The sequence below is a fragment of the Apus apus genome, chromosome 1 (genome assembly GCF_020740795.1).
Source record: "Apus apus isolate bApuApu2 chromosome 1, bApuApu2.pri.cur, whole genome shotgun sequence".
In the NCBI taxonomy this organism is placed as follows: Eukaryota; Metazoa; Chordata; class Aves; order Apodiformes; family Apodidae; genus Apus; species Apus apus.
This window is the reverse complement of record NC_067282.1, coordinates 63,497,029-63,626,229: the sequence shown is the minus strand read 5'-3', so window position 1 is coordinate 63,626,229 and position 129,201 is coordinate 63,497,029. Positions and strand designations below refer to the sequence as shown.

The following is a 129,201-nucleotide window of genomic DNA, read 5'->3' as shown; positions in this document are numbered from 1 at the left end:
TCCGTTGTTGATCTAAAAAAAAAAATTTGCTTTATATTTTCATTAAATGACTTCTTTTAATATTTTATTCAGAATACCTATGAACTGCTGCAAAACGGTAATTTATTTTTTCCCCAGATCTTGTATTACGTGTTTTTTTCAGACGAGCACAAATCAAAATGAAATGAAAATATGGACAGTTGTTAGGTAATAAGGGTATCTTTTGATGTGATAATTTGATTGTAATTTAATTTGAGTAGTGATTCCGTAAGAGCTGATTGAGAAAATAAATTTGTTAGAATGAAATAGTCTGTGTCTGATGCATAAACACTGTGTCGAGAAAAAAAAAGAGGGAAAAAAGGAAAAAAAAAAAAAAGTTGTTTTAAGGGAAATACTGCAAATGCTGAAGGGAGAGAAACACCAAGGGTCGGACCTGCTGGCTGCACGCCCCCCCGTGCTGCTTCGCAGTGCCCACTCACCCCACCCCCATCCCTGCAGCTGGCTGCCCGGCGCCGAGCTCGCCCCGTGCCCGTCCCCCCTCCCAGCCGATGCCCGAGGCCTCTTCCATCAGCCCAGGGACCCTGTGGCACGGGGGAAGGCGAGATTAGAAATCGTCAAGGGCCACCTCCTCCAAGGAAGGGCTGTAGCAGTTGGATCCAGGCTCGCCGCCCCGTGCGGGCGCTGCCCAAGCCGACCCGCTGGTGGGGAACGGCCGGTGCCGGGAGCAGGGATGGCTCCAAAAGTTCACTCTTGTGTTCTCTCTTTTCAGGCTGACGCTTGGGGGGGGAGGAGGGGAGCGGGGGGGCGGGGGAAAGGGATCTAAGCTATAATTTATTTTGACGCATTTTATGTCTGTATAAAGAATTGTATTTAATTTATCTTTATAACTTAAAGAGAAGGAACTTTTTCTTCTTTATTTTTTTTTCCCAAAAAGGTTATATAGAATAATACTTTCAGCATCCTACGTGCGGTCCGCCTAGTTCACCATTTCTGTTGTTGCTGTTGCTGTTGTTGTTGTTTTAGGGTTTTTCTGTGGGGTGTGAAGTGGTGTAGTCTTGTTTTCTCCTCCACGCTGCCGTAGCGCTGCCATACCTTCTTTGCAAACACAGGGGTGTGTTGGTGACGGTGGGGATGCCAGCAGATGCACTAGCTAGCCTGTCATATTTATCCACTATAATTTATTGCAGTGTAGGGACAAGTGAATGACCGTTTCAACTCTCTTCATTTTGAAGCGGGGAGGTTGTGGGAACTAGAGAGCTGCATCTAACGCCTCCATCCGCCCGCACTGACAGTCTACCAGAGAGTAAGGTTTTCTTTTATGATCCGTCTCGTCCGTGGCTTCTTCCTCACCTTCTTCTCCCTCCCCCAAGTCCGCGCCCCCCCCCTCCGCCCCCCTCCCTCGCCTTGCTTCTCTTCGTGCTATTGAGGCAGGGGTTAACCCCCCAGAAAACTGCTCTAGGAACAACAAACATTTCTTCCTTTCAGATAGGCCTTGTGTCAGTCCATAAATCAAAGCCAACCTGAGAGCCGTGCACCGGGATGCATTATTTTAACACCAGCTCGTAGTAAATATCACCGTCGGCTTGATTTGTGAAATCCGAAAGGCCCTGCTGGCACGGAGGAAAAGGGGGGGGGGGGGGAGAGCTGGGAGGGGGGGAGAGGGGGAAAGAAAAAAAAAAGCAAGCCAACAAAGGAAAAGAAAACCCGAAAGGCTAAAGGACGCTCTTTCTTTTGTTCGTTTTCGCAACAGCTCCTGGCTAATTTCGCGGTTCGGGAGGGGAAGGCCGGGCGCGGGGAGCTGCGGGCGGGCTGGCAGCGCCGGGCTCCGCTGCGGGGGCCGGGGACCAGCCACACGCGAGGTGGGAGCCTGGTTATCGCGCATGAAGGGGAGCGGTTTATTAGGCAGGGAGAAGGTCTATTTAAATTTCGGAGCGGTCTTTGGTTACTGGATTTGGATGGCAACAAAGAGCTAACGTTAGGCTTCACACTGGTTTCCATGAAAAGGCAAGCTTTGCGGGCTGCTGCCGGAGACAAGCTGGGGTTTAGGCGGGAGGAGTAACGTTTGCACGGAGGGACTGGCAAAATGTGCCCGTTCCCTGGACTTGTTATGCACAAAAAGTGAGGCCATGGGCGCTCCTCCACCTCCCCCCACCCCACCTACCCCCTCCCTCCCCTCCGAGAAACTGAATCCTTTGAATGTATTTAGGAATTTCAGGGTTGTGAGTCTATGAGATAACAAGACGTAGATAAAAACTGAGAGGGTTTGCGCTAAGGGTTATATTGTTACACGTGTAAATAATGAAAATATTGTTATATATCTCCAAATCTCTTAACGAATTAAGTAATTGTATTCATTTATAATATCAGTGTTCTGTGCTTTGTAACCGAGTCGGCATAATTTTCCTCACTCTTTTTTTAATTATTATTTTATTTTTATGTTTTATTTTCCTGCCTAGAGGAAAGCCTAATGTTTTGCAAAGTTGTGTTTGATCAGTCTGGGTAATCCCGAGATGTGATTATTTATAGTTTACATTTTCTTATCCTGCGGTCCTTTCCTACATCCCAGTCTTCTCACTCTCATTCCATCCTTCCCCCGTCGAGTCTGTACACAATAAATCATTTTCAGGTGTATTTAAAATAGTCATCTCACTTCTGTTGATCCGCATATTCTCCGAAATTTAGCAGAGAGCTCCACCTTGTTTTTAAAAACGCAGCGGTTCCTATCGGATCTTTACAGAATCCTTATGCTTTAATGTAGTAACTCATGTTTGCACATTACAATGCTCATAACTTGTTTTGTATGAATGGTTTTAAATGGAACGTTTAGAGAACAATTGGTTCTAATATGAAATGCAATCTATACTATTGATAATTTTATCAATAAGTGTAATATTTTAAATAATTTTAACAATTAAATTTGTTTTTTTAATTATATATTTGTAAAATATTAATCCTGTTGAAAGCAACAATATATTGTTGTATTTATTCGTTTATTTTTGTAATAAATTCTCAACGTCTTCAAGCGACAGCAAAATCGATACTTCTATATATTTATATAGGGACACCTTTTTGAGGAGCAGAGATACTAGTTCCTATTTGCACAAGTCTGTAAAGATTGCCCCTGTAACGGCAGGCTGCAGGACCAAACTGTAGACGTGAGCTTCTTCGCCACATGAACTTTAGTTTGCTTAAGTTCCAGGGTAATTAATCAAACCATGAGGGATGCAACAAGTCTCGACCTCGCAGGCAGGCGTGGAGGGAGTGCTTTAGGACAGGGACAGATTTTGCTAAGACCAGGGATGGCGAGAAACTTGGTCGCCTGTAGCGAGCTGGATGGATGGAGCGAGCGGAGGAGCTGCAGGGAGGTGGTTTTCCCACCAGTATTTCCAGTCGCAGTTTAGCATAATGGAGTGGGCTCGAGCTTCACTAGGCGGCGGGGCAAGGAAAGGGGAAGGCAGCGAGCGGCCCCGCGGTATCAATGACCCCGCAGTGGGGAGCTTTTTTGGCTGAGAGACTTTGGCGAGACACAAAGCAGAGGGGTGAAGGCCGAGCGGGGGAAAACTCGCCGCCGGTCCCTTGCTTGCCGACGCCAAAGGAGCAGCCGGGGCAGCGGGGGCGCCCACGGGGCCGCGCCGTCGAGGCTGCGCCGGGAGCCGGCTCCCCCTTTCCTCCCTCCCTCCCGGGGCGGGGGGGTGTGCTGCAGAGGGGTCCGGCCCGCTCCTCGCGCGGGGAAACCGCGCTCCTGCATTTCCCCACACGTGGAAGGCCGGTTCGGAGCAACGCCGACGGGGCGGCCGGCGGTACCCGGCTGCACTCCCTCCCCTGCAGGGCGGCCAGGGAGGGGTAGCAGCCCGGGAGGGGTGGCCGGGCCGGTGAGCCCGGAGGGCGGCGGACCGGCCCGGGGCGGCGGGCGACCCGGAGGAGCCGGCAGGCGGGCGGCACGGTGCCGCGGCGGCAGCTGCTGCGGGTCCCACAAGTTGTTTTCCTCGTGGCGACCATTCAGCAAAACGCAGGATCCTTTCTCCAAGATTTAAATTTCGCGGATGAATTACCATACAGCGGTTGCTTAGCAACTAAATTCAAGCCGGGCTAAGAATATGCAAGCTTTTTGTATTCTCATTAATAAAAATGCCACTCTGACACAGCAACCTGACTTTGGATCACTGCAACTTCTGTAAAAGCCATAGGAGAATACAAACCGGCTCCTCCATTTAATTACAGATCAGAGTGGCTTGAAATGTGATGTTTTGTTAATCTATCTTCCTAAAAGCGATGTAAAAAATAACGGTTTTCAAGAGCAGTGGAAAACTACTTTTTTTAATGGAGCTGTCTCCTGGTGCTACTGATGGCTGCAAAGCGAAACCTTTTCTTGAGTCACACTTTCAAGTAGCATCCCCCCTTCAGTTTTGAGTTTCCTGATATCAAAAAACATTAAGACATTTGGAGCCACGGGGCGGGCAGGGGGGTGGGGGGGGGAGGGGGAATAAATAAGCTGCAGCTAACCAGTGCATCAGAGACACGAGCATCTCTCAGGAAAGGAAAGAGGGGATTAAAATTATCAAGGTGCAGCCCCAGCAGGGCTCAACCCCACAATCCGGGGTGCAGCCTGTCCTTGCTCTGAAGCAGGAGGCTCTTGTGCCGAAATGGCTTTCTTTGGCATAAAGTGCGTGGGTGCTTCGGCTGGGGAGAAGCCGAGGCCTTCAGGGACACCTTGTTGAATGTTTCTCTCCAAAATTTATTTCCCCTTCTGTTAACATTTACTTTATATTGCTCTTAGATCTGTGGAGATAGGATCTTGGCGTTAGAATCTGGCACCATGCACCCAGTCTCCTATATATGGGAGAATGACCTCATCAGAGAAGGACTATGTGTATAGATAGAATTATTTAAACATAGACTAGACACCTACATATAAATCTATATATAAAATGTGTGTGTATGATAGAGATATATATGTGTATCTATGCCTTTAGCAGTATCAAACCCCTGTCCTGACAGCCTCGCAGCCTGCAGGCACGGCTGACTTCCCCCACGGCGGTTGGATGGGGGTGGGGGGGCGAACCCCCTCTATGGGGCAGCAGGAGGGTGCCCTGGAGCAGGCAGCAGAGGGGGGCTGGCAACCAGGGCCGGAGCGGCCTCTCCTCGCCGGCCTTGGTGTGCGGGAAGGGGCTGCCTTTGGGACTGGCACCGGCTTGCTGGGGGCGCTGGTTGCTGTTACTTATAGCTGAGGGGTTTGTTGGGGAGCTTTTTTAGCAACAAGCAATTAACAAGCTGCCTTCTCCCCCCCTACTTCCGCCCCATTTTTGACCCCTTGAAAGTGCTAAAATTGAGCTTAAAATCTGAAAATCCCAAACCACGTTCAAAGTCCAGGCATGTGCGCGGGTTTTGTTGTGTTTTGGTTTTGGTTTGTTTTGGGGTTTTTTTCCAACGTGGTGTGTCTGCAGGAGGGAAAGGGAAACCTGGAGAGCCGTCCGAGATGTACAGGTCACTGAGGAATCAGGGGGTCTCCCTCTTTCACCCCCTCTCTCTTTTAAGGTTTTATTTTCTGCCCTGAAAGGGGAAGGATGGCTTGAAGAGGGGTGGTGGAGGGGGGTAGGCATTTTACAAACGTGAGTTTGTGATGGAGGGAACTCTCTCTCTCAGCAGGATTTAGTATCTACTCACTTTAAAACATAGAACAGCAGACAAAAAAAAATATTCCCATATAAAAAATAGCATGGAAAGAAAGGCAGTGAAGTGAGAACCTGTGAAGACTAGAGTCCCCCTGAAACTCAGGCTCACCCAAAGCTTTAGAAGAGTGTTTTGCTTCTCTCCTCGACGGTTATAGGATGAGTATCACAAGGCTACAGCATAAATAATCTCATTCCCTTCCATTTTGCATTTCTCTCTCTAGCAGAGTTGAGATTAAAAGCCAAAATCCAAGCACAGCCCTTACAGAGCAGTTGATTTGTGCCAGTACATATGTTTCCTACTCACATGTTGAAAACTATACCTTCAAACATAGGCTTGTTTCTGAAAGCTTTCATTTCTTCAGCTTATTACAAGGGAAAAAAAGCTAAACAGAACTTTTCTGAATTGTTTCTATTACACACATCGGTGGGGAGAAAAGGCAGTGTGAAATCAACTCAATATCTTCAATGCAAACAAGCAAGGTTTAGTAAGATGAGCCCACTGGCATGCCCAAATGGAGATCTTTATTTTAGACTTGGGATGGTTCAAACTGATTCAACATCAGTACTGAGCACTACAAAGTGTTTTGTTTGGGAACAAACTTTCCTCTGCAGTAATGTGGATTGTTGCTCCTTGATGCCAGATGACTGCTTACTCCAAGTGTCCCCTTCCTGCCCCTCTTGCAAGATGTATGATACAGAGGAGAATTTCTACCCACAAGGACGGTGCTTTCAGAACAGACCATTGCACCATGCCCTCCAAAGTCCAGGCACTGGGCTCTGGCAGAATTTTTCCTTCCTCAGAAGAAGCCTAAGATGAGAAGGGGGAAAATGGATTAGAAAAGTGAATCCATCTGGGTACTGTTATCCTTACTGGTAGTAGGCCTGTGATTAAAAACAATGTCAAGGCACCGAGAGATGTGTGTGAAATGACAAAGAGAGACACTATTTCTTCCTGAGGTCCACGTTGAGTGGAGAAAGCCAAAGGGTTGTTGACTGTCTTGCATTTGGGGCCAACCTTTCAAATTGAAATGAATTGATTTTAAAAAGCAGGGACTGGCTAATGGGGAACCGCGTGGCTGCTATATTTATGTGTATCAAACTGAAATTTAAACAACTTGAGGCAGTGTGGGCTGTATAAAGGTTTTATATATAGTAACCTTTTTGTTATTAGTTTTGGAAATGCTTGGTGTAACTTCCCTGCCAGCGCTCCGTAAAGCTGACTTTACAGCATTCAGTCCACACTACAGTCGAGCGGGAACTGTTTGCTCAACAACTTCAGACTCCATTTCCAACTGGAGTAGAGTACTAATGTAAGCCCTGAGCTGGTTGCATAAACCCAAGTAGCCCGATGTATGTAGAACAATTCACCAAGCAGGCAGCTAAAATACAAGCAGTGAGTATAAGGCTGTAAGGGAGGTGTGGGCTGGGGCTCTTCTGAGCGAGTTGGTTTGGTTGTTTGGATTTTTTCCCCCTTTGTGTGAGCACTGGTGAGAACCAGAGGATAGGGACATCCTCTGAAGCTGAGTTTGGGCTCATCTCTCCTTCTCCTTCCAAGTTCGAGATATTGTGAATATTTACCAAGTACAAAATAAATGAGAATTGTTGGTCATTGATCATTATTATATCCCTTTCCTGGCAGAAAATGGACCCAGGACAGCAGAGATGAAACGAATCTTTTTAAAGGGGGTGTGGGGGGATGAAATGTGTTGGTGAGGAATTGAACTGGAGTAACACACATTTCTTTCGTCTGCTAGATCTCTCATTCAAAACACTGGCTCATTCACTCGAGTGGGACATTTCTCAGGGAAATCTAATAGGTATTTGCTCCAGAGTCCTCACTAAAGCCACAGACCTAGTGTAAGGTGCAAAGCTCTCAATTTGTTTCTCTCTGTCTCTCACGCATCCCCACACACATGCAAACATACACTCCCATCTATTCTTAAATTAATAAAATATTCTCTCCCCAGTTCTGCTGCTTTCTTTATTTTATGCAGATCCATACCCAAATGTGTACCAAAATTCTTAACTCAGTTTGCTGAAATCGTCTCTATTGTCGAGGAAATTAAACTAAACAAGGAGCTGTGTGAAATGTTGAACTTTAAATACCATCCACTACCTCGAGAAGAAGAAAATGAGTCAATAAAAGCTCAGGTTGCTGCTACGTTTAGATTATCGTAATTAAAATAATTATTTTGTTAGATTTTTTTTTTTCTTACCGTGGTGAGAATTCCTTCATGCTTTAATAGTGGGCATTTGAAAGGAATGCTCTTTCTCTTCTCATTTTGGACTGAAGGACAGGGTTACAGTGTCTCCTCTAGGTGTTAATGATGGATATGGATGTGTTTAATCTTATGAACGGTTCGTGCATTTCTGTGAATACCAGGCCACATGACAGTATCATTCTCAATAGCCCAGAAAAGGCACGTTTTACCTGAAGATGGGGGCTTGGACTGGATGCTGCTGTTGTTCTGGGGTTTGGTTTTGGTTTTAATTGTCCTGCCTATTCTCTCAAGTCAATACTAATGCCATACAGCACGGCTGAGGCCAGGACTGAGACAGCCCCGTCATTAACAATAGCATAAACAAAGGAAGGGGACCAGTTACCTTGACATTAGATGCCCGCTTTGTTCCCGAGCCTCCAACTGCATCCTGAAGCCCATACAGTGAAGTATTGCCTACGGGAATAAATAATCCACTTCAGCTATTGTCCCAAATCCCCTGGAAAACAAAACAACACAACCAAAACAAAGATGACAACACAACCTCGCTCCGCACGGAGCCTGCGAATGGTTTCATCTCCTCCTGCCTCTCCCTGCACTTCTGACCACTCTTATCACCGACCCTCTCCCCTGAAAGCTCTGCCCGCTGCAGCCGGCGGGCGCTTCCCGGTTTGGGCAAGCACCCCCGGCCCTCCGTTCCCCAGTTTCCTGGGGGAAGGGAGCTGGAGAAACCCCCACGCTGTGCTGTGGGAATGGCGAAGGAGCTGTGCGCTCCTGTGCCTCCGTAACCCGGCCGGACAGAGCTCGGGGGCCCCCGCGTTAGACGGGGCGGCCCGGCGGGGTGGGTTGCCCTCCAGCCGCCCAAACAGTGCCCACCCCCCGCCCTTCCCGTCAGCAGGACGAAAGGATTCATCCCCTCCCTCGGCGTGGCCCGATCCAAGGGAAGCGCAATATCCCCACACACCGCCACGGGGATGCGAGGGAGGCGGGGATGGGGAGCTAGCGTCTGTGTGGGGTCTCCATTGTCCTTCCAGCTTCGTCCTCGCGGGGCGGTTTTTCCCGTGGAGGGGCCCAGCCGAGGCTGCTCTCCTTTCCTGCTCCCTGCCTGACAGACCTCTCTTCCTAGCCCCTGTGTTTGGCAGAAACTCCCGGAGCAGACCCTCTGCTCACGCCCGGCCCAAGGAACCTGCGTTAAGTGGGAACGTTTTTTCCCTCTGACAAAAAAAAAAAAAAAAAAAAAAAAGTCTCCCCGCATCCAGTTTTGTCTTCTTCTCTCTCAGCCCCATGCTGGCCATGGGGGCAGAGGGACGGATAGGAGCCCACCCCGAGTTTGGGGGGAGCTGGTTTGACCTCTTCCTTCCCCGCACAAAGAGGGAGCCGGGCAAAGCCAGTGTTGGCCCCGGGGCTCAGCCCCGACCCAATCTGGCTTCGGGGGCAGCTTTTGTTCCCCCTGCGGTCGGAGGCGAAGAAGTTCAAGCTCTGAAATCCCCCACCTTTGCCTGGCTGTCTGGGGGAAGATGAAGGAGACCTGGTGGCGTGGCCACAGGTAGACGGAGGCCTTAGGAGACAGATGCCTCGATCCCAGATGCAGCCAAATCCATCCATGCAACGTGGGGGTGTGTGCGTGGGGATACTGGGTGTCGCGAAGGAGACGTTGTGAACCTAAAGCCCTTGCTTCAAAGGTTAAGAGCTCCCTGATCAAACGTTGCCAGACGCAGCTGAGCTGAAGAAAGGGGAGAAGGAGGGAGGATAAGAACATCAACACCAGTGCAAATTTCAAAGCTCTGAAAATAGCGCTAAGAAATCCAAACGATGTGCCACCGGTTCATTTTTCTCCCGGGATATAGGCATTAGGGGAAGCTTTTCCCTGAGGTGCATGTGGGCAAGGCCAGAGGGAGCTGCGGTTGCCTTTGAGGGTCAGCCGGGCGGCTGAAGCGGGGGCTGCGGTCTGGGGCTGCGGGGCTGTCCCTCACCGCCCCCTCCCGCACCTGCAGCCTCTGGCTGCGCTCGGGACCCGGCCGCCGATGGCTCTGTGACAACCCCGCCCCCCCTCCCCGTCTCGGACTGTGTCGGGAGCAAACCCACTCCCAAATCCTTTCCCCCCACCCCGCCCCCGCTGAGCGCCCGGGCCGTGCTCCCGCTGGGAGCTGCGGCGGCCGCGCAAGGGCCGGCCCCGCAGCCCTTTATGCGCAGCGGTCAGCAGCACGGTTGTGGCTTTGCAGCTGCATGCAAATAAATCCCCGGCAATAATCTAATGTGGGTGTGGTGCCCCGACGACGAAGTCCCGCCACAAACGCAAATGCCTTTAAAAAAAAAATATAAAAAAATTATTTAATTTTACCACCTAGGTCACGCAAGCAAGGGAAACAAAAATAAGGAGGGAGGGAAAGTTTGTTGATAGTGAGTTTCGCCAAACGCAGCCTGCTTTTGTGACAGAGGCAAGCCGCGGATTTGTTTGCTGCACCTCTGCGAGAACACCACCACCGGCCCCAGCTGGAGAAAACGATTCCTCTCGTGATGAGCCCGAATGAGGTGTCCTACCTACCCACCTGCCCGCTGCCACCTTACTTGTTCCGTTCCCAAGTGGAAAATGCATCTCTCCCTTCAATTTTCATTGAAATGCAGCTGTATTCGATTGGGGGGTGAGGGGACTATTTTTGTACACTCTCTTCTTTTGCAGGGAAAAGTTGTTTTGCTTGTTTGTTTCACTGCTCTCCAAGAAAGGTCAGTTTGCACGTGTAAGGTTGGGGGGGGGGGGGGGGGCGGTGCCGTGGTTTGGTTTTTTGCTTTCCCGTCTTAAACGAAAGCTGAAGAGAGTCACTGGCATGAAGGGGAAAAAAGGAGGAGGGGGGGGGGGGGGGGAAAAAAAAAAAAAAAAGAAAAAAAAAAGGTGAATCTTTGAGAAATAACCGGAGTGAAAGAAAAAAATTAAACCGCAAAAAAATCCTAGCGACACCATTTCAGAGAGGATGGGAGGGAGTAGTGTTTCCCAGTTGTCATTCTCCGGACTGCCGTAAAAGAAAAAACCCCAAACAAATCACATTGAAGGCTGGAGCGGGGGCGAGGGAAGAGTTTTACTTCTGAGAACTGTAAGTGTCTAACGACAAGCAATCTTTCGTGACACCTGGTACCCCCTGGGCAGACACCAACCCACCCCCCACTTCCCCCCCCCCTTCCCTGTCGCCCCTCTGGGGCCGCCAGAGGCCCAGGAGCGGGCAAGGGGCGGGTGGAACGCCCAGCCCTGAGGGCACCGCCGGCTCTCCCCAGAGCAACCCGCCGCTCTCCATCCCTCCTGCCCTTAACTTCGGGAGGGAGGAGGACCCTTTTCATTAGAACAGGGGCAGAGGAGAGCTCTGCCAACCCCTGCCCGTCCCCACTTCCCCGGGTGTGTGGGCCTCCGGGCCCCGTCGGTCCGACCCCAGACATGGCCCAGCACACCTGAGCCAAGGCTCGCTCTGCTTTCGCATTTCACCCCTCAGGAAGGGGATGCTTTCCCGCAGCCGCCGGGTCGGACACAAACGGGCCCTCGACCCCCGCTCCCGACATTGCCCCCGGAGGCATTCCTAGGCTTTGCCCAGCTCCTCTCCCGGCCTTGCCTTTCCCTGTTCTCCCCGCCGCCGCCCCGCTGAGCCGGGCTCCCCGATCACCCGGATCCCTCCTGCGGTGGGGCAGGAGGGGCACCATCCCCTTGGTGTCTTGGCTGTCTGCTTGCACACCTCGGCTTTCCTACCCGCGGCCCTGCGGCCGCCCTTCTGCCCTTCCCGGTAAGTACAGCCCGGCCCGGCTGCCGCTTGTCCCCTCGGTGGGCTTTCATCTTCTCCTCCTCGCCTCAAAGCCTGCTGGGCACGGGCTGCAGCAGCCGGGCCCCCTGGAGAGGGCTCAGCGCCCCGCAGAGCACCCTTCAGTCTCGCTGCCCACCGGTGCCTCCTTGTCCCCGCCGACAAAACAAAAGCCCAGGACCAATGCGGCCAAGCAAAGACGGCACAGTAAAGACCAGCCCGCTGCCCTCTTCCACAATGAGAACTCCAAAGGGAAATCTCCCTCCAGGGCTTCGCTCCTAAGCCCGGGAGTCCCTTAACCATTGCAGCTTTTGGCAGGAGAAAGAGGAGTCTGACATCCAAGTTGCCCCTCGCACCTTTATGTGACCTGACGCGGGCACCGGGACAAAGTCGCGCCGGTTTCCGCAACTCAAAAGTAAATCTCTGGGGACGGAGCTCTGTGCTGGCGGCCAAGGAGGGCACCCCGGAGATCACCCGCCCCTGCCCCCCATACACAGCCTCCTTGACTCTGTCTTTGAAACTGTGTTTAAAACATCTGAAACACAATTAATTGTAACTGATTAACATGGATTAGTTTGGCCTCCAAAGAACTTCAAGTCAATTCAGCAGCCATAATAATAATTAATTCATTAATAAGTACCATTGGTGCTTCATCACTAACGCCAAGAAAAGTTTCCCTGCGAAGTACAGGTGGCAGGGATTGTTAAAATAAAAACATTTGCATGCAACTTTTTAACCAGAAGGGAAAGCACTTTGGTTATATTTGGAGACATGTGTCTCACACATTTCCCCCTTTTTTTGTAAACTATGTAAGAATAAACATTACAGCTCTGGGCTTTTAATTTCTCCAGATGGAATCATAAAGCACCTAGTGGATTTTTTATATATTTTTTATACTATACAATTGAGGACACATGTCTGCTTTCCCTAGTGAGGACCGGGAAGCAACTTAATTTGAAGGCATAACTACTGAACCACATTTTGAATAACACATTCGAACAAGTTCACTTTAAAAGGCAGGAAACCGCTAAGAGCACAGCACTGCAAGTTGCTGCTTCCCACTTGAGCTGCAGGGAAAGATCGTCCGTCTGACCTTCACGTACACTTCGCCGTTTCGTGCACGTATGGAGGTATAGACGCCTAGAGGTGGCAGGGTGCCTGGTCGCCGAGGGGGCTTTTCCAAGGCTCTCGCATTCCCGGGGGAGCTCCCCCCTCTTGCTGCAGACTGAAGAAGCTGCCCGGGATCCCACCCCCAGCGCGGCGGAGGAGCCCTCTGATGCGCGGTGACAAGTCTCCTCCTGCCTCCCCCGGCCGAAGCAAGGGATTCACTTACCCTCCCGCAGCTCCTCCGCTCCTCACACGCACACTTGCCCACTCAGCAAAACGCTTTCGTGGAGGGCAAAAAGAGGGAGGGAGCCCCGAACCCCCACCGCAACCTTAGGGATACCCGCGTGCTGAGGGGAGAGACTCTGGAAAATAAACCGGGGCTGGGGGGGAGGAAAAAAGAAAAAATTCGATACACAAGATTTCTTGATTTCTTGCCCTACACTGTTTTTATGGTTGGTTTTGGGTGTGTTTTTTTGGGATTGTTTTGTTTTTTTTTTCCCCTCTTGTGTTGGGAATGAACAACATAGCCCACTCATCTCCATAACTAGATTCAGCCTTCCTCCCTCCTCCCCAGCTGCCCCGGTTCTGACTTACATGTGTTTAGAGCAATAGCAAGAGGCTCCCAATTGGACCCCTGGCAGAGGGTGCGTTTAAAGTGTGGATGATTTACTCCCCTACAATTCAGGTCCCGCGTGTGAGCCTCCAGCCCCGCGTCAGCTGGGCACTGCAGACAAACAGCGTTAAATATGCATAAGGAACACTTCGCTGTCTTAAAGGAGCACTTACCCCACCGGAAAGTTCACAGCCCGACGGTAGGCACGGGAGGGGGTTTGGGGGTGCGGGGGTGGCCTTTGCCTCTGCACAGCCCTAACCCCTTCCCAAGGTGTTCGCCTAACACGCTCAGCGTCAGGGCTGGGGAGACCTGGCCGCCTTTCTGCACGGGACCGAGAGGAGAAGTGATGGTCACTCAGCCACCGGCTGAACGGGTTGCGCTTCAGCGGAGCAGCACTTTCACCCGGCAGCACGGTCCCTGTGCTGCCCTTCCCTGCCTCCGCCGGGATGGGCGAGGGGCAGAGCCGCGCGCCGAGGAGACTCCCGCCGCGTCCCCACCGCACCCACTGCCCGACTGCCCGAAAACTTGCAGGGTCCGAAAAGAGGAGAAAACGCGGGACTACACACACGCACACACACACAAAGGCGAGGAAGGAGGAATTGCTGAAACCATCAGCCGGCAGAGCCTAGGCAGGCTATGCACGTTGCCCGTGCTGGTTTTTGGAAACGAAAAGTAACTCGGGGGAGGGACAGGAACCAGCATCCCCTCCAGCCCCCGGCAGCATCTTTCCCCTCCGGGAGCACCGGCCCCGCGGGCCCCTCACTCCCCCACTTGCCCCCTCCTACATGCCCTAAACCGCTGCCCCCGGAAAAAGGGCATCGGCCTCCGGGCGCTGGTCCCTCCCCGCCTCGGCCCCTGCGGAGCCGATTCTCCGCGTTTCGGGCAATAAGAGGGTCATTTCTAAAAGTACTCTTATTTTTCCCCCTCCATACACGTGTTGTAAAGTCTGTAGCGCCACCTAATGGGGGCGGGGACTGCGCCGCGCCGCCGGGGGCCGGGAGCAACCGGGGGGCGGAGGGGCAGGGAGCAGGCGTGTTGGGGGGGCAGCACCGGGAGAGGGGCAGCACAGGGGGGGCAGCACGGCCCGGCCCGGTGCCGCCGCTCCTGTCCCCACTACCCGCTCCTCCCCGCGCCTCCCGGCGCTTCCCGACGCCCTTTACTCCTCGAATACGCCAAGGCTCAAAGTAGGGCTATTTCTTTGCTCCTTTTCTTTTAGCCCCACTGGATACTAGAAGAACATTTTTCACTATGAGAACAGTCAGACATTGAAATAATCTCCCCAGGGAAGTAGTGGATTCTCTAGCAGTGGAAACTTTCAAGACAGCTCGACAAGGTGTTGGGCCATTGCATCTAAACCATGTTCCTATCTAGAAAGGTTGGACCAGATGATCCTTGAGATCCCATCCAAACAAGAAATTCCAAGATTCTATGATTTTTAAGCACCCCTGCCCTAGGCAAAGCAGGCACCGATTACATGGCACACTGATTTCTTTACTGGCACCTCCCAGGTTGCTGCCCTGGCACCCTGTGGGTTCATCTGCACCACCCATGGGGCACTGCAGGACACAGGGCATGCCCTGGGAGCAGGGCGGTAGGGTGAGGGGCTGGGGTGGGGATTGCTCTTGGGAAGGAGGAGGTGCCCGTGGCAAGAGGAAGGGTGCTGAGCATTTGCACAAACCCTGCCCTGAAAGTGTTTTGTAACCCAGCCTAGGGGTTAACCTCCAGCAGCTTCCCCTAGGGTAAGGGGGGAGAGGAATGAATAAATCCCAGACAAGCCAGAAGGAGGTGAGGGTGGATGGGATGAGGCCCTCCCAGCACAGCATATTTGACTTCTTTCCCTTTTCTGGGAGGTCAGAGAGTGACCCAGCCAGCTGCTGCATCTTACAAGTGAATAAGGTCCCCATTTCTTTGATATCCCAGGAAGATCCCTGTTCTCAAAACTTTTGAGTGTATGCTAATTTTTAAGGTTAAATTATGATGCCTCCCTTTTGCCAGGGCACCGAAGCCCTGCCTGTGCCCACAGACAGGGTGACACTTATTTCAGGAGACAGCTGACCTGGTCATGCCAGTTCATTTAAGTTACCAAGTGAGTTTCCCAGATTAGGAGCCTGTTCACCCCAGGCCCATAGCATGGGCAGCAGAAAGAAATGGAACTTCTTCAGGATGTGTTTGAGCCCACATAAGATCACAGCCAGACTCCACAGGCTCCTGCCTCTTTATGGCTCTTGCCACCCTAATGTGCCTCAAGTTAGAATTAGAGAATACAGGTGCTTCTGCTGAGCCAGGATAGAGGTTTTCCTTAGGTTTGAAGTTTACCTTTATTTGGCTTCTGTATTTCTGTTACAGATACAGAATATGAGCTATGTCTTCTGTTACACATGCCAATTTCACTGTGTTTACCTAGATCTTCTGTACATGCATGTTGACAGGCAGTCTGAAAACACCATGTAAATCTTTGTATCCATGCCTCAAGTCATAAAACAGTAGCGCAGTCTTTGGTTAGGAACAACAGCATTTCTATCAGCCACTCAAACTGTACTTATTTCTAAGCCCAAATTCTGCAATGTGCTTGAATATCACTTCTGCATGTGGCAAATCATATGTGACTTAGATGGCCAGTGATTTCGGTGGATTAGGTACCTGAGTGCCACTGTCATGCATTGACTCTGAAGTTTACCACTACATTTAAGGCCCTGCCCAAACAGAGACTTTAGGCTACAACCTTCTGTGTGAGATCCTGACTTCCTCCAGACACCAACAGAGAGACAGAATCCTAAACAAGAGTTACAAGTCCAAATCCTTTGTTGTATGTGGACCTTAATCTTAAAGCCCATACTAAAATTCTTAGGTTTAAAATCCCTTTTAATTTTGATGCAACATCTGAAACATCTTTGATAGGACATGCACCATTTGGAATGGGATTAATCCACTTCAGTTACTCATGCCTTCTGAACAGAAGAAGGACTAAATTTGTCAAAAACCCTATACCTTGAAATTAAACCCTGAAGTCCCCTGAGAGCTGGAAGGAGACTTTTTAGGTGCTCTTCCCTTCATCATGTGGATCAAAAACTTCCTATGCACCAGAAGGAATGTGAAGTCCAAGGTGACCAGGACTTTAGCCTTTCAGATTGTGCTGTACCACAAACCACTACATAAACCAGACAATTATGTGTTGGTAACGACTTTCTGATTGGTCAAATTTTACCAGGTTTTGCATTTTCAGAGGTGAAAGTATGATTCATAACCCCTCTAATCTTCTGGCATCTTATGAACACTAATAATTACAAATAATACACATTATTCCAGTATCAAAATAAGGCTTGTAAACACAAACTAAGCTTTCCATGACAAAAAATAAATGGAACACTGTCAAGAAATTTTAATGTATACATCCTCAGACAGGAATAGATTATCATCCTTGAGCCCCAGAATGCTCATCTTGTTCCGTGATTGTGAAGAAGGGCAATTGCTGCCTACACTGAAATAAGAATGCATTTTCAGGTGCATGGACAATATACTTCCTATAGTTAGGATAGGATGTCTCAGAGTAGGCATGAAAAATGAGACACACTCCAGTTCAATAGCCACCTATGAAGAGTTAGGCTAGGGACTAATCCAGTGAAGGATTTACATGTCTTAAAAGTTAGTTGTCTCAGTGCTTAACTTTCAAGTGCTTTGCCCCAAGACTGGCATCGCTGGTGTTGTGTTTGGCACCAGGGCTCACTATACTGTGAATGGAGAAGGTGTGTACAGACAAAACTTTTGTGCCTTGTCCAAAGCCATACTGTCCAGAGGAGAAGAACAGCAGAGAAGCCCAGGCTTGTGGTTACATCAGGAAATGTGAATTATTGGTTTCAACGGAAAGAATCTTTTGAACTAAGAAAGGAAAAGTTTTTCCTCCACTTTTACATGAAGAGTGATGGAATCACAGGTCTCCAATGTCTTTAAATGGAGGATTCCCCATGCTTGTTCTTCAGTCACACCACAAGGAGTGCAAGGCTAGAACGATGACGGATGGGACATTTTGCCATCACAACTTCCAGCTTAGAAAAGGTCCTCCTGACACTGGTGAGGGAGACCTACTTTTAGCTCTGTAGCAACAGATATTTGTTTCTATCAGGTGAGATACAAACATTTTAATTTGACCTAAAATATGGCACCTATTTTTTTTAAGTATATAATCTAGAGTGCTTTGGGGTTTTCTTTATCCTTCAAAGAAGTTAGGCCTTGGTTCTGAAATTATTTCATTGTTGTGAGTTTTCTCATACTTGAAAGATGAGAACAGCTTCTTGAGCTAACTCAGGGCAATGCATTTCCCCAGTCAGTCCTACGAGAGCCACAGGCAGGATCAGCTGTGGCAAGTCAAAGGTACCTTTCGCTGTGCAAGTCACAGGGGTTAGCCCATCCTAAGCTTTTGATCCTGAACCTGCTGAAGCTGTGCTAGGAGGTTTCTGTTCCTCCAAAGTCCTTTTGCTCAGCCATTGGTGAATTATGTGATGGCCCCCTCAGTTGTTGGGGTTTTTTTGCTTTTTTTTTTTTTTTGTTTGTTTTGTTTTGGGTTTTGTTTTGTTTTTGTTTTTGTTCTGTTTTGTTTTGTTTTTTCTGGAGGGTTAGCTCTGATTCAGCTGAAAAAAACCTCTGTCAGCCCCACAGGCTTATCTCATCAATCCTCTCTTTCCAGGGGAAAAGGACAAGGGATCAAAAACTCTTTTTGGGGTTTTTCCAGTAAAGCAAGAAGCACATTAATTTCTTTGTACAAAATTGAGACAGCTTCATCCACAAAGAGGTATTTCTTGAAAATTGGAGTAGTTTTCAGATGTGCTAGGGAATAAATAGACTCAGTGGGTGCTCAGTCCCTCTGTAATGCATGACCCCTTCATGTAGATGCCAATGTTTTAACTTGGCTGGCTATCTTTAATATTTGGGTTTAAAACTTTTGGCCCATGTGTTCTGTTTCCTCAGGGCCCTCTAATCTCTAACTTTTACCATAGAAACATCTTAATGTTTTCAAGGTTCCACCTTGCTAGCAATATGGTTTGAATCAGATACACTGCACAGAGAAGATTTTGATTTTAAAAAAGAACAACCTTCTGGTTTTATTTCTGCAGGTATGAATAAAAATCTGAGAGATCCTGTGTTTAGAGCTTGCCTTCTCTTGATGGCAGACAGCATGAGCACTGTGATATGGATCAGTGATACAACATGTTTTCCTTCATTAAAAACACAACCTAGACATTAAAAACAGCCTGCTGAAGAATCATATTCATTTAGTAATCATGTAATTTCACAATCAAGGGGTTACTATCCCTTCCCTCCCTCCTGTCCCCCCTTTAGGACTGCTCATTTAAGGAGAACATCTGATACCAATAAGTTTATGATACGTATTTCTAAAAGCAATGCCTGCATTTCAAATGTGCCTGTAGCAGTTGAGCTATCAAATCCAGCACCGACTGCAAATGGGATTTATCTTTGACAACTTTAGCCATATACTGGTTAATGTGTAGGACAAGTCTGAGCTCCCTCTGTATTCAGAGGAGAAAGATGGAGGGCAATTCATACCAGCAAGCTTAGGCACCTATTAGAGGGAGGGATGAGTCACCTTTTGAAGTTGCCTGTGCTGCTCAGTTGATTATAGCAGGACGCCGGGCAGCTTAGCTTAGTTGTAGTGTACTTGATCAGATGGCTCAAGTTAAGAGTAGATGGATCCTGTCCTGCCTCTTGGTAGGCAGTGCAGACAAGGATAAGCTGCATTCAGCGCTGTCTCAGGACTCAGGACTAGACAAAATGAGATATTACTACTGAGAGTGAATGTGTTTTGCCCATATAAAAAAAAATCTCTTGGACAGGGTCACTTTTAAAAAATGGGCCTGACTTACCCTGTAGCCAGAGGCAAAATGCTCAGGAAACATGACCCCAGCCCTCAGCTCAATTTCAGATAAATTCACAGTCATGCTGACTGAAATGCAGTTTTACTTTGGCACCCCTTTTTTGCCATGCAGGCTGTGGTGCTTCTCTGAAGCATGAGATCTTCTAGTTTTAATTCATGACAGGGTGAGTTGAACCCTCCCTTTGGTTCAAATATTTTCTGCATAACTGTATGAATAGGGGCCAGGTATTAAAGGAAATGCCAAGCAACATGAGACTGGTCATAAAAATCCCCAAACAACAAAGACTTCCAATCCCCAAACCTAAACCGGTCAGAAATGAATATAGAAATACCTTCTCATGTGGTTGTGCTAGGGTGAAATACACCCATGTACTGTGGGCTGGCGCACACAGCTTGTAGGGAGTTAGATTCATAAAATAATAAACTCAGACTTTTCTCTTTCTACCCAGTTTGTGAGACCACATGAACTGAGAGGTATGAAGGCAAGGGAGCCACTGTGCTGGGCTCTGATGGAAAAGACATACCCCAAAGCCTTTTTTTTATGTATTTCACTCCATGGGTTCATGTGTGTGCTGGAGCCAGGTGTTGGCGGGATCAACCACACCTAGCCTGGGAGGTCAGCAGCCTGAGACAGCCTACAGCACTGGGCTGAAAACAAGCAAGTTGCCAGAGCCATGATGCCACAGGGAGGATCAACAGGTGAGTTTGAAGAGTAGAGCATAACAAAGGGAATGGCTGATGAACAGTGGCAGAAGCAGAAGAATTACCAAGCACCAGTTTCTTCAGAAGAACTTATTTCAGGAGACCCTGTCACCTTTATAAAAAATTTAACTCTAAGGACCTTTCTGGAGAAGCAGCAGAAGCAGATGGAGTCTGTGGTCAGAGGAGAAAATATCCACCTGTTCAGCTGTAAGAATTCTATGTGTATTATCCCAGTGAAGCCAATGGGTAATTTCCTACTGCCTCTTGCAGGAGGGAGCCCAAGCCCTTAGCTCTGCAAGTAGGATTAGCTTCAAACTGGCAAACAGCAACACTGCATACATATTAGATGGTATAAAACAAATGTCCTAGACCACTTTGTTTTCACTTTCAGTGTTTGGTTGGCAGGCAGGTAGTGAATGGGATGTGTTCTCTACATAGGACATGACCTGCCTGAATATTTCAAACGGGCAAGTTCCGCTGAGTAGTCTGATGCGTCTGAGAAAAATGTTTTAAATTTTACATGAAAATCCATGGTCTTCCACTTTCACCATTCAAGCTACTGAGTATTGCACAAACTTCAGTTTTTTGCAAGATTTATGCCTTTCTGTTTCAGTTCACGTTTGGTAAAATAGCAAAAGTTTAGAATTGAGAAGCAACTAAAAGATTTATCAAACACTGAAGGAGACCTGCAGCCTTCTTTCATCACACAAATCTCTCCTCCTAATCTCTCCCTCAGATACTCAGACATAGTTAGGCCCACCAACCTAGAAGACATTCCTTGGGTTAGCAAAAACTCGTGTTATCACAAACACATAGATCTGCTTTCAGCGCTGTGTCAGGTTCAGTCTGAAATGCCACTAGATTCTTGGGGCTCACTCCAGCCCACATCAAGACTCATTACTCTAACAACTTCAAAATATTTTCTGATTTTGCTGATTTGTTGTGGCTAGCTTGTATCTTCTCAGTCGTTCTATTTCTTTGGGTGTTTTTTTTTGTTTGTTTTCCCCTCCACTTCTTGTTTCCTCTCGGATGAGGTAGCTGTATTTGTGCATAGTGCTTCCAGCTGGAATTGAAGTTTCCTGCCCATGGATGCTCACAGCTCTACAAAAGGTGTCATCAGATTTTGTGCTTGAAACACATGAACACTTTCTGATGTCTTGACTCTCTGCATTTTAGATATCTGTTTTGAAGGTTGGGTCATACTGTTGCACGAGATGGGAAATTGTACTGCTAGTCCTAACTTTGCAATTTTTAAAAAATCTTTTACCTGTTTTCAGAGCCTTGATAAGCTTTTCATTGCATGAATGGCACCTCTCAATGTTGTGTCATCAAAAATGTAAAAGTCTGTACTTATGTCATGATCATTCATGAAAATATTAAGCAAGATTGATCCCAACACTTAGCTTGAAGAGCTCTCTTACTTGTGTGCCTCCAGTCTCGTAATGCTTTTTTTCCAGTGGTGCCTGTATGCCATGAGCCAGATCCTTATTATCCATAGTTTTTCTGCAAAGCTCCAGCTAACAAATAACATCTTCTATGCTACTACATCAAATGATGTAGTAAAATGCAAATAGACAGTATTTACCTTGTTCTCTCCGTGTGGTATATCACCTTGTCCAAGAAAGCTTAGGAGGACTTTGGTATGATCATTCCTGTCACATTTTAGTCCATTCCCTGTTCAGCATCTGACCTTTCTCTTAAAAGGCATAAGCTGATGTACTAGTACCTCTCTTGAAGTGGTTATATAACCAGGCTTTCCTTTTTGCCTATGACACATATTCCTGAAACTTTCATTCTCTGTAGGAGCTCCAGGCCTCTTTCGCATTTCAATGCCTGTACTCTGCAATCCATCTGACTTTACTAATCAATTCCATGAGTTTACCAAACTTTGCCCTTTTGAAATGCAAAACCTTATTAACAGGCTCATTTATCTGTTCCATTTAATTAGTAAGTGTCAGTCCCTGACCATTTGAGCCAAGGTAATTTTCTGCTGCAATCATCAGTTATGAAAACCAAGCCTCAATCAGCATCACTTTTTACTGGTTCTGTGAGAATTTTATTAAGAAATTTGCTGACTACTACATCCAGAAGTATCTGGATTCTATCATCATTAGTGGCGTTTTTTCTTTGATCCGTATTTGGGAAGGTAAAAATTTCCCTGCACGATACAACCGCAACAGAACTTGTTTCTCTAAAGGCATTATTTCTGACTTTACCCGTAACCAGAACCAAATCAGGGTGCCTGCTCTTCCCAAATACCCTCTTTTACTGTGATTTTAATCGGAAAAAAATCTGCTTTTCACATGCTATCCCTTTGCAGTGTTTTGTACCATTACTGCGCAGTTCTCTGCCACCACCTTCACCTTTATTTTGTCTTTCTGAATAACGCATATCCTTCAAGACCAATGATTGGTATTTTGTTGTGTTACCAGTATATACCTGTCCTGCTTAAAGCCCTGCCAGCTTAGTTCATGTTCTTCCCTTTCTTAGTACCTATATTGTTGTTAAATATTTCTGTACCCCACAGTTCTGTTAAGACCTGCTCCTGCCACTCACTGTATTGCCAACTTGGAAGCAGTTCTCATCACAGTTCACACTTTATTTCTTCTTATTCCCTGCCATTCTGAGCATTGAAATGTCTTTATCCTTTGGCATACCCTCATGTACCTAGGCTTTCTCCTCTGGTGTTCTACTGGCAAGTGGAGATTATTCAAGTCTTTGACTCTGTACCCTTCATTTCTCAGTTCAAAGCTCTGCTTATCAGTTCTGCCAGACTTGCTTCCAGAAGGCTATTTCCACAGTTGCTCAGACAGAGTCTGTCCTTTAAAAAGGGTCTTTCAGTAAATACATCCCAATGGTCAAACACTGCCAGTCCTTTGGCTATCTGTTAATCTTCCTCAAAGACCTCTTTTCTGGTCTATTTTTTATTTCTTGTAGCATCAGGAAATCCTTGACCCTCATGCTCTTTTAAAATAAGCAGTATTAAAAAAGGGAGAATTAAAAATAACAATGACATTTGCCCCAAATCTCCAGTAACATTCTTCTAAAGGTAAACTCCCTCATGCAACCGGCCATCCCAGAGAGACAACCTGAGATGCAACAAGAGCCAGCAGTAGATATTCTGGTCTCCCCCTCAGGATTTCTTGTCTATGCAGAGAGAGTTTTGCCATCCTTGCTGCTTCAGTCAGAAGCATGAAAACAATTGCCTGAGGTAGAGAGAATGATATCAGGGAAAAGAAAAAAGTCTTTTTGCTGGTTTATTGTGTTCATCAAAACGGTTCCACTGAGATGGCTCTGTTGGTATTATATTAGTGAAGCTTTGCTGGCAAGCTCTTTCACATGTAGTGAGCAAGGTCTAATGGCATAGTGGAGAGAAGGGACTGTACCGTGTCCATTCTGCTTCAGAGGGTGGTTCAGTGGGGGGATTCCCTTCCCCTTCCCTTTCTCTTCCTCTTCCTTAAAGGCTCATGTTTCTGTGGAATGTGAGATGATATGGCTGATCTAAACTCAGTAAAATTGGATTGAATTAAGTGCAAGAATGTGTTGGCACTACAAACAGCTTTGTATTGTAATGAATTTAGAACTGATGTGTGAATTAAGAGAAAAGCATGGTATTTCTGGAAATGCCAGCCCATTTTTTTGAATGCAATAATTATGGAGTCAAAACAGTGTAATTTTGTAGATGATCACCATCATAAGTACATACTATAAATAACGAATAAAGTTCTGTGAAGAAACAGCCCTCTTGGTGTATATATCTCTGGATTACACCTCTAGATTAAACAGTAAATTAGGTGGAAAGAAGCATTGGCTAACCACTGGAAATGGAGAATTAGGGGTGTGTGGTTTCTACACCTGGGTCAGTTCCCAATTCACTCTGTGGACTTCAGGCAAGTGATTTCAACTTTTATTCTCATTTTCAGTATCTGTGAAATCAGAAATATGCTAATATTTATCTGTCCTTCTGGGCCCACAGAGGCTCCTTAACAAATCCACAAGACACTGATGTAGGTGTAAAACACAATTGTTGGCATAGGAATGGACCTAGAAAGACTTGAAGAAAGTTGGCTATTAACCACATTTCTGTCAACTATCTATATATACTCAGGGACCACCTAGTTTAAAGGTGTCTGAGAAGCATGTTTCATCCAGGGCACTGGCTTCCAGGGCTGCAGCTGGTGGGCTGTGTGGTCAGCCAGGTGATGTGCTGGTCTTCCCTATTTCTGCTTGCTTTAAGGGAGGCTCTGGGCAGCTGCAGTCTACTTCCACCCCATTGTCCTCCCTGTTTTCTGCCCAACAACTGTACTGTTAGCTGAAGAGTGGAAACCAATAGTTCAAATCAAAGGCTGAGTCTCTCCTTCTTTAAATTAGGGTAAGACAACCCCCTGCGGCTTGATGGAGTCCATCTCCTAGAAGTGACCCCTGAAATTTCCAGCTGTAGGATTTCCCTCTTCAGCATTTTTCCCAAGGTGAAACATAAGCTTGTTGTTACTTCTGCTTTTAAAGGCCAAGGGACAAAATCCCAGAAGAAAAAAATATCCATCTAGCTATACTAAATACAAAGATAACACATCTGACTCAGCTTGTTCTCTAGCTGCTAATCACTAGAAGCTAGGAGGGTGTATCGGAGAACAACGGCTGCAGTTTTTGGCTTTGAATTTTTCCCTAAGCATCTGCTATTAGTCACCATCAGAGGCAAGAGTCTAGAGGGACATTGGTCTGATCCAGTAGGACCATTTTTACTTTTTGATTTTATTTTCTGATAATTTGGCCTTATACAGCCTCAGGAAGCCAAGACATGGTAACGTCTGGGCAAGAGGGCATGGTTCAAACATTGCTGTCAAAGCCCATTCACTAATAGTTTGGAATAAGCACATAATAAAAATGATGAAGAATCCACCCTTCAGCTCGGCTGTTTGCAGCAAATATTATAAGGGTATTAAACTAAACAATGGCTTGTACTCATCTGGCTCTCCAGATGTTTTCTATGACTCTTATTTTCTATCAATCAGTTAACCACGGTTTTTGCTTTCCTTAGCAACGTATTTCCAAATCACAATCAAAGAAGCTAACGGCAAATAATAAGGGCTAGATTGTATTTGATTGCTGCTAGTTGCTCATGGGAAAGGAAACTGCAAGAAGCACTGCCAATCCTTCACACTGGCAGACCGGCCAGGAATGCTTCCAGCTCCCCTGACTGCCCTCCCCTCCCCCCCCCTCACCACAGCCCATTCCATGCCAAAGGGGCTCTGCAGTGGTTGCGTCTGATGAGGAGACCCTATGGCTAGGGATGGAGGGAGACATGCAACTGATTGTTATATGGGACAGCAGATATGGAATAATTTATTTCTCTTTCCACTCAGTTCTTTATTACAGCCTCCCCAACTCGCTCATAGACACAGCAGGCTGCAGCCGCTTAGAGCGTAGCAGTGGGTGTTTTTAGCCTGGCTCCATAAGGAAGCACAGCTCATATAATTGCAGTGTGTGTGTGTGCTTGCACACATGGTTGTCTAATAACTTCTGAACCCACTGGCCAGTTGTAGCTGAACCTGGCAGAAAGGTAGAGGTTCCAGTGATAATCAAGTGCGTAAGTTTTTGCAAAAATAGAAAGCTAAAGAGTTTTCCTGTACTGATGGAAAGGCTGCAGCCCACGCCCGGCTCTCGTTTCACATGGAGCAAATCCACCTGGGAGAGAGGCTGGATGTATCTGAAGGAATGCTTCAGTCAGAGCTTATACCTTATTAGAAATAAGGGAATCCACACCGCAGCCAACGTTTCTCTCCCGTATGGATTCTCCAGTGTCTGATAAGGGCAGAATTCACACCATAGCGATAGTACAATTCATTTAAAATGTCAGTCAGCCATGAAACACTAACTCCATTGGAAACTAGGCTTCCGGAATAATTTCGGTATTCATGGAAATACTTGTTCCCTCATACACAGCAAAGCTCCAGGAGGAATTATGGGTGTTTCTCCATTGCTTCCAGTCTCCAAGCTAACTCCCTCGGCGCTGTGTCCGCCCACCAGTACACTGGGTCTTTCTAGTGCCCACTGCCTCTAGAGGTTTCAGAGAGGTAAGTTATATTCCACTTCTTTCCTCAGAGCCAGGATCATCAGACATAACTTGTCTGAAGAACGTGATTCATAAAAGACCTCCCCATTCCCTTTTAGGCACAGGAAAAAAAAAAAAAAGGCCAGCTTTCTCAATGGCTTCCTGGCCAGAAAGAATTGCTGGCTGCTGAGCACTTGCGGAAAAATGCTCTATTGAGAAGTGTAAATGAGAACAGATCTTTCTGAAAATCTGGATCTAACTGGGGACTATAGCACTTGAAAATTTGGCCATCGTTGCTTTTGAAATACTTAGCTCTTAAATGAGCAAAATCAGAAGTGACTTCTCAAAAGCCTCCTGCCTTCATTCCCCCTTATTCCCAGGTAGGACTGAAAATACTCGTGGTGTTGATGTCAAGCATTATGCTCAAACCAGGGAAAAAAAGAAAAGGACACACTTCAGTTTGCTGAATGCTCAGGTTTCCTCCATATACTATTTTAAGACACAGATTCATCAGAAAATTCCCCAATTATTTGTATTGTCTTCCCACGTTAAAAGACAGAATGTTATTTCTTAATTTCAATATTAGTATTGAATAGAGATGGCTATTCCCTGCAGAAGGAACAGATTATTCTGGTCCACTCGGGGATCAGCATTATTTCTGGCTGTTACATTTCCCTGGGAATGAATGCTAATATCATGACAGGTATTTGACAGCAGTAGGGGAAAAAAAAAAAAAAAAAGACATATCAAGTAATTCAATTTATGATAAAGAGGGAGAGGCAGATCAGCACATGCAGCCACATGTGAGTTCTCCTGCCAGAGAGAATCCCATGTAAAGCAGGACAATTCTGATGCCTGATCTTGACAGAATTTAAGTCGGAGTCAGATTTGCCACAGATCTGAGTAGGAGCAGGGCCCCAGTGTCAAAGAAAGCAAAATTTATTTACTTCCCATATAGCAGTTGCATTGTTTGACTTCAATAGGTGTTGCAAATACATCCCGGGAGTTAGACTCTTGCTCTGTTAAAAGTCAGGGTTGAGGGAGATTGCACCAAGATTGTAGGCAGGGCAGATCAGATACTACATGAGCAAGAAGGAAATACAAACCTCACAGAATTAACATATATTGTCACATTCTATTAAGGTTTTCTGTATGGCTAGATCAGATTAAATGCATTGAATCCCAGTCATCTTACAGCATATGAAAATATTGTCATGGGTAGAATTTTTCATTAGTGAATAAAATGCAGAATAATGAACAGTAGACAAAAAAGAGAGAAGATGTAAAGCCAATCAAAGGAAGGGCAGATGTTTAAGAAGTCTTTTGCTATTCAGGATTGTGATCCAACAAAAGCAATTATGTTTCTGCTTTCTCAATTTCAAAACAGCAGAAAAGAGCTTTGAGGTTTTTCCAGTGCTTATGGCCTATCTCCACACCGTTAACTGAACAGAAGGTAACATAATACCAAACATAGCCAAAGGCAACTGATTCCATGCAAAGCTTATAATTTGGGATATCCAGTGAGTTAAGGGGGATCGTAATCAAGGAGAAATATATATATATTCAAAATTTGCCAAAGAAATCTATAAGAAGCCTAATTAAATTATCTTATAAATCTAGAAGAGGAATCAAAACCAAAACTGCATCAGTGCCTACAGGTGGAAATTGCACTTAGTAACTGCCCTCTGAACCCGTGAAAAAAGATAGTCTGGAATTTTGTTGAGGAATGGCTGGTATGTGGCTGCTGAAAAACAACGGCCTGTCTTGGCAAAGTGCTGAATATTATTTCTGTGTTGGTTTTGAATGGTTAAATATCAGAGATGTAATTATAAACACAGTCCACCACACTCCACCTCCAGTATCCCTAGCCATGCACCTAAACAAAAGTCAGTGAGATTGAATATGGGAATGTTCAGTGAATGTAACATATGTATGGCCTAAAATGCAATTAGAATGGAGAAGCATGTGACAGAATAGAGAGGGAAAAGATTCAATGCCAGCCATTCTGCATTGTAAAACATTTTCTAAATAATACTCTTCCTCTATTACCTGATGCATAAGGCCTGATGTAACAAGATGCTGCTTGCTACTCAGAGTGCATGTACTGTGCCACAATAAAAATGGAGAAGGTCACATTCTGCCCTTTGTAGTAGCCATACAACTTTATTAACACTGTGCCATTGAGAGGAGTCCACGGTCAGATGCAAGGACATGCAGCCATAGAATAGAAAGTTGTTGAAGTCAGTGGAATTTTTGCCAGGGACTTCAGTGGGGCTGAGATTTTGCCCACAGTTTGTTTTTTCTTTCTTTGACTCTTGGTCTGCTGTGCTATTCAGGCAACGCAGGATGCTTCCTGCTTCCTTGGCTCCCCCATTGAGGGATCAGGAAGCATAAAGTCTCATTTTTGCAGGTAAGCAGGCAGAATTTCTTCAAGACACCATGAGATTAACCTGGGCATGATCCCAAACTGTCTTTTATGAACCTAAAATGCATCTTATGCAGAATATAAGCGCATACCGAGGGTCACACAGAAAATACTGCTAATCTTGATAAAGTATCTCCCAGGCACGTATGTTACTGGGTTAGACTTCCTTAAGTTCCCATTATGGTCCTGAGGTATTTGTCCAGCCAATCCTACCCAGATCAAGCTAAGTAAAAAAAGAGTATAGCCTTCCTGGTGGGGAGGAACTGGGACTTGTTTTCCCCTGCAGCAGGAAGTGCTAAGGTACAGTGAAGGCTAGGACAGAATGGGGGACAGGACAGAAGGGTTCAGGAGAACAAGGCTCTTGGTCCTGCCAAGGAAATAAAGAAGCAGAGGCACCAATTACTGCCCCGAGACCCAGACTTCTCCCTAATTTGCCTGGGCTTTGGCTGAAGCAAAGCAGTGCTACAGCTTTTTTGGTTTGGGTTGGGGTTTTTTTGCAGCACGAGGCAGAAAAAGCAGCAGCCTGCTTGTCTTACATCTTGAACTGGCCCTGCTACAGGGCTACATAGCTGAACCATTCATATTTCCTTTCACAGGCTGAGCCCTCCCTAGCTCATACTTTGTTGGGTCAGAATCCATGAGGTTTGCCCAGAAGGTGCACAGGAGCAGAACACAGCACTGCTGTAGATACTGACAGCAACTGAGTGCCACCTTCCTTGTTTTCAGGGGCATATGGTGCTAACTAGAAGCTTCTAAACCTGGAGCTGTGCAGTGGCACTAGCTCAGGATCAGCTTACAGTAAAGCAGTTCCCCAGCTGGCTTGAAAAAAGGACAAAACAGGCTCACCTTCATCTGCAAAAGAACATACCAGTACAGTCTCAGACTCTTCGTTTCAGTGTTCTCAGTCACTTTCTTTCAAATGTGACAACTGCTCTCTGCCTTTTGTGCAATTGCCTGGCAGCTGGAACACTTTGGGAAATAAAAGTTTTCAGTTCTTTTTAGCCTAAGGTATGGGTTTGAAGGCCTCTAAAGGAAACTCTAATTGAGAGGGAAGAGGTAGCTAGGGAGAAGACACCTCACAGTTCACACTGAAGTGAGCCATGGTGCAGCTGAGAAGCCAGGAGTCGCAGAGCTAAACAGAGGAAAGTCGAGGTGCCGCTTTTGCATTGTGTGTAGACAGGCATGGATCGAAAACCAGGGTTCAGAGCTTCCCATGCTCAGTGGGAATACTCATTATCTGCACCACTCACAGCACTCCTTTCTACTCCGACTGTATGAGCTGTGCCGTCTGCGCTGCATAGTGACCTGGCTAATCCAGAGAAAACAGAAGTACTCTCTCACCACCATTCCCACTCCCACTTAATTCCTTCTGATGAGACCCCCTTCTCTACATCTTTGTAGAGTCGTACTGAGATAGGGCGGGGTCCCACTTCTGGGGCACATATTCAACAGGCTGCTAGCTGAAAGTAGTATCACCACGAGCCCCATCCCAAAGGAGAACAGAGATGAGCCACCCATCTCCACATGTGTGACTAAGGTAGCAAAACACAGGACAGCCCTGTTCAGAAGCTGGCATTCGAAGAGACACTGAACTTGAGCTATGAGTGGGAGCAAAACTCCCCTCACTGGGATTTCCTACTAGCTTTGGTGGCACACTTAGCTTGCTGTGCCCATTCTTAGGGTACGCTTACATGGATGGGTATGGATAGACAAATCTGGTCTATTCATCCAGGACAAATGCTTGTCCGCTGAGGTTCAGCTCTGCAGCTGCATGGGTGCAATGCTGTGTGACTGGAGCTGGGTCACCATACACTACAGGAGCAGGCATATGTCTCATTGTATCCATTTACACACAGTCACTTTTTAAATGCCAGTTTTCCTCAGTCAATGTCTAAGGAATTTAAGTTTTATCTACCTGCACGTTGCCTCTACCTTTGCAAACTAACTCAGGAATTTACTCGGTGCAAGACTGTGTATGCTGTCTAGCCTAGATCTTCAGTCTCCTGAGTCAGTGGAGAGGCAGTGTGTGGGCACATTCAAGCTCTATTGAAGGCCAGCTGTTAGCACAAGTGAAGTGAGAGCAGTGCCTTAGACTGACCTTTGCCCAGGTTATAACGGGCTATTATAATAGCCATTTAACCAGTGTCCTGCGTCCTTAAGAGCCAGCCTGTCTGATGACACGAAGTGAGAGGTCAGAGAATGCGTCAGGGAACCTGCTGCTCCTCCCTGCATCAGCAGTCTTTCATTCCCCCAGTTACCCAGTGACAGAAGCATCCAAGTATGGCTCTCTGACATGTTTCACTGCTTCCCCTCCCCTCTTACAGCTGGAGTAGCCCTGGGGACCTGCTCTGCTTTCTCTCCCTCGGGTAACAAAGCTGGGTTCTGGGACACTGTGAGGCACCTCTCGCTCTGTGCCATGCACAGTGTGGTACACTGCCACACTCCAATGTACCAGTCACACAGAAGCTCGGGCTGAGAGACAGAAGCAAATATATGAATGGCGGTGGTAAAAAAAATCCCAACAACATAAAGAAACAGCATACGAAGGCTCCCCCTCAGCCCACAGCCACCACCTCATTGCTGAGATAGCAACTGTGTGGATTCTCTGTCCCTGCTTTACTCCAGGAAAGCGTGCACCCCACTTCCCCACCAGCCTGCCTCACCATGCACTGAAAAGGGGATGTGCTCCTACTGTCAGGTGCAACAGTGTAAAAAGAGGCACAGTTTGAGAAGTGGTTTAAAAAGCCATCCCTTACTACCTCTCAGCTAATAGTTGGGGCTTTCCAGTGCAGACACATGCCTGAGTATGTGCCATTTTGATCACAGCGCCAGGGGGGGTCACAAAGCTCATCAGGGCAAATCCACAGGCAAACATCCAGTGTACACAGAGCTTTACGTATCTTACTCAGCACTGTGAATTTTGATTCAAGAGCTAAGCACCCTCTCCCAGGTATCATGTAGCAGGCATAACTAGCTATTAGATCAGCTCTTCTGACTTCTGCTGATCAGGGCTAAGATGTGGAATGTACTCAGCTGTGTCCAGAGGTTTGTCCCTTTTCTGCCTTTCCCCGGAAGTTACTGCCCAATCAGTTTTGCAATTAAACTCTTTGTCTGATTGCTCCTTGATAACAACTTCCATAGAGTGATTCAGGTTAGAAGAGCCTTTGGAGCTGGCCTCTTCTGCACAGCTTCTTGGAGTATCCCAGCCAATTTGCAAGAGGAGCACAGCGTGCAGCTCTGTGCACAAGACAACTTGTTGAAGCTGTTTCTGGGATTCATGCTGCACTTTTAACAGGTTAGCTATTGTCCTCATGGAGGTCTTGGAAAGGAAGAGGGAAAATGCGGAAATACTTCAACTGCACCCCTACTCTGCCCCCACTAGGCTTCTCTAAGTGGGTTCTGTGGGAACAGATGGCATAGGAATTGGCTCTGTCAGCTTTGTCAGAGCTAGGAACTCCCTCATGCCAAGGGAATCCTCGAACGGGGGAGATCCAGCAGCTCTCCAGCTCTTCTGAAGTGGGTCAAAATGATTTAAGAATCTGGCCCATTGTGGCCTCATTTCCTCTGTAAATTGGCTCAAATAGAGGGGATAACGGAGTGGTGAGAAGGCAGGGAAAAAGATTTCAAAGAGGATCAAAACATGCCATTTCAGTTTTTGTATGTATAAACATGCATAATATGACACTTTGTTTAGACAGTTACTGAAAAAGAAACTTACAATCTTTTTAATTAAAATTAATGCAAAGGAATAGGCTGTAAATACGAACACAGGAAGGTAGGAGTTGTCAGCACACAGCCTTTCAGGCAATCTTTCTTCAGTTGTTAAGGAGTATAATAAAATTTCGTTTTCCTTTGAAATTTTTCCATAATGTTTATGTTTGTCTTAGGTAACATATTAACTGTAGGTGACATTATTTTTTTTCATATATCGTATCACGCATCCGAAGTCCTCGTTTTATGGCTAGAGTGGGAAGAATGAGCGAGATTACAGGAGGAACGAGGGAGAGTGAGATGGCCATGTGGGAAGAACGCACCTGAACTGTGGACGTGATACTGTCTGCGCTTTTCCTGCCACTATTCCTAAAACACCCCTGGCTCCACGTCTCATTACCGTGCCTCACCTCCGCCGCTCCCCCGCTGCCTACTTCGCTTCGCCTCCGCCGCCCGTCCCGCCAGCCTGCGGAGTGCTAAACCAGCCTCGGGATTTACCTGTTTACGGCTAAACTGCACAACGCTCCGCTCAGTTCTGCTCTAAATTAAGGTCTGCATTAAATGTCACAGCATTTATCTTTCGTAAGACGAGGCGGCAAGGACACCGATCCCCCAGGCACTCGATCACTGCCCCGTGCCACCGGAGAGCTGCTCGGGGAGGAGGCGCGGGCCCTGCCGTTCACGGCTCGCTGACAGCGCCCAGGCAGCCTCATAAAAGTCAATTAATCATTAAAAGCTGTTACCAGCCCGTATTGAACCGCTCTGGCGCAAAATGTTAATCAGCCCCACATCGATGCCGTAAATTCCTGCAAATTGGAGCGGTCGATAGCGCCGGGGCCCGGCGGATCGATCAGAGGCCGCCAGGCCGCTCCGCCGGGCCCCACCAACATGGCCGCCGGGCGGCCGCCCCGCCCCGCCCCGCCCCTCCCGGCAGGCCCCGCGCCCCGCCGTTGCCACGGTGACCGCATGTCGGCCCCGGCCCGGCCTGCCGGGGCTGAGGCGGGCGCCGATGCATCAGCGCCTCTGATGGGTCTGTCGATAACACTTAGCCGGGCAGGGGGGGGGGAGGGCCCTCCTCGGCACGTTGAGGCGATTTAATCACTCGAGGCGCCGTGTGCTGCTGCATACGTGCGGGGCTAAGCAGGGCCGAGGGCAGCTGCTGCCCGGGGACGGGACGGGGCGGCTGGCGCCGTGTGCCATTAACCTGGGCGCTTCTGCAGGAGGAGTAAGCCAGAGCTCCACGGGTGAGGGGACGGTTCTCTGCTGAGCCTTAATACGTTACTCATGAATGACTGTGGAGTTGTTCATTAATCCCCCCCCAGACTCTGGGAGAGTGTTTTTTCTGCAGCCTCTGCCGGGCTGTTGTCGGGCACCCGTACCATGGCGCTGGCGGGCCTGGGGCGCGGGGAGGGGTGGGCGGAGGGGACGGCAGCTGCTGACCTGCCTCACGCTTTTTCCCACATAACTGGCACTGTCATGAGAGAACAAGTAGCACAAGCCAGCTGCCCCTGCAAAAGGGACACTTTCGGACTTCCCATATGCATTTGGGTGTCGATTGCAGTGAGGCCTCAGGTTACACCCTTGCCAGCCTCGTTGCCAGGGCCAGGATGCGCTCCCAGACTTTCCACCCAGACTTGCTTGCCAGACTGGGATGAGTGGCCTCCGGCGGGGAAGCGAGCGCAATGGGTCGGACTGCGTCGCCGGTGGGAAGAAGGACTTGGTCTTCTGAGGCCATCCCTGCAGTGCTCATGTACCTTCTGCTGCTGCCTCTCTTGGGCGGGGAGGGGGGGGTAGAGATCCCTGCCTCCCATCCGCAGGGCTGCCGAAGGCTCAGCTGAGCCAAATCCATTTATCTCCTGTTACTGTTATTAAATCTGACCTACAGTGGGGGGAAAATAGCGTTTTTAGGATTGCAGGATATTAAGAAGCCTCTTTAGAGATGAAAGAAATGCTGGATACTGTTACTCTAGGGAAGGATTGTGTTCCACCAGTTTCATTGTCATTTAACATAGAACATAAAGGTTAATGCTGAATAAAATAATACCCATGTTGATTATTTTAATAGTCTCAAAGTATAACTTTTTCCCTGGACTGCATTTACCTAATCCATGCGCTGTACATGCAATGGCAGTATTTTGTACTTTTCCATGGTGCTGATATGATGGTTCCATTAAGTTCAGTGCTGAGAAGCTATTGTGTGTCTCTCTCATACAATCGTTCCGTACTCTGTGGAAAACGGAAAATATACGGATCCACAGACATGCTAATTCCCAAGATCTGTACATTTTTAAAGATTAATAAAAAAGTCCATCTTATTATTATCTGAGTTATAGGAAACATCAAAATAAATTAGGAATCCTACTGCAAAGAAATCCCCTATTCAACATAGTGAGACAGGATGATGTTATGAGTGTTCAGACAAAGGTAATACAGTGCCTCTATTTAATTGCCCTGACACCTTGCACAGTTCCTCCAGCTATACTCTGAGAGCTAAAAAAAAACCCTCTCATTGTTATTAATTGTATTCCTTTTTAAATGTAATGTCATATCGCTGCGGGCTGAGCTAATGAAACATACCCGTATTACCAAAATAGGCATATTTCTTTTTGTACAACACATTCTATCAAAACTGTCTGCTAACGACATTGTGTTAAAGACCTTTCATAGAGCAATATAAAGAATATCTCAGCTACTCCAACATTTCTATTACAAGATTATTAAAATGCCCAGGAGGACTAAACAATATAGTGTGGATCCAGTTATCATATAAGACTTTAGAAATATTGTTAATTCCTGCCACTGATTTATTTTAATACTAATGCTAGATTACATGCTATGGCTACTAAACAGCCAGTGCATACCAATTCACACAAAGACAGTCTCTCTCCTCTCTATGGGAGCTGCACTCCTCTGTTATAATGAGAATCTGAATTATTTATCTCTCTTTATCCTACAGTTGTTCACTGGACCACAATCACTTCCCCCCCCCGGTTTCTACCGCACATCAACACATGTAAACACAACGCAGTAACAACTACTGTCTTTACCTATTTCAGCCACTTTAAATCCCATGAGATCAGTCAAAGGACTGAAGGAAAAGTATTGTGGAGTGCTGAGCTGGAGAGGGTTGTGAGGTTGCCTAAATGCTGAAATTACACCCCCGCCCCAAGTTGTCTTCAGTATATTTTTAGTACAGACCCAGTGTAAATCACATGTGGAGCAGTACAGAAGATTTACTTGCTGATGGCAGCTTGTCTCAGGTGCCCACTGCCTTTTGCAGCTCTAGCTGGGTGCCAACAGCTCCTCTGCAGCATGTGCACAAACTCTGCTACCTCTGAGAGTCCAGGCAAAAACAGCAGCATGGTTGGAATTTACTACTGATCCATTACTGATCCATGTTGGATGTTCATGTAAGAAAACAGTGTTCAGTTCCATCCTCTTCCTAATCAATGGCAGGGATATGGGCAAGGCTTTTCTTGTGTGAGGTGTGAGTACTGCTTACATGAAGTTAATAGAGCAGTCTGTGGCATGTCTGTGGAACTATTTTTGACCTTTCTGTGGTTGTTAGTGCTGGGTTTATGCATTATTTGTCTGAATGCATTTGGCCCCCTTCACACAAGGCACATGTATTTTTCAGCTGAATTTCCCATGTAATACTTATATGTGGCAGCCCCACTACCTGTTGTCTAACTCTGCACTTTGGCTGGCCTTGGCTTATCAGCAGGGGAGAAATCCAGCCCTGCTGAATTAGTTCCGAGGATCCCTCTGGAGAGCTCCTTGCAGAGGTTGGTTCTCCTGTTTTCAAAATAAAGAAGCTCACACTACAGCTAAGATGCTATTTCAGCAGTAGGATATCAGCATATCTCACCACTGCTTCCATGCCTATTGCAAGCAGCAGTGGAGAGCTGGATGTTCTTGGTCATGGCAGCATCAAGCATCAATTCCGAGGCATGCAGGTTCCCACTGTGTACTACTCAGTGACCTAGGCTCCAAGCAGAGTTAGAATTCACAACTGCACATGTTACTTGACAAAAAGAGTTGCAGACTGATATTTTACCTGGTGGCAGGACTGGTATGGACCTGATCTGGGCTGCTAAGGACCCATGATGGCTAAAGAGCGGTATGCTGTAAATTAATGATGATCAGCTGTGGAAAGATGAACAAAGATAGAATTCTAGGAAATATGAGCAACATCTCAGCTGGTAAGGAAGATCAGTATTGTGATTCTCAGGAAATACTGAGGAAGGTGTTCTAAAGGTTATTTGGAAGCTGACTGCCCAAATTATATTTGCTGGACAATTTGAAGTGTGAATGATGAAAACCAGAAAGGCTGCTCACAAGTTATTATCTGTCTTTTGGAAGACTCCTGTGTTATGCTACCTTATAGGTATCAGATGCACAAGGCATGGACCCTATCACCTTTTTCTGTATTCTTGTCCTCTCAGTTATATATCAGTTGAAAAGCATGTTTTCCCATCACACTTTTTGCTGTTATTGTCCACTGTGTTGTTTCACTGCCGTTGCCACCAGCCCATAAGATACATAGGACCCTATTGACCCTAGGGTATATAGTGACTCTTCATTGTCAGTTTCAGCCAGCATCTAGAGCACTTCTGTTTTCACCAGACAAACTGTGGAGTGGAAACAGAAGGGTGGGAGGGTTTCAGTTTTTTAATTTTAAATTTATTTTTATCAAAGGGAAAGTTGGTGGACTTTCTCTGTCAGACTCAAGACCACATTCTGCACAATGCTAGCAAAACCAAAGGGGAGCAGACAGAAGTTTGGAGGAGGAGACTGTGAAAACACATTTGCTTACCCATCAGAGCCAAATGAGTCAAATTGTGATGGATGTTCTGCCTACCTGTTCTGTGTAGAGGCCCTGACCACAGCATGAGATACTGTGGTGCTGTATGCTTATTACTTTGAAAGTCATAAACCCTCATTGGATGCAAGTTTTGGCTCCTGTGTCTACTTTCTTCAGCTTGCCCTTGCTCTTGATGGCTCCTCCTCAGCTGCACCTGCAGTGAGCAGCCATCACTTCACAATCACCCTAGAAAGGCAATGTGAGAAGAAATGCTGGATAGAGAAAAGTGTGGGGCTTTGTTGTGAGAAGAGACCAGTGATAATGAGAAAGGAAAGGCAAGGGAAGGCAAGGGAAGGCAAGAATCCATTTAAAGGGAATGATTAGACAGAATGAATTATGAGCACATGTGACTGTGTGGAGGTTTGAAACATGAGAGGTGGATATATATGTTTCATTAAAAGCAAGGCCATTCTAAGGACTTGAATCTCAATGGGAACTCTCATGGTGAGTTCTAAAATGCTTCCTTCACTGGAAGGAAGAGATGTGCGCAAGCCCTTTGCTGCCAGGTGATAGCAGAGAGGACCTCAGAATCCAACTGTACAATCTGAAGCTGGAGACACTGGTGGACTCTGCTGCTCACCTGCACTAACTCTATTCTTCCTGCATCTGTTTTGCTTTGTACATGTTTGGCAAGCTAGGGATGTCTGCTGGCTGATGACATGCACACTCCTGAGGTGGAAGGGAGGGAAGCAGGACATCTCTGACAAGAGTGGGGAAATTAACCATGAGGAAGGAGCAAAAGTGGCCCAGAAACAGTGCAGACACCCCAGGGGACCTTGGAAGTGATGCTGACCATGTACTCTGACCAGCTTTGGTCTGAAGAGGTGATTGCCTTGAATGGCGTGACACTGACTCATCACATCTGGCCAAGAAAAACTCTTTTGCTCAGCCAAGGAAGCCCAGCCCTGCACTATACAGGGATGTTATTGATATGGTGCCTCAGAGGTGGACATTCTGAATTCAGATTAGTTGTAGGAATTAGTTAAGTTCAGTAAAATACCCCAAAGATGGTATTTTAACTCAGAAAAAGAGAAGGCCAGACTTTATGTTGTATAAATTAGCCTAACTCCAAACCCTGCAGTATTGCTGTATTAATTTCCATTATCTGACATCCTGGTTTTGGTTACAGTGGCTGCTGTGGAAAACAATTTTTCTATAAGGGAACTGGAAGTCTGGAGACAGACTTCAACCTTCATTATGCCAGGCTAAACCTAGAGTAATTCTACTGAGTTTGAAGGAGTTACACCAGATTTATAGTGTTAGAAATGAGATGAGAAACTAATAATAAAGCAAGACACCATTTAGCATCTATCAGAGTTGGTGAGAGCTTACCTTGTAATACTTAAAACCACTGGTATTTTAGTCAGATAGGGAAATGCACTCTCAGAGTCCAATCTAACGAAGTCTGATTTCACAAACTAAAGCCCAGTTCTCTTAATCTGAGTGACTTCAGCTACATATGGGAATAGCAAAATATGATTGCCCTGAAACTCAATCTTCTTCCTTTTAATTAAAGAAAGAATCCTATCTTAGTCACCCGAGAATCTGAAAGATACTCTAAGTATCTGACACTCAGAAGACCTTTTAACAGATAAATTATGAGGACGAGACAAAAGCTACCACTGATAGTAAAAGCAAATTTAAAGTAAAACTAAAGTTGGTCTAAAAATTCAGAAAAAAAAAAAGAGCTAATCAATCCAGATTAGCAAAACCTTTTTTGAGCCATAAATAAGCCCATTGCAGGAATTAATTTAGGTTATAAAAAGTCATGACTAGATCTTCAATTGATGCAAATCAGCAAAGCTCCCCTAATTTGAATGAAACTCTACTAAGACAGGTTAGATGAGAATCTGACCTTCGATTGCTTTGTAATTTTTTTCCATAATCAACAAATGAAATGTGATTTATAAGCTAATATAGAATTATAGATTTGAATCATAGAAAGGTTTGGGTTGGAAGGGAACTTTAACGGTAATTTAGTCCAACCCAGCCTGCAATAAGCAGGAACATCTTCAACTAGATTGAGTTGCTCAGAGCCCCATCTGGCCTGGGCTTGAATATTTCCAGCAATGGGGTATCTACCACCTCTCTGGGCAACCTATTCCAGTGTTTCACCTTCCTCATTGTATAAAAATTCTTGTGTATATCCAGTCTGAATCTACCCTCATTCAGTTTAAAACTATTACCCCTTGTCCTATCGAAACAGACCCTGCTAAAATGTCTTTTCCCATCTTTCTTATAAGCCCACTTTACTAAAAGGCTGCAGTTATGTCTCTCTAAAGCCTTCTCTTCTTCAGGATGAACAACTCCAACTCTCTTAAACTTTCTCCGTAGAAGAGGTGCCCGCTGATCATCTTCATGGCCCTTCTCTGGACTCACTCCAACAACTCCGTGTCCTTCTTTAATAGATCTCCTCCCAGTTTCTCTTTTTAAAGAATTTTAGGAATAAGACAAATCTTTAATAAATCTTTTTTTTTAATCAAGTTGTGCAACCTTGATAAAGTGCATGTCTTATACTGTACACAGCACCACCTCCTCCTGACTTTGAAGGAAGAGCTGGACAATGTTAAGGGATTAATTTTCTTCTGGCATAAGTTCTCTGGCGTCCTTCAGGCTAACACACATAGGACTGCACATGCAGTCACATGTCCTATATTGCTTGACAGGCTCTTGCTGGAAAAGTTTTACTGGGCATATCCTCTTTTTCCATTTTTTAAGGTGTGCTCATCCCCACGAACCTCATAATGAAAAAGCAGAAGTGAGATACAAATGAGCTAAACAGATCACACTAATATTAAAACTCCTCCAGTCCCTGCAGGCAAAAGCTGAAAAAGCAGTGTAAACTCTGGGCTGTTGCTGTGAGCGTCCTGCAGAGACTCACGCTTCCACAGGCTGATGACTGGTGCAGACCACAGTTCTTCAGTGCCAGGCCTACTGTCCCGAGCAGTACTGGCCCAGCTGCCTGCATGGCCAAACAGTGAACAAGTTGGGGAAGCAAGATCTGCTTTTCCTACCAGATAATTCCCTGAGCTGCTGTCATGGTCACATAAACACCTGGCAGTGACGTGGAGCTGGAAATGAGTAGCTGAGGAGCTGGAGGGTCAAAAGCTACCTAAGGCCATCTAAATAACACCAAATTTGTCACCAAATAAGAAGCCACACAATCTGCTACACAATCTGCCACACCATACCACACTAAACTTTCAAGAGCCGTTCTACAGCCTGAATTACAGACCAGAAGCAAACAGGAAGCGTAGACAAATGGTGGAGCTCTGGTATCCTGTGCCAAACCAATTAAGCAGTCAGGCCCATCGGTAAAATTGTCTGGAAAGAAATCAGCTATGTGCCCTTCCTGAGTACAGCACAAAGAGAACTGGGAATTCTGTGGGGTTGGAAGGAGACCCAAGCCAACCAGCAAATTGCAGTGTGCTGGCTACACTGATTTCTGTCCCCTTGGTCCACTTGGTTTTACAGCTGTAGAGGTGTCTGAATCGCTTCCTAATAACTTTATTCTGAATGCTATGAAAATGAAACCCATGCAGTTTTTCTCTTGTTGATTGTGACGCTTTTAAAACTTGGGCATCCAGAAATACAGTTCCATTCTGTGCTGTATTCTTTTCTGCTTGCAAGTGTGGTTTATGGTCATAGCAACGGTGGGAAAAGGGTAGAATGTCCCTTAGCTATTAACCGTCATGCTGCCATCAAAAACATAAGTGGCTTCTCGGCTGATTCAAAATAAAAAGCACCAGTAAGTATTTAATGCTATACTGTAATTAGAAAAGTCTGGAATTGTCTCTCATTCGTTAACCTTAATCATATCAACCTGTTCGCAAATATGAGAGTATCAAATGCCAAAACCCTGCTGGGAACCCATTCCTTTGCCAGCTGGTGTGTACTGTGTTCGGCCAGGACTCCTTTTTGTATGGGAAGTAATGAAAGAGCATCCACAGCTGTTTGACAAAAAAAAAATGGAAACCAGCAAACACATCTGGAAGCTTCTGAGAACATGCACACACACTGTGTGTTCATTTATTTTCCCACAAACAGGCAGATAGACAAGAGGGTGTACCCTGTGAAAGCCATGCTTATCTAGGACAATGTCATTGGGGCATTATATTATGTAACTGCAGAGAAAGCACACGTACTTCCAGTTTTCACCAGGGAGAGCAGCTAACTCAGTCTGAATACATGGAGTGAGTCACATAAATTGACAAGGAATTTTGTTACCAAATGTTCATCACCCTTGGAAGAAGTTATGTGCTTTGCTGCACAGTGGTGTAATTTTTTTCCACAGAAAGTAGAAAGAAATTCCACATAGTGGAGGAACAGATCAGCAAGCAAGGGGCCCAGAGTTCTGCCCACAGATTGCCTCTGCAGCCCCTAAGGAGGAAGAGGGAAAGAGTTTATCCCTGGCTGGCTCCAAACACATGCTCCAAGTCACACGGGTGCAGTCAGTCATCCTGTTGCATGGTTTTCCTTCCCTCAGCTGAATTGTTTTGTGACTGGAAATTGAGTAAATCCTACATTAGAAACATTCTCATAAAACACGACATTGGCGAAAGACAAGTGGGATGCCACCTAATATTATTAGTGGATTTTAGCCTAAAGTTAAACACATGCGCTTACATTTTCTTATTCTGACCCTTCCGCTCTTGTCTCTTTTAGCCTTGCTCACTGGTTTTGTTTTTGACCAATATGCCAGCAGTTATTTCCCTTCTGTTGCTGCCTTTTCCCTGGTTAGGTGAAGTGAGGTCTCTCTTAGTGCTAAATTCTGCACTAAATAGAGCTCTATCTTTTTAATAACAAATCCTTCACATTGTCTCAGGGGCCATGTACACAATTAAGAACAATATGAAATTTAATTAACACAGGATAATAATAAGAGTATGAATGTCATAGTGAACTTGGAGTGAATACAGACACCACAGTAAATGGTCTGGGAACTGGGGTGAAAGCCAGCTGCTAACACTCAGGTCTCAGAAACCCAAGTGGCATTTCAACACCTGACCTCAAGTATCAAGGTAGTGGAAGGGAAGAAGAGATGAATGCCAAGCAATTGGGAACCAAAGGCTACAAATCTTGGTAAGAGTAATGCAAAAACAGGGAGTTACAGCCACAGGTGGAGATGTAGAGAATGGAGCCCGGGTGCTGAGTGCTCTGAATGCTTGCAGCCTGCCTGCGGCATCGTGTGTGCTTAAACAAGGGATGCGCTCGTGGGGGGCACCACAGGTCACATCCGAGGGATGTCACTCAAAGGATGCTCCTGTGAATAGTCGCTTAGGTGGTCACAGGCAAGTTCTTTAAGCTGCAGAATTTGTTTCCAATCATATAAGCTGTTGTTGACCTGGTTGGTCTATCCTATCTCTGCCTATGCCCAGAGCATACTCTGCAGTTCCAAAGCTTCCCCAAACATTGTTGGGAACTCTGAAGAGTACACATTAAGTAGCATCACAAGTGCAATTTGTATTATCCAAACAAAAAGGCTACTACAAAACAAAATAGTGGAGCACAGAAAGTAAGGACTGACTGCAGCCTGTGTCAACTAGGGGAAAACACCAATTTACTAAGGTGTAGATAAATCTTTGTTACAAATCCAAGTACAAAGGCAGACATCTGAAGTGTGCATAAAGTATTTCTATCCCCTTGCTTCTCCTGCCTTTTCCCCTCTCCCCAAGAAGCCAACACAGCTCTGGCAATTCACACTGGCTGAGAAATGGGCTTCTATTCCTTAGACTGCAATCATGTGCGTGCGTCTTCTCATTTAAGCTCTTCCATTCTGTTTCTCTCAGAGGCTGAGAAATCTGCTTTTAGGGAGAAAAAAAGAAGAAGTCGGGAAGCTCATTAGCAATTTGTTTAGAATTTGAATGTCAGCGTAGTCACTTATGTCTAAGTGACTGAAAAATGTATGCAAGTCCTCTGGTTTTCAGCAAGAGATCCAGTGTTCTAACATCAGAATAAACAATATAATTACTGTGTGTATGAAGACATATTGGTCTCTGTATAATGAGATATTCAAATCTGCTCTACTTGAATCAGATCACAGAGATATATTAAACACACATGGCGAAAGAATTCAGTGTAAGGGTAACCATGTGTTCTGCCAAGTCTGTCTATGCATGAATGGGCTGCCAGGGCACCATAGGCTACAGACAAAGTACAGGAGAGCTGTGTTCAGAGGTAGGGAAATGAGGTTGCGAAGGTATTTCCTCTTCATTCCCTCGAACATGTGAGTGTCTCCCATTTCTCTTCCTCTTTCACAGGCTGGTGCACCTCAAAAGCAATTCCAGCAGAATTTACTGTAACATTACTGTATCATGGTTTCATGGTGCCATTTATTACTGTGTATTTATAGCACCCAAGAGCGAGCTGACTGCCTGAGTGGGGTAGCGATTGCGAAGGCTATTCTCAGTTTCAGTTGCAGAATTGTTTTCACAAGTTCGCAACATTCTGGAAAACATGCCTTCTTTTCCAGCATTGCTGCAGCTATTTTCAAGCGGAGGTGCTTGAACTTGCTGGCTAGCAGCAGCATCTGTGTGTGCCTGATAGGTGCTGAGGATTGATTGACACTTCAGAAAGCCGAGGCTTGGGCCCCTTGCTGTGCCTGAGATCGTGTATTACTGTGTACGATCAGGAGCAACCATTGTCAAAGCATGAGATGTCAATTTTTTGGCTGTGTTATTTCAACATCTAGATACTATGAAAAACATGGTAAGATGAAAACAGTAGCTGTTTTCCTTACTTGTAGAATTGTCTAAGCGTGGTTCCTATAGCTGATAGAGTTACACCCAGCTGCCAAAACAGACACAGAGAATGTTTCTGTGGGTCATGGAAAAGTCTTAGTGCCAAAGCATGCTGTTCCTTGGGTGGCTGAGCTTCTGCAGAGGCCTCGGTGTGACAGAGCAGAAAAACACCAATGAACCAAGGCCACGATTTTCAGTCTTTATCGCTCACAAGTGAGCATGTGGTTATATGGACAAGTTTCTCTGCTGAGAGTGCTGATTGAGTTTAAGGGAAATTCTGTCTTGCTTTGTGTTCCCAGGGCATGTGTGACATATATAATGTATTAACATGCTTTTCTCTGGGTACAGCTGCTTATATGCCTGTTGGTTACGCAGGCATTTTCAGAGGATGCTTCTCTTTTCCATGTGTCGCTGGCGCCAGAATTTCAGGGTGGCAGGAGCAAGCTGGGATGGCAGGAGGAGTCCAGTCCTTGCTCCTCTCTTGGCAGCCACCATGGCTGCATTCTGCAGAGCACTTACCAAAATGAGGGTGGCAATTCACATGGAAGACAGATTCTGAGGAGATAAACCACTTCATGCGGCTGCCAGTGACACAGACCTGGGGAGAGATTTATCAGGAGAAGCCTGGCCATTTTTAGGAAGTGAGAACTCACTGTTTCGAAGCAGAAAAGAGAGTGAGACCTATCTATCTCTTCAGGGAACCACAGCTGCCTGAAGGAAAGGTGTCAGATAGATGTCGTTACCAAACCCAGTTTTTTAGAGGCTTCAGTGGTAACTAGGGAAGGGGAGAAGGGATGGAAAAGATTTAACGAGAATTGCATACATGTAACACCTCTTAGAATGAAGCTCAGGCTTTGTATTTTATTTCACTTAGAGATGGATTGTAGAGTTTATTTTTGCAGAATCAATGAGATAAAGCTGCAGTTTTAGAAAAACCAAACCACGTATGGTTCCTATCCTCTTTTGTTTCATACAAGTCTTTCAAGTCTGTGTGAGGTTTCAAATACTAAGCCAGGATTCAGATGCCAAGCTCAGTTTTTAATTCATGTTTGAATTAGTAGCTCAAACATGTAGATCTAGGTTACTGCAAGAACTGTTTTCTCAGCAATATTCTAATACTGTGATTAGCTATAACCCTATACTGCAACTTGGGTGGAAGGAAAACCTACACCGTGTTTTAACCTGAAAAAAGACATGCTCTGGCTTTTTAAAAACAAATGTAGTAACATTTAGTTAGCACAATGGTAAATTTCTTCTCTCCAGGGCATGAGTTTGCCATTTAGTTTCACTAAATCTATCTTTGAAGGGTGTGGAAAAATCAAAAAGTGACAAATAAGCAGATAGTTAAGCTGGATAGCTGTTGTGACTTCATCTGAAAATGCCTGGCTAAAAACTCTCTTTCATCATTGGGAGAGTCAGTTCATATCCTCACCCTGTGGAAGTGGTTAGTTTTTAATTCATTCAAGAGATGCTATCAAAAAAGAGGGAAGTATTTTTTTCAATCCCAAACCCAAAATAATACTGCTAAACAATACATAATTCATATCTCTTCAGAATTCTGAATGTGGTCAAAAATAAATAGCAGCACAGGCATTTAAGAGCTATTCTCATTGAAAAATGTAATTAATTGGTGTTCTCCACAAAATATTTCTTTGAGGGGGGGAACAGCATTGCTTTAATTACAAATAATTGTTCTCAAAATCACGCAGCTCACACGTTTTGCAGGCTAGACAGTGATTATGCATCAATGCACTAATCTATCACCTTCATTATTTTAGTCATCTGGGTGTGATCATCAAACTTTGGAGAGTAACCCAGACAAGAAACCAGACATATCTCATGCTTCTATTCTTTCCAAATCAGTTTGTTTTGAAAGAAAATATTTGCACTGGTGATGCAAATTTCAGTGCTTTTGTTTCAAATGAACACTGTAAATTAAATAAAATTCCCCTTTGTATGTTATAAGATGATGACAGTGGAAAGGATGTTCTTGTGACTGCAGGATGACCTGAGGGGCTCAGGACACCACAGTATTTCTTTATTCTGGCATGGACTGTCTTTGTGGACAGGAGATTTCACTTTTTGCATTTTGTTCAGGCTGCCTAGTGAGTCTATTGGGAATTGACGGCTGGAGATCAAGCAGGCTGACCAGCTGATTGCTCTCTTCTTTTTAGACACCATGGTGGTGATGATGCTCACACGGGATATCTTTAGGTGCTCTGCCACCATAGAAGAATGGCCAAGCCTTCCCCAAATTGGGAATGCAGGGAACCTTAAGCCTTAGTGCTTGTACAGTTAATACTTGATCTATTGAAACAAAAGAAGCTACCTAACCACATTTTGTTGTCATTACTACTATTGTTATTATTATTACTAGATGAATGGAGAGCTGAGTTTGTTGTTAATTGTGACACTGCTCTTCCCATATTTTAGTCATTCCTACCCAAGATACTACATAAGCACCTATGTAAATCAAAGTTAAGCAGAGGATTAAGTGCTGTCCTGCGTAAAGATGGCTTAAGTACATGTTTCCTGAATCAGGGCATAAGCTGTTATTCTAGTAGTGTCTTTGCTGTACTGCTTTTTCTACCTCATTAGAATGAGAGCATGCTTGCATAAATTCCTCACATTGACACACAAGACTATGCCTGTCTCCCTGAGAATTTGGAGAATTCTTCCTTTTTCCCCCAAATTAGTATGTGCTGTCACCTGCATCGCTAAACACCAATTCGCTGCTTACCGCTAACAAGACCTCCACGTAAGGTAGCTAACAGTAGTGTTTCAAAAACAGAGCTCTCCTGTTCCCAGCATGTCTGACAAGAATACATTAGAGGCACCTGTCCCTGGCACCAATATTTTGTTTTCTCTTCTTTTGCATGGGAAGGAAGAAATCTAAAGCACTGAAATTTTCATTGAGAGCAAAGCAAATGCAAACACAGGAATATCTTCTCCCATTCTGCATTCCCTCTTTCCATCTTCTCCAGCCACAGGGAAATTTTCAACAGTAAGTAAACATTATAAACATATCCATTTGGTTGAAAAAATGAAAATTATCTGTTTCTTAATAATTTTCATTTAAAAAACATCAGGTAGCAGGAAATTTTTAAATTGTATTTGAAGCTATGAGACTGACGGCGCTCACCAAGTCAAAGACACAAATACTGCAATATACCATAAACATACTGCAAATCTCAACAATCTAATTACAAGTCTATGTCTGGGTCTAGACCAGTAATAGTGGTACAATAGAAACTCAGGAGTGGTAAAATCTAGGTGTTCCCCACCTCAAAGGATGTGAAGCAGTGCAATATGCTTCTGGAACCTTAGTTCAAATTGCAAGAGTAGTTCTGTAGACAGTGGGATGGGCTCGTTCAGTCCTTAGTTTCAGTCATTTGTCCTGTATAACCTGACACCAAAGGCAGAGTCCTTAGATCCCTTCAGTGTCAACAGAGGCAAATAGATGTTTTGAAGACTCAGTTCATCTGGTCAAATGTAGATGTCAACGCTAGGAGATCATGAAATGCCTGTTTCTCCAAATTAACTTCAAAAGGAGCCTTAACTGATGTCAATGTCTCGGATGGAAACGTGTGTTTAGTTAGATGAATTCCAGGATGCTGAGTGCTCAGGTGCATCCTCAGACTTCACATGTCCTCTCAGCTTCTTCTACTGGCTTATCCCTTCATCCACTGCCATTAGTATTATTTGGATATCGCCTACTAGACAACTGATATGTGCTTTTGTGCCTGTGACAATGATAGTGTAAGCTGACAAAGTACTTTTATGCCAAGGATGTCTCTCCTGTTTAGGATGGTTTGTGAATTATTTTCTGTGTTCTCTGGCACTTCAGCAGTACATTTGAGTAATTCTATACATGGATTTAATGCTAGATCAGATTCAGTGCAGTTCCCATTAAAAATATCTTAAAAATGTTCATTGTCCAGCAAGGAAACTGGATTAAGTCTTTTAAATGTGCTATCATGAAGCCAGCCAAGGCAGAGCTGTACATCAGTAATACTAATTTCAGTGAAATCCATTTACTGTAGTTGAGAATATAGGTATAAAATTGTCTGCTTTCTTACTCACCTGAGAAATTACACATGCTATAGGAAATAAGGAAATAAAAAATCCCAAACAGCACATTTGTGGGTTTTTTCTCTGTATTTTTTTGTGTTGCTGTCATGTGAAGAAATAGATAATATTGTTTCATTCTCTGTACAATTTATGTGAGATTTCAAGTAAGATCTTTTGCCTTGTTCAATGGCTGGACTCAGCCCAACCCTGTGTTGAAATAATGACAGACCATTTATATGAAGAAGCAGCAAAAGATACCAAATAATCAAACCTTCCAACAAGATTGCTCAACACTTACTGCAATTGCTTACCTAGATTTGATTCTATTTCTTTACATGTCTCTGCTCAGTTTTTTAGCATGATTTCCATACACCTGGCTTTCACACACCTGTCAGTCCTAAGACACTGCACAAACCTCACAGAAGTAGCTCAGATAAATCTGTAGAAGGTAAATGTGTAACAGTGACCTCCATCCAAAGTTTGTTTCTTGCCTGTTTTCTTGAGAAAGAATCTAAATGCTGTTTGAAAAAGCTGCCCCTTTTTAATGAGGAGTTCACTTTATAAATAATAAGATTGTATCCATTTTCTTTTACCAAGTTAGTAATCTTTTGATTGTTCTGTCTGCTTCTAAATCTTGTAGTAATAAAGAATAAAGGTACTTTATGGACCTGATTTTCCAAACACTTACGTCACTGTACACTGAAGTAACTCCCTTGTAGTTGCTAGGTCTGATTTCTCTCATACTTCATTCTTGCCTGGCTTCCAAAAACTGGGGATGTAGGGAGGGGGAACCTGGGCTGGGCAGCTCTTCTGTCTCTCTCTTTCTGAGGCTGCTTTAAGATGTGGCTGTCCCAGGAGCTCTTGGGGGGACACACTGGATCTGAAGCACAGCTGGGGCACGTGGATCACTGGTAGCCATCCTTCCTTTCTCCCCCAGCCCACCAAAATATTTTCCAGAAAACAGCTTGGAAACAGAGGCTGGTGAGCAGCAGTGACACCATTTTCAGATGGGGCAGGCACAAAGGTGAGAGGGATGTTGGGCACCTTGCAATGCCTCCTTGCAGCCCCACAGCTTTGCCATCATCTGGAATCACACTGGTGGAAAACAGCACCGAGCATAAGGAGCCCCAAGTCCTTTTTTAACTTATGTACATGTTTTACAGTTACACTAAGTCTCATTGTGAAGAAATAAACTCTGCACATTGAAACTGGCACAATTTTGGTCCATAATCTTTTGTGTTCACTGTTAAAGAAAGCAGGTTGAGTCTTCACAAAAATGTTAGTTCCCTGGGGAAAAAAAAAAAAAAAGGCCACAGTGAATCACAGAATAGAATCGTGACACTTTGATTATAATTAAAAACTTTTCAGTTGATTTAACCATTCACTTTAGGAATTTTTTTCGACTGTAGAAATAGCAGTGCTTTTAAGATAATGAACATTGTATGATTGCTAATGAAATCCACATATGCATGTGTATAAATATACACACGCATCTATAAATATATATATATGTGGTCTTTATGCTATGCATTTATCCATCTACATACATATATGCTGCTCTTAGGTTTACTTAAAAGAAATCAAATGGGAGGGAAAGCACATTTTTCGAATGAGGCTCTAAATGTCTTTTGTGCGTATTCTATAGATCATTACTGACTGTTTACAAACCTTGCTTGGAATGGCTTTACAGCAACAAAGAGGATAACATATCTTCATTGTTTATAAAATGACAGCTCCTAATGGACCATATTAGCTTTAACACAAACTATTAAATCCTTTTCATTAAATTATTCTGCGCTCTATTTTAGAATCTCGTTAGCTCTGGGAAGTAGGTGCAAACTCCTAAGGAAACATGAGCACACATTGAGACTATTATAGATAATGTTTATTAAATAAGCCTCTGAGGATGTTTTTCTTGGGTTGCTCTCAAGCATTTTGAAGGAGTCATGTTCCATGTTTGAGGTCCCATGTTTCTTCCTCTTAAACTATGAGCAGCTGTAGCACATGACCTACTTCTGTAGAACCCTGTAATGATTTCCTTCCTTCAGTGGCTTCAGGAGTCCCTCTTCTGCCCTGTGAAAAAAGGGACAAATATTTTAATCCAAGCAAAATGCTAAAGCAGGTTTTGTTGGTTTCAGGGAAGAAACTCAATACAGCTACATCACCGAGCATAGGCCTCAAATTGGAACCATCTGGCCTGCAGAAGCACCATGAGATCTTTGGGGAAAGCATGGATAGTTTTGCCTTGGGCTGTAACTCATACACCTGCAGAATGAGTAGACATGTTGGCAGACAAGCTGGGCTCATACAGCAATACAAGCCTCCTCTTACAGCACTGTCTCTGTGCCGGAGTTTGGAAATTACCCTGACATGTTTAATAAATGCAATCACTGTACTGCAAGCTCTCCGGGTAGCAAATATTCAGCTGCACTCACCGTTAAGTTAATTCAGACAGGTCTGCACTCCAAGGCCCATGTCTTTTTGCCCTTCTTGCACAGACAGCCCCTTTGAAGGCAAAATAAGGACAAGGGAAGGAAGACGGTAAGTACAAAAACATGCATTACATCTTAAGGCTGCCTCTTGCAGGAGGTAGCCTCATGTGATATTCATGTGAATTGGATTAGATTGAGAAGAGATTCTTGTTGGTAAATATTACAGCTCTGTGAGAACACAGAAAGGTGAAAGAATGAAGGTGTCAGTGTGATCTAAAATAATCTGTCCACCTCGGTGGGGGGTTTGTACAGTTTCTAGAATGGATGCAGAAAGAAAGAGAAGCCACACATGGACTCTGAAGGTCACGACTTGAGGAACTGTCAGAAAGAGGTGGCATCCAAGCCCAGTCAGAAATGAAAATGAACATCACAGAAGCAGAAGGACAGATATCCTTTGACTGGATTGTTATTAAACAATTAGGATCACAGGTTTTCCTGGAGCTCTGCACAGCACCCAGCTTTCTGCCTGCAGCCTGCTGATGGCTGAGCAAAAGACCAGAACGTGACATTTGCACCTTTGTGATCTGTAGTTCCAAATGCTATTTTGCACCTGCAAATTTGTGCCTTGACCCTATGGCCACTCTTCAGACAAAATTCCCAGTGGTCCCTTGGGGCTAAAAGGTTAAGGTCCACACAGTTGGACATCAATACCATGTTATTCTCCTTTCAGCAGTGTAGCATACACGGCGTCCTGGGCAGAATTTCTGATGCTGGGTTAGAAAGCGTCACTACTCACATCATGTGGCAGATACACTGGAGGGGAACAGGTTTTCCCCAGGCTTCTCCCTCCACCTAGAAATCACAGGCTCTTATCAATCTTTCCACTGGGAATTTTTACACCCTGAATTTCAATCTGTACTTTCCCATACTCCCAAAGAAGTCCAAAGAGAACATTTTGGCCCAACTCTGCTTTCAATGTACTCTATATTGCTAGCATCTGGAGTCATGTACGTGGGCTATCCCAGCACTGAGCCAGGGAATAAAGTAGACAGATGGTGCGCAAGATCGCAGTCTAGTCCTGTGAGACGCAGTATCCTGAGCACTGCTGGCTCCTGTAGTCTTCTCTTTAGGAGGTGCTGAAGTGTTTTCAGAGCCAGATCCTCAAGGCGACTTTCTAATTGTTTCACAGAGAGCTAGACTGGGGTAGGGATAAAGGAAGACTACGCAAAGTGTTTAAAAAAATCAAATGCAAAGTCTCTAGCTCTCCTCTCCTGCACCCCTCTGTACGTAAGAGGCAGCTCTACCAAAGCTGACAGAGAAGTGCCGAGGAAAATGGATGATGGAGAGAGCAAAAGCAAAGTATTTTTTTTTCTGAGATCTATAGAGACATTATGGAGACTTTGTGGTCCATCAGTTAAATACAACAGGAATAAAAGTGGAGCTATCTCAAAGGATTATGTTTTGAAATGGGCTCCCCAGTCCCCATCTCAGTCCTGTCCGATTTTGGAAAGGTAAACTGATGTTAGGATCTCATTAGGTCATACAGAGAGAAAATTAGGAAGGTAAAAGCCCAGATGGAGCTCAATTTGACCACTGACATAAGGGACAACAGAAAAAGTTTTATAAATAAATCAACAATAAAAAGAGAGCCGGGGAGAATCTCCATCCCTTACTGGATGTAAGGGGGAACATTACAACCAAGGATGAGGAAAAGGCTGAGATACTTAATGCCTTCTTTACTTCCACCTTTAATAGTCAGACCAGCTGGCTGTTCAGCCTCCTGAGCTGGAAGATAAGGACGGAGAGTACAACAAGCCCCTCAATAATACAGGAGAAAGTAGTTAATGATCTGCTTCTGCACCTGGACATGCACAAGTCCATCGGGGTTGGATGGGATCCACCCTAGAGTGCTGAGGGAGCAGGCGGGGGAGCTCACTAAGCCTCTCTCCATCATTTATCAACAATCCTGGTCAACATGGGAGGTCCTGGATGACTGGAGGGTGGCTAATGTGACACCCACCTACAGGAAGGGCCAGAAGGAAGATCCGGGGAACTACAAGCCTGTCAGCTTGACCTTGCTACTGGGAAATATCATGGAGAGGCTCATCTTGAGTGAGCTCTCACACCAAGTACAAGGCAGCCAGGGGATCAGGGCTAACTAGCATGAGTTTATGAAAGGGAGATCTTGCTTTACCAACCCGATCTCTGTATATGACCATGTAACCTGCCTTTTGGATGAGGGGAAGGCTGTGGATGTTGTCTGCCTGGACTTTGGTAAGGCCTTTGACACCATCTCCCACAGCATTCTCCTGGAGAAGCTGGTGAATCATGGCATAGACACGTGTACTCTTCACTGGGTAAAAAACTGGCTGGATGGCTGGGCCTAAAGAGTTGTGGTAAATGGGGTCAAATCTAGTTGGTGGCCAATCACCAGTGGTGTCCCTCAGGTCTCAGTTTTGGGGCCAGTCTTGTTCAATATTTTTATCAATGACCTGGATGAGGGGATTGAGTGCACTCTCAGTAAGTTTGCAAATGACACTAAGTTGGGTGGGAGTGTTGATCTGCTTGAAGGTAGGAAGGCTCTGTAAAGGAATCTGGACAGGCTTGATCAATGGTTCAAGGTCAATTGTATACATTGAATAAGGCCGAGTGCTAGGTCCTGCATTTTGGTCACAACAGCCCCTGGCAATGTTACAGAACTGGGGAGAAGTGGCTGGAGAGCTGCTCAGCAGAAAAGGACTTGGGGGTGTTGATTGACAACTGGCTGAACATGAGCCAGCAGTGTGCCCAGGCAGCCAAGAAGGCCAACAGCATCCTGGCCTGCGTCAGGAATAGTGTGGCCAGCAGGAGTAGGGAAGTGATCATACCCCTGTACTTGGCACCAGTGAGGCCATAGCTCAAGTACTGTGTTCAGTTCTGGGAGCCTCACTATAAGAAAAACATTGAGGTGCTGGAGAGGATCCAGAGGAGAGCAACCAAGCTGGTGAAGGGTCTGGAGAAAAAGTCATATGAGGAGTGGCTGAGGGAACTGGGGATGTTTAGTTTGGAGAAGAGGAGGCTGAAGGGAGACCTTATTGCCTTCTACAGCTACCTGAAAGGAGGCTGTAGGGAGATGGGTGTTGGCCTCTTCTCCCAATTAAATAATGACAGGACCAGAGGAAATGGCTGGAAGTTGTGGCAGGGGAGATTTAGATTGGACGTTAGGAAGAATTTCCATACTTGAAGGAGTGATCAGGAACTGGAATAGCCTGCCTGGGGAGGTGGTGGAGTCACCATCCTTGCATATATTCAAGAAATGTGTAAATGTGGCACTTCAGGGCATGCACTAGTGGCCAAGATTTTAGAGGTGGGGAGGGGGGGGCTGTGGGTGTTATTTGGTGGTGTTTGTGTTTGTTTGGGGTTTTGGTGTCTGGTGTTTTTTCTTTTGTTTGTTTGTTTGTTTTGTGATGATGGTTGGACTCAGTGATCTCAGAGGTCCTTTCCAACCATGACTATTCTGTGATCTGTGTGACACATAAGAAAGATGGGATGTAGTATGTGTTGCCAGAGACAAAATTCCCTCTGCAATTGTATTTGATTAGCTTTTGCTTTTCGCCATACCTTGGTTCACCTTGCCTTGTAGCAGCTCCTCACTGCTGTCCATGCAGCCAAGGTAGCTTTGCCTAATACACAGCTCCAACAGTTTCCAGCGCTGTTTCAGCAACAAGATGAGAGTTAATGAGGCTCAACACACTTCCTACCAAACTTTATGGGGAAAACCCGTTGAGTGAGAGCAGGAAATCCATCTTGTAAGAATTACAATGTGGTCTCAGTTCCTCAACTAGAAGCTGAAGAGAATATTGATATTTTTCAAAATATCATACACTAAATGGGGGGGTTCCCCAGCCAAATTTCCCTTTGGTTCAAAGGGGCAATTTTTCATTTTGGTGTCATTTAGATTTCTGAAATAATTAGTTATATACTTCAAGAATATTGAAAATTTCCTGAAGCCAGATTCTGCTACCTCTATTTGTGTAAGCTGTGCAAAGGCAGTTCCACTGCTGCTAGGAAGAAAAGTGCTATTTGCTGTGAGGGAGGGTGGGCAGAATCAGTCCTTTCCTAAAAGCCTTTTGAAAGATGGGGAAATGCTAAAGGGCCCAGGTTTCAACAAGTGCATTTTGACAAATAACTAAATTACCTTGTGATCCCAACCAGCAAACCAGGGAGGCTTACCACAGCCTTGCTGAATGCTTTTAAGAAACAGACATTCCCCTGCCACATTATGGGAGTAACAAAAAAAAAAAAAAAAAAAAAAAAAGGGAAATCTTTATGTGGGGAAAGCAAATGCAGCTGTGAACCTGGGAGGCCAGGTAAAAGGATATGCAAGAACATAAAGAGAAAAATACTTTCCCTTAGCAAGTTTTTTCAGTCATCTGGCTCTCCCCGCCCCAGTCCCGGGGGTGATGGTCCTCGCAGCAGACTTTTCCAGGCACGCACCAAACCTGACACATGGGCTGCAGCCGCCGGCCAAATGTCTGCTTCCAGATGTGCCTGCCAGCCCCACGGGAGCTGCTCCTCTCTCTCACAGCCAGCAGCCCCAGGTTGGCAGCTAAACTTTCCGGGGGGTACCTGGCAAATATAGTGGCTGCCCAAATCCTGAGCCTTCCTTAGCTCTGCCTCTGCAGAGAGATGTTCCCTGCCTCCATCACGTTTCACAGAGCTGACTGTTCCCTCCCTGTACAGACACAGGCATTTTCTTTTCAGGAAAACCACAGTACAGGACAGGAGGAGGAGGATCCATATTAGACACAGGTCCCACCCCTGCAGACGGCCAGGATGTGGCCAGAACACGCATCCGAATCCAGAAGCCAGTGAACACTCTGGGGCCCCATGATTTAGATGTTGTTCAAGTGCTACCAGGGGAGTAACGTGTATGCAGTTTACAGAGCATTTTTATGAGATACTTTTCCCCTTCCATGGGCAAAGGCAATAGAGAACTCTTTCTCCTCTAGAGCTTCAGGCCATGGAGTTCATTTTGAAACATGCACAGTCTTTTGAGATTGACGGAGTTCCAGCTATTGATTTTCTTGACTTGTTCATAAGTTAATATTTACCATAAACATCTCGATGAGAAAATGAAAGAAAAAACAAAAAAAGACCTTTTCAAAACAGCAGAAGCTGTGGTGATAATGAACCAGACACAACTTTAAACAAGGTTTTTTTAGAAGCATTATACCTTTCTTCCCTTTTCTAAATTAGTGGTAAAAAAGAAAATATGAAAAAAAAAAAACAACCCAAAAACCAGAAGGGTGATAAACAGTTTTGATAGTTGAGTATATTGCTGTGATTATTTTGGGAGAGAAGACATTTTTCTCTTAATTTGTGACCCAGAAATGAGCTCTTTGGAGGCTGTATTAAAAAGAATTTCTTAAACACTGCTACAAAAATATTACTTTGCTAGAAAGTTCCAGCTGGTTCAGCACATCCACATGTCTGAGAAGCATGCTTACAACTTGACTAGCGCTTGGCTGTCCTCATCAAAGCGCAGCCAAGACCAGAAGCTCGCTGGAGCTGGTGTCCCACCAGCAGCAGCACACCAAGCAGAAGATCTGATGGGCTGGGGCACGATGACCAAAGACAGGGGTTTGGCTGTGACAAAGGGCTCTGTCATGGCAGCCCAACCAGTTGTTCTGGGGGGACCAGCTTGCTCCCTATGAGTCTGTGGAACTGGGTTGCAGCTTGCAGCCCCAACATGGTCTTCACTAGTCTGCTTGGCCCGGGTCCCACAATCGTTTGTCACTGCACTGCCCTGGAAACGGCAGCAAATATAACTCTCCCCCTTCCTCTCTCCCCAACCCCGTGTCAGGGAGAGCTGCCGACAAGCTCACCGACAGTGAGGGCAATGCATGAAAGAAAACACACAGCCGACAGAAAAACGAAAAGCACATGGCGGGGAATAATATTTCATCTGTGTGGTAGCGGCCCTGTGTGAACAGTGTAAATAAAGCAGGTTACTGAGATGTGAATATACCACTGTTTATAAATACTAGCCCTTCTGCCCAGAGACGTGCGTGAGGAGAGCTGGACACTCATGAGGTCACCCCGCCACATTTTATGATTTACATAAATCATGTCAACACCGCTAGCAGGAGCGGCAGGCGAACGGGGCTGCATGAAGCGAGCCATTCAGCCTCCTGTCACAGGTCTTAAAACAGGTAGAAGCTGTTAATGGGTCCACCAAATCTCTTAAAATGCAGAGGGGATGAGGGATAATCCAGCCATGGAAGCAAGTCATGCACCCACCCTGTGCGCCTCAGCCGACAAGCAGCCTTTCCGGGCTCTAAGGAGCAGAAACCCAGCCAAAAAGCGGGAGCTGGTGAAGCCCAGGAGCTGAATTTATTATTAACATGCACCTTCACAGAGGGTAGTGTGTCCCACTAAGCAACTGCTCTTATGAAGAAAATGTCTGAGCTGCCTGGTGAAGGTGAAGAAAACACCCCGTGGATGCTGTGTGCAGGGCCCTTCCTCCCCTTATTTACCAAGTCCATGGAAAATTTGAAGTTTTTGCCAGACGAATCAATATTCCAGGACTAAACGGAAGCCCCTTGGTAGATTTGACTTGCAACTGAGTGCCTGTGGTTTGGGGGCCAAAGAGGAAGGCAGAGCAGGGACAGATGCAGGAGAGCTGTGCACAGCTTCCCATGAATTTCCTTTCGACTCCCTGGGAGCTCCATGTCCAACTGGGATTAGCGATACAAGGCCAAAGCTGTGGCTAAGGATAAAAGTGGTAGAGACAAACAGTTTTCCTTTGCCTTGACACTTTGCAGCCATGTATCACTATGGGGTTGTCCTAATTTTGGAGGACAGTAGTTGCTTTTTGTCCAAGTTGCCTGGCTCTGGAGACAGATGATGCCATCATGGTGTGTGCCTGAAACACTGAGGATCTGGCTTGCAGTCTTTAACTCTGCCCAAATTTCAGCTCTAATAATATGTAATTATGTAAAATAATTGTAAAAATTACAATTACACATGAATTGTGTATAATTATGCAAAAGAAATATAAAAAATCTCAAAGCAGTACAAAATCTTTATGATACATTGCTGGTGTATGGACATATACTATTCACTACTCTTAAATGCAAGTTGATTTAGAAATATTACTTTGACCATAAATCAACCATGTTCTGTGTGATTCCTGTTGATCTACAGCTGTGACATGTTCTCAGAGAAGAGCAGATGTAAATATTAGAGAAAAAATTGGAAGTGTTCTGGGTAATGTTTTCCCCTGTGGAAAATGTGGATTTGTGAAAATCAAAGCCTTAGGGAGGAGAGGGGATTTTTCTATGAGTATGCCACATTCAAATACAATTAGAATATGTTTTTTAAAATGTTTTGTAAAGATGTTTGCAAAAATGTAAGAAATATACTCTTTCTATATTTTTAAAGAAAATATGTTTTTTTAAGGTGAAAGTAAGTTTGTTTTGAAATAGAAGCAAATATACACCAAAAAATAATAAAAAAATCCCTGAAGTCAAAACACTTCAAAGCTTACAAAAAAAATAAAGCATTTCAGAACTAACTTCTTTTTGATCTTAGCTAATTTTTTTGTATTTTTTTCTTTATATTAATTTTTTTTTCCAAGAGTTGCACTTTTAGGGCCAATCTGAGACAAGAAAAATTCCTGAAGTTATGCAAAATACAAGAAGAGGTGAAAACCATCTTCTTTCATCTTTGCTAATCTGTAAAAAAGTGCTTTCAGCAGACCACAGACAGATGATGCAAGCTCTAGTATCTTCTCCAGGGCAGTTTCCCCAGGCTAGAAGGGAAGGGAACTCAGTCCTTCAGCCCCAGCCCTCTCCACCCCTGGGGGCCTGCAGGTAATCCCAGTTCTGCTTCCCCGGTCTCATTTTGCACCCCAGGGAAAGATTTTTATTCAAAGGAGAAATGCAGAGGTGCCCTGCAGCTGGTGCCTTCCTCTCTACATAGAGCTGGTACTGTACTAAGGTCCTTCCCTTGCATGGGGGGTGACCTCTGCATCCAAATCTGGTCAAGGTCAGAGTTTGGAGAAGCAGGTACCTGCTCCTTGGAACAAAGCCTTGACTGAAAAAACAAAAGGATTTTTTTTTGATACTGTGCCTTCCTGACAGTAACTCCTTTTCAGGGGCAATTAAATGCTAAGTATCGGTCTGTTAAATTTAGTGGCAATTTCAGTTGTAGGCAGCATCAAGTCAAGGACAATTTCAATTTCAGGGCAGCTTCTATTTCATGTTTTGAGGCTGAAGTGGCCTAAGCATAAGCTGGGACTTCCTGTGTACGTCTCTCTCCATGTGGGGAGGGTTATTAGGATCCAGCGGTTTCTTCCCTTAAAGCCCCCCAATCCAGATGCATGGTGAGACACTTCAGGAGAAGTCATCTGGAGGGGTTGATTTTGGATGCAGACCTGGATCAGAGCCCCGGCAGTTTGCAAAGCTATTCAGAGATGTTATTCTGTTCCCTTTGGGAGTGGCTGTGAGTACCCACGCATACATGCCTGCATAGCCATACTTCTCTCTACAGGCAAGAGCTTCCCTGAACTGCCTTCCTTAAGACTCAGGTTTTATATTACCAGGTAAATTTCCTTTCAGCTTTATTTGCATGGAGCAAGAGTGACATTCTGTGGCCAGTTAGATTTATGGCAGTGCTCTCTTGCTCTCTTTTTTTCCCTCTTGCAAATACCTCAGGGTATAAACCATCCTCTGACAATATGTTTTTTGGGGGGGCTGTGGCTTCTATCATGCTTTGTGAGAAATAAAAATAGAGGAATTCTCAAACACTTTTCTGTGGCATAAAATCCTTAGGGATTGCTTTGCCACAGGTTCCAAACAAATTCAGATGTCTATGTACTGGTTATTATTTTATAAGAGCAACGCCTGATCGTAATGTAAATAACCAGAAGCACGAAGAGACAACAACACGTTCCTCGGGCTTTGCTCTAGTTGGCTCAGCCTGTTGTACTTGGAAGGGATGAGGAAGCTACGTTCCAAAACCTCATAAAAAATAAAGCGCAGAGCTGTTTAAAACAAAGCAGTGGGCTTTTTAGACACTTAAGTGCTCCAGATAATACACCAATGACACTAAATTGAACTCATTTAGCTGTAAACATGATATTACACTTGACAGTTTCCAGTGGTAAAACACCAGACAGTCCATGCTGAGAGGAAAAGAAACAATATATAAGCAGCAAAGCTCATCTCAAGAGTAGCCACAAAAGGCCCAACAGGGGAAAAAATGGTCAACAAAACCCCAGCATTTTTCAGTGATTTGAAGTCATAACTCAGCTCAGACACACATGGTACCAAAAGCAACTTGCCCTGTTTAAACAACTGAGAGCAGGCGCTGGAGTTTATGTTGTTCCTCTGTTTATTAAAAACGGATGGGAGCACTTGACAGAAAAATCAAACTTCTGGTCATGGCTCATTAATCTCTGTTGTATCTGTCAGATATATGTGTCTAGAGTTTCAACAAGGCTCTAGAATCGAGATTACTGCTGAGCTCTGTTGTTTTCTCTAATTTTGAATGAGGGGAAATGCTGCCAATCACTCTGTGCAAGAGGGGAGAATGAGGCCACTTCTGCAGCCCTTTGCAGTGGGGTATCTCCTTGCCCTGTGGCTTGGATCTGTTTTCAGAGGCAGCAACACTTCTCTCCCCTCCTCAGTACAACCTGAGTTTTGGCTTTTTGGCTGGTTGGCTCCTCTCCCTCTCCCCTGAAAACCAGACTCAGCTCTTGCTACCAAAGCATGTCCCTCCTGGCATTAGGGTGATGATGATGGTGATCTGTGGCAGTGGTGGATGCTTCTTCATCCCTGGATTCTGCTCTCGCACATAAAAGTGTTAATTGTGTTAGTCTGCTGAAGACAATGGAGCTCCTCCAGTGTAAAACCAGGGTAAGTGATGGGCTCAGCAGGCCTAGAGTGGGCTCAGCAGGACTGAGACGAATATGGTATGAAACAATTAGCTGCAGATGGTATAGGAATCTCTTTTTTTCTGGAAATACAGATTTTGCCTGGAGATCTTTCTATATATATTGGATTTGTCAAACTGATAATGACTTGAACATTTGGAGAGAGAGGATAACCTACCGCAGGGCCAGATGCAGCTGTGATGGGGAGAATGTGTATCAGCCCCAAAACATGGCTGTCTCCCCGTCATGCCATAGTGGTGGAGGCCCTGAGCAGAGTAGTGCAGGGGAGCTCACCTGCTGCCTCCCCTTATGCCAATACTTTTCTTATTTGCTTTGGATATTGCTAATTTCATTAGCTCATTCTTTTTTTCCCCCCTTTCTTCCCTTTTTCATTATCAGTGATGCTGTTCCCATAGCTAGCAAAACTGCCAGATGCTCAGAGGACAAGGCACAAGATTTAGCTGCTGCTTCACTTGTGTGCAAAACAGAGGCAGTTTTGAATGGAGGTTCCCAGCTCTGTCAGCTGGAAGACAGGGTAGGGACTCCTTTCAATCCTGATAGTGCTAGCAAGGGTCCTTCTTCAGGCATGAACAGTGGATTCATGCAGCACAAATACAGACAAAGAAAAATAACAAAGATCTGATGTTTTCCAGCAGCAGATACACCACAGGCAGGCTGTCTGACCCTCACTGCTCACAAACTGTAAATGGCAATAGCAAGACCATGTAAAAGGCATGTTTGCCAGCTCCCTTCTCAATGAAACACATGGAGTTTCCCTCGAGGGGATATCTCTCCTGCCTGCCAAAGCCTGCCCTCAAGATCAGCCTTGCCCACTGAGCCAACTGCAGGCTTGCAGGCACGGCTGCCGCATGGCACTTCAGATCATATGGAAAGCTGTATTCCTGGGGGTGCCCGGGTGTGCTGGAGAGCCTGTCTGCACGGCAGTCAGCTGGACCACAAGCGGGCAGTCAGCAAATGGCAAAAACTGGACCTTCCCCTTCTCCGTGCTGCAGCTTGCCATTTCTGAGAAACGCAGGCACAGCCCTGCCCTTAATTTCCCAAGACCATTTTGAAGACCAGATTATAAAGTTTGACCTATTAAGACACAGAATTTTCTATTAGATCTTAATGGACAGGGTGAACCCAGCTGCCCACTAATCTACCTGCAATGTGGCTGACTCTCTAATTCCAAGAGTAAATTCCCATCGTCATAATGTTAGCTCCTATTGCTAAGAATGTTATTTCGTTGGGGTTTTAGGAATCTGGATTATTTGGCCTCTCGATCTGCTCATTCTTGCAGATATGTGAACAGCTGTACTAGCTGGTATAACTTGCTGCTGCTCAGAGAATCCTGTGCAGCTATATATATATTTGCAGCATTTCTGAAGCTTTTCTGTATTTAACACTTAATTTTTTTCAATAAAGCGTAAGTGACACAGGAGCTATTTTCAACAGTCACATCAGCACTTAAGCCCAGATCCTTTAAGCTATTCAAGTACTTATATTTATATACCTCAGTGGAAGCGTTTCAGACACCTTGGTGGGTTAGATGAGTAGCTTCCCCTGAAATCTGCCCCCAGTTCCAGCTTCCCCTCAGTTGCTCAAGTTGTTCCTTTGGGATTTAGATACTGAGGTGACAGGTACCTATGATACACAGTAGCTGAATGACATGCATAAGGTAAAGATGGATGTTTGAACACTGTGGGATGCAGGATCATCCCTAGCTGAGTGACAGCTCAGGAGAAGGCCATGTGGGCCCTTCTAGGCATCCCCTGGCCACCAATAGCACTGGAGTAAAATTTTCGGGCACTAAATGCTGACAGGGGCCCTTGAGGGTATGAACTTTTTTTTTTTTTTTTTTTTTTGTGCTGGTACAGAAGGCATAGCACAGAGAAAACCTCCATGCTGGTCAGCTTCTGGGAAGCCAAGCCATAGCACTGAGACATCCAACAGAGAGCATTGCCAGTCAGCTTAGACACTGGGAGCAGAGAAGGGACCCACACTCCAATCTGACAGAAAGATGGGTTTGTTTCATTGAAATGGAGAGTAGGGGCATTTTTAGTGGCAACTTGTGAGGGAAATGGAGACTTATCCTCCAAAAAGCTGATGCAGCTGCAGCCAGGCAGGCAATAGCTGAGAATGCTTTTTGGGCTGTATCACTTCCTAACTCTGTGCACTGGTCAAACAAAGCCACAAACTCTGAACCCAGCATTTGTTATTGCTATTTTCACCCTTTTGGGTGCTAGCTTTTTTCCCAGGAGATAAAGAGGAAGCTGAGGTTGAATACCTGCTCAAACTTTGCTCCTGTCTCCAGGACACAGAAGATACAGGAGGCCTTACTGTATGTTGTGGTAGCAGCATTCATTTTCTTCTTGAAAAGACACTGTGTCTCTCTGGACTTTTAAAGGTCATCTAGTCCAACCTCCTGTAATGAGAAGCCAGGAAGTTCCCTTGGGTGATGTCATTTTGTGCTGCTGTGTACCATGGATACCATTTTTAAGCAGTCACCATGTCCTTTGCCATCGTGGTTTCCTTTCTGCTCTCTATTGCTGGTAAATTTTTTTGCATACATCTGTTACTTGAACAAAAGAAAACGTTGTTTTCAAGTGTGTAAATATACAGAAATATCTTACTGGTAGTTTGCTGGGCAGGTTAGTGGAAAGCAATTGCAAACATTTTTATGCTTAGCAAAATATGGCTGGAGATGTTATCTGCTTTGAACTGCAAACCCAGAAAGTACTACAAACCCTTTTGTTATATGAGACAATGACTGACTAAATAAAGAATCCTTTTTAAAGGGAAAGCTAAAAAAAACCCAACCCAATAATACTGTGCTCACTTACACTGAAATGACAACCTTTCCCTCTGCATCTCTGTTTCTACCATCAGCCTTACAAAGCCCTTCTTCTTACCACAGAATATCAACTGCAGGTCTCCAGTTAACTCATGTGTGAAATGTACTTGATACCAAATGAATGGATGATCATAAAAACAGCATTCCTTTTTCCTGGAAACAAAAAACAGTGGTGATACGTATTGCTTCTGTTTTCAGGCAAAGATTATAGTAACAGATGGCTAACACAACTGTAACAGCTAGCTGCATCTGGATTAAAAAGTTTGGATGGGATGAGTTAATCTTTTAAAAATGCCAGATAACTATTATCTTCATATCACGTTATTGCTCTGTGTACTTCTGGCTCACACCATCCTAGCTCAAATATGCCTTAGACATGGTCATTAAGCATCATTAAACTGGGCAAAAACTAGTAACTATCTTTGTTAAGACAGAGGTCAGCTTTTGGGATATGATCCAAGATGCAATGATGGCAAGGGAAGACGTCTCACTCATTTCTGGTGGCCTTTGAACTGGGAGCCTAGTGGTTACTTCCCTGTGCCCATATCTATTATGGCTGCAAATGAAGCTTACGCTGGTTAAGGAAAAAAACAGCACAGACAACTCATTTCTTTGCATAAAGTGACTTGGCTTTTCCTACTTAAATGTACTTTTTCCCATTAAAAAAAAAAAAAAAGAAAAAAAAAGGAAAAAAAAGAAAGAAAAAAAAAGATGTTTGGGTTAACAATGTTTGGCTAGCTATGTAACCTGAATACTGAGCAGACAGAAAAGAGATTCATCTTTTCACTCTATACGATCATGAGATACACAAACCATTAATTTGTGGGGAGGCCCTGGGCTTAGCTACAGATGCTTGCATTGCATCAGTCAAATATAATTTGAAATTACTTCTAATTCAATATCTTTCAGAATCACCTAGAAATGAAATTCATAAACTGTTGGATGGGAGAGTTGTTGGCAAAGGCTTTGAAAGAGAAAGAATTTTGATATTGTGAACAGCAAGACCAAAATATGTGGGTGATGGGCTAGGTACAAAGGACACTTATTTCTATCCAGAGACAGTGCCAGGCTACCAAACAAGATACTGTGTGCTAGCTCTTGGGTTGGCTTTTCTTTTCCTTCCCCTCTCATTTTTTTTCCTGTAATGTAGCACCGTAGCTTAAAAATGACACAACTTCCCACCCTCATCTTTGCCACAGTGTCTGACACTTAATGGGAAGAGCCTCACAATTACTCAGTGTTTTGCGATGTTAAAATGTCACAAACATTCAAGTATTTTTCATGAGGGAACATCTACAAAACAGCGTGACTCTCTCAACGAGGACATAAAAAAGAAAAGCCTTACAATACCTTATGCTGTTTCTTGAACATGGGCTGTCTTAATGGGGTTAGTGGTGACATTTGTCTTGAAAGCCATCCAGTAAGGAGGAAAGTTCTCACACAGTCTTCCTCACAGATGGTGAGACCTGCCAGCAGTTTTACAGCTCAGCAGTGAATGTCTCTGCAGCTGTACGGACATACCTGCTGGAAGGCTGCCCAAGGGAAACAGCCAACACGTGCGTCAAAAAGCCCCAGCACCGCTGGTGGGTTCCTTTGTTTAATCTTCCACCAGCAAACAAAAAGCGACTTGGCCTCGAAACAATGGCAGAGAGGGAGAAAAATAAGGGGAGAGGGTGCTACTGAAAGATTTAGTTAAAGTCTATTCTTCTCTGGTATTTCTCAGAGTAGGGGTCAATGGTTTAAGTACAACAGGCTTGATTCACTGCCTGGATGCAGCAGATGGGGCAGAGCGCCAGGCAGCGGCTCCCAAATAAAAGCTGCGGAGGGCAGCTTTAACTTTCCTCATAAACCAAAGGGCTATTATAATAATGAGAAAGTGGGACCTGACCCTACTCAGCCTTCTCTTCCATCTGCTCCCGGGAATTCTTTGTACAGCAGTTTGGGTCAGAAGGGCCAGCCCTCTCCCCCTCTGTCAGAGGCCTGGAGATCCAGTATAGGAATTGGCAGGCAGCCTTCCGGCACAGGGAGTACAGTGATCACCGAAGACCATCCAGCCCTGGTGTGTTGTCTTATACTCTCACCTGGAGCCTGCATTATGCTGCAAGATGAGGTGCTGCACCAGCAAATCACAGAAGCTCTTGCCTTAAAAAAGGAAACAGTCTAAGTGTGAACTAAAGAAGTCAGTGGGGACATAGGCATTGTCAAAGAAACACAGAGTGAGCTGATGTTGCTCAGCATCATGGTAAGGCGCCAGTTGTCTGATTGCTGTTATGTGTGTTGCAGGCATCGCCACACTTTCAAAGTAGGGAATGAGGTGGGTTTACAGACACCTGCTGGGAATTTCTCCCAAGAGAAAGCTTGAGCGAAAGGGTGGAAGTGCTTATTTGGAAGTGTGGTTAGTGGGCAGTAAGTATGCTTTCAGAAGCAAGAGTCAAAATAGTAGCAGTGATGATAGGTCAAGCAGGAAAAGACAGTGTGGATCCAGGGAAACAGAAACAAGCAGTTTGTATCAGTTGCAACACAGGAATCAAGATAGAAGCCAGAAGAGAGAAGCAAAAAGACATGGTCAAGCTGCAGTATACAAAAATTATATTTTCATTATTTTATATTATAGAAGGCAAAATAGATTTCAGAGGCACTCAACTTTTCACTATTTGACTGTGATGCTTGCACAATTATGATCCAAAACTCCTTTCCTTTGTCAAACCTGGAACAGACCCTAAGAAATCCCACTGTGATAGAGAAGTACCTGGAATTAACACCCAAAGCTAACAGCTACTTATCGAAGTTTTTAGCATCAGTGATCTCTAAGCATCACTGTTAGTCTATGGGAGTCTATGTTACGCACTTTTGCTAGATGTTTAGAGACTCTGACTTTGAGCTACTTGTTTCCCAGCCTGAGTTATGAATATGCACAGCCATAAGTACATGCATATCTGATGAAATGATATTGTACAGATTTCTATCCCATGTATGGAAAAGTGTGAATACATTTTTCCATGTGTCTTTGGGCACATATATTATTAGACAGACTGACAGACAAACAGATAAATAATTTCACATATTGTATGTCCAGGATATTCCACTGTCAGCTGTTACGGTTCTCTGTATTCCCATAATAACATTTTTTTTATTATTATTTGCTGACTTGTAAGTTTTTCAGTTTCCACACCAACATTTGTCAGTTTGCTTGCTCCGTGAGTCTCTGAACAAGCACAGCATCACTGCCTTTCATACGTCCAGCATCTAGGATTCCCTTTGCTTTCAGTCATGAAGTTTCCTAGACACCAAAACAGAGCGTCCTTCTGCACATGCTCAGGAGCTTTGCTTTCATACATCACAAGCTAGGCAGCTAGCTCCCACATACTTCAGTGCTCTCCTAATCCAGAAAACTATACTTGTCCAAGTCCAAAGGGATTCTAATTTGAGATTCATTTTCCCATAGGAATTATGTATCAACCAGACTATAGATACTCAGCCACAATGTAGAAAAAAGTTCAACCGATGCATACAGGGCCAGGAAAAACAGGAAAATTGTGGAGGAGTCTGATTCTGTGGTCCAGTGACAACAGGTATCCCATGAATAAGTTAAGTCATAATTACTTCACTACTTCTGTCTCCTGCCCAGCCCCTGTACCTTAATTGGTGAATAATTCTTAAATAGGCTTTGGATTGCCAGGTACAACCTTGACTATACTTCCAGTTCTGACTTTGAAGACCTGGTTCAGAATGCATGTGTAACAGATAATTTAAACTACAAAAGCAATAAAAAATGCAGAAAGCACTATTTGTGCAATGTAATGCCATTAACCTATCACACAAAAATGGCAACTTTGGAATTTCCTGAGGTAATTTTAACTATAATGTCATCGTATTACATTAAAAGTCCTCTTTGTATAACACCCAGGGTGAGGTCAGGAAGTGTAGCAGGAACTGAGACGTGGGCTTCTGGGCTTACTGACTTTAACTTCTGCTGCCAGACCTTGAAGATGCCAGTCAGAAGAGACTCACAGAGCGCCAGCGTGGGTTACAGTAGCACATTCTTTTTTTGTCTGCTACACACACCCTTCTTTTCACAGCAGAAAGGAAGATCAAGTAGCTTGAAGGAAACTGGATATAAGTGTTCCTGGACTCAAACTAAAATAATAAGACTTATTTAGAATATTAAGACACACAGGCATACGTGGGTGTTGGGAGTGAGGAAAAGAAAAATAGTCATCATGGGTGTTAAGAAGAGAAAAACAGCGTCTGCTTTGACAGTTAGTATTTGGTGCTCTCTTCTGCACCCATCCATATTTTGAAAGTTCTTTAGAGTCAAGAGAAGAGCATCTGTCTGTCGTCCATTTCTGCATAGCAGTCCTTTGCTGCTAGGGGCAAGGGGTCATTCTAGCAGATGTCAGCCATCGTGGTGATGGGAAAAGTAGAATCTTTTTTTAAGTAAGAGGAATTATTTTGTTAGTAGAGAATAAAAGGCTGCGAATAGAAATTTGAAAACATTTAACTGAGATTTCACATATGACATCTAAATTATTATATTAATAAAAGTAGATTGTATTTTGATTCTGACTGAATAAGAAACATACCACGTATATAAGGTATATAATCAGTTTAATCACATGCTAATCCCAGGACAATCTCATCCCAACATTTTATGAAATTACAAATAACGTATAATGCACACAATTCTTCATAGTAATTTAAATGTCACTTTGCTAAATGAACTTGAAGACAGATTTGCACTTCTTGAATGCAGAACCATTCCAATATTAATTCCTATTTTTTCCATTACTGAGAGATAATTTTATGCTAGAATTTCAAATAGTTAAATCCAAAAGGTTCACTTATTCTGCTCTCAGCTTTTGAGTTTCAGCAGAAACAAATTCAATTGGAAAGCTTGCTCACTACCTTTATCTTTCTACCTTGAACTTCACTTTATCTGCAAATACAGAAGGCATTGCAAATGCCTTAGAGCAGTCTCTACCAATCTGACAGAGTCTGGGCAGCTCTTGTTTCCTGCAAGAATATGAATCTATTTTGAAGAGGGGCGATAACAGAGGTTATAATTGTGCCAGCTCTCAGCTCCTCCACTGAGAACCAAGAGAGCAGTATCTAAATCATAGGTGTTGTTATGAACACCAAAAGCTTCAGGTTGATGTTCAGCAGCCCACCTGAGCCTCTGACCAGAAACATCACCTGAGTAAGAAGCAGAAGACTGAGGTCTGTTTTTTCCCTTCCAGGTATGTCTCTGTTCCTGTTTACTGCTGGTTGACTTCATGAGAAGAAATCCATCTGACATTTTCAGATTTGCTTTCTTGGATACATAGGTTTGAGCAGCTGCTGCTAACCTCCCCTACAGTTTTGAAGCCAGTTTGTTTTCAGTCAAGCTAAACCTTAGAGCCAAAACTGTCAAACTTGGGTGACTACATTCCACATAAAGACATGAAAGAAATTGGCCACATTTTTGAGGATGAGAAATATCCAGAGTTTGCATCAACTCAGTTCCTCCAAAGCACAGGCCACTAATTTAAGTGAAAAATATGTGTTTAGTTTTCAAAAAATAGATTTCTACTTAGAAAGGCTGGCTAGCATGTTTTACTTCCTTCAACAATTAAGTGCCATGCTTATTAACTTGTCCTGCAAGCGTTTTCCCTTCCCATTCCAAAGTTTCCTTTTTTTTCTTTATTTTTTAACTCTGGGGGAAGGAAGGTGCGTTTTTAATGTAATTACTGAATGTAATACATATGTCAGACTACAGGTAGAAAACGGGTATATCACAGAACAAAACTCAGGAAAATATGCAGACTGCCACTCTGAGTAGACACCCGACCTCCGAGGCATGTGCAGACACAGTGCACCCAGCCAACCTCATCTTGAATCTGACATATTATTATCACATCTAAGCAGTCCAAGGAGCATTACTCTACCAGAAGTTCTGCATCTTACTGTGCAGGAGTGCAGATATCAAGAGCAGAAGCATCTCTGCAAAGCTAAATGCAGCTTCAATGTTACCTAAGTTTACCTCAAACTCAACCATAGGATTCAAACTCCAGCGTGGTGAAGCCTGTAGCGCCAAGTGGCCAGCCCACTAATGGATGCAGTCCAACAATTGATCTCCCTGTAGCAAGGACATGTGTTTCCTCCATGGGAAGACATCAAGGATATATAGTTCTTCAGTGTCTTCTGCTCAGCTAAGGAGGTCAGTCTTTTCTTATAAACAATCAACTGGGGATGTTTTGTTTTGTTTTGTTTTGCAGCTTACTCCAGTAAAGAAATCCATAGGATACCCATCCACAAGTCTTATTATTACATACAAGCACAGCATGGACAAAACAACCTGGAGAGTTATTTCCCAGTGTGGTTGCTTTCAGGCAAACAGAGCTAATGCAAACAGAGTAATTCAAGCACAAATAATTCATGTTAACTCTTCACTGAAGGCACATCCATCAGTGGTGCACAGGAAGTAGTTTTATTCTTGCTTCGTTTTCACTTAGGTCATTAATTAAGATAAGTTGATCTAAAAAAAAATTGAACTGGATGTAAAGTGTCAGCCTCAGGGATTTTTTTTCTAGTTTACACAGATCAAATAAAATTAATTGGTGTAAACTTTTGGACCTATTCTAGTGAGGACAAGATCAAGTGCAGTAGCAAATATGAACTGAACAGAGATTACAAAAAAGAGATTTCAGAGCTTACAGTCCCACTTTTTGTGATGTCTTACACTTTTATATCATATGACCATCTGGAGCTAAGTGGAGCTGGCCATCCAACAAAAGGACCAGTCAGGTCACTGAAATATGGAGTTGCCCTTTGCTTATATTGGGATAACTCTGATAGATAAAACATTGTTCAACATTATTCAGGAATGACATCAAACATTTTGCCTCTGTATACAAAAAATTGCAGTCTAGACTGAGAGCAGGCTTTCAGCATCCTTGTTTTCTTCTCAATTTTGAAAAACAAAAATATCTTTGAATGATTTATTAAATGAACGCATTTAAAAATACTAAGCCAAAGCTGCACTTTAAATTCAAACAAGGATGAAGTTCTGGTGGAAAAAGGAAGGACATTTTCCTCTTTTTACTGCCATACCTACAGTTTTTGAAGGTGATTACCTGGTGTATGCTCTAATATTAAAAGGATTTTAAAAAGGCATTCTATTGGGATGATCCCTGATTTAAGGAGGTGCTTGAGGAAGTAATCAGCTGTTTTACTATCCTGTTGAGATAACTATCTCTCTGCCACTGTATAAGCAATGTTATGGCATACAATCTCAGAATAAACTGTATGGAAAGTGACTCCTAACAGTGCATCATTTACATAGTAAAAATATATGCCATTAGTAGAATGTACTTAAAAAAACAACAAGCAAGTATCACGGGTAGGCTGCCTAGGAGAAAAAGGCTTCATCAGTATGCCATCATCACCCTCCTCTAACCTAATATAATGAAAATAACTCTGATGAGTCAGTTAAGAGCATTATTTCAGAATAAAAACACTTGGGTCTTCTTTTATAGTGTCAGTCTACAAACACTGGATCAACTGCCTCAGCCTTTAAACTGCTTGCCTTGTGTCACACTACATCAACCAAAATAAGCAGAGGGACTCATGCTAAAAGTCTCTTCTTTAAACAGGAGGAGTCTGGCAGGAGGTGAATTTCAGAGCAGTTTCTCAGCGTTTGGAAAGTGTTCCCTGTACCAATTGGTTTATCCAGGTTTTTTTGTTTGAGTCTGTCCTTACAGATTTCAGAAGCTAGTTGAAACTTGTCTAAATCTTCTTCTTGTATTTGACAGATTATGGCTACTCTTGAAGTCTGCAGCAGATGCTTCTACCAGGCCCGGTGACAAGGCTCTGAACAAGCTTCTTTTTAACTCTAAACATCATCTGATACATCCAGAAGCTAAAAATTCTAGCAATGTCCTCAGTTCAAAGGTCATGAGGAAACCACTCTGACTTGCTGCCTAAGGCTGATCAGCACTGATCAGAACACCATTGGTTCCTGAGAAGAAACAGCTTAATTAATGTAATTCTAAATCTATTTTGTTCTATTCTACTGAAATATAGTGATGGAAGGATTGAGGCCAATAGCTAAAGTGTCTAGTAGCTGTCTCCTGAGAAAGTAACTCAGATCTCACCTGAATAGGATGAGCTCTAGAAGTGTGTGCTGTCATAGAATCATAGAATTACCAAGGTTGGAAAAGACTTTCAAGATCATCAAGTCCAACCACCTACCCTACAACCCCTAACCTTTAAAGCATCTCCTGAAACACCTTCTCTACTGATCTTTGGAACACCTCCAGGGACGGTGCCTCCACCACCTCCCTGGGCAACCTCTTCCCATGCCTCACCAATCTTTCTGTGAAGAAATTTTTCCTAATATCCAATCTGAACCTCCCCTGGTGGAACTTGACCTCATTTCCTCTTGTCCTGTTGGTGGTCACCAGAGAGAAGAGGCCAAAACCCACCTCACTACAACCTCCTTTGTGGTAGCTGTAGAGAGCAATGAGGTCTCCCCTCAGCCTCCTCTTCTCTAGGCTGAACACCCCCAGCTCCCTCAGCCTCTTTTCAGAAGACCTGTTCTCAAGACCCCTAATCAGCCTAGTTGCCCTTCTCTGCACCCTCTCCAGCACCTCAATGTCCTTCCTATACTGCAGTGCTTAAACTGCACCCAGTGCTTGAGGTGCAGCCTCACCAAGGCCAAGTATAAGTATAAGATCAACTCTCTGGTCCTGCTGGTCACACTATTCCTGATGCAGGCCAGGATGCTGTTGGCCTTCCTGGCCACCTGGGCACACTGCTGGTTCATGTTCAGCCAGTTGCAAATCAACACCCCCAGGTCCCTCTCTGCTAGGCAGCTCTTCAAACACTTCTCCCCAAGCCTGTAGTGCTGCTGGGGGTTGTTGTGGCTGAAGTACAGTACCTGACATTTGGCCTTATTAAAACTCATACAGTTGGCCTCAGCCCATTGATCAAGCCTGACCAGATCCCTCTGCAGAGCCTCCCTACCCTTAAGCAGATCAACACTCCTACCCAACTTAGTGTTGTCTGCAAACTTACTGAGGGTGCACTCCATCCCCTCATCCATATCATCAATAAAGATGTTAAACAGGAGCAACTCCAGCACTGAGCCCTGGGGAACACCACTCATGACTGGCCACCAACTGGGTTTAACTCCATTGAACTCTTTGGACCTGGTCATCCAACCAATTTTTTATCCAGCAAAGCATGTGTACATCCAAGCCATCAGCAGCCAGCTTTTCCAGGAGAGTGCTGTGGGAAACCTTGTCAAAGGCCTTGCTAAAGTCAAGGCAGACAACATCCACAGGCCTTCCCTCATCCAATAAGCAGGTCACCCTGTCATAGGAGGAGATGAGGTTAGTTAAACAGGACCTGCCCTTCATGAACCCATGCTGACTGGGCCTGATCACCTGGTTGTTCTGCATGTACTGCATAACGGTACTCAGGATGATCTGCTCCATCAGCTTTGCTGGTACTGAAATCAGACTAGCAGATCCAATTTCTGGGATCATCCTTTCATCCCTTCTTGTATATGGGGGTAACACTGGCTGACTTCCAATCTGCTGGTACCTCCCCAGTCAGCCAGGACTGCTGCAAAATGATAGAAAGTGGCTTGGTGAGCACCCCTGCCAGCTCTTTCAGCACACTTGTGTGCATCCCATCTGGCCCCATAGATTTGTGCACATCTACGTGGTGTATCAGGTCACTGACCATCTCTTCCTGGATTGTGGGAGGATTGTTCTGCTCCTGGTCCCAGTCTCCTAGCTTAGGAAGTTGGATTCCCCCAACGTAACTGGTCCTGTTACTAAAGACTGAGGTGAAGAAGTCATTAAGCACCTCAGCCTTTTCCTCATCATTCAGCACCATGTTTCCTCCAGCATCTAATAGGGGATGGAGGGTCTCCCTGGTCTTTCTTTTGTTGTTAATATATTTATAGAAGCTTTTCTTGTTGTCCTTTACCACGGAGGCCAGATTATTTTCTAGCTGGGCTTTGGACCTTCTAATTCCCTCCCTGCATATCCTCACAGCATTTTTGTAGTCATTGTGAGTGGTCTGCCCATTCCTCCAATGGCCATAGATTCTCTTTTTCTCCCTGAGCACCAGCCAAAGCTCCCTGTTCAGCCAGGCTGGTCTTCTATGCCACCTGCTCACCTCAGAGCATATGGGGATGGCCTGCTCCTGTGCCTTCAAGACTTCCTCCTTGAAGGGCATCCCGCCTTCCTGGACTCCTATACCCTTCAGAACAGATTCTCAAAGGATTCTGGCAATCAGGCTACTGAACAAGTTAAAGTTTGCCCTTCTGAAGTCTAGGGTGGCAGTTTTACTGGCCCCCCTCCTGGCATCTAAGAACAGAGAACTCTTTACTTTACATGGTTGCTGTGCCCAAGACGGCCTCCAGCTGTCACATCTTCCACCAGCCCTTCCCTGTTCACAAAGAGCATGTCTAGCAGGGCACCTTGCCTGGTTAGTTCACTCACCAGCTGTATCTGGAAGTTACCTTTGACACATTCCAGGAATCTCTGGGACTTTTCCCTCTCTGTTGTATTGTAGTTCCAGCAGACACCAGGGAAATTGAAGTCCCACACAAGAACAAGGGCAAATGACTGTGAGATTTCACCCAGGTATTTATAGAACAGTTCATCCACCTCGCTTCCCTGGTTGAGAGGTCTATAGCAGACTCCCAGATAAATATCAGCGTTGTTGGCCTTGCCCCTAATCCTGATCTAAATGCACTCTATCTTGTCATCATTATAGTCTAGTTCTAGACATTCATAACAATTCCTACTATACAGGGCTACCCCATCGCCTCTCCTTCCTTGTCTGTCTCTCCTGAAGAGCTGGTAGCGATCAACTGTGGCACTCCAGTCATGTGAGGTGTTCTACCACATTTCTGTGATAGCCACTATGTCATATATGGTTTTCCTGCTGCATCACGTCACAGAATCACACAGAAACACAGAATCTTAAGGGTTGGAAGGGACCTCGAAAGATCATCCAGTCCAACCCCCCTGCCAGAGCAGGATCACCTAGAGCACATCACACAGGAACGTGTCCAGGCAGCCTGTCTCTGGGCAGCCTGTCCCAGTGCTCTGTCACTCTCACAGTAAAGAAGTTTTTTCTGATGTTTACGTGGAACCTCCTATGTTCCAGTTTGCACCCACTGCCCCTAGTCCTATCACTAGACATCACTGTAAAAAGCCTGGCTCCATCGTCCCAACACTCGCCCTTTACATATTTGTAAACATTGATGAGGTTGCCCCTCAGTCTCCTCTTCTCCAAGCTAAAGAGACCCAGCTCCCTCCGCCTTTCCTCATAAGGGAGATGTATGTCTTCCAGCTTCCCTTGTTTGTTGCCCATGCTGTGCGCCTAGGTATAGATGCACTTCAGATGGGTTAATGATCTCAACACCTTTTTGTGGGCACAGGCCCTAATTCCTGCCTGACCCTTCTCAGCTATTTCCATGGCTTCTAAACCATCAATGACCCTTGCCTTTTTGATTCCCGTTATACCTCTATTCCTTATTTCAACTGAGGTGGCAGAGTGAGTCTTCTCTAGAACACCATCCTACAAACCCCAGCATGCATCCCCCAGGCTTATTTACAGCAGGCTCAGTTTTATCTCCTCCCCTCTTCAAATCTAGTTTAACACTCCATCAATGAACCCCGCTGACAACCATGTCCCCATGGATCAGCTCACCTAGTGTTAACCAGCTCTGCACCTCAAAGGACACAGTCATTCCTTTCTAAGCCAAAGCCACCCAGCACAAGCAGAACATCTCCCAGCAGATGCAATATGTGTGCAAAGGGGCCTCAGTGTCATTGTAAAAGGGAATTTTCAAGTCAGTAGATGTTTTCTCCTCAATATGCCTGAAGCCAGGGCACAGTAGATCGTAGTCCTCAGCTTCTGTCTACTGCAGCAGAGTGCATGAGAGAAGCAGGCAGAAGCAAGGAAGGTCTGGACTGAGATGGAGAAAAAGGAAAGAAGACCACACTTGGTGGGTTTTATACATCTTTCCACTTAAGTGTGAATTTCCATAGATGTAATTTTCAGATGAGAGCCTATGTCCTGCTGCAGTCTTAACTTCCAGTAAACAGCTATGGTTGCTAATAAATATATACCATGACACACTGAAAATGCAAATCATGTGACTTACCACTATGCAATAAACCTCCTGGATTCCTTTTATCTAATTAATCAATGCACAGGGAGATTTTATTTCAACATCAAGTCACTCCTCAACTATTAGAACCCCACTCCCTGGAGAGAAATATCCCAAATTATCATAATTATCATATAGTTCAGTTTCTGCAAATTTTATATTATCCATTTAACTTTTGGCATCATAAAATGTGAAGTGTAAAGTATACATGCTGTGCCCTCTTGCACAACTTAAGAGAGCATTACCTACTTCCTAGTTTTGCACACGTTTTGTACTTTTGACATGGGATTATACAAACTCTAGCCATTCTTCTCTGTAACCAAAGTAAGAGAAAGCAGTTGTTTGCTTCAAAAACGCTTGCTATAAACCATTCCTCCACTATGGTAACTCTTTCAAAACTATATTCTGAATTTTTAGAACACATCCCGATGAAATTCCTCAAATCATCGTAATGGTTACTTTGTGAATTCTTCTTTCAGGACTGAGATGTTATAGGAACTTCTCAAACAAAAGTCTTCTGTCTATAGACACATTCACTCAACTTGCCTAACGTGCTTCTCATTTATTTTTAAGAGATAGGAGCTATCTCTGTTACAAGGGTACTGACATACCAGAAGTGCACCCAGCAATGATAACACATTAGATGCTTTCCAATAAACAGTGGTTTTCCCACTGCTTCCAAGTGGCAGCAAATGAGTTATTCAAGAAATTCACTCTCTGAATATACATATCCTCCTGGGATTTCTTCAGGATTTTTTCTAGATATTTACTTGAGGAAAGATCAGAACAGATGATTGGTGGAAATTTAAAGATACTGTTGCCACTTGAAATATTGGATTGTGTTTTTAAATTAAATATAATTCATTTGTATTTTGTACTTTATATTAAAGGCTTTGAAGCTCTGGTTAAGCAACCTAAGAATGACTGTAAGAAATGGTTTCTGTGGGCTTATGAAAAGAGCTTTTATTCTCAGTCTTGTTTATTTAGGTGTTTTGGACACATACTATAGTTTCCTTTCTGCCGTAGGCTTCTGTCCCATCATCATCTGTTTATTTTAATTCCTAAATGTATATTTGAAATTGTCACTTAAGAGAAAGCCTATTTACTCAATGTACTTCTCTATGAACTTCATTCAGATCTGTTTCTTGTTTTCTGTATCTTCACCTTCATTTCTTCAAATATTGACTTAGAAATTCTTTAAATCTTAACTAAGAAAAAAGACAGACAACTTTATTCATTTGTGTTGGAATTACTTATAATGTACTATATATGCTATAGCAATAAGAGAAATTTTAAAAGCTGATTTTTATCTCAATCAAGAAAATCTACCATATCTAGGACCCAAACCGCTTGTTAGCAGACAGTGAGAGTACAGCTGTGGCATAAAGATTTCTAGATGTTTCCAAAGACTAATAAAACAATGAGTGGTCTCAAAAGGAAGAATTTTCAGACGTGGAATATGGAGGAAGGTTCAAGAATGTGGATTCACTTGGAGCTAACCAAAATATTATCATATTCCAACAGTAATGTTTTTATAGATTAAAATAATAACTACAACTGGCAGTCTAAGGAGAAGTTATTTAGAGAAGATGAACCATCTTCTTATAAAATTGGTTTTGATACTTTGAAAACATTTGGCTTCCATCTGCTACAAATTATAAAACAAGCACAAAATAGGTACGAAAGGAAGAATATTAATTACTCTTTTTATTCTTGTCTTTGACAGATATGATCTGATTTCTGTTAGCATAAACTAACACTATGTATGTTGGTGTAAACAGCATATTTTTAAGTAGGAAGAAGATACTTCCTTGCCCACTTCCCTTTTATGGTGTCTTTTTTGGGTCAGCTTGTTCAGACATCTTTAGCAGGGCCTTCAAAGAGGCTGCAAGTTGCACATATGTAACCTCAAAGTGTAAATCAACTATATATTGGTGAGTAGCCACAAAAGATAGGCCAGACTTAACATTTAGCATTAGTGTGCTTGCCACCCTGACAAGTCGCCTGATGACTCTCTGCTGGCCAGGCAGGCATCAGTTGCATGGGGAAGGGCTGACCTCTGGGGCTCCTGAGGAGGATCCCTCAGCATGGCAGAGCTGCCATTTTTCACCAGAAGCTGAAAGTCCCTGGTTTTGAAAAGTGTCATTAATTGATCCTAGAAATTCTTAGGATCCAGTTTGGAAATCCCTTCTTGGGGTGAATGGCATTTAATAGCGTGCCGTGAATAGCAACAGCTTTGTTCACCAGGTAAGCAGGAATGTCAAGAGAACAGAGGGCCCTCATTTTTGCAAATACTTGAAATTGTTCTCTGCCTTTGTTGACAGCATCTATTTTACCCAGAGGAGATAACTGTTCCTCAGCTTCTGTTCGCAATTCAGACTCTTCAGGTTCAAAAGTGCAGTGTTACTTTGCTCAATTTTGTAATAATCTTCCATTCTACATTTCTGTTAATTTGCTTCACTGGCCTTAAGCTTAACTTCTGAACATTTCTAAATTTTACATTTTTCTGAATACTATGTTCACTAGCAGTGCAATCACTCAGTGACAGTGACAAGCTGTTCTATGTATTCTAAAACACATACATTACCATCATCTGGAATTAAAAATTAAGAGAGAGATTTACTGAATATTACACAGAACTTCTGGAAATCCATGAGAGTCCTCTAATATTTGTAAGGAGAAGATTCACTCATGGCTCTGGGGAGAATTCACAGCTGCCTTCCAGTACCTAAAAAGGGCCCACAGGAAAGCTGGGGAGGGACTTTTTACAAAAAGTCTTGTAGTGAGAGGACAAGGGGTAATGGATTAAAACAGGAGGAGGGAGATTTAGGTTAGACATTAGGAAGAAATTCTCTAGTGTGAGGGTGGTGAGACACTGGAACAGGTTGCCCAGGGAAGTTATAGATGCCTCATCCCTGGAAGTGTTCAAGGCCAGGTTGGATGGGGCTTTGAGCAACCTGGTCTAGTGTGACGTGCCCCTGCCCATGGCAGGGGGAGGTGGGAACTAGATGATCTTTAAGGTCCCTTCCAACCGAAACCATTAATTTATTCTATGATTCTATGATGATGTAGATTTAATAATTTTGCCTGATTTGTTCCACTACTGGAATGAAGAAGCAAAATAGTTATCTGATTTCTAGCATGAATATGAGAAGACAAAAATTTGCTTTCTCTTAAGAACTTCAAACAACTCCAATTTTGTACAAATATTTGCATTAATCTATGAAAAAAAATCTAAAGACCAATATGTGTTTAAAAACATCCTCAAAATAATTAGATGTTCAACTAGCATATGCTGTCAGAGTGTAAAAACCTATTTCAATAAACCTAAATAAAAATTTCGAAGTAACAAATAAACTACATATCATTTGTAGAAAATTTCAAACAGGAAGAGGCAAAACAAGTTTTGCTTCCCCAAGCCTCATCTTCATTGCGAGACCAATTGTTTGCAGGCTCCAATAAGGTGTTTAAAAAGTGACCTGAGTACTATTTTGAGTGTAGTAATATTTTCTAAGTAATTCTTAATTTAATTTAATGTTCTTCAGTGTATTGTCCACTGGATGAAATGGCATCAGGACAAAGTTCCTCACCAGAGAGGTTTCTTATTTATGAGTAAAGGAGACATCTGTATTTCTCAAAATGTGTCATCAGCTTGAGAAAGAGATACCATTATCAGATCAAGATGAAGGAATAGCCTTGACAAGATAGGAGGGAGAAAGTCCATATCAAGAAAAGTGGTGAGAAAGGAATAGATCCAGGCACACACAGAATATTTCTGCCAGCTCTATCTCACAATCTTACTTATTTACTTATGTGTCAAGAGAAAGTACTTCTAATAAAGAACAATCTCCAAGTGCCTATCCATGAAGGAACCCTTTGAATATTTTTCATAGAAGTAAAGTTACTAATTTGTTTGAGCATTTTCAGAAACAGACCTTTTATGAGAAATGCACCAAAAAGCAACATTTTCCCCCTGAAAAGCAACAACACTGACAGTTTGTCAGGAAAGCACTTTCAAAAAGCAAGGTAAACTTTTTAAATCATTCTACTGTTTAGTCCTGACAGATGCAATGATGTTTGCCTGCAGTGGGATCAAAGTCCTGCTCCTAACAGTTGCTGGTCCAAGAACTGCTAAATACGCGGTCATCTTTTGTTCTCCTAATTTAGCAGAATGACAATTCAAGGAAAAGGAGCATATAAAAGTTAACCAGACAGAATCTGATCCAGCAGCCACAAGATCAGTGTCAAACCTTCCACAGACTCACACAAATCAGATCAGTAAGGGCAAGACTGTGCAGGCAGGATCAGTAAGGTATTGACCTATCCCTGAGGTGTGTGAAAGAATGAAATGCCAAATAATGCCATCGACTGTGGGCAAGTAAGTTAGACTTGTCTTCAAGTTCTAGCTCAGTGTTAGATATATTGGAATGTAGAGAAAAGTGCTGAGAGTAGAGTCACAGAAACACAAAAGATAGGCAAAGAGAAAAAAATGTCTATCCTATTGATCCCAGAAAAGACTCCCCTCCACTTCTGCTTTTAGTGTTTGAAACTGTAGCTTTTAATTTTGAACAGCATCATATTTTCCCTTAAAATGCCATTCTAAATATTTTTTTTCTGAAAAAATATATAAAAATTCCTTATTTTCCCAGAACCTCTAGAATCCAACAGGAACTCCCAAATAAACTCTCGTTTGATTCTAGTGTAGGGGTTTTTTTGGTGTGTGTGTGGGTTTTTTTGTTGTTGGTTTTTTAAATGTATCCAGAAAAGTGGAAAACTAGCAATCACATCCCACTTAATGGAAGACAGTGAAGTCCTCTCCCAAGAAATATTGAACAAGCTTTTTCATTTTGCTTTGCTTTTATTTAAGTAAACTGAAATAATTTAACATGATCTATTTTAATCATATTGTATATCTAAGTACAGACTGACCTTTCCATGTAACTTTATAAATGACTGGGAAGGCTTGGCCAAAGAGACAAAATGTCTGGCATCCTTTACAATAAGCTGGAGCCTAGTTACCTCCACAAGGTTCAGGACAATTTGCTGCCAGCCAACCATGTTCAGCTGGATTATGGCAGCACATTATAAATTACACGACTTGTGCCATCAATAAGTAAGTAAATCAGTCACTTTGTGACTATACTACAGAAGTTTGAGATTCCTTCTTTCTTTCCCTTTCAAATCCACAAACTTTCTCTCCCTTGTTTGGCTTCCTCCCATTTGGAAACACAACTACAGTTATCTGAGAAATACAGTTGCTTGCTGCAGATTTCAGATTTAGGATGACAAGCAGTATTAGATTCTCACATGTAAGGAGGTGATGATTCAGGCAGTTTCTACTGATATATATAATAATCTTAATTATGCATGCTATTTGATGAGTTAGTTCCAGACTGCATCATTTGCCCTCTTAAATGCTTTCTTTGATGGCTGAAGACAGAAAAGCAAGAAATGTCAAAACAGAGACTGCCTTTCTACCTGCAGGTCAGATGGTTGAGAAAAGAAAGCATTCAATAGTGCTTCCCACTCTTCTCCTCACAATTGTTTTCTATAGCTGGAACTTGACCCAACATGGTCAATGGCTGGCAGGTTCTCAAGGCTAGCATAAAATGCCTGGAGGTAAAACTATTTCCAGGAGCCAGCCTAGCTCTTCAGAGAGCAGAGTACTCCTTCTTCATTCAGGTTAGCTCTTACACAGATGTTCGAATGCTAAAGAAGCTTCCTGTGCATACCTCTCCCTCCAACCACACCCACACAGGACTGTTGTGGACTAAGCTCTGCCTTTTGTGCAGCGGAATGACAGGAAGAGATCTTCCCTGAGTGTCATCCTGACTGGCTCTCCAGGTACTGGCACCCACAGGGTAGAGTGCCTCTATTGCAATAAGAAAGAAGCCAAAAAGAATGATCCATTCTTTTCTCAGAACATCTAGGAAAGGCATCTGTATTATGTTGGATACTTGATTTTGCTGGACACTTTATAGCCTTGACATCCTAACATGAAGTACCTGAAACATTATAGCAGGTACAAAACCATTACTTGTTTAACATAAAGGAAAGCAAGTGCTCCCAAAGTATTTTAAATAGATGCAATACAGGCACATCAAGGGCTTGTAAAGAGTTCTACAACAGAAAACTGGAGATTATTTTCTTTATTATCTGAATATAATGGTCAGAATGTAACCGGGATACTTGGTGCTTTTTCCTTAATCCAGATCCAATTTGTCATTCGCTTTCCATGTTATTTCTGTAGAAGATGCACTATATATACTTTTTTAAGATTTTCTGTGAAAGTTCTGGAGCTTCTGCTGCTACAGGTGTTTTAAAACCTGAAATCTTTAAGTCATATTTTCTTGAGCTTTATTACTTCAGAGACTGGCCCAAAGGCTCTTAAAATAAATTTGCAGCTCTGAATTGTCTAGTATTTTGGTAATCATTTGCATTTTAAGGGGAGAAGAAATTTAATTTTAAATGACCACATTGTCCTCTGCAGAGCATCTCCAAGAAGCATGGAAAGTGTCAGGTGCTGTATCTGGCATTTCCTGAGCTCCAAAGACATCAAAAGGAATGCTTTTATTCTATAACTTTCTAGTTCCCATCCAACTTCCAACAGGAGAATGCAGTCTCCTGCCAGATTAGTTTGTGGCCAAAGGGATTATGTCTTCAGCAACCTGGTGTCCTTGGTAGGAGTAACTTAGTATCTGGGACCACAACACTCTATGGGATAGTGCTTGGTCACTGACCATTGTGTGGCCTACATGAATTTTAATCCAGTAGGAAAAACGTGAGGCCACAGGAAGGTGCATCCCAGAGTTAAAACCATAATGTAGCTCAGAGTCTGACAAAGATACAGAGTTCACATTGGCCCAGGAGAGCGTATGCCAAGATGTATTTTCTGGTTATCTGGGAAGGTTGACAGGATTTACTGTGTCTACTCCCTAAGTATAAATGAATCTTAGGAAGCACATACCATTTGAAAAACTACTGTTTTCTGCTATTTATTCTGAATATATGTATGCCTCCAGTACTTAGAAAAATCAATAATGGGAAGTTTATAAATCTGAGTAGGTTCAATAATGGGAATAGCAGTAAGTTTCCCTCTGTGTGATGAAGAGATAAAACTACTTCTGTTCTGTATCTGTGGGTGGGGGAGATTATTTGTATTTCTGATGCTATTTTGGGCTGTACAGCTCCACTGTACAGGGGAGGTGGCTCCAATCAGCACTGATGTGACAGAGCACTGGAACAGGCTGCCCCGAGAGGTTGTGGAGTCTCCTTCTCTGGAGACCCTCAAAACCCACCTGGGCGCCTTCCTGTGTGATGCACTCTAGGTGACCCTGCTCTGGCGGGGGGGTTGGACTAGATGATCTTTCGAGGTCCCTTCCAACCCCTAGGATTCTATGATTCTATGATTCTATGATGTGTCTCAATAGAAGTAACTTCATCTCTAGGTCAGTTCTTAAGCCTCTTTTATTCTGCAGTATAGGCACAGCTTCTGGATCTAATGTCAGTTCTGACTCAAAGTTGCTGCTATGATCAGTAATGATATTAGCCTAATTATATAGAGACAAAAAAATCTGATGCAAACCCCAGTCAGAACAGCTCCAAATGATTCTATTATTGAAATACTGAATCAGCAATAGCAACAGTGATAAACATATGGAGACAAAGTGTATGGTAGACAAATGACATATTACATAGTCTAAACGCCCTTGCCAACTAAAAATAGGCCCAGACACCACATTTGAATCTCTTTGGACTGACTCTGGCATCCATGTCAAATAAAACTATCTTCAGATGCCTCCAAATTACATCCATACAAGTGGTCTTTCTTTTTGAGAACTGTTTGTAAATTCAATGGGGGTGCTCAAGCACATAAATTATGGCAGAGCTGGAACATAATACTGCAGAAAAGCATGCTTCCCAAAAGGCCTTGCCATGCTCAGTGATACCCATAAGCTGTGGGGAAAAAATCCCAACCAACAATCCTTGGACTTTTAAGAAAAAATGAAACAGATGCAGAGCTATGATCCAAAGTGTGGTGAAGATTTGGGTAACACCTTCTTTCATGGAGAAGGAAAGCTGTAGGAAGGAATAGAACAGGGGGCACTGCTTTGCAAGCAAAGATCTCCAGCTATTTTTTATTCCCCTTTACTGATTCTGTGCTCAAGCCAAACCACTTTCACTATTAAATGAAATATGATCCCTCTCTATTTGGTGGTGTCATGTAAACTTATTTTATTTTCATATTTGATAAACTGTTGGAATAATAATTATTGAAATCTCTCTCACAACTGACTTGATTGACAGCCCCCTAAGTGCTGTGCCTTTTATGGCATAACGTAATTGACAACCCTTAGGTAGCTATGTTTGCAGGCTGTGAAATGGAGTGTGCTTCCTTTACAATTAAAAAAAAGTAGGTGCAGTGAAATACTTGTTCTTATTATTACCTTTTTTAAACAAAATGTATGTGTTTGCATTTAAGAAAGCACAACTTGTTGATATATCCCCCACAAGCCTTCCAATAATGATGAAAAAGATCAATGGAAAACAATTTGTGTCAAAAAGCACACGTGCATCACAAAATACCTAGAAATTACTTAACTGGAACCAATTTAAAATACTGCTGAATTCTCTGCATTTTTAACATGTGTTTTGTTTTTTTCAAACACATACTGATTAGCTTCTGAAACACAAGCCACACTTCTCCAGCACTCTGCCTAGCGAAGAACTGAAGTTTTTTGTTGAACACTGAACCCGGGTGTTCCTAACTTCCCAGAGTATAAAGAGAATCCAGAAAGTGCCTGTGACTAGGCTCTGAGGAATATTCTTGGCATGCAAATGCTCTATCTAGCATCCTCAGACTCTGGCACCCAAACACTCAGTCCTTGGATAAGCACTGGTGATTGCTGTCCCTCTTGGCATAGGTGCCCCAGAACTTCAGGCAAATTACTGGCAGCCTAAGGACGAAATGCAGAGGGGAAAGAGAACAGAAGTAGCTTATAAGAAGACTAGCTTTAGTTCAGAATTGAAAAACAAATCTACTATTGTATTTTTGTTCAGGGAAAGCCTAAAAAACTCAGGCATCTCTTCAGAAGTGGATTTACATTATGACATCCTGAGAAGTTTTGACTCTCCAACTATTCACTTTGTCCTCTGACTCATGGAGTCTAACTTTCTCACCTTCTCTGCTGCAGGTTGGCTTGCTCTGCTGCATGGCAGCATGTCCTGTTACATCCTCCATGAAGTCCTGCCCTCTTCTCCTGCACAAGTTTTTTGTATGTCTAAGCCTAAGATAACTGCTTTCAGCTCACTGCAGGTCAGGAGACTTTACTGGGTATTTCTGCATATATCTGCTCTGTCTTACAGTCTTCTGTAAGCACCTATCATTGGCCACTGCCTAGAGGGAAGCCATCATGCTCAATGGACCTTTGATTTGACCTAGCATTTCCATCCTTGCCATCTTTTTGTCTGCACCTATGAGGCAGTGAGCTGAAGACCCATACATCTCCATCACTGCCACTGAGATACCCATTCCTCATGCAATGTTTTTTCATACTATGCATATCAGTAACCAAACTCAAGTTATCTACAAATCTCACCTCTGATGACAAAAGGACACCCCAAATCTCACTGCAGACTGTCTGCATGTAGGCAGCCTCAGCCTGGTTTCTTTACTTTGCATTCAGTGATTTTTCATTTCAGAAACCTCAAGCCCCACAGAGAAGCACCATTTTCTTAATATCAGGCTGTACCTGAAAGACAGCACTCCAAAGTTTGTAACATCCCAAATGATAAGCTTACCCTCATCATCTGTCTCAAAACAAAAGCAGGCAGTGTGCTGCAGGTGACAGTCCCCAGATCTGTGATTGCATCGAGTATGATTAGCAAATCACATGAGTATATGAGTAATCAGATTGACAATTTAAACAAGTCCCCAGACTTGAACAATGTTGAGTTGGGATCAAAAAGGACATTCCTGCCACACAAGAGACTAAAGATCTGCAGAGGGATTAGTGAAGCATCAGGGTAGTTTGCATGGATTAGGTAAGCATCTACGGTCTGTCAATGCAGAGACAGAAAGAGGAGCTCTTTGTAGTTAATCTTGGGATAAGTCGATTAAACATGGTTTTCTTGCATTTTGCTCCACCTCTATCTTAATAAACTTTTTGACAGAGGGATGGAGATGCAGGGACTTGAGCATGCAAATAATTTCTGCTCATTTTTATCTTACCTTGGCTTGTGGTAAAAACTGCTTTTGAATGGCAAATCCAGACTCCAGCCATTCAAGCAGAAGTTACAGTCCTTCCCCTGGAAGGAATCTTTCTGGGACACATTAGCCATGCCCACCACGGAATTACATTCTCTTCCACCTAGGCATCTCTGTGGAAGTGTTTTCCAGGGACAGCAACCCCAGGTGAACTTGGCAGCAGCAGGATAGTTGGGTAATACACCTAAATCTAAGGATCTCAATGAAATTTGTGCAAAATTCTTCTACCTGAAAGGGGCAGCCATTCATTTCTAAGGGCTGACCTCTCTAAAGATGTGAGAGAGACCCGACATGGCCCTTGTCATTAAATGCTGGACCCAGACATACCAAGGTGTCCATTAATCAATTTATGTAACCTCAAACTTAAATCATGGACTGTACAGACTCCTGTCACTGAAAATCTGCTCCAGACTGAAAAAGCATTTACTTTTTTTTTTTCGTGGTGGGCATAGGAGTCGATAGACTGAGGGAGTGAGATTTACATTAACCAGTCTCCAAGTATAAGTGGCCGATATTATATAATGGCCCTGCTCCTCAAATGTAATTGCCAATTAAGTATACGTGGGGAATGAAAAACAATCACACTAGCGGTGCTTTATTTCTGTGAAGCTGACAGGGATGTGGGGCAACAATTGCTCAGAGGGGTGAGGCCCAAGGACCTCCTCCAGCACTGAACAAAGCCCATCTGCAGGGGGACAGATGGCAGATGAGATTCACCACAGTCCTTGAAAAGGCCATCCCATCTCTGGCTTTCTTCGTCCCTTCAGCTCTGCTGGCTGCTCCAGGAGGTGGGACTGTGACCCTAACCTAATGCTCTTTTTTTCTCTTTTGGAGAGACAGCTGCTAACCAAATACCATCCCTACACACCCTGTGAATGACAGTGCAGCTGCAGTTCCCAGTGCGTGGTCATGTGTGCACAGGAGAAAGACACTCCACCACTCTCTTTCAGTGCTGCTTCTGTAGCATTCACTTGCATGTATCCATGTCAATAGAACTATGGATGGCTTCATCTTCACGGCTGGTAATTCTAAGAATAAATACACCTTTCCAGGTGGCCTCTCCCTGACCTCCCTGCATGGGTGACTTCCCTTGCCCATGGGCAGCTTTCTCTCCCGGGAAGGAAATCATACTTATGTCTGTGTGGGGGAAGCAAGAGCTACCTGTGAAAAAGTGAAAGAGGAAACAACTCTGGAAAAAGAAGACGTTCACTTTCAGAATTTCCTCTCAAATAACAACTTTTTCCCCAGTAAGCCTAAAGCAGAATTTCTTTTAAATTTCCCTAATGAATTTCTACATTTCCTGTGGCAGAAAACACTCCTGCCAAACCTAGTCACCTCTGAGGGTTGGTACTATGTAATTGAGGAAAATGATGAAAACTCCCAGGCTTTCCAGGTTCAGCACCCAGATGAAACATCACCTAGGGAGGTGACACTTATTGATACCAACTATCACGCAGCAAGAGCCAACTGCTGCAACTCTAAAACGTGGCAGTTGTTTTTGTTTTTTTTTCCCATGGAATAAAACCCAAAGCTAGGGTGAAACACCCTTTTTGCTACAGCTCTCCAGAGCAGCAGGGTTCCCCCAGACGTGCTGTAATCGCCAACATCACCTTGCTTAATCAGGGGGCCTGACTTCAGCCCGTCCTTCAGAAGCAGGGCCCGCCGGCGCAGAGGCCACCTCCGGGGACAGGCGCTGGCCGGGCCCCCAGCGCCGCGATGATACAAGCTGCATCAAATCGGATCAGACCCAGCCGGATCTCACTACCACGGGTGTGCTTCACCTTCCGAACTCACCGTAACGACCGGCCCGTGACGACACCCCCCGAGCCCACCTCACCGCCACCCGCGCCTCAGCAGCGCCAGGCCCAGCCGGCGGCAGCGCGCAGGCGCGTCCCCGCCCCTCCGGCCTCCACAGCCGATCGGTGGCGGCGGGGCCTGCGGCCGGGATCAGCCGAGCCGAGCCGAGCCGAGCCGAGCCGGCCGGGGCGGGGTGCCGCGGGCATGGCGGCGGCCGTTGGGCGCGTGCTGCGGCTGGGCGGCCGTTGGAGCGCGGCGGCGGCTGACGGGCCGCGCGCCCAGGTGAGAGCCGCGCCGGGGCCTTTCCCCGCCGCGCCGGGTCCGCTGGGCCCCGCTTGGGGGTGGCGGGGGCGGGGTGTGTGTGTGTGTGGGGGGGGAAGGGGTCAGTGCGGTGGCAGGAAGCGAGCAGGAAGGCGGGGGGTAGGGGGGTAACGGGTTCGCGTCCTTAGCGCGGCTGTGGAGGGGGCCGAGCGGGGGTGTCCCTGCCCCGGGGTGTCCCTGCCCCGGGGTGTCCCTGCCCCGGGTGTCCCGGCCCAGGTGTCCCTGCCCCGGGTGTCCCCGCACTGCTTTCGGCTGGGCTGGGATATGGAGCTGCCCCGGCCCCTCGGGCGGCCCGGCCGGCGGGGCTGCGGCCTACGGGGAGGAGAGGCCGCGGTGGGGCGGGTAGGGCGAAGGCCGGCCCCAAGTTCGTGTTAGCCCCTCGGTGAGCTGGGTTTGTGTTTCTTAATGTAAAGGAAAAGCGTAGTTAAGCCCTGATTTGTTATCTCTATCGCTGGAATTAACAGAGACGTGTACAGACCAAAGCCGGTAGAAAAGTGAAGTGCTTTACAATAGCAGTTATTTTAGGTTGATCATCTTGAATTGTGTTTGGTCAGCAGGTGAGTAGATAATGAAGTCTCCCAGTTCCTGCAAGGGAGAGAGAAATGCACTCCACAAGTGCAAGGTACTTCTGATTAAAACAGAATTGCCTGCTTCTTTTGAGAGATAACTAGCAGATTGCTGTTTTTAACTAAAGAGCTTAGCTGCTGCCAGCGTTGAGGACAGCCACTGTGTTTGTGCAGTGGTATTTGAAACGCCTATGTATATATATATATTTAATTGATGACCAGTAAGTGAATAAAAAGGCACGTTGTTAACACTTTCAAGTTACAAATTGATTTAGGGTAAGAACTGTTGGGTGACAGAACTAAACCAAACAGTGGTGTAACAGAAGACACAGAAATGTAATACTGGAATGAGCAATTTGGACTGTTTATATTGATTAACTTCTAGATTGACTGTACCCATTAGGGGTAAAGACCTGGTGCCTGTGTGGGTAGTTTTTTACCCAGCAGTCAGAAAATTATGCACTCAAGTTGCCCAAGGAGTGAGAAAAAAAGGCTGAAAATGTTTCAGCACTTGATTTCAATCTCAGTTGGAATAGTTGGTGTTGCTTTGAATATCCTATATCAAAGGTGTGGTTATGGCAGTAGCTTAAGTTTTCCTGGTCAGGCACCTGCTTGAGATTGAGCTTAAAACTATTTGTATCATAAGTGAGGAAACATCCTCAAAAGATGAGTCACTGTAGAAGGCAGAGCTGGAAGATGCCTTGAGAGATTGTTTTCCAGCTCTTCTTGTCCCCAGAGATAGGATCAATACCTAAGCCTGAACTAAAGGATGTGAAGGGATCTAATGGACAGCAGGGCCCGGGAAACTTGAGAGACTTTTCTTTCCTTTAGGTGTAGATAACATGTGGAACTCCTTGATGAGGATGTTCAGGATGGTCGATGAGCATTTATGTCAAAACAAAAGCAACTTAACAGCATGTTTTTGAACCACAGATTGCTGTAAATGGGGGAAATGTCCTGGGAAAATTATCCCTACTTGTTTGTCCCCTTGGGCCTCTGATAACTGGCTGCTGTTGATCACAGGGTAGTAAGTTGATGTACCCCTTGTTCTGACCTTCTGTAACCAGTTCTAACATCAAGCACTTACCTGACCTTACTGTTAGGGAACTTTTTAATTATGCCTATCCTAAAAATCTCTTGCTGGACTTTAGTTTGTTACTTCTTGTCTGCCGAAGTGAGGAAACAGTTTAATTTCTTGGGTGTTTTTGTCTTTGAAAGTGTCTTCTTGAGAGAGAAACTTTGTAATTCCAGTTCCCTTAGATTACCAACTAAGCAACAGGTTTAGTTCCTATTCTTCAAATAAGCAAAATGTGGAGGTTTACCACAATCTATTAAAAAAAAACCACCCAAAAACTTAGTAACTATCAGTTAATTCTAATGTGACTGAATAGCTGTTCACAACAGAAGAGTTCAAAGTACCATATGTGCTATTTTATTTTATTGGATTGGGTACATTATTTAAATCACTGTTTATGTTCTATGAACTAATGTCAGACAGAGGTTATAGCACTTTGGTGATAGTCTTTCAGAACTGCATGTTTGGAAAGGAGTAGATTTTCTGCAGTTGTTAACTAAGATAGAGGTGAAGAGCCTGTTAGTATTTGATAACTTGTGTCTCAAAACAACCAGATCTAAATTTTATTCCCTGTATACACATCTGACACTTGTCATATATCTATACATTTAGAGTTATCCTTTATTTATGTAGTATAAGCAAGACCTAATAGGTAGATTTGGTCAAATATGCACAGAAGGTAGATTTCTGTCAGTGGGGGAGATGCAGTTTTACAGTTACTTGTCAAGAAACTTCATTTTGAGAAAAAGTTTCTCCTGATGAAATACTTTGTGAAACCAGGTATAAAAAGTGTCACCGTTTGACTCAGGTCCGACAACAATGCTCTCGATCCTCTCCCCCCCCCCCACCCAGGTAGGGAAGGAGAGAGAGAAAAAGAGAGAGAGTTGGCTGGATTGAAAACTAAACTACACAGCTTTAATTAAAACACTAATGAATCATACAAGAAAATATATACAATTATATACAGATATATTCAGATATGGGCAAAAGTCTCTCGCCTCCCCCCACCCCCAGCAACTCCCACAGCACTCCCCTGAACTGGCAAGAGTCCCGAGAAATCCCGGAGCCGCTGCTGGAGAAAGCGGAGAGTTATGAGGGTCAGGAGAGCTCGAGCCTAAGGGTCGACGGTGATGGATGAACAGAGTCCTCCCCGGACACCGGCCATGGACGGAAGAGAAGGCGAGAAGAAAAGGAAGGAAGCTGTCTTCTATGATCTCTGACCTTCCTTTGAGCTTATGTAGATATATGGAATGGAATATCTTTGGCCAATTTTGCTGTCTGTCTAACTCAGCCTCCCACGGGGGAGTCTGAGATCTCCCCATAGTGTCTGAGCCGGCGGAGTGAAGGTGTAACCTTGAAACCTCAGTAGTTAGAAAAACATTCCACTGTCTTATCAGCCTAGCAGAACACACAGTTGCTAGTTAAAAGAAAGCTTACTGAAGGAAAAAAAAATCAGTGAAAAGAAAAATTGGCTTAATCCTGGCTCAAACCAGGACAAAAAGTAATGTAAAATCACTTATGCATATTTGCTGACACCTTGTGATACTTTCTGATGTGTTTTACAAAATGCTTCTTAAAACATAAGCCTTACAGTGGTTTAATTAGTTTGTAGACTGACTGAAATCTCAGATGATGTAAATAATTGTGTAAGTAAATATATTTTTTTTTCTTTTTTTTTTTTCAACAGCACACTAGAAAGCCAAAATTGGCCTACTGAGCAAAAAGTAATTCTTTAGAAACTTGAGAGGGGTCTGAGCATATACATGCTATGTGATTGCTACATAATACATGTATTTTCTCCTGCAACAAATGATCAAAGGTCCACTGCTGGTATCTTGCACGTCTGCTGGGTTTAGTAGCACTAGCTGCACCAGGAATCGGAGCAATGGACACAGGGCAGTTTTAGTCCTGTGTGCTGATGTGGTTCTGCAGCTCCAGCTTCATGCCCTACTGAAGCTCTATCCCAAAGATGTTTTCTTAGTACTGATTTGTTTGTGTGCTGCATGAATTTGGAAGAGGAGGTGGCTGAAGTCTGCCAGCCTAGAGCACGAAGCAGCATGAAAATGTTGCAGCTGCATGTTGGGCACATCATTTGGTGTCATCTTCTATCTCTGTAACTATGTCATGTTGTAAAATGGATGTTTTCTCCTGTGTATGATTCCCCTTTTCTCCCATTCTTAAAGTACAGGAATCCTCTGTTAGTAACACATGTTGATCTTATATCCATATAACTCCAGTGGAGCAAAGTAAACAGGAGGAGTAAACAGACAGTTTTTCTCTTTATTGGAAAAAATAGGCTAGAGAAGTTGAAGTTTTCTGAAAATGCTTATTTTTTTCCTAAGGCAGATTTGACAAAAGCTGATTTTTTATAAATTTATGATCTCCCTGGAAAATGAGGATTTTCCAAATTTCTAGTGCTAGGTTGCTTGAGAGGAGAGGTTTAATATCAAGGAGTTTTGTCCAGAAGTAAAGGCTTTTCCTTCTCCACTTTCCTGCTACAAGTGTCTTTTATATGAGGAGTACTGTTAATAACCATTATTATTTAAAAAATAGTGAGGCTGCTGTTAGAGTAGTGCTTTGAGATGTGTAAGAAGTGAATGCAAATCATCTCTGATTTCCTTGAGAAAGTAGAGGAGCATGGTTTCTTGTTTGACTGAAATGCCAGAAGCATTTAGCTGTGCTTTGCAGTTCTTGCCTGTACCACCCATGAAATAGTTCCCTTATCCCAGAAGAGGTACCCAATACAATACATATTAATTTGCATAAGAGGCTGTTTTCTAATTATGAACACTTTGTGTGTCCAGGGACTTTTCATTAGTGACGAATTGAAACTAGGGAAGAATATGAATAGCTTGAGGGAAGGAGGACAAAAATGAGAAAATTACAATAGAAATTGACAGGAGTAAGATGAAAGCAATCTTTTTGTAAAAGTATTCTGTTTAAACATAGCAAATAGAAAGCCATTTTGGGCTAAGTAATAAGGAATCATATGTTCATTAACAAGAATTACAAATAATTTGTTATTATTAATACAAGTAAGACAGAAGATTAATTGAATTCTTTCCTGAGGAGTAACTAGGAGAGACGAACAGGGAATATGCAGAAATACCTCTGCTTTCCTTACTGCTTTCTAAGGAAATCACCAGAGCCTTGCCTGTGGAAAATGTGTACATTTAAAATTTTGATAGTTTTTCTTTTAATTCTGTATATGTCAATGTAAAAACATGTATATTAAAAAAAAAAAAAAAAAGGAGAGGGCAAACCAGGACTAGCATTGCATGTGATACACTTAAGCTGCAGAGAAAGCAAAGCAACAGGCTCTTCTGCACCAAATTCTGCCTTGGAGCTGGTTTTGAATCTTCTCAGCCAGAGGTATTTGCTACTTTTCTGAGATACATACCTTGGGGAGCATAACTTTGTGTTGGGTTGTAATAGCGTAGAGGGTCAGTTCTTTTGATCTCCTGTGACCTTGTTCAAAGACTACCTTCTGTATCAAAAGTTACTGAATTCATAGGACCTATACTGCAGCACAAGTGTGTGCTATACATGGGTTTAAGGCAGGATATTGTAGTCTTTATTCCAAATTGAAATTTTAAGTGGGGTGGTTAAGTTTTCTATATTGAAGCCTGAGAGAGACAGTCACAGACTGTAAATTGATCATGAATAGCTTTACATATGTGCAGCAAATTCAATGTGTTGTACCAGTACTGTGAAAGTAGAAGGAAAGCTGTGTTTCATTTCCTCTCCATGTAGGACTTGACCATGTGATATAGAACACCCAAAGCCTCTAGGTACAGGAAGAGTTTGTAAAGTTTGTAAAAGTAAGCTAACTCATGTTACTAACAAAAAGTGGAAGTTGAATCAGCTTTTGTTTGTCTTGCAATTATATCCATGTAATGTTGTTTTTGAGACCTGTTTGTGTGTTATTGTGATTATAACTAGGTTTGAAGATTCTGCATTTGAATTAATTATAGGAAGTTAGCAAGTACTTTGTGCTATTCTTGTTGACTTAACTCAGAATGGTACAATCTGTCAAAAGGGTCAGCATGTCTGTCTTCTCCAGATCACAATTCAATTCCTGTGACTGGAGAACATTTAATAATTTCAGATACTAGCTTTATTCTGTTCTGCATAATAAGACCCCTAACTAGTTCACTTTGGTGTGTGTATTGGAGTTTTAATATTTGGCTAAAGGTAGACTGAGTCTGCAGCAGAGGAAATTTGATAATTTGCTCAAAGAAATTAAGGTAAAGTGGCAAGCCCCCCTCTGCTTTCTTGCTCCCAGCTGCATGATTCAGCCACCTTCTCATGTCAGCTTTGGCTTTTCTCAGAGCCTTTGCTGAATTGCTGGGACTTAGCAGTGCATCTGAGAACTTCCCAGTCAGGTGGAAATGGAAGGTAGTGTTCTGTCACATGTAGGGAGCCGAGCTGTCCTGCAGAAGAGTCTGAATGCCAGAGCTGGCACTGGGCGAGTGAAGGGAGTGGAGGAAGGAATGCCAGCAGTAGTGAACTGTGAGATGAGCTAGCTCTTCTTTGCAAAACTTGGAACTGGCTGCTTACAAAGCCAAGCCATCACACGTTGAAGGGGCTGGACAGAAGTTCTTCAGGGTACTGTCTGGTGAACAGAACTGAGTATTTTTCTCATTAAGAAGTGATGCTTTTTCTGTCTTTGTTTTCTGTTCCACATATCCCTTTTCTTGTAATTCCCTCCCTTCCCCATGCCCCAGAAAGACCACACAAATAATAAATTCTTATTCAGTTTGTGGAATAATTAAGCTGCAGAGAATTTTCTTAATACTAACACTGGGGAGACAAAATAGTCCATAATATTGGTACTAGGCTAGAACTGGGACATTACAGCTTTATCAGTGAAGCTCCTGTTAGTCTGGTTGAAAGTTTTATTGAAATTAGTTATTTTAAGTACTGATTGTCTTGATATAAGAAAAACCAAGCCTATATCCCACAAAGATCAAAACATAACTGTCTCCTGAGTGATGACTTCTGAGCTGGAACACTGCTTAGTAGTATCTGCTGATGAGAACTACCCTGCTAGTTTTTAACTCTTCTACCTGAGATGATGAAATAGCTTTAGAACCATCCTAGCACTGTTGACTAGGAAGGACTATTCCTTAGCCTGTCCAGAGCCTTCAGCAGTGTTTCTGCAGCCTCATGCTTCTGAAAGCCACTAGAAACCTTCCCTGCTGATTCTTTTCCAATCTTGCTATGGGATGCCTTTAGGTGAAGGCAAAACATGTTTATTTGTTGATAATATTTTTTTTAAGAGTACATCTGTTGATTAGTGTTGTTTTGCTTTTGCTGGATGTTCCCTAACATGTGATACCACATTTCTTTCTGTCAGAAAAAATCTTCTGAATTAATTGTAATGTGTGGAAATGTTCAACTTTTAAAATGTGTTTATCTGTTTATGGGCATTAAACAACTGGAAGAAAATGGTTTAATGAGTAATACTGCCTTTTCTAACATAACAAGATTCAACACATTATTTTATTATGGGTATGGATGGTTTGTTATACTATTCATTTTATGTAGAGCTCACTATGCCAAAAATATAAATATATTTTTTCTTGTTTATTTTGGGTTTTTCTTTTGTTTTTTTAGGTGTTAAGGCAGATTTGTACCACTACAGCAGTGCAGAGGAAAAATGTAGGAGCCTCAGGACCTGAAAAGTACACAGAGGCATTTATTAAAAAACAGGTTGAAGAGTTCAACCTAGGAAAGAGACATTTAGCCAACATGATGGGAGAAGATCCAGAAACTTTTACCCAAGAGGATATTGATGTAAGTACAGTTGCTCTGTTGGAGAAGTAATTTACGGTAGAGTTTCAAATATTGAAAGCACTTCACTTCAGCATGAGCCCCTCAGCTCTCTGTGAATTTTAATCAAACTGTCAGAATAAGAAAGAATGCTGCTATACATTGCAAACATTACAACTGTGACTGTGAATAGAGATTCTACTTCTGCTGCTGTGTGAGGTCAGACATCACAGTATAGAGCTGTATACCATATCTTCCTAAAGCACAGTAGGTTCTTTTTAAATGTACTAATGGATAATCCCCTTGATCTGAGGTTGTAAGAGGCACTGTAAAGGTTTATGTAGCACTTCAAAACGTTTACCCACAGTTTGACCTGTTGTGTATATTTAGGTCAGGTTTTCTTGTACAATACTGTGGTTGCTGGTGATGCAAATTAAATTTTATAGGCTGTTTTACAACTAACAGTTTGGTTTAGCTTAGGGATTTTAACGTAGACATGAATTTAAGCTCATATCAGTAGCTACAAACATACTATTTTATTGCTGTTCACTCTGGCAACTGACAGATTGGTGGCCTCCTCTTCCTCTGTGTCATTTGGGCTCACATATAGATATGCTCCCTTTTACTCAGAAATGTTTTGTTGCTTGGATTTTTTTTTTAGTGTCCCAACTGGTCTTTACTTCTGTTATTTCTGTATTGCTTTATCACACATCAGAGGCAGGGAGGAGAAATGTCATTTGGTGACATTCACTCTTAGGTGAAGCTTCATGAAATCTCTTGGCTAAAGCTTTCTTTGTGCATCATCAGCACTTAGTATAGCCATGGCAGCATAATGTATCAGCAGCGCCCTTAGGATAGACATAGTAATGTGATACCTGCTGAGAGTGAGTTTTGTGTGGTTTATTTTTTTCAGGGTGAGGATATTGCTTGTTGCCTCTCTCAGTGGCAGAATTCTGTCAGCATAGCTGTGTCCATATGAGAGGTCTTGACGGCATGCTTATGCCAAGAAAAAGTTAACATCTGTAGGTAGTGATATATAGGCTGATTTCAAACACATTTGACAGGCTTCAAAAGTAAGTTCTGAACACTTCTCTGAAAATACACAGCAAAGTAGAGAAGCGACACACAGTTAATGGCCTGCTGAGAAAAAGGCTGAAGTGAGACTGGAGTTTTATCAGGTATCAAAAAAATCCGTAAGGGAAGCTTGGCTTCAAGTCACAAATCCGTAGGAAATCAAGCTTTATGAGTACAAAGCTATGCACTGATGCTGTGACTACTTTCATTCAGAATCATAGATGCCACTTTGTTCTTCTACAATCAGATGCCAGTGCAGAGACACTTCTGGTCTCAGTGTGGAGTGGATGAGGTTCTGTCAACAGTAAAAGTATTAATTGAGACATCTGGGTCAGCAGTAGTAGTAACCTCTTTCTTTACACTGGCTTTCTTATTTCTGTACAGACTATAGAGTTTCATTTTTTTTGTATTTTTGACATGTTTTTCTTACTTTTAATGACCTTTGTCTCTTTTAGTTAACTTTCTTGTAAAGTATTTATGCAGAGACCTGCAATCAGAATACCTCCCCTGTTAGTATAGTGTGATGATGCTTATGGTACCTTTTGTTTGCCTGAAAGGTTAGTGGTAGAAGAATGCATTAGCCTGCAGTCTGGCTTCCTTCATTGGTAGGGTCTAGGGGGAAGGCTTACAGACAGCAAGACTGCAAGAAGTGCAAAATGACTAAGTAGTGGTTTCTTCTTTAGGAATCTGCAGCACTATGATCACTTGCAGAAAATTAACTGAGCTTCATTGTTAGTAAAACCAGATTTATTCTGGAAATTAGGTTTTACAAGTGCATTGCAGGTGAAAAGTGTGGGACCACTTTGCAGACTTGGTTTCTGAGAAGATGAAGAAGAGAAGCCAAAAGAGTAGTGTTTTGTTTGGTGATACCAGGTATCTGTGGTACATGTTTTAAGTTCTTCATATTCCATCACATGTTGGAAAATACATAAGAGTGTGTAATAGTGTCTGCTATGCATAATTAAATTTCTGTTATAAAAATATAAAAGCTGCTTAGGGACTGGCAGGAGAATTATCAAGCTTTAAGTTCCAAACTGTAATAATTCTTTCTGATGAGTGCTTATATATCTCCATGTCTTCTGCTGTTAATCAGTCTGCACAGTGTATTTAAAAACTAGACATCGTAGGATTCTGTCCTTCACTGGAGTTTTAGGTATAGTTTAATAAAAGCTAAACCTTGTGAAGTTTTAAACATGAAAATAAGTTGACTTACTTGATAATCCTTCTGGATGTTGTGGAAGCAGAATTGCCTCTTAGTGAGGCTTTTATTTAGGAATAAAAAGTTAAGCTCTGCATTACAGCTGTATTTCTGGAGGAGGAAAAAAAAAATTCAGCAAATTGATATATAACTCTGCAGAAGTCTACCAATTGCTTTTTAATTGGTATTATAGACCTCACTCTGAAGCTAGGATGTTTTATTCTCCTATGTGTGAATATGTGCTATGAAGTTTCTCTAATTGATTTGCTTTGCCCATTCCATTTGATGTATCATTTTTCACAATATTTCATAATTTGTGCTCATTTCTAATGAACAGAGTCGTTAGGACAGGCATGTCTAAGTACAACTGACAGCTAACATTAGGTGCCAGATGCAGTTTATAAAGCTATGTAGAACTGCAGAGAACAGTTTAAATAAATTAGCACCTGTACATTAGTCTCACTTGCTGGTAATTTATAAGCGAATCAGTAGAGATGACATTTAGGTAAGTCATTGATCAAGTTAACAGCTGCATACCCACTGCCCAGCTGGGATACCTAATTAATAGAGATTGCAGTCCTGACCTAGTGCTTTTCCCTGTTTGAGTCTGTAATCCTTTATTTTGTGATTTAGCTTTAACTTGTGGTTGTAGTAAACAGCCCACCTTTGTTTTCCATTGTCAGTTCTGTGATGTTCTACTTTAAAGCCCAGAAATCTAAGTAAGATTAATACAGGAAAAGTGTCTTAATCTTCATGAGCTATTTATGTGCCACTATTTTTATTATTAATTTTTATTCAGTCACTAAATGCTCTCCCAGATATGAGCTCATCATAGAGTGATGCTCTTTCCCCATAAGAGTTAGTAAAACTCAAAAGCTAGTGATCTGTGTTTGTTTTTTCTTGTTGCTTGCCTTACAACCTAATAGATTGTTGTCAGACAGATGGAATAATTTGAATCTAAAATGTATGTTCACTAGCATATATATTGTTTTAAAAGTACCAGTAAAGTTGTTAATTATGAAAATGTTAAATGTGGAAAAACTTAATTCCTTATAGGGTATAGATTATTTTTGTGAATTAAGACTTCTTTAATGAGAAATAGATTGTATTCAGTTGCTTTTAAAAGTGGCTCAGCATATGTGATTGCTAAAATGTAAATGTTATTTAGAAACTCAGTGTTAGAAATGAGTGAATATTGGCATATGTGAAATGTCAGTAACATTATTCAGAACAAAATGCATTTCTAAACTTTGTTGTCTGCAAGAAGAGTGTGTTGTCCAGCACTGTCCTTACAAGAAACACTGGATTTTGCATTGTTTTTTAAATAATTTAAGCTAGAATGCTTTTTTCAAATATTTTTTTTTCTAGCGGAGCCAAACTCTGCATCGGTGTTTTCTTTCTTCTGTATCTAAGTCTATCTGAACTGGTGATTGCTGTACATTTCTTTTTCATTTTTCATTTTCTTTCTCTTTTTGAGAGTTTTTTTTTGCTCTGAACAAAACAATTTTTTAAAAAATTATTACTTAGTGTAAAAGTAATGTAACATTTAAAAAGGTTTTTTTTCATATAATGTGAGTGTGGGATTTTTTTGGGTTTTCTGTTTTGTTTCTAAATTATGGGGTTAAAATGGTATCACTATGAACCTGAAATTTCTTTCTGTCTAAAGTACAAGTCAGCTTTAGATAAACAATGATGAATTATTGGGATGGTTTAAATAAGTTTTAGTAGTTAGTTGTTAGAAGTGGTAAACTTCAGTGCGTCTCAGGTTTGTTTGTTAACGTTTTTTGTCTTGTTAAATAAAAAAGTTATTTCAGATTTAATATTCCACATCCCATTTTTGTTTCATTCATTCCTAGTTCTACCCCAAATATATTCTGGATTTTGGATGCTGAAAACTTTTGAAGTGTACTTCCTAGTGTGGTTAGAAGGAAAAACAGCTGTTCCAGCAAACGTTTCAGTGTGAGAAATGCTGAAGTGCCGTGGCTAAATAATGTGATTCAAGAGGCAAGGTATAAGTGGCTCTTGTGTGATCAAGTTGAGAAGTAAAAGAAGCTGAAACAGCTGTAGCACATGCAATTCTTTAAAACCTTATGGCATAAAGTGTCATTTCTTACCTCAGTGTTTTGATGATTGAAGTTTCGTGTATATTTAAAAAGGAATGAACTGTATTGTTGAACTCTGCCAAAATGGGTGGTGCTGCAAGGGATCCCCAGGTGGAGGGGTTTTTTATTATTTTTTCTCTTGCTTTCTACAAGATCTTATCTGACTGGATTTTGCTTAGATAACTATATTTGCACATGATTTGAGCAATGAAAATTAGTGGAGTGTTTTGCGTTGAAGCTGTAGATTGAATGGAAGTGTGGGAAGATGCTTCAGCAAGATCAGCTTGCCCTGCCAGACCTCTCTTGCTTATGGCGGGTTATTTAAGGTCTCAGCTGTGTCAGTCTCCTTCCCCTATTCCAGGATAACACAGTCAACTCTATTTGAATTACTGAATTCTCAGTTTCTCGAAACATTCAAAAAAAGTAATCCTGACTGACCCATCTGAACTTGTTTGATTCAGAGTTAACCTCTGATGTTTGAGAACATGAGTGAACAAGACTTACTACCTTGTAGATAGGAAGGGAAAGAGGATCAGAAGTCAACGTATGCTACATGTTCAATGAAGAGGGAAAATGCAGGTGGGGCAGATATACTGAATTTGTACAATATGCCACATGCAGTGCTGGACAGGTATTTAATGAATTGGTTTGCATGTTTGAAGGACTGCCAGGTAGGGTTTTATTTTTTTTTATAGGGATGGAAGCTTGCTCTTGTTGTTACAACTGGCTTGAATTCAGACTTGCAGTGAAAGACATTGTGGTCCTGTGGGCAGTATATATGCCCCTCAACAAGTGATGAAATAACAGGACTAGTTTGTTACAGAAATACTGGGTTTACCAACACATTTTAAGAAATGTCTGATGTAAACCAGATTGTTGCTAATGCTTTTTTATGATCTGCTATTTTTGAAGGTGTGACTATCTTTTTTTTTGCTACACATGGGTGTTGAGAATTAGTTTTTCCCAAAATACCCCTTTTCTACAAAACCAAAACATTTGCATAGACAAAATCACCTTCTATAAATGAAGCTTCCAAGAGGCAGACTGATTTGCTATGTAAGTGCTAAAAGTACAGTAAGAGGACACAGCTTTTTAAAATTAAGAAGAAACTTCTGAATAAAGTTGAGCTGCAGTCAGTTGCATCCCAGGATAGTTCCTAATGGGATATAAAGATCCCACCCTTGATTGCATTTCCATAAAAAAGAAGACTGTTTATTTCCATTTTGAAACAACAAAAAAGCAAACTTATTCTTTGGCTAGTTGTGTGGGAAGCTGGAAGTAGATGGTAGGATTTCTTACTGCAAGCTTTGTTTATTCTTTAGCATTAAAGACATGTATACACTCGAGCAATATAGAATAAACTTTCTAGCAGTAGGTCTCAGATGGCAGCCACTCTCTTAATTATAACTGTTAAATTGTTATATTTGACATTTATTAAGGTGTCATAGTTACAGTAAATGTTTTGACTGAGATTCTGAAAATGCTTGGATAAAGACCATGTCTTAAGTACACACAGTCTTCAGTATCCTGTAATAAATTCTTTTAATGTATTATATAAGGTGTTTGTTTAACATCATTTGGCTCACAGCAGATTTCTCTATTGTCATCATAATTAATCCTCATTTGTTCATAAATAGGTGTTCACCTACTGTGTGTATGCATAAAATGCCCATTGACTAACAAATGGGAATACAGTAGTCACTAAGAAGAACAAAATTACCATTTCATAAAATCAAGTTAAGCCTTTTGTTTGCTTCAGAATTCTCAAAATTTCTGTTCAGGATGCCAGTAGGGGATTAATGGAAGTAATAGGTTAGATCTTTTTACACTCCATGCATAATAAATCAGTTGAAACACTGAAAAACCACTCTGTGTCCATGGAAGAAATTACCAGCAAGTAGTAGCCCTAAGGTAGCCTAACCAACAAAGAGCCATTCTTCTTAAGAGAAGATTTTAAACTCTGATTTTATTGTAATTCTACTTTTCTGTATTGTCTAACAAAAATATGAGACCACTGCCAGAAGGGTTTATTCAGCTATTCTATGTTACTGTACAAGCACATTTCTGTCTCAAGCTCTACTACCCACTGTCTGAAGTTGGCTCCCCTGGCCAGACCCCTGCATCTGAGGGTTTTTGATGGCTAGCCTTTTCTGTTTTGTTTTTAAAAACAAATAGAAATAAACAGCTCATAAATGGATATTTTTGCTTTATAAAATTATGTTTTAGTTACATTGAGGAGGGAGAGTAAAATGGTGAACAGAAATGCATGTTACTGGGTTTAACCTTGTAAAGCGCTGAGCCTTATGTTTTGCCAGAATGATTTGGAATATTGGTATACCTACTTTGTTGGAGGCAAATACTACTAATTTTATACATGACATGAATAGTTGCAAATATTGGTTAAGTAAAAGCAAATTATGTACCTTGTACTTGGTGAAAACAGTGGTAAACAATATATTGAGTGCCATACATTTATCTAAATTGTTTTATCAAACCCTTAGGTATCTAAGGAGAGTAAAGATAACATTTAAAAGTCTGTCTTGTCTGAGCCATTAGTTAAAGTTAAGCGAAGATTGTAGTGATTCACAGTTGTTCCCAAATGCAGTGATCAATGAAATGCTTATTTAGGCTATGTAAAATATCTTCTACTGTCACAACAAACACTGCTTTTAGACTTTAGGAAAATGCATCTGTAGAAATAGGAATTCTAAATGTGTAAAACTTTGCTTTGTCCAGTTGCTTTAAATAAAATTTTCATGCTTGGTCTGTCACTAGGCACTGTTAACAAGCATTGATACTTTTCAGAAAAATAAATGTTGTGATTTCCTTTAGAAGTCACAGCACTGGTGGTCTTTATTTACACTTGTGTTGTTCTTGTAAGTTATGATAAATGCATACCTAAAACCTAAACTTTGCAGAAAAAAATTCACTTATTTTGACACATTAGAGGACAGCCTTCAGAATGAGGCTTTACTTTTCCTGAGGATTCCTGAGGAAATGATCTGCTTTTCTTTTCAGCACAGCACATACGTGCTACTCTTTCTTATTGAGTTGGTTGCCTACTGTACAAAGGTTATGTTATTTTAATTTACAAGAAAATACCCAATACATGTTTTGATGGTGCTTTTGTGGAAAAAAAACCCAACATACGTGGTCTCTCTTTTTGTTTTCAGAGTGCTATTGCCTATCTCTTTCCTTCTGGCTTATTTGACAAAAGAGCCAGGCCCATAATGAAGGTAGGAATTTTTTGTTGCATTTATGAATAATTTCAACATGATATTTTAAGTAACTTTTTCCTTTTGCTGATATTTTTTGTTTTTTTTACAGCATCCTACTGAAATTTTTCCAGAGCAGAGGAGTAAGTGTTCATAGATATTTTTTATTACTATGACTAAGTATTATAATTTTTCCATATGTAGATTTCCTTATTTTTAAAGATTTACTTTTTTCCCTGTGTTCCTAATAACTGCTCAAACATAGTAGTCAAAGCCTGATCTGATATTCTAGCTTTTAAGATAAAAAATACTATTGGATTCTGGAATACCAGTGGTCTATTCAGACATCTTGTTAACTGACTATAGATAAATGTTTTTCATTGTTTAAAAATAAACAGTAGGTAGGATGACGTACAGAATCTGTTGAAGTCACTGGAAAACCTTTTGTTGAGTTCAGTAGCTTTTTGTTAGAACTGCCTATCACAATCATAAAATATTCATTAATACTATTTTAGACAAAAAAAATTCCAGATAACATCATTGCTCTAAAAGCTTAGAAATTACAGCTTTGAAAATGCCAGTTGAGAGAAAAGGGAGAGTGGAAGTTCTCCCAATTTTGTCTCCAGTTTGACCTGGAAGTCCTAACTCTGCACTTAGATCTGTGCTGTCTTTGCCTTGCTCCTGCGGTACTGTATGAAGTGCCAGTCCAGTTGTCACTCATATGCTGATATGTTGGGTACTGAGAACTTCACTGACATTGCCAAATTAATTTTACATAGGATATCTAAAAGATATGTCAAAACCTGTTGTCCACTTTTGACTCATGTTTAGTATGAACAAGTAGCCTGAGTGGGAAATTGTTCATTCACTGATCTATGAAGTCCCAGATGAATGCTTCTAATTATCAGCAAAATCTTCCCATTTTCTTTCCTTCCTTTTCTTCTTCCTGGAATTGATACTCAAATGTTTTTGAGCTTCTGTGTGTCTTTTAGAAAGCTGTCTAAATTATCTGAATTTTTGGAATTTCAGCTCTCAAATGGTATCAGGTGTTATTTTCTAGCTTAATAATACTGTGAAGTAAAAAAGTAGAAAGTAAAAGGGTAAGAGAGAGTTCATCATTAGGCAGTTTTAAAATCCAAGGACTGTTTTCATGACAGAACTAAGCTACTGTTCTAAGTGCTTTCAGGACTAAAGAATTTTTTTGAATGGTAGCTGTGTCCTACGGAGTGTAAGAACTAAGGAGTATAAATGTTTATCTTTGTCTTTACATCTAAAAATGACAACTTTAAATAAGGATCACTTTTAAGGCAGCTTAGTCTAGTCTGTTCACTACATCTTTGATAACTTCAAAGTACAGTAATATAAATTTATACTTCAGAACATTCCCTGGACAGCAGTTTCAACAAAATACGCTTTCACAGCTGCATATGTAGAAATTCACACACCCCACTAGTGGTATATGTGGGTAGAAGCCCCCTGTATTCCTTCAGTTCTAGTACGTTTTTCATCTTTCAATTCAACTTCTGCCATATTATGTCATAATATCCTATTGCAATACATATGCTTATCAGGCAGTTCTTGGACTCTCATCTTTGTTTATAGCTCATAGACAGCTTCATTTGAACTACACTGCATAAAATGTTTGAGAGTTTCTCTGCAGTTCAATTTGTAAAAAGCTCTCGGGTTTTATATTTGTCACTTTAGAAAAAAAATTTGTTGTATTATGTTTAAGTTGATTTATTTTCTGAAGTTGAAATTTATTTGTCCATAAATAACAGTTTTTAAAGAAAAAAAAAATAAACTAGGTGTGCTGAATAATATGGAACGTGTTTTTTGTGCTGAAATAATAATATAAACTGTAGTTTATGTCTTTATATTTAAATGTCCCAAATACACTAATGTGAACAAGTCCTGAAATCACACAAATTCTGAATACAGTTGTGTTACCTGCGAAAGACAATTATATGAATACTTAATTTAGTATAGACATAATATGCTAACAGAAAATTTGCTCTGGGTTTAAAGCACTGTTTTTGGGAGCTGTTAATCTTTCATCTTTTGCAATCATTATGTAGACGTTGGTAGTCTCTTAATTTGTACTTCTTCCTATTCTAAAATGGATACTTTTATCTATAATACCAACTATCCAGTCTTTAAAAGATTATTGAAGATATTAATGAGGGATTCCCTTGTGTTAAATGATATTTAGAAATATTGAACTTTTGATTATAATTGCCGATGGAGTTTGGTTTTTAACAAGGTAGTCTAAATCATTAGATTCCCAGACAAGTTGGATACCTGTAAAATGTCTTTGTTCTCTGATATTTAAAAGGTAATCAGTATTGTTAAAGAGGTTTATAACTGCAGTTAAATACAAGTATGTTTTTAGTGAGTGTATATTGTTTTCTTGTCTAATCTTCCTTCTCATTAGAAATCCAGTGGGGAGAAGATGGTCGACCGTTTCACTTTCTTTTTTATACTGGCAAGCAGTCATATTATTCATTAATGCATGTAAGTATGTTATAATCTATAATAAATAATTTTACCTCCCAGTCAAGTACTTGTTAATCTAGAGATGCGTATCAGGAGCTCCTGAGTTTACTCATGTTTTCACAGTAGGCCATAATATCACCAGTGAAGCTAAATGCATTGTATATTTTTATGTCAAAATATCCATTATTAGAGGCATTTTAGTCTCGCATTTAAAGGAAGAAACTACGTAATACTTTTTACTTTAATTTTTGCTTTATATTACAATTTTGGCTATGGTCTGGTTTTGAATAATCTGAACACTTGTAGGCTGTATCTGGTTAATAGCATAGGGTTAGTGGTGGAGAATGTATGTACAACAAAAATGGCTAGTTTTAGGAAAATTCATTGTAGAATTAAAAAATCAGGAGCTTTTTTCCCTTCAGGGGCAGAGCTATAGGAAATGTTATTTATGCTGACATTTAGTGTGAAGAAAATTTGCATTTAAACTGCTTAATTGATTTTTCTAAGACTGTTCTATTTGCGAACTTAAGGCTTTTTCTTATAAGTATGGTTCCAGGAGTAAAGGACATGCATCTGTTTACCATGAAAAAGGCTGTATCTAGTAGAACATCACTAGACCCTGAGTCTTAACATGGCTTATGAACAGGCACTTCATATATATGATCATCGATGGTGCAAGCATTATCTACCTCTTTAGAAGAGTTTACAGAAAGATGTGCAGGTTCCTTACTTGTATTTAGAGAAAACAAAAGCATTAATAATGTATGCAGAAATATCTAATTAGGCAGTAATGTCAGACTATTTCCTCATTAGATAGTCTTAAAAAGTTAGTTCTGTGGTTAGTCTGTTGTAAAAAATAAATAAATAATAAGGTTATCAAACTGGGTGCACAGCTTCACTGAGTGTAGTGTTTCTGTTAGAATTATCTGATATTTATTTGCGTTCAGTGTACCTAAAGGACAAAATCCCCACTTGTCAGGTACATTTGTTTCTTTGGGAGAATAAAAACCACCCCTGCTCTTTTTTTTTGTTGTTGACCTTGGGCAAATGAGCTTCTTGCCCTGGCAGAAATGAAATGAATGATAAATGTAGAGTGTGTCTTTGCTGAGTAATGGAGCTGCATCACAGGCTTTCCACAGAGGTTTTCTCCTGCACAGCCTGAGGCAGCCCGAGGACCCCTGCTGTTCATTTAAATAGGTATGTCAAATCTGCCTCGAAACGCCGCTGGTTTGATCTGTGGTAATATTTGTGAAGGTTCCATATGGACTTGAGCCCCCTGCAGTGCTAAGAAATAATGTACAACGCTTCATGGTGCAGACGCAAATTTTCTCTGAAAAGGGATGCAATGCTCCGTTTTAGCTGTCGGAGAGGATGATGGAGCTGACGCGCTAGGCCTGTCAACTTGTTACACGGATGGGTTGCACGCAGCGAGGCTGTGGAAAATCTGTGCCTTTTAACTTTTCTACTTAATCACGGTTGTAGCATTGCCTTTAGACTGTATGCTACATTAATTCTCTTCCTGCCTTCTGCCTTTCATCCCAAGTTTCACGGAAAAAAGTAAAGCATGCAGGTCTTGTAGAGGAGCCTTATCAAACAGCTGTCATCTGACAAGCCATTTGCATTTGTTTTGGCTGAAACAGAGCAACCCAAGGGCAAGATGTTTTGTTGCATTCCATCATAATGAAGAAATTACAAATTTTACAAGGAGCACAAGTTTATTTTTAGCCCTTCCTAGCAGTTAGAAAAAGTATGCAAGCTTGTCTTGGAAATCTCTAAAAGAACAGTGTGCATCTTGTTACTAACAGTGTAGCAACCACCTTCAAACAAATCAGTTTGGCAAATGTGTTTTTCATTAGTATAGGATGCTTCAGTGTTCTTTCACTGTTTCTAAATATTTTCATGAAATAGGCTTCTATAAACCTAAACCCTTTAAGTGAGGTTTAACAGGGGTTTTTTTAGTCAGCCAAAAGAAAGCTGAAATCTGCATGAAATTCCCGACATTGTTTTAACCTCTTACTAGACTAAGTGTGTATTTAAGAAAATGTATTTTTAAATCTCAAAGCTAATTAATTCAGCTAGGGGAAAAAAAAAGGGTTGTATGTTAATACAGTCTAGTGTAAGTAATCAATCCCATTTGAGGATGTCCTTTGAATTGCTCCATTAAGTCTAATAAATAGGATAAGCATATTATTTAGCTTAAACTTGTACACCACTAATTACGACATAGACTTATATGGAACTTTAATTTTATTAATTGCTAGTAATATAACTGGTCGCAGCATTATTTGTTTAGTTAATGCTAATAAATAATATTATCTACTTAGTAAAAACAGACTAAGTATATTTGCATGTATTGTAACTGCCAATATGTATGTGATGTTATTGTTTAAGTGACCTTTCATAAGGGATTTTTGCTTTACGCTCCATTGTTGTCTTTGTTCTGCCTGTTGAATAAAGTTTAGCTGTAGGGAAAACGACTTTTTTTCTTCTGATACACAAAAGAATGTTTATTGCAAGAAACACCATTTCACAAATATTTGATAGTATATTTGATCATAATTCAACTTAAAAGTTTTATAGAGTACTGCTATATTTTTGTAATGTGCAGAGTAGGAGGAAATAGTATCTTCATACAGTTCTTTTTTTGTGTAATTGTGCTTCTTGTACTTAATTAGAAATACTAGAGGTAAATGTTTTAACAATAGAGCATTTTAACTCTTAATAACAAATCCTAAAAAAACCCCAAATATATGCTGAAGTCAAAAACACATAAGAAGCAAAGAAAAATGCAAACTGTGATGTAAAATTATGTAGGTGCTACAGCATTTTTTAACCAAAATATTAAAATTAAGACTTTTTCTATAAAAATATCTTCTTCTAGAGTTCTATTTGCTAATTTCTTCTCTAAAAGTATTATGCAGGGTAAAATAAGAGGTTTATGTTTTATTTTAAAAAGGAGCATCCTTGTAGAGTTCTGAAATTTGATCTATTAGGAATGGAAGCGTTTCTGTACATAGCCCATCTTGTAAAATCAGCTATTTTGACTGTGTAATAGCTGAGTTTACAATGCACACAGATGTGTACATTCATGAATTGGACTATTGAATCCTGAAGTGATTAGTAAAATCTTCACCTGCCAGTTTTGAAAAAGCAACTGTGTCTTCAGAAGCTTTCTTTAGCCTTTGGGAAATGAAATTTGTCAGACAAATTATTGGGCATTACATGTGATTCCTGATTTTGCAAAGGCTCATCCACATACTTTACTACACACAAGTGGTTCTTTTTGTGTGTTGATTTCATCCTTATATAGAGATTAAATAAATATGCTTTTTTTTAACACCTAAAACCAAATTTTTATTTCATTAGAGATGCAAGTCCACATCAATTGCCAGAAATACGCAGGAAATTGTATCTAGCTGTTCTCTAACACTTAGAAGTATTTTAAAATACTACATTTTAATATAATCTGCTGTGTGAGGATTCTTTGTATTAATGGACATGACTACTGTAATTTCACCAGAATTGTTTAGAGAGGTAATTTTAGTTCCCAGAAGTGCACATTCTTGAAGCTTACACAGGCTGCAGTGTTGATGTTCTTTGGTAATACATAGGGAAAGTCTTCAGGAAAAACTTACTGTTCCAGCTGCTTTAAAGCTTTCTTTGAAGTTGTAATAATGAATTTCTGAGGCTAGAAGCTAGTGGGTGGCAACCCACACTTCATTTTATTTTCCTGTGTACGTCAGTAGTTTCTGAGTATGATGACAAAATCCTGAAGTCTACCTTTAACTTGTGTCATGATACCTGAAAATGCTTCAGCTGCTGTTTAGAAGCAATTCTGACTACAGCCAGTCTTTTGTAAGATAACAGCTGTGGTTCCCTCGTTCTTTTTCAAGAACTGTGCTACAGTTGTGTTTTTGTTTGGCTCCTGGTTCATGTATTTTTTGCTGAACATTCTAATAGATACATGTATGTGCCGGAATGTAGTGAAGGTGATGGGTATTTGTTTTTGCCAGGTAGGAAGGTGACACTGTGCCTTATGAAGACAAAAAGTAAACCAAGAGGCTAGCAGTAAAGTGAAAACCTCTTTGTACATTTATATGACCTAATAAGCCAGTACCTCTTCTGATCATCTTACACCAAAATATCTTCTTTATGCATGATTTGACTTCTTTCAAATGCAGAAACTCATGGAGCTCACAGGAGTCTCTAAGCCTGTTCCAGCTGAGTTCTCCCCAGATCTCTGAGGGGCAGGCACAGCCCTCCTTCCGCTTCTCTTTCCTCCCTCAACAATCTGGAGCAGAATCTTCCATATTGAGTCTTTTTCATGTCTAACTACAGATCCTTAAAAATTGCTTGGTGGTGGGAACATCTCATGCTCTTAACCCAAACCATATCTGTGCTTTTAATGTACAGTCAATACATTTTGCCGCTTAATAGTCAGCTCTGAATGGAGCTGTTAAGATTATTAGAGTGATGTGACTTGAATCTGGCCCAAAGTAGCACTACCATGTTTTGTTATTTTAGAGATCTACAGATGTATTTGTGAGGTTTGGAAATATTTTGGAATATGATTTGTTGTGATCTTTTATATGATGCTTCCTGTTTCTGAAGATAAATATACTATTTTTAAGTTGAAAAAATTTCTTTGTTCCTATCTAATACAGTTATCTCTTACAAAAGATAAAAGAATTCTGAAAGGTATACTATGATAATATGTGAGTTCTTAGGCTGTCTTCAAGAGAAGTGGTCAGTTTGGTGCTTCAGGAGTTTATATTGTGGAGTTATTTAAAAAATACTTTTGTTCTACTGTGCTCTTAATAAAAAGTCCTCAATGACCTGCATCAAAGACTTTAGTGAATTGTCCCTATTTAAATCCTTTGAGTGCAGCTCAGATAACAATCTGTTCTTAGCTCGTACACTTTAAGTACAAATATTTTTAGAATATGTTAGGATTTATTTTTCTGTTACTGAATAAATCAGCTTAAGCAGTAGGTGTTTATAACTAAGCAAGGTTTTTTGTTTGCTTTTTTAAGTAAGCTGTTGAAGAAATTTCATTGTCTCCTGTTGCAAATTCCAGTATTATGTTAAGAACTAGTATTTCATACGTTTATTTTTTACAGTACAGACCTGTCTCACCTTTCTTCTTTTACTGGTTTTTGAAAGTAATACGAAGAAAAAAAAAACACAACCAACCGTTATTCCTTGTACCCACTAATTCTTAAACTGTAGCTTCTCTCTAGTATTTTGTAACACTTTTATATTAATAAGGAATTTGAAAGTGATTCTAAACTTTCCATTTTCACTTCTTAATAAAACAAATTATATGGCACAGAAGTACTTTATTGTATTGCAATAATTTTGTTTCAATATTATTTATAATTATTTCTCCAAATACTCCTATTTATCTTGTGATCTGAATCACACTTGCAATCCACAGTATTAGATGTTACATTTTAGAACCAAATAGTCTGAAATTTTCTGAACTAAAAAAACTGAAAATACTTTATTAAAAGCTGCTTATTTTGTAATATTTTCAGTGTGACTTTTTGGAATGTTTTTCATTGTGTGTTTCTGAAGTGGTAAATCATTGTCACAGCATTGCTTGAAAATAATAGCATAGCTAAGAATTTTGAGAAAACTGTTTAAAAAAATACTGAAAATTCAAGTCAGTGTATCTTACATTTGAAATAACAGAAATTCTGATTCTGGTAAAAGTATGTCTTTAAGTGTGTCTCTGTGGACATGCCTGGGTAAGAGGCAGTTCTGACTGATACAGACCACTAATAAAGCTGACACTCTCTGAAATTACAAAAATTGAACTAAATGAAGTTATTTACAATCTTAAACTTTGTCTAACGCGGATGCAGTGGTGAAATTATTCTGTAGTATGTTTTGGAGTTACATCCATTATACAAATGCATACAGTTCAGAATTTTTTTTACAAGCATATGTGAGAATGCAACAAATGCTGTTGAATAAAAATAGCAGAATTTAAATATAATTCATTTGAACTACATATGAAAATACTATATATGCTGTCTAAGTGTGTGTTGGTTTAGATTTAACTTGCTATTTAATTTTTTTTAATTGTTAGAGCTCTGCTTGTTTTCTGACTTCTTCTGAACTTTAAGTGTTTGGAGAGCAAATACATATAAGCATGTGTTTTATATAACTATATTTAGATATTAACTGGAAAAAAAAAACTTTTTCCATATATATGTTTTAGGAAACATATGGAAAATTGCTAAATGTTCAGAAATACCAAGACCAACTGACAGCTCAAGACCTTCCTCCTCAGAAGGAGAAAAGGTAAGCTTGTGATTAGAATGGCTAGTGATACTAGTTTTCTTTCAATGCTTCAGTATGTGGTTTTGGCAATTCTGGTAGTTCCCCACCCTACCCACTTTTTATTCCACAAACACATTTTCAGATTTTTTTTCCCTATCCTTGTCTAATACTTGTGTGGTCATTTCAGGTCGAAAAGTTTTATCTGTAGTATATATGTGTGGAATACTCACTGCTAAAGTAGATAAAGTCCCTCTATTTCTTGTCAATCTCTCCCTGCTCTTTTCAATATTTTCTTCCATATAAAAATTCTGAAGTGTGATTTGAAAATAAGTAGAGAATATCTAGGATTCTGTGTTTATATATATAACATTTTCTAATGATGTCTACAATAAAGGTTTTTGAAAAAGCCTTTAAAATAAAGCAAGACATTTAAAAACAGCAAACAAGTTGTTTATGTTTGAAAAATCCTAAGGCCTAAAGCTGAGTCCTCTAATAGTCTTTCATTAATCATGGTTCTTGAATATTTTTACTTACCTATGTTTAACTTTTAAGAGTATGAAAATACTTTATTTCGCTATTTTTCTTCTGATTACTTTGAACAGCTAAATCATCAAATACTATAGTAATTTTAGGAAAGTTCATTCAGTTGGATTTGTTTAAATATCACCATTATTAGTGATTTAATTTCGTTTCCCTTCTTTTTCCTCTTTAACTTCTTTGCTCTGCACAGCAAGCTCTTCAGCTAGTTAGGCACTGGACAGAAAAGCTGCATGTCAACCAGAAGAAGCTATGGGAGATGCTGCAGTTGTTAGTTTGTTAGTGCATCAGTCAGGAGTGTCTTTGAAATGGGTATAGACTTTAGAACTGTTTGCTTCTCTTAGGCTGTATTCTTGCTTTTCTGTTTTTAGGGTTTTTTTGCAAGGATATTATGGTATATTAGAATATTAAATTAAGCAAGTCTGTAGAAGAAATTGATACAGCTAGAAAGTTTTGATTTTTGGCATTTACTACTTCTTTGTATATTTACTTTTCATTGTCCAAGTTTTTTTTTATCTTTGTTCTTGCTGTTTATTTTCTAGCCAGATTTATGTTCTATTCCAGTTGCACATCATGTTGGTTTGTCATTTGTTAATTACAGCCATTTGTTATTTATGTTAGGAAGAGAAAGGATTAATTTGCTGAGATTATTTCAGTTTCTTAAATAACAGTTCATGTTTCTTCATGATAATAAATGGTGTCTTATGACTTACAGAATCTTTTATCATAAATTCACGTTAGCTTCTGAGCAGACAAGAGAACAAATTAATTTAGTTTCTTGGTGTAGGCTGCTGAAAAATAACCTGACTCCTTACAGAGTTCAGCCAGTGGATTTACTGATGTGAAAAATGACCTAAAGCTAGTCAGAGTTGAAAGGTTTGGGTTTTTTATCCCTGTTAGGTTTGTAAAAGTTCAGAGAATTTAAAGGGTTTTTGATACTTACTTTCCACACTGGATGTGGTACTTCCTCTGCAATTAGCCTGGGTAATTTGTCTCTAAAGTAAAGGCAGAGGATAGGTCAGAAGGGCTGTTTCATTTTTTTCCAGAAAATAGTCTATTGTGGATGTATTGTGTAATATTAACTGGAGAGTTAGCACCTGATCTTGAACTACTACAAGTTTGTGGCTATTCACATGTAAAAAATTTCATTTACTTCACTGGGAGTAGCAATATGTAAATATAAGTATATACTTTTGCCTGTCAGAACTGAAAACTTTTTAAAATTACTGTTAAAACTAGCATTGTTATTAAATAGGTGTTTCGCACACCCTGACTCAGAAAAGCATTAAAATACTTACTTAAGAAGTACTACTACTTAAAACCACCTTCAGAAGGAATGCTTTTCTGAATTATAGCTTCCTTAATGCTGCTGAAAACATTAATGAGATGGTTTCTAAAAAAACCCAAAGAGGCAAGAAACTAGTTACACCTTTGCCTTAAATTTACCTGATAATGTTGGCATGTGTATTTATGATGACATTCTGGTTTGTTGGTCACTTCATATTACATATATTTCTGCTTTTGCGATCAGCAGTGCAGTTTGTGTGCTGAGCAGGTCAAGATTACACAGCAGATGAAATGCAGTGTGTCATTGCTGCATTAGTACCTTGACTATACTTACTGCTACTGGGGTTTTTTGTATTGATCAGAAAAGTAAAGACTGGAGACAAAATCGTGTTAGTTCAGAATTTGGTTTTGATGTTCTGCCTTTTATTTTGTTCTTTGCTGCTTGTAAGCCAGACTAGGAGCAGACTTTTAAAACTGAGCCCTAAGTTGTGGGGAAGATCCCTTACTATTACAATATTACTCTAGCTCAATCTGGGACTTCAATAATATAGATAATATGTATCTGATACTCAATTTTCTTGTGGTTAATTCCATTTGTTAAATTACTGTCCCTTTCAAAAGATAGGTATTTTAAAATCAATGTAGACCTCTTCATGTTTACTATAGGAGTGTGATCTGTATTCATTTATAATGGAAAATGTATTTCTGAACAAAGATTGACTGTATGTATGGTCCTTTGTGATGTAACTGTAATTGCATGGTTAATTAAAGGAAGAATATATGTGATATTTTAAACAGAAACCTGGCTGGTAGCAGATGGCTGACTAAGATTGAATTGGAAGAAATGTTGTTAGAAAAACTGTCAGATGATGATGTAAGTAATTAATCTTCCTAATCTTAAGGAGGTTTGTGTCTTAAAAATAGGCTTTGAGTGCATTTTTGGATACCAGAAAGGTACTACATAGAAACAGGTGCTCTTCAAAAGAATTTTCTACCTTCTTATAAAGTAAATATATGCTCACAGCACTATCACATCCATGTTGTCTTGAAAAGTGTCCTGAGTTGCTTCTTCTATTAAGGGCTTTCCATTGTTACTAACATAGTTTACTTTTTCTTCTGGTAAAGTTGTGAGGCCTAGAACACTTGTTCCTTATCATCTAATTATGTAGTCAGGGATGGAATACAGTAATACTTTATGATAGAAACATTGTAGTTAAAAGTAAATAAGGGACAGGGCTAGAACCTCTGTTGCTTGCTGTAGAGAAGTGACAAATATTTAAGATGGGAAAGACAATGGATATATGTGACGGTAAACCTGCACAGAGTTTCTGATTGTTCAATCTTAAGGACATAATAATGACAGAAAAATCACAGAGAAAGCTGATCAGAAATAAGGAGTCCTTTCTCTTGGTGACTGGCTACAGAATCAAATATCAGAAACAGGATATGAAGCTACATAGATCTGTGGTCTGATAGAGATCTCTTATATTCTCCTTGGTATGAATATGGTGGGAGAGAGGAGGGATTTTCAGTTTCCCCAGTATCTGTGAACTGTGATACTGTCTAGATTTGGGGTCCTTCTTTACATATATCTCTGGGATTAAGTCCATTCATCCTGATAGTTACCGTTTTCCTACAGTCCCCTAAGTAGCATTAGTTTTGTAATAGCAGGCTCAGTCTATGTGGCCAGCTTCAGTTTTATTTTGGATATTTAAGCTTGAATATGATAGTAATAACGAATATAACACTGTTTGTCTGAGCATTCCAAGTATTTTCTAACCTAGAAATGCTGTTCTTCAATCTCTTCTGTCCTATGGACAGCATCATTGCAAAAACAGCATAGCTCTTTGCTCACTTGTCATCCAGAACAGTGATATGTGATGGCTTTCTTGTCTATGGGCAATGTGGATAGGTCTCAAGCAGATTGTGGTGCTTAATCGCAAGTTAGAAATCACTGTTGCAGATTGTCCAGTCTTCCTCTGTCTTGCTCACAGACAAGTAATTGTGACCTTGGTGTTTTCAGTAGCTCCTGTGTTTGGAACAGCTCTTTTTCTGCTCAGAGTACCAGGAACTGATCTAATTGTACAGCCAAACAGTTTGGTGCTCTTCAGTGTCTGATTTTTGTGCGTTCTAGATCTGTTGAAGTAGACTGCAGTAAACTAAAAACCAAGCAAACAACCCCCGTACACTTTTGCATACTGGTCTCTTGCATGTAAACCCACAAAGCCTCAGCCTGTAGAAACATTGTTTAAATGTATTTGGAATGTCTCAGTATGGGCTACCAGTCCTACCAGCTCTAATTCATGTATTTTGCCATTGCAACAAAATTTTCTGTGGTGTTTGCATTATTAAACAAAATCAGAGCTGTTTTTATTTTTTTTCCTTTGCGCTGTGCAAATGAAAACCATTGAAAGCTTTCTTCATCTGTAGCCTCTATAATTTTTAAATTTTATATTTTTATATTTCTGCCCTTCAAAGGCTGTGTCATATTGTTATACAGAAGTAGCTTTCTAAGGGATGTCAGAATTCTAGGGGCTATTGCTAGGTTACAAGAGAAGTATTAATTTTGTGCAGAAGATTCTGGTAACAGAGAGAAGAAGAAATACTTTCAATAACAGCTTGTAAATAAAGAAAACTTTAAAAATAAGGTTATGGTATTTATATGAAAAAGTCATTTTAAATAATAACATCCCTTGATATCCTGTGACCAGCTGTATAGTGCTCCTGCCAGTAAAAGTTCATAACAGGACATCCCAGCTTTTAATGCAGATGGGTTAACACAGTGGTTTTTACTCTTTAATCACATGTTGAAGAAGTTTGAAGGAGGGGTATAAGGGGGAAGGAGAACCACACAGTAGCAAAGGATAATTTATTTCAAGAGTTTGCCCTTTAAGTCAAGTATCTCTTGAATTTTTAAATAGCTTGATTGTTCGGTTTTAAAAGAAATCATAAACATTAAAGTAACTCAGCTTGAACAGCCAAAGAGGGATAGTTATTTCCTGTATATATTATGAAATAAAATAATTTTAAAGGTTCAATTTAGTGAAATAAAATTATTTCCAAGTCAGTCATTGAACATGCTGACTTACTGAAGATGAGGTGAAAATATTTTTCTTTTGCCATTTTAATAAAACAATAATAAAGAATGAAGATTACTTCTTCCCAATGTTTTCTTTTCAAAAATGAGATGAAGAGATCAACTTCATTCTAGTACAATAATCTTGTATTACAAAGGGGTAGGTTATGATTTGAATTAAAGTTTCATTGTTGCCTGAAGAAAGAACTAGGTTTCTTTAGTCACACAGAAAATGATGCATCTTCATGCTGTTCTTAAATCAGCATGTAGGTGCAAAAGTGTCATCTTGTCAGAAATCATCAATAAAAGTGAAGTATGAAGGATCAATTATACAAAAATAGAAAGTTTTGGCAAATGCAATTACACTTGCATCCTTTAATGAAGTCTTGTTGTCTACAGTATTCAAGATTTATTCAACTCTTACAAAAGTTGATGATGTTGCCATGTGGTGAAATCGAGGAGGAGTACATAAAAAAGTTTTCCAAAGAAGTTCCTGTGCAGTTACAAAAGGTAGTTATTGAGCCCTTGAAGTATGATGAGAAAGGAGTGGCCTTCAGCACTGGTGAAGGTAATAATTTCAAGTTGGTTGGTAGCAATCCAGACTTTTTTCCTCTTCACACTACTTTCTTTATAGTATGTTCAACACTGCAGAATGTCTCACTACTTCATTTTATATGCTTATGTATATACTGCATGTATATTTGTTAATTATGTTTTGACGTACTAAATTATGACATGACCTGGTAAAAAAGTGGGAAGTTTTTAGCACAGAGGCTGTCAACTGAATCAACTGTTAGTTTTTATCTGTATTTCTGTACAGTAGTATCTCTGTCTCTTCTTGTCGTAGGATACAAAAGGACTTTCATTGGTGGCAGGAGTTGACTGTTGAACATAAAGGACAGGGGACCAGGGGAGCACAAACACACGTGGAGAATTGCATGGATGTAATAGTGTTGTTGCTTAGTGTAAATTGGCATGCTTAGACCACTGATCAGCCTTTATTATGACTTTTGTATGCAGTCCAGGAAGGAGAATTTTGAAGATGCAAGAAATAAATAGCAAGGCATTTGGATATTTACAAACAGAGTAGGAAAATGCAAAGAAGGAATTCCTAAATTTTGCAGTCAAGTTGACAAACCACAGATAGCTTTATGGGACAGAGACAGGAATTGGTCATTGGCACTGAGAGAAAGGGGTTGTTAGAGAAAAAGCCATGGAGGTCTCTGTATCTTCTAAACATGGGCTGCTAACAGTTTCAGTGGGGTGATACATAGTGGAAGAACAATATTATATGAGGAAGTGCCTGGAAAAAATAAGGTGTCAACAACAGGGATAGGAAGGTCCAACTTTCTGGACAAAATGTATGCACATGCATGCACTTAATGTTTATGCTGTACATTTAAGAGGAATCTTGATCAGAGATGACATGTTCTTAAGCAGCAGGTGATTATAAGAATGGTCACAGAATTTGGGGGGCAGAATTGCTCGAGAGCTCTGTTCTAGCTGCGTTGGCTTCAAGATGACATGGCAACGCGAAGATGTCAGCTGGGATTTAACCCACACTTGTTTTCAATAGTGTCTTCAGAACAGCAGTTATTGAAGTTTGATAGGCATGCAATGCATTTTATTTAAGAAAAGCCCTCAGATGTTGTAAGTAAAGAACAGTTTTATTTGTCCCATCACACCCCTAAATTAAGAAAAATGTCTGCTTTGTTTCGCGATTCCTTTATCAGAATGATTACTTGCTTTGTGCTACAGAAAATTGGTCTTAGGCTTTAGCACAGAGTGTCAGGTTTTAACTTGTAACTAAAGCACCTAGAAATAACTTTAAGTAGTAATTTCTGAAGAGACTGTGCTAAATTGTGTATAGACATTGCTTATACTGGTATAATTACTTTGCTAACCTTTTCAGTGTGAATATTCTTAAACTTCCATACCTTTGTATGATTTTATAGAATATTTTAATGTTGTTATAAATTTAATTTATGGTAAACATAGGTGTTCAACAAACTTTATTTTCATATACTGTGACATCACTAGGTCAAGGAAATGGCTTCATCTACTGAAGTTATGGGAGTAATACTTCTGCCTCCTTCCAACACACACTTTCCCCCTTGCCCCTTAGTAGATGTGGATTAAAATATATTGAAACCTAGCTGTTCATTGTTTGATATTTATTTTCTTCTCTTAATTTTTTCTTTGTTGCCTCACCCTCCAAGAAGAAACAGCTGGTACTGTATGAAGGTGGTGAGATTTGCTTAACTTCTCGGGCACTTTGAAGTTCTTTAGAATATTAAAGCCTCACAACAGGCTGGTTTTATTTCCTTTAAGGTAGAAGGAAAACTGCAAGAGCTACAGCTGAAGTTTATGACAATGGGTCTGGAAAAATTACAGTGAATGGAATAGATGTTTTACATTACTTCCCAGTGCTGCAGGACAGGTAAGAGCACTATGAAGTGCTGTATTCTTACAGTACTTAAATTATTCCTAGTCATGCCATACAATTATATTTTGGTGCTGTGTTCCACAGAGTTGATGCTATGTTCTTGATTCTGTATAGCTATCTGTTTTATGAAAACTGGTCTTGCTTTTCCTTCTAGTTGTACAAGAACTGATAGGTCAGCCTTGCTGTCTTTCTTGTCTCTCCCTTTCTGAAGGGATTTCATAAACCAAGAGCACAGACTATTTGGATAGTTCAAATTTTGGTCCACTTAGAAATGGCCTGCAGTTTATTTTAAATAATAAAGAGTGTTTTTAAGAGTTTCCTGAGAGGTTTACAAGTTGTATGCATGTGTAATTACTCTGGCATTCAGTAATATATAGAACCTGAGAAACTACATAAAGCTTCAGATTTTGGAGGTTCTCCATAGTCTTATATAGAGAAAGCTTCTTGTAAGGCTGACATAAGATTTTTATTCCTTATGTGATTTCAGTTTTCTGTTGTGGCTTCTGAGCTTAAGAACAGAGTGAGAGGTTGCTCAGTGTGAATATCCAAAGCTCATGAACTTCCATGGCCATGTATAAATAGTGAAACAAAAGTAATTGTAAAACTGAACTTAAAATACCTATCCCTGGCTTTTTCTGTGTTCCTCATTTCCCATTTATTTTATTGATATCAGTAGGAATTTAGAGACAAGAATGCCTTTCTGGTTCTCTGCCTGAAAGTTGAATATGTTTTTGTATATACTATGATAAAAAAAAGTACATACCATGTAACTTTACTTACAAGTATATACTTAATTTTATTGTTGTTTTTTTTTATTTTTATTTTAGAGAACAGTTGTTGTTCCCTTTCCAGTTTCTTGGCAGAGTTGGAAAACATGATATGGTTTGCACAGTCTCTGGTGGAGGAAGATCCGCACAGGCTGGAGCAATACGTTTAGCCTGTGCAAAAGCCTTAAGGAGTTTTGTGACAGAAAAGGAGGTAGAATTCATGAGGCAAGGTAGGAATTGAAATTATTTAAACATTTCTTAATGTGTTTCTGGTAATTAACGGAATTAATACAAGGTTCATTAAGAATCAGATAATGCATATTTGAGTAAATAATCCCAGTGAAACCTTGCATATTGTGTGAAAGAGATGTACATTTATTTGTAATTTGTTTTCACGTGTTTCCTAGCATCCATTGTGTACATTTTGGATGACTTCTTGAGCATTTTCCCATCTGTTTATGACCTCTGTTAGGTCTATTAACCAGCTTATATTACCTCAACATAGAATCACAAAACATGAATGTATATTTCCTAGCAAATAAATCTGGGTCAGGTGTTAGTGAGCTGTAAGGCACTACGTTTATTTTTTTTCTTTTTTACTCAGTCACATCTTGTTCATGTTTAAAAAAGTTTTATTCTTGAACTTTAACACTAGAGAGTTGGCTTTGAAGTCACAGTAATGAGCATAAACATATCACATGCAACTAGCCAAACTGAAGGAGCCTCTTTCCTTTCTTGCTTTATTTAGAGTTTACAAGTTACCTCAGATAAGATAGAACTTTCTTGGGTAACTGCAGTATTTGATACTTTCCAGTGCTTAGATACCATCCTGTTTCAGCAGATACATAATTACGAACAATGAGTTTTTAACTGTTCTTCCTGGAGTAGTGGGGACAATACCTGTGTGTATTACTGGCACAACAGCTGTGATTTTTTCACTCTGTTGTTCTCATCCATGGAAGTAAATCAGTCTTCATGTTAGTATCTTTGGAAGAAGTTTTTCAGTACTGACATATATGACTTGCTAGGAAACTGGCAACTTACTTCTCTTTAAACTGACATTGTAGTGAGTGGGGTATCTCTAATGAGATCAGCATAATTCTGAATTGCGAAATATACTTTGGAATGGTGTACTTTAAAGTGTACTTTAAAGCAATGGTCTTCAAAGTGGGATGTGTGCACCTCAGTGTTGCACAAAATGATCTGTTGGTGTGCAGGAAGAAAATATTAATCTTCAGAAATTAATAAATACACATATATTGGAGGTGCATGCTCAAAAAAATGTTACTGACAAGAGTGCACAGTCAAAAAAAGCTTGGAGACACTGCTCTAAAGGCTTAAGCAACAAAGATATACAACATTTTTTTCAGTGGTTTGTAAAGCAAAATGTGAAGAAAGTTCAGTTACTAAAGAAAAGTTAGTGTTAGAAGATGTGATGAATTTCCTTTCAGTGTGTTTTGTACTGAACCCTTATCCTACATGTTACAATCCATATGCAAACTTATTGGCTGTCTTGAATCCTCCACATATAATGTACCTGTAACATTAACTAATAAGATTAAACAGATCAGTGCTTTTCTGTGTTTTGTAGCTGGGCTACTAACATATGACCCACGTGTGAAGGAACGAAAAAAGCCTGGTCAAGAGGGAGCCAGAAGGAAATTCACCTGGAAAAAGCGCTGAGTATTTAAGGAATGACAGAATGCTACCAGCGTGTCAAAACATCCTGAATTAAGATTTAAAAATATTGTAAAAATATATTTAGTAATAAAGACTTTTTCCATTATAACTGCTGTGTTTTCTCTGTTTAAAAAGCAACAAACAACTTTATTCAATTTTAATTTAAAATTGTGGAAAATTGTGCTGTGATTTTCCAAAATGGTAAATCTACAATAGTAGCTTGAGTGCCAGCTCTGTATCCTGGCTCCACTGAAGTCAATAATGATTTAGGAAGTGCTTGTTGGATTATAACTTCTAAAAATCAGTCTTTTTGTTGAATGGCTTGACTGTCCAAATTCTGGAATTAGGCAGCTCCTAAACAGGTATTTGGACAACTTTGACATGCCTCCCTTTTTGCCTCGTAGGTATGGGAAGGTAAATGACAGCTTCTCACCTAAAATATGGTTGATCTGAGAAACTAGCAAGAACAGTACTGACACTTGAGGGGCTGCTGAGAGAGGAACAGTTACAGAGAATAAGCTTTGCCTGTGGAATCTGTTGTCTCCAGGATGCCTCCCTAGGTTAAGTAGGGAGTGATTCAGAGCAAGTATCTAAATTTAGTTGCTCTGAATCACCCTCTGGAGGAGTCAGATTTTCTGTTCTTCCCCCAACTGCAGAAAGAGCTGGAGGGATTAGGCTGAAGTTAATCTTTTAGAGTATTCTTCTCCACCCCTTAAATCTCAGGGGTCCTGATCAAGGAGGCATGTTCTGAATATGGCTAATGCACAAAGATAGCATTGGACTCTTTGCCAAATACAGTCATAACTTTTAAAATCAGAAGCAGGAGGTGATGACAGTGCTGCCCACCTCCTGTCTATAATTGTAGCCATCCAAAATAGATTAGTGGTTTACAGCACTCACCCAAAAGCGCAAGGTTTTGGTTTATTGCCAGCTTCCTTCCTGGGACAGAGGTCAAATGCACAGAGCTTCCAAAGAAGAGCACATCCTTCTTCATTCCTGTAGGAACTAGTCTACACCAAAAAAGATTATAAGGTCCATTTCACTAGGAGAAAGGAGAAAAAAATTCAACTCAGTAGTTTTAACAACGGCATTTTCCACCTTTCTTTTAATTTAGAAGATTTTGGTAGTTGGAATTCTTCCTCCCCAGTCAGATCTTCTGAGTGTTAGAGTACCTGCCCTACTGCTTATTTGCTGTAGATTATACCAAAAAATACTACAACTCAGAGGTAACAAAAGGGGCTAGCAGGTCACCTCAGGAGATAAACAACTGCGAGTAATCTATATGGGTCATTATTTTCCCCAGCACCATTCAATAGGGGGCAGCAAGTAACTAAAACTTCTTGAACTGAGTAAAACAGAGCTCAGAAACTGGATATGCATCCTTGACTGATGTGTTTCTGATTCCTTACTTGCGAAAGCCACTCTGCTTCTTTTTAACTCTAGTTTCATGAGAATCCTCAGTAATCTTGGGCAAGATTTCTCATTGCTAAGGTAGTTAATCAAAATATGTGACTCTAAAACTACCTGGAAGGAGGTTGTAGGGATGTGGGTATCAAGTCTCTTCTCCCAAATAACAAGTGCAGGACAAAAGGAAACAGCCTCAAGTTGTGTCAGGGGAGGTTTAGTTTGGATATTAGGAAAAAGTTCTTCACTGGAAGGGTTGATGGGCACTGAAACAGGCTGCCCAGGGAAGTAGTGGGGTCACCTTCCCTGGAGATATTAGAAAGATGGGTAGATGTGGTGCTTAGAGACATGGTTTAGTGGTGGACTTGGCATTGCTGGGTTAATGATTGGAATCAGTGTTCTTAAGGATCTTTTCCAATCTAAATGATTCTATGACTGAAGTTAAATAGCTGAGGTAATTCACCTAACTCTTTGAAAAACAAATGGGGTTACATAAGATGTTTTACACTAAGGCAAACGCAGAATCTTAATTAGCATTTCTGCTAATGTAGCTCTGAATTTTTTCTGTGTAGCAAAATATATCATGTTTCAGTAAAAGTTGTGACTTCTGTAATACAAGCATTCAGTAGACACCCATGCTGGGCCGGGTTCCTAAAGGTTGTTCTGATAATGCTTACGTAACCATAGGGACTTAAATGGAGGTAAAAAAAGATACAGGAGGAGATTAAATAGTAGAATTTTTATCGTAAGACACATAAAAATTGATCAGTCTGATTGTATTACTTTTCCTACCTCATTATTAGGCCGTATTATAAAGCCGTAAGAGTGCAACAGCGTATCTGTACTTATAATGTACAAAGTCTTTTGTCGTGTATCAAAAGGGGTTTTAACTTTCCCAAAGAGTACAGGCATGGCCTTTGGTGTTTAGACTGAGCAAAAATTTTAGATAGGATAAAACTTTAAAATTTATCACAAATTTTTAGGGAAGTCCCTGGGAATACATGTAACACCTACTTCCTCAGGCTTCCATCTAGCTCTGAAACTGAGCCAAGAGAGACAATAATTTTGAAAATTTAAAAAAAAATGGAACTGTAAATAATTCTTGCATTTTTACTTGTATGAAGTTCCTCTCAATCATTTGTAATACATGTCAAAATTTAGGAGTTGGACGTAATAATTCTAATAAGAAGGACTATTTCTGTAGTGTTAAAGCTGATCAAAAGGTGAAACTACTATTTTTTCACTCATTTTTACAGGTTCATCAGAATTGTTAGTATCTTATGGGAGAACCAAATAAGGAAACTTCATTGTGTTAATTTTGCATTGTGACAGCAGCACAACAGTACAATCAGATTATCAGTTTGAATAATCTAATTTCTTGTTCCTCTCATTCCCATGTATTCCCAAGGTTATCAAAAGAAGTGGTCCTGAACACCTGCCTGCTAAATGTGTCCAAGCCAGGCTTCTCAGATCTCAATTTTGAACCACTTATGGTGTGAACAAACTTATCTTACCAACAAGATTTCAGAAAACTGTCCTGAATGTGACAGGTGTTTATTCTTTGAACATTAGACTATTTTCTGAATGTGACCAAAAAGGAAGCTGCCTATGCTTTTTGGTTAATGTATCTTGTGATTCATCCAGGCTTTTCAGATTTTTTTTCTTTTCCCGTCTCCACCACATGGATGTTTTGCTTTCAGTTAAGATACGAAAATTGTCTCTAGGACAAATAGAATGTATCTATGTAATCAATTTCTGGTAATTGTCACATTTCTTGAGTGTGGAAGCCAGTTAGTCTGAAGGTAAATCTGTGAGGATGTCTCTTTTGTACTAATGCTGCTATGTTACCACGAGATGGAGCAGTTTGCAATCCAATGAAACGAGCTATTTTCAGAAGCGATATGTAGATATGAAAATTATGAATTTTCCTTATAAACAATGATTTTGTAATGAGGTTAATATGAAATTAAATTTGTTTGGCTTCAAAAGAGTAATTTCAGATTGTGTTTCCAGGACTTTTTTTTCTCATGAAAAAAGAAACAAATTTTAGTGAAAAACAATGAATGTCAGTTAATGCTATTGCAGCAATCTAATTTCAATACATAAGTAATACCTTAAAATTAATGTTGCAATGTTATGCTAAGAAATGCCAGCTGATGTGTGAAGCTTGGAAATGATGCAGTAACATTGTGCCAGAGATCATAATAAGCTCACAGAATGGTAGGGGTTTGAAGGAACCTTTAACGATCACCTAGTCCACTCCCCTGCCATCGGCAGGGACACCTCCCACCAGACCAGGTTGCTCCAAGTCCCATCCATCCTGCCCTTGAACGCTTCCAGGGACAGGGCTTTCACATCTCTGGGCAACCTGTGCCAGTGTCACCACCCTCACTGTAAAGAATTTCTGCCCTATGTCCAGCATAAATCTACCCTTAGCAATCTCATACTAATTATATACATGACTAATAAATATGATTATTTAGATACAATGCCAGAAATTTGTTTTGGCTAAAGGGAGGGGGATTTGTTATTGAAACTCTGTTTTATCTATAGAGTTTCATAAAACCCTTGTGCATACATAAATTAATTTTCACAGTATTCTGTGATGCTTTATATAGATAAGAATTTATGAGCTGGAATTGGAATCAAACGTGTTGTTTATGCTCTGCTAGGACCCAGCAGGCATTGATTGTAGTAGCTCACTAAATGTTCTGCAAACAGGCATGAGCACAGATCACTGCCTGGGTACCTGCCCAGCTCAACAGAGCAGTGTGGGAGAAGAACAAAGCATATAAATAAATGAGCAATGATGGTTTTAGATGGCTTAGCATTCAGCCTTAATCACCATGTTGCCAGTACCCTTCACTGTTGGCTTTCAGTGTTGAATAACTGAATATTGAAGTACTGGTGGGCAAATCCCACATGCCCTTTCTCTCCTACTTACTAGCCACTTCAGCAGAATGGGTGCTTCTCTGCTTAGCTGGGAGCTTGTTCATTTTGAAGGAAAAAAAGCCTTGGGTGCTCCACAGAGGAGTTCTGTACTTCAACACACCAGATCTTTAAGGCATTTAAGATGTGTACTGACCATTTCTCCATTTCAGTAAATGTCATACTTAGATGCTGACACTAGTGACATAATAACACAAGCTGAGTGCTGTGTGCTTGCCAGAGATCCTGAGCAGATTAGTACCTCACAGAACCAATTTCAAACTAAGAGATGATTAGTAGGAGATACTACATGGTACACAACATTCCCTTCTGAAGGTGCCATTTTGCCTCTCAGACCCATCCCCAATTGTGGGAGGCCACGGGAGAAATGCAACCGACCATGATGAGTGATCAGCAAGTCTCGTTTATTGACTCCAATCAGGCAGTATTTATACTCTCAATAATGAAGCTCATACATAGTGCAAAGCTAAGCTCACCATTGGCTAACTATTAATGTTAACCACGCCTTTGATTACATTATTGTAGTTAGTGTTCCCAGGCTAGCTTTCTCACTCTCATGTCCAAGTTCCCTCTACCATATCTTGTTATTGTATAGCAGTTTTTGTGCTCAAGGACATGCTGTCCTGGTTTCTTGCAAAACTCCCTTTTCTCAGCTCTTACAATTAACCAGCGGTATCATGTCTATGTGACCTTTCTCACGCAGCCAGTCTTCTGCAAGACTCTCCACACCCAATAACCTTCCTGCTTGCCTGGTTGCATTTTCCCGTAGTAACTACTGTTTCTTGTAAGACATAATGATGCCAAGATAAAGAGGTTTGCACCAGTGGTATCGGGGTAGAAATGATTCAAAAAACTTCAGCATGTCTTGATACAGTTTTTATTTTGGGTTCCAGAGCAGCTCTGCAGGATTTGGGTTGATGGTGCCTCTAAAACTCTGACCTTATATTCCTTGTACCTTGAGTGCTGGATTGCATACAGGCAGTGTCAGCTGTAATGCTTTTTAGCTGGTGGAGCTGTCAACAGAATGTTTTTGTTTAAACTTGTGTTCATATAATGTAGCTGAAGTTTTAGTGTGTGCAAAGTAAGAAGAGTATAGGTTTTTCACTATGAACAATAAAATGATAATATTATTACACACTGCATAACAGAGGAAGAAGAGGTAATTTCTTTGTAAAGAACTTAATGACTTCGTTCAACTCCATTGGGAAAAAGGAACACAAGCACACAGTTACATCCTCCCTGCTCAGCTCTCAAACAGAAGTCTTAGGGCAGCAGGGTTGTCGAGATCTTTCCCATTTTGTGCTGCATGTCACCTTTCACTCTCAACCTACGTTGGACATCCCCATCTCAGCAAGTACCTTTGAGGTCAGTCCCCACCGACTGCTGCAGTGGTGTGTTGCAGTGCCAGCCTTGGTGCTGGCATGCTTGCTGTCTGTGATTAACTCAAGAGGAAAATGAGACTTGAGAAGATTTCACTGAGGCTGTAAGGTTCTCATAGGGGTGGACCCCAGCACTTCTAAAGCAAGGCCTGACCCTTGTTATTTGCCACTGTTATTTAGTCTAAGTTCTTCCATGCCACCTGCAAAGTAGAGAGCAATCTGTTTTTCTCCTCACCCAGCTGCAATTAAATTCCTAGTAATTAAGAAGTTGTTCTTTAGTGAGACCTTGTGAGCACTGACATCTGTTGAATGTTTTTGAGTCAAGGCCACAGGGCTCCTCTATCTCACCCAAACCATCTCTCTTGTATCTATTGCATCTGCTAGGACAACAGATGAGACATTCAGTTTTTTCTTTCCTTGTGAAAAAGTCATATTGAAACCCATTCTAAAGCGCCCCCCCCCCCCCCCCCCATTACCTGAACTCTGTTTAATTTCAAAGGTTAAGAAAACAGGCACGTAGATAATTTTCTTCTCCAAGTGTATGCTTCCAAGGCTGAAGGTCTCATTTGTACTCAAGTTGCAAACAACACTTAATGATTTTATTTGACTAAGGCAAAACGAAAAACAATATTTAGAAAATGTCATTAGAAAAACATTTGCTTCTTTTCTTCTGTAACAAACAGATTACTGGGTAGTCTCCTAACTGATGTGGCATAGCTGATCACATTGGGTGTGCTGATGGACCTGATATTGATGGGCTGAGCCTTCAAAGCCTACATATCACCCTCTGGAAGACTAGTAAGTTGCCTCAGACCAGGACCATGCAAAACATCCCAAAGTTTGAAACAAAAACTAGGTAGGAAGCAGAACAGCTCAGAGCAGCAGCAGAGAGTTAAGGGCAGCTGAACATGCTAGAACACCAAGCCAAGCCTGCTGGTTGATGAAGGCTGGGGAGGTCCCAGGAGAGGAGCCAGTTGGTTGATGCACAGTGTGGAAGCTGAGTTAGACTGATGCAGTGGTGATGTCTCTCACTTCAGCCATTTGCGGTGTCACTCTTCAACCATGAGGGATGGGGTCCCAGAGCCCCCCCACCAACACACCTGCCAGCAGCTGGGCTGCCCTCAGGTAGGCAAGGAACAAGGTAGGAAAGGGCTTCACAGAGGGAGGGAGGAGGGAACCACTGGCCGGAGTGCTTGCATTTTGCATGGGCAGAGGGTGTGCCCCTTGCTTACAGCAATGCAGCCGATTCAAATTCTGTTATTTACCAATAAAAAGAGGATGCTAGCTGTGTTTTGTAATCCACTGTGAATTTGTTCTTACTTTAAGGATTTATCCTTTATAAATATAATGCCTTACTTTAGCATGAAGTTCATCAAATGTTTATCATCAAAAGTCAAGACTTCATCTACTGCCTGCATTTGGCATAAATCTGATTGGTTTCTTTTGTAGGAAGCCTATTTAGGAATCAATTATGTATTTTAATGGGCGTGAAAACAGCTCTTCTTTGGTCATTGTAGTAGATTACAGCTTGTAGTCTGACATCACTTAACTGCGTAGCAAATTGTCTGAAGATGAAAGCTCCTATTAGGACACTTTAAAAATCTCTGTTTCGGAATGAGTACTTAACAACCATTAAAGCATCTTGATAGAAATGTCGCTACCCTCGTTACATCTGTACCTTTGGTTAGTTTCCTTCCCCCTTTCCAATTTTCTCCCAGCATCTTGCAGCTTGCCTGTTATTTGGATGTATAATTAGAAATCCATTATTATGTTTTATGGAGATGTAAAGAGTAGGAAGAAAGCTGCGTAACTACTTTTTACATGCAGCATGCAAATTATCCACCTTGTGTGTTTTGGCTCTGAATGTTCCGCAGATGTAGTTTCATTTCCCTTGGATCTCTGTTTATCCACTTTTATTGCTAGTCATCAAGTATAGCAACAGAAAAATCAGAATAGGAAGGGGGAGGGACCTTCCCATAGAATCAGCTTAGCATGTTTTCATTGCAGAGTGGTATCGACATTCATGTCCTTCACCTACAGAGTGCTTTGCACAGACATTATTTATTATAGATGGTCATGGAAAGGGTAGGGGTAATTGGCACTGGATGAGAAAATGGTCACTGCCAAAGCTGAATACTTGGAAAAGTGCTTTGAAGGATATGATTGTAAGTGTTCTGTCCAGATACTATGTTTACTGAGAAAGAATGCAGGATGATGCTGGAGGCGTTTAAGAGATGTACAGATGTGGTGCTTGGGGACATGGTTTAAGCACTGGACTTGCTAGAGTTAGGTTAATGGTTGGTA

At 41.8% G+C, this 129,201-nt stretch overlaps 1 protein-coding gene and 1 long non-coding RNA gene across 4 annotated transcripts; one reads left to right on the top strand and one right to left on the bottom strand.

Annotated features, from left to right (window-relative positions):
• Positions 1 to 49,688: 49,688 nt before the first annotated feature.
• LOC127396324 (uncharacterized) lies at positions 49,689 to 87,332 on the bottom strand. 3 transcript variants are annotated; one of them, XR_007891966.1, is made up of 4 exons: positions 87,263 to 87,311; positions 53,854 to 53,944; positions 50,257 to 50,326; positions 49,689 to 49,894 (listed from the first exon to the last, which is right to left on the bottom strand). It is a non-coding gene; the product is annotated as an uncharacterized LOC127396324 (long non-coding RNA). The 3 variants fall into 3 exon arrangements; XR_007891965.1 differs by lacking the exon at positions 87,263 to 87,311 and adding an exon at positions 62,460 to 63,066; XR_007891967.1 differs by lacking the exon at positions 53,854 to 53,944 and having other exon boundaries at positions 87,263 to 87,332.
• A 48-nt stretch (positions 87,333 to 87,380) lies between these two features.
• On the top strand, positions 87,381 to 121,274 carry MRPS9 (mitochondrial ribosomal protein S9). The gene is made up of 11 exons (XM_051643920.1): positions 87,381 to 87,547; positions 94,847 to 95,026; positions 102,550 to 102,612; positions 102,704 to 102,734; positions 105,023 to 105,102; positions 111,311 to 111,393; positions 113,995 to 114,070; positions 116,672 to 116,840; positions 118,604 to 118,712; positions 119,546 to 119,715; positions 121,077 to 121,274. The coding sequence occupies exons 1-11, from the start codon at positions 87,470 to 87,472 to the stop codon at positions 121,166 to 121,168; spliced, it is 1,131 nt and encodes a 376-aa protein (XP_051499880.1). The 5' UTR covers positions 87,381 to 87,469; the 3' UTR covers positions 121,169 to 121,274.
• Positions 121,275 to 129,201: the final 7,927 nt, after the last annotated feature.

Excerpts from the sequence above, each read along its gene's own strand:
- MRPS9 (XM_051643920.1), top strand. The coding sequence starts at position 87,470 with ATGGCGGCGGCCGTTGGGCGCGTGCTGCGGCTGGGCGGCCGTTGGAGC. Across the intron at positions 95,027-102,549 it reads TTACCCAAGAGGATATTGAT|AGTGCTATTGCCTATCTCTT; the intron begins GTAAGTACAGTT and ends TTTTGTTTTCAG. Across the intron at positions 102,613-102,703 it reads GAGCCAGGCCCATAATGAAG|CATCCTACTGAAATTTTTCC; the intron begins GTAGGAATTTTT and ends TTTTTTTTACAG.